At 48.5% G+C, this 125,377-nt stretch overlaps 2 protein-coding genes and 1 long non-coding RNA gene across 5 annotated transcripts; all 3 read right to left on the reverse strand.

Annotated features, from left to right (window-relative positions):
- Window positions 1-397: 397 nt before the first annotated feature.
- LOC308611318 (forkhead-associated domain-containing protein 1-like) lies at window positions 398-74,576 on the reverse strand. 3 transcript variants are annotated; one of them, XM_081260145.1, is made up of 4 exons: window positions 74,508-74,576; window positions 70,493-70,645; window positions 69,444-69,639; window positions 398-529 (listed from the first exon to the last, which is right to left on the reverse strand). In XM_081260145.1, exons 1-4 carry the CDS (start codon window positions 74,559-74,561, stop codon window positions 501-503), a joined length of 432 nt encoding a protein of 143 aa, XP_081116271.1. In that variant the 5' UTR covers window positions 74,562-74,576; the 3' UTR covers window positions 398-500. The 3 variants fall into 3 exon arrangements, with proteins under 3 accessions (XP_081116271.1, XP_081116272.1, XP_081116270.1); XM_081260146.1 differs by lacking the exon at window positions 398-529 and adding an exon at window positions 60,727-60,873; XM_081260144.1 differs by lacking the exon at window positions 398-529 and adding an exon at window positions 60,907-60,981.
- LOC308611320 (forkhead-associated domain-containing protein 1-like) lies at window positions 20,866-26,041 on the reverse strand (the record flags this gene model as incomplete). Its single annotated transcript, XM_081260147.1, has 3 exons — window positions 25,938-26,041; window positions 21,922-22,074; window positions 20,866-21,069 (listed from the first exon to the last, which is right to left on the reverse strand). The coding sequence occupies exons 1-3, from the start codon at window positions 25,989-25,991 to the stop codon at window positions 20,866-20,868; spliced, it is 411 nt and encodes a 136-aa protein (XP_081116273.1). The 5' UTR covers window positions 25,992-26,041.
- A 27,873-nt stretch (window positions 74,577-102,449) lies between the features above and the next one.
- Window positions 102,450-103,511, reverse strand: LOC308611319. The gene is made up of 2 exons (XR_014014842.1): window positions 103,323-103,511; window positions 102,450-102,906 (listed from the first exon to the last, which is right to left on the reverse strand). It is a non-coding gene; the product is annotated as an uncharacterized lncRNA (long non-coding RNA).
- Between the last annotated feature and the right edge of the window lie 21,866 nt (window positions 103,512-125,377).

The following is a 125,377-nucleotide window of genomic DNA, read 5'->3' on the forward strand; positions in this document are numbered from 1 at the left end:
AAAACTAGAAAAGCCTGCGATTAACTCCATGTATTCATCATCCAGCTTCAACATTTTCCCAGTGTTCTCTCATTCTTTTTTCTTCCTTTTTGAGTTTTTTTCTAGGTTAATTTAAAGCAAGTTGTGTCATTTCACCCATAAAGACATCCTAACTGAAAGGACTTTTTGTTCCTTTACATTATCCCCGCCTTGACATGATCACAGCTAAAAATACTTATAATCATTCCTGAATATCATCTAATATTCAGTCCATGCTCACATTTCCTTGATTCTCTCAGAGATATCTTTTTTACTGTTGGTTTGTTAGAATCAGGATCCAGACAATGTCCACACATTACACTTGGTTGTTATGTCTCTGAAATGTCTTTAATTCTGTAACAGCAACACCCGCCCCTGACCTTTTTTATCCCCCAGCCACTGATTTGTTGGAGAAACTGGGTCTTTTGTCCTGGAGAACATTCACATCCTGGATTTGGCTGATCACTTCTTCTTGGTTTCAGTTAACTTGTTCCTCTTTTCCCCATGTTTCCTGTAAACAAATAGTTAGATCTAGAGGTCTGAGGAGATCAAAGTCTTTTTGTTGTCCAGACGCCTTCGTAGGCGGTACTGTGTGATCCATCCTGCATCACACAGTGAGCACATAATGTCTGGTCATCCTGTTTTTAACGATATTGAGATTGAATTGTAGGTCCAGTGCTAACAGACTGAGCCATCCATTACAAAGTTCCCAACGGCTTTTTTTCCCCCAATAATTCACATTTTTAATTTTTAATTATGGTAAAATATACATAACATTTACCATCTTAACCATTTAAAAATATACAGTTCGGGCTTCCCTGGTGGCGCAGTGTTTGAGAGTCCGCCTGCCGATGCAGGGGATGCGGGTTCGTGCCCCGGTCCAGGAAGATGCCACATGCCGCGGAGCAGCTTGGCCCGTGAGCCATGGCCGCTGAGCCTGCGCGTCCGGAGCATGTGCTCCGCAACGGGAGAGGCCACAACAGTGAGAGGCCTGCGTACCGCAAAAACAAACAAACAAACAAACAAAACACACAAGTGGCACGGAAGAAGCCAGAATCTTAAGAATACCTGGGCCCAAGGAAATCTTGGAAGATAGTGAGTTAAAGAGAATAGTGAGGATAATGACGATGGTAGGAGAGCATGTATGCTTTGTGGTCCTATGTACTAAGGGTTTTGTATACAAGCTCCCATTGGGAAGGCTACGAGCTAGGTGCCATTTTTATTCTCATCTTAAAGAAGAGGGATCTGAGCTAATTAAGCAGAGGGAAGGTTAGGGGCTTTTCCTGGCTGAGACCACAAGACAAAGCGGTGGTCACGCCCCCTAGCCAGGACTTGATTGGTTGGAGATTTGATTGGCAGGAGAGCTGAGCGGCTTCTCCTGCCAGAAGCAGCTGGTGCCCTTCAGCCTTTCTTACACTTCAAGCCCTAAGAAAGGGCTTGCGTGCTTCCCAAGTGGCAACTTCTGTGCATTTAAAAATTTCCTCTTGAAAATCCCAGCCTTAGCCCATTCACAAAAGGTATCTGGGTCCTTTCTTGGCGGTGGCCTAGTCATATTCACCAAAGAGAAGAGCACGTCCCATAAGAGCTGGCGGCTTTGGGAGGACCGGGGAAGGCGTCAGCTGGCAGGAAGCTCCCTGAAAGAAATAGAGGAATCCCCACCCATCCATGAGCTGCCTATTCTTCCCCCTTAGAAACGGGGCTTGTGATGTGCCAGGCACTGCAGGCATTTTGCCATTTAACCCTCCCGCTGCCCCACGCAGTAGGCCCCTTGCTAACAGTTTTGGTTGCTTTTGTTGAGGAACCTGCGATACAGAGGTCAAGCCACTTACTCAGGGTCATTCAGGGCAGTGGTGGGGCTTGACCCCTATTTGTTTGACTCCAAATCTGGCCTCTGAACTCTGAGAGACACTGCCGGCTTCTCGAGTGATGTGGGAAGTGGATTCGAGTGAGCACGGCCTGGGCCGCGGTTCCCGTCCCTCTGCCACATGGACAGAGCCACAGACCCAGTTCGCTGTGAAGGCCCAGCATCTTATGCCAAGTCTCATTTTCACAGCCAGAGATATTAGTGTGGAAATAGGACTTTTGATTCTTGAAAGGTCTGCTTGGTGAAGAGATGGTCAAACATTAAAACTACAAACTCCATTTTTTTTGGGGGGGCAATTCTGAAGCTTAAGATGTGTAATTTCATCTCAGTGCTTCAACCGTGCCACCTCTGTGAACGGGTGAAGAGTTTCAAAGTTTTATACAGGAGGCTAAAAAACTAAGGCTCCTTGTGAAAATACTAAGTGTAAAACTTAGAAAAGAGGAATTCTGCTTTCTGTTCATTTCTGCTTAAAGACAACGAAGATATACTCCCTGGAAGGAACGGATGCCAAGACAGATGTATACAAGTGCCCTTTAGGATCCAGCAAAACTTTCAAATGGATTATTGTTTTCTTCCCGACAAACAGGGATTTCTGACAACATATTAACAACAAGCCTGAAATGCAAACCTGAGTCCTGGAGTGAAACCCCCAGGAGCAATGGTGCGATGTATCCAAGGGGGCCACCCTGGTAAGAGAGACACAGAAGGAGGGGGTGTGGAAAAGTGAACATGGGCGGGGGAGGGCAGCAGGTGGGGAGGGAATCCTGTTTCTGCCACTTAGTAGCCAGGGAAGGGTACCCTCTGTCAACTCAGCTTTCCCCTCTCTCTAAGGGGCTGACACTTGCCAGCATCCCTTGCGGGTTGATGGGAGAGATGAAGCATGTGCGGTGTGGAGCAGGTGCCTGTCCCTTGGTAAGCCTTTCCCCCAGTTGTGAATTCCACGAATTTGAAAGCTACTAGTTGTAGCTCTTCTGGGGACCCTGACAAAGGTTCAGGTTGGCCATTTCAGACCCTTTTCGGCTGAGGGATGTCCAGCGCCAAACAGGCTGGCATGTCCCTTGCGTTGTGTGTGAATGAGGCAGCCCAGGAATAATGCATGTGAAACCTCATTATGTAAATCCTCAGGTTTTCAGTACATGACAATGGCTTTTTTGGGGGCCCTTCTCTGTCCCATTCTGTGGTCTGGTGTCTCTGCTTTGGGACCTAGTCTGCCAAGCCCTGGGGGCGAGGGTGGGCACCCTGGGGAGGGGTGAGCTCTCCAGAGGGCACATCAAAGGGAAAGTCACAACTCTGTCACTGGCCCAGCTCTCCCAGTCATTGCTTGGTGTGAAAGGAAACTGTCCTCTGCCTGAGGCAACCCCATGTCACACACAGATTAAGGCCTGTAATGTTTAATTCAGAGCAGTGAGCACTGGAAACACCACATCCAGGCTCCCTCAGAGCAGGACAGCCACTTTTCATTTCTGGGGCTCTAAGCCAGAGAGCCTGCTGTCTGGAAACCTATTGCCTGGAAGGTTCGCAGGATGGGGGGCAGGCTTCTGCAAGGAACTATCTGACCATCACCTCCTGGTTGAGGAGAAGGGCACCCTTCTATGACCTTGGCCTCCTTAGAGCTCATGCAGGCAACAAACACACACATACAAATACACACACATGCCAACACACAACACATACTCACATGGACACACATACACACAAGCATGCGTATACAAATACACAGCCCCAAGTCAGAAAGACTGGAGTACTATTCTGGCTACTCAGAAGAGCAAACCCAGATCTTTATTCTCAGAGAGCTTATTCCTCGGTGTATCCCTGGCACCTGGCAGAGCAATGAAAATCAGAATCGCCGCCTTTAAAAACACTCGGGCTGTTCACTCAACTGATTGTGGTCATCATTGCAGGAGGCAGGGAAGTCAGATCATGATGCTAGACACCCTTAAGCTCAGTACAGTGCTGTGTGTCAATTATATCGCAATAAAACTGGTAGAAAAAATAGTTATCTGGATAGAAAGAACAAGATAAAATACACGAATTATCAAAAGTTAAAAAAATACAGACGAGCTAGACTATGAGTCTCAGAAAGCACTGTTCACAACAGCCAGGACATGGAAGCAGCCTAAATGTCGATGGAGGAGTGGATAAAGAAGATGTGGTACAAATATACAGTGGAATACTACTCAGCCGTAAAAAAGAATGAAGTAATGCCATTTGCAGCAACATGGATGGACCTAGAGACTATCATACTATGTGATGTAAGTCAGACAAAGACAAGTATCATATGATATCACTTATATGTGGAATCTAAAAAAAATGATACAAATGTGCTTATTTATAAAACAGAAACAGACTCAAAGACTTTGAAAACAAACTTATGGTTACCAAAGTGGAAATGTGGTGGGGAGGGATAAATTAAGAGTTTGAGATTAACATATACACACTATTATATATAAAATATATAATCAACAAGGACCTACTGTATAGCACAGGGAACTCTACTCAATATTCTGTAATAACTTATATGGGAAAAGAATCTGAAAAAGAATAGATATATGTGTATGTATAACTGAATCACTTTGCTGTACACCTGAAACTAACACAACACTGTAAATCAACTATACTCCAATATAAAATAAAAATTAACTTAAAAAAAAGAAAGTTTAAAAAAATAGAGGCAAGCTAGACTATGAGTCTCAGAGAGGCTAAGCTGACACATATATATGGAATCTAAAAAAAAAAAAAAAAAAGAATGTTCAGATGAACCTAGGGGCAGCCAGGTATAAAGACACAGATGTAGAGAATGGACTTGAGGACATGGGGAGGGGGAAGGGTAAGCTGGGACGAAGTGAGAGAGTGGCATGGACATATATACACTACCAAATGTAAAACAGATAGCTAGTGGGAAGCAGCTGCATAGCACAGGGAGATCAGCTCATTGCTTTGCGACCACCTAGGGGGGTGGGATAAGGAGGGTGGGAGGGAGACACAAGAGGGAGGGATCTGAGGATATACGTATGCATATAGCTGATTCACTTTGTTACACAGCAGAAATGAACACAACACTGTAAAGCAATTATACTCCAATAAAGATGTTAAAAAAATAAAAGCTGCCTGAAGTCACACAGTAAATGGCAGAACAAGAGTCTAAACCTAAGTCTGCCTAATGCTAAAGCTATTCTGCCACCTTCCTTTGAAATGAGTGAATGCATTCTTTGCTGCCTGAATCCCACTGGGGCCTCAGTTGGCTGTTTCTAAAGGGAGCTGAGGGGCAGCCTCAGAGGCTCTGCTCCGAGCAGGGACCTCTCACCTTCTGCTGCCTGATCGCCCTGGTGACCCTCTTCTCCTGGTGCAGCCGCTCTTCCATGTGCACCAGGGCCTCCTTCAGCAGCGCCTTTTCTTCGGCCTCTTTGGAGATATCGTCCTTCAGCTTTGCCACCTGTGACTGGTACATCTGAACCGACACTTTGCTCTGCCTGAGCACACAGGAGAGACAAAGTCTCTTTTCTCCTCATCTTTCTCACTCACCACCAATGCTACCGACCTGGGAGATCCTCAGAACACTTCCATATATGCCTGGCTTCGCGGTTTCCTTACAAGTGGGGGGAAGGCTGAAGATGTGGGGACTAGAGGGCAGAATAAATAGCCCATTGGCTGTGGACGTGCAGCACGAAGGGGGCAACGGTTATGCTACCAGCCCCTCCCAATTTCCCAGAGAGGGTGGGGGAACGGATACCACTGAAAATAGGATGGAATTACGAAAAGCACACACATGGTGAAACATCAGACACATTTATAAAAGGTGCACCTTATTCCTTAAGAGTAGGGTACTTTAACTGCTGCTTTCTTGCCCAGAGACTTGGGTCCATCAGGCCCTGAGTCACCATCCCGCCTGCCCCCCTCCACACCCAGGCCTCTGTCCTCTTGTCCTGGTCCCTACGGGTCTGCAGCTGCACCGAGGTTTAGCCTGGAGAATGGAGGCCTGGGCCTTTTGCCGGAGACATGGGCCATACTTGAGCTGTTCAATGTCCTTCTCGTATCGTCTCAAAAGCTCTTCTTTTCTCTGCAGCTGGTTCTTGAGTAGGGTGATCTTATCAAACACCAGGTACAGGTCTCTTTGTCGAAGCTGGTAGACTCTCTCCCTCTCTTTTCGGGAGAGGTGTTTCATGGACACGTGACCTGACATACCTTTGATGTTCATCAAAGTCCCGAGGGTTTTGCTCATGTCCATGTACTACGAGAAAGCATTTCGCAGGTAAGAGGCCTGGCCCAAGACCGCTGGTGGCCACTTTGAGGAGGCAAACGTCTAATTGTGTTTCATTCATTTTCTGCAGTTGCAGAGAAGAAACACATGCTTTGCAAATGAGTGCACTTGGGGTTTTTAGTTCGACTTTCATTTTCCCCCCCATCCATTTACACTATGCCTTTTTGAGAACTGGGGGGAAGTGGGGAGGGGGAATGACAACAGACATAAACATTCATTCTTACTACCCAGTCTTCCAAGGAATTGGGCTCTGCAATTTCCAGCCCATGCTGGGATAGGAGATGGGTCTCGTGGAGCTACTGTAACAACTAAACATGTATGTGGAGTTGATGTTTAAACTATCTGCAGGGCACGCACGTTTGGACAGGAGGGGACTGATGCTGGGTATACTTACCAGCTTTTCACTAAGATCTAAAGCGTCAGCCACATCCATTTTCCTTAACTTCTCAGAGACCATGATGGACCCTGGGCTGGAAAGGCCATTTTGAGGCTGAAATAAAAAAAAGAAGAAAAACTCTCTTGGCATTCCATTATGATTTTCTACATCCAGAAGAATAACCCAAAGAATAATGGAAGAACCGGAAAGATACTAAAGAATAATTTGAGGGAGTTAATTTTTTTAACATCTTTATTGGAGTATAATTGCTTTACAATGCTGTGTTAGTTTCTGCTGTATCAAAAAGTGAATCAGCTATACGTATCCATATATCACCATATCCCCTGCCTCTTGCGTCTCCCTCCCACCCTCCCTATCCCACCCCTCTAGGTAGACACAGAGCACCGACCTGCTCTCCCTGTGCGATGCAGCTGCTTCCCACTAGCTATCTATTTTACCTTTGGTAGCGTGTGTGTGTATATATGTCCATGCCAAGAGAGTTGGCTTTAAATCCAGTCTGACTCTGTGAACTGCTTTCTTTATGACTGTGTTCCTACCCCTTCAGAGCACGACTGCCTTTGAAATGATGCATCACTTGTGCCGTTCTTTGGCCACCGTCTCGTCTGTCTTCCCTTTAGGCCAGTGGTTCTCAACCGGGGGTGACTCTGTCCATCCTACCCCCTCCAGGACATTTAGCAATACCTGGACACATTTGTGGGTGTCATAATTGCTGTTGGTGTCTAGTGGGTAGAGGACAAGGATGCTGCTAAACACCCCACGATGCATAGGGCAGTCTCCCAAACAAAGAGTTACCTGGCTCAAAAAATCAGTACCGCTGATGTTGAGAAGACAAGCTCCAGAAAAATGGGGACCATGTGGCTTTTGCTCACTATCTCCCTCCTTGTGCCCAGCATGGCACCTGGCACCGAGTGGTGCATAGTGGGCATGTTTGTTGAATGAACGAATGAAGGTTAAGTGGAAAATGGCCTCCCTCCTTTTTACTAAAGGAATCTCATTTCTGTGCAGCAGAAACCATACCCTCACAAAATTTGGCCCAACCTTCTCCTAGCTCTGAAACCTGGTGGGTGGGCATCACTTCAGACCCTTTCCAGAGACAATGCAGATAGTGTTTGCAGCTGCATCTCCCTAAGACCCCAACCAGCCAGCTGGCTGCTGGAAGCCCAAATGACTGCATGGAATGGCCACCAGTCTGAATAGGTTACCCGATCTGAACGACTACAAATAACCATAATAAGCCTCCTTAAAAAATAAATTGGCTTTTAATGCTTGCCATGAGCACCTCTTAGCCCTAGCATTTGTTGGCACTACCCTGAAAACCTCTGAGATTAAAAACAAAACAACTAAAAAACTATAATGGCCCCCAAAGTGACTGTGATAGATAAGAGTGGACATATTTGTCTATGTACCTATGGAGATGAGAATAAAAGAGGGTATCTGAAGATGACAATAAACCGGGCAGATCTGCTGCAAAAAGAACCTGAGATGCTGTTCAGTGTCTTCAGCTACCCTGAGCTGCATCCTCTGTACCGCTCCAGATGCCCCCTCTTTTCCTGAGGGGAGGGTCACTAAGGAAGAGCCTGGGCTACAGGATCCAAGCACACAGTCCCCACACGGTCTCTGCAGGCTCGCAGACAGACCACCAGGGACACACCCCTGGTGTGTCTTCAATCATTATTCTGTGACCTTGGGTGAGGTACTTGACCTCCTGAAGCCTTAATTTTTCTTATCTGTTAAATGGGGACAAAAATAGTAACTATGACACAAGGCTGCTACGATGGTTAAATGACATAAGGCATGGAGCCGGCTGAGCTCAACGCCTGGCACACAGTAAGCAGTTCACAGATGTCAGCTATTCTTCCTCCTGCTCTTTCCTTTAATTACTGCCAACCTTGGAGGATTGAGAGTTGGGAGGTTTCCTGCTCTGTGGTGTCAGTGGTGGGATGAGGGCTTGTTGCCAAGGGGAAGGTCAATCTTGGAAGCAGGACCATCAGGACGTGAGATCCAGCTGAGCTCCCCACCTGGAGACAGGCCCTCTACTCCCAACCTCAGAGAAGGAAGATTCGATTTTACCAGGAAGACCAACACGTTTCTGAAGACTCACATCTCTAGACGTGTGAGCAAATGTCTAGAAAAATTGTAGGAGAAAATGCTGGTACAGATAGGATGGCTTTATTATGTTTTCCAAAAGCTGGTTTAGACTAGCTGCCGCAGCAAGCCACGCTGACCTGAGCTGTCCATTGTCATGTGTCAGTCAAACACCTGATCAAACATCCATTTAGGATACACGGCACCTTCAACCTAACAATCAAATTACTTCTGAAAATCCTGGAAAACACAAACTATGCTCCCTAAGAAAGGAAGGTTTTCTTGGATAATACTCTTTAAATACTGTTTGACAATAATAACTATCATCTATTAAAGTGCTCGCTATGAGCTAGGCACTGGGATAATCACTTTACATGATGATCTCCTTTAATTTTTCCATCATCATTTTACAGCTGGGAAATGAAGTCCCAGAAAGGTTAGGAGCCTGCCCAAGGTCACAGAGCTTGTAGAGCTGGGATTAGGACACAGGTCTCTGATTCTAGAACTTGTGTCTTCTTAATCATCATGGCTCCCTTCTGCTGCCCTTTATGTGTTCATGTTTTTCAGTTTATAGCAAAAAGCAAGTGTTAGGCAAGCTCATGACATACTGTTGTACATTAGCTTGTTGGATATTTTCTGCAGAATATAACATGTGATGTGAAAAGGAGGGTCTAGAGATTGACCTGGCCAGCATCAGTGCAATGCTATATCATGCTGTACATGATGGGAAGCCGCCTTTCTATTCAAACATTGGATCACTATTACGGCCAGGCACCGACCAGTCCATACAGGTGCCAGCCCATCAGGGAGGACCTGGCCTCGAACCAATGATGTATACAGTGGTGCCAGGGCACACGGCTCGTGTCTGTCCTCATGCCCACCCTCCCCACGTGTCAGTCAATGCAGAGACAAAGTTTCTTTGGTTACCGTTCCGATCTCTACTCTTGAAAAAGTTGGCAAGTCAGGTTTTACATCCAATATTTTCCGAACATTTTTTTCCATCCCGAGGGTCTTTAAGTCTAGAAATGATCCATCCATGTGGTCCTTGTGATCTATAAAAGAAAAAGTTTACACTCAAAAGAAAGGCTCAGGAAGAAGTTACTACATGTAAAAGTCACAGCTGCTATTTACTGGACCCTTACCACAGGCCAGTACTAATTAGCTCACCATCCTCCGTTGGCAGGTGAGGCATCGAGGCCCAGAGAGGTGAAATGACTTGTCCAAGGCCACATAGCTCATGTGAGGCTGCAGCCTCCCAGGGCGGGGTCACTGAGGGGGAACCTTCGGCCACAGGTGTGAGGATGGACTTGAACCCAGGCTTCTGTGTCCTAGCACAGGGCTCCACCCAACAGCAAGCTTGGTTTCTTGAAAGCCCTATTCCCTCTAAACAGGGTATTTATCCTGGGAAGTTCCCCAAGGTTGGTCCTTGCACAGCATCCATCTATGAAAGAGTCCCAGGGGAGGGGCCATCATTCACCTGGAGTGATCACTGCTTGGCTGAGGCCCCACTGGGCGTGGGCACGCGTGGGTGTGCAGAGTTGGAGGGGATGGCATGTCAGAATGGAAGAGGTGGTTGGGTGAATGTTGCCTCCCCCCCAAAGATGTCTGGGTCCTAATCCGTAGAGCCTATGAACATTACCTGACAGGGCAGAAGGACCTTTGGAGATGTGATGAAGGTAAGGCTCTTGAGATGCGGGCTTATCCTGGATTAGCTGGGGGGACCCAACAATAGGCGCATGGGTTCTTACAAGAAGCAGACACAGGGAGTCTGACTACAGACAGAGACGGTGTTGTGACAGAAGCAGAGAGTTGAAGGTGCTCCTCTGCCGTGAGCCAAGGAAAGCGGGGAATTTTTATTTCCTCGAAAAGGCAAGGAAACGGATTCTTTCCTAGAGCCTCCAGAAGGAACCAGCCCCTTGCCTTTACCTTAGCGAAACTGATTTTGGACCTTTGGCCTCCAGAACTGTAAAAGAATAAATATGAGTTGTGTTAAGCCCCTAAGTTTGTGGTAATTTGTTAGAACAGCCATAGGAAACTAATATGGGGGGTGAAGGCAGGAGGTAGGATGAGAGGTGGGGAAATGCAGTGCATGTTCTGGAAGAGCTTAATTGGGTTAGAGAAGATGATGGGGGAGGGGAGGAGTAGAGGGAAGAGTCGGGATGGAAAGCTGAGCTCAGTTTGTGGCCAGCCTAGAACCGTAGCCTAAAGAGTATAAACTTGATTTAAACATCACTGAAATGTCACAAGTGTGACCTGTGTGCCCGGCCCTCTGCCAAGCAATCAACGCATCACCCCACTGTATTGTCCCACCATCGCCTCCTTTTACACACGAGGCGGTCGGGCTCTGAGACCTGTGGCTGCTGGACGCCACACAGCTGGCAAATGGCTGAGCCAGGGATTGGGATCACAGTGGTGTGACTCCAGGGTCTGAGTCACTGCTATTTCAGCTTCTGATGGAGCAGTGAGCTGGCTTAATGGTGATTTTTTTTTTCAGAAAAATAACCGGGATGTATTAGAGACGAAGGAGCCAGCAGCATTTCTCAACTGCAGCATCTCGACGTGTTGGGCTGGACAGTCCTCGTTGTGGGAGCCGTCCTGGGCACCGTAGGACGTTTAGCAGCATCCCTGGCCTCCACCTACTGGCTGCCAGGAGCATCACCCACCCAAGCTGTAATTATCAAAGATGAGAGGGTTTCAAGAAAGCAAACCGAGAGGGTTGGGTAGGCCAGAGAGAACATGGTGGGGGGAGCAAGCTGGGGCTTCAGTGCAGGGGGGCCACGTCAGTTGCCAAAGAGGCAAAGACAATGTGGGAAGTTGGTGGTGAGCACACAGGGTGTAATGCATTTCAAGGTCTTAGTGGGACAGGAGTACAAGCAGTAGAAAAGGAGCTAAAGAAGCAGTGGTCCCAGTGAAGATACACCAGCTTGAAGTGCATGTTTGATGATGAAGGAGAAAGATGGAGTGGGAGGCTTTAGACGCTGAAGAAGGAGGTCGTGATTCAGGAGCTTGTGCACAAGGTGGTCTGGGAGGGAGAGAGAAGGGGAGACTCAGGGAGGGAAGAGCTGCATTTGGAAAGAGAACATAGTGAGGGAAGATGGAGGGAATGGAGGAAAGGTGGGTGCGGAGAGAGACAGGAGGGGAGCTGAACCGGCTCGTGCCTGGGCCCTTGACCTCTGACAATGCCACTTGCTGAGAATTTCCAGCTTGGAAGAGTGAGAATAATAATATTATAATAATAGCTATTCAGTATTAACCACTTGCCGTGTGCCAGGCACCATGCCAGAAGTTTACCACGTGATATTTTCTGATCATTACAAACAGCCCAGCAAGGAAATGTGTTTGCATTTATAGGTGAGACACAGACGCCCAGCAAGGTTAAGCTATGGAGCTGGTAAGCAGTAGGATCAGAATTCAGACCTAGGTCTCTCATTCTCTTTTCAGAGAGACTAGAGGCTGGAGAGTGAAGGGCTGGGCTGGCTGATGTGAAGGGTGCGTGAGGAGAGGGGCGCTGGGCGGATCCCGAGATGGCAGAGATGGGTGATGCGGACTTGGGCTGTTGGAAAGAGGGATTTTCTTCTCTGGGAGAAGAAGCAATTCTTGATTATAGTTCTGGATACAAAAGTTACACATGCCTGTTACACAAATCCAAACAGGGCAGAAACCCATAAAGTGGAAAGTGTCCCCCCGCTGTATCCTCAGTGGCCGGCACACAGTAGGGCTGCAATATATAGTTGTTGAACGACTACGGGAAAGTCATGGCTCACGCAGTCTCATCATGCTGGGATAATACTCTCAACACTTTTATGTCTTTTCCTTCAGATTTCACCTGTGGTCGGATATTGGCATTTGAAAAAAAAAAGAAAAAAAAAGGGAGAACACTGTGCATATTGTATTACAACTTTCTTTTTTTTCACATAAAAATACTGCATATCTTGGATATCTGAGAAAGAGCGATTTTCTATGTATGCAGGGAATCCTTTTATTTGCAACAAAGTCTTGCAGAAATAGACACAATCAACTGAGCTTGCAAAGATCAATGTAAAAAGTCCTTTCTTTCCCTTATCAAAAGAAGCTGAGAAACCAGGCAGGAGGAGAGGGGAGCTGACTTTTAAGGTCCTCCTTAGATGTTTCCTGTCTTCCAGTGGGACCACACAGTAATCCTTCACCAATCAGATTTTTTTTTTTTTTTAGGTCGCAGCTTTTTTACTTTTTAATTGAGATATAGTCAATGTAAAATATTGTATGTTTCAGGTGTACAACATAGTGATTCACAATTTTTAAAGGTTATATTCCATTTATAGTTATTATAAAATATTGGCTATGGGCTTCCCTGGTGGCGCAGTGGTTGAGAGTCTGCCTGCTAATGCAGGGGACACGGGTTCAGGCCCTGGTCTGGGAGGATCCCAAATGCCGCGGAGCGACTAGGACCGTGAACCGCAACTACTGAGCCTGTGCGTCTGGAGCCTGTGTTCCACAACGAGAGAGGCCGCGATAGTGAGAGGCCAGCGCACCACAATGAGGAGTGGCCCCCGCTTGCCACAACTAGAGAAAGCCCTCGCACAGAAACGAAGACCCAAGACAGCCAAAAAAATAAATAAATAAACAAATGTGGGGTTTAAAAAAAAAAGAAAAGAATTAAAAAAAATTAGGAAAAACTGAAATTAAAAAAATATATATTGGCTATATTCCCTGTGCTGTAAAATATATCATTGTAGCTTATTTATTTTATACATAGTAGTTTGTACCTCTTTTTTTTAAATTGGAGTATAGCTGCTTTACGATGTTGTGTTAGTTTCTACTGTACAGCAACGTGAATCAGCTCTATGTATTCATATATCCCCTCTTTTTTGAATTTCCTTCCCATTCCGGTCACAAAAGGGTGGAACGCTTCATGAATTTCCGTGTCATCCTTGCACAGGGGCCATGTTAATCTTCTCTGTATTGTTCCGATTTTAGTATATGTGCTGCTGAAGTGAGCACAGTAGTTTGTTCCTCTTATTTCCCTACCACTAACTTGTCCCTCCCCCTTTCCTGCTCCCCACTGGTAACCACTAGTTTGTTTTCTATATCTGTGAGTCTATTTCTTTTTTTTTGTTATATTCACTAGTTTTATTTTTTAGATTCCACATAAAAGTGGTATCATACAGTATATGTCTTTCTCTGTCTGACTTATTTCACTAAGCATAGTACCCTCCAATTCCATCCATGTTGCTGCAAATGGCAAAATTGCATTCTTTTTTATGGCTGAGTAGTATTCCACTGCATATATATATATATATATATATATCTCACATCTATTTTTTGGGGGGGCCACACCATGCAGCTTGTGGGATCTTAGTTCCCCAACCAGGGACTGAACCTGGGCCGTAGCAGTGAAAGCGTCAACTCCTATCCACTGGACCGCCAGGGAATTCCCTACTGCATCTTCTTTATCCACTCATCTGTTGATGGGCACTTAGGTTGCTTCCATGTCTTGGCTATCGTATGTAATGCCGCTATGAACATTGGGGTGCATGTATTTTTTTGAATTAGTGGTTTTCATTTTAGGGGAATAAATACCCAGGAGTGGAATTGCTGGATCATATGATAGTTCTATTTTTAGTGTTTTGAGAAACCTTCAAACTGTTTTCCGTAGTGGCCACACCAATTTACATTTCCACCAACAGTGTACAAGGGTTCCCTTTTCTCCATATCCTCGCCAACAGTTGTTATTTGTGTTCTTTTTGGTGACGGCCATTCTGACAGGTGTTAGGTGATATCTTAACCAATCAGATCTTTAGTAGTGACCCCAATCTCCTGGGCTGCTCATGACATGATCCAACAATAGTTACTCAACCTGGATTTCCCTGAGGGATTTATTCCAGGATTTTACAGACCTAGCTCGTTACATGCGTTTTTTCCCTTAGGACAATATTTTAAAAGGCAGGTAGTATGGTGGTTCAGAGCAGGGGCTTTGAGGTCAGAGGGACCTGGATGGAGTCCCAGCTTTACCACTCGGCAGCTAGGAAATGCAGCCCATTGTCAAGAGCCGAGGAAGAAGGCCTGGGAAGAGAACTGAGTGCTCACGGCTAAGAAAATCTGACTAGCTGTCAAATAGAGATGCGGCAGGGGTCACAGGTAAAGGCACCTCGGCGTGAGTAAATCAAGCTGCCCTGCCTGTGCGCATACCCATCTGCTTGCCATCCACATTTAGTTCACATTCAATCAACAAGTATTCAAGGCTGATGCGGATGGCAGCTACCATTTACTAAGGCTTATGTGTGACCCCATGATTTGGGTACCAAGTCGTTTAATCCTCACAACTACCTGGTGAGATCTTAACCCCATTTTATAACCAAGTAAACAGAGGCACACAGAAGTCGAGACTTGCTCACACAATGAGTAAGCGCACACTTGAGAGTCACACCTCAGCAGCTGGTCTCCAAAGCCTGAACTCAGAATTATTCGCTCTAATGCAAATGGGGCTTTGCTGGGGCGAGGCCCGCGGTGCGCATCAGACACCCTTCACTCCAGGGAATGAAACTCTCAGGTTTGTCTCTGTTCAAGTTAACGACAGAACCTGTCCTCTAGGAACTGGGCATGTACCTGGTACCCCTCTGGATCTTCAGAGGGCATGTGGGGTCACAGTAAAAGCACAAGTGCTAGGATCACAACGACCTCAGTTTGAGTCCTGACCCTACCATGTACCCGCTGTGTGACTTTGAGCAAGTTCCTTAATGTTATTGATACTCAGTTTCCTTACTTGCAAAATAAAGACGACAATAGTACCTGGCTCGTTGGGCTGTTGGAAGATGAAAGTACACAGTACATGTAAAACAACTAACACAGTGACAAGTACCGAGGAGGAATTAAACAAACCATGGTTCCTACCCTCCTCTTAGGAACTGTGAACACACAAGGCTCTTAGGACTGCTTGTGTATGGTGATGAGTGACTGGGGGATCCCCTGCTGGCCTCAGTAATGGGAAGTACCTTGAATCACTTATCATGGTGGTCTAACACATAAAAAGTTTTTGAGCCAGCTTCTTTTTTTTTTTTTTTTAGCGGTACGTGGGCCTCTCACTGTTGTGGCCTCTCCTGTTGCGGAGCACAGGCTCCGGACGCGCAGGCTCAGCAGCCATGGCTCACGGGCCCAGCCGCTCCGTGGCATGTGGGATCTTCCCGGACCGGGGCACGAACCCGTGTCCCCTGCATCAGCAGGTGGACTCTCAAACACTGCGCCACCAGGGAAGCCCCTGATGGCTTAATTTTGCAACCCATGTTTCTTTACGGTAATGTAAGACTAGATTTAGAGACAGAGGCTTCAGTGACTCCTAAAGCCTGGGGAGGGGACAGTGCACACATTGCTTGGCCCCGCTATTACTAGGATAGAGATCATGACCTTTCCTTGTTTTAGTTCTGATTTTGAAGAACAGCTAGAACTGTGGGCCACATCTCTCTTGGTTTCACGCACACTCAGACTCTGCCATGATTACAACAACAGTAATACAGTGGTTGGGGAGGGTCTGGGTTGCCGGGAGAAATGCAACGCCCCTCTTCTCTATGCTATCTGTGAGGGGCAGGCACTTACAGAAAAGTTAATCTTGATTTTGCCTCTCTTTTTTTTCTTAAACCCCACATTTGTTTATTTATTTATTTTTTTGGCTGTCTTGGGTCTTCGTTTCTGTGAGAGGGCTTCATCTAGTTGCAGCAAGCAGGGGCCACTCTTCATCGCGGTGCGCGGGCCTCTCACTATCACAGCGTCTCTTGTTGTGGAGCACAGGCTCCAGACGCGCAGGCTCAGTAGTTGTGGCTCACGGGCCTAGCTGCTCCGCGGCATGTGGGATCCTCCCAGACCAGGGCTCGAACCCGTGTCCCCTGCATTAGCAGGCAGACTCCCAACCACTGTGCCACCAGGGAAGCCTTGCCTTTCTTTTTAAACACATTTAAAAGAAATTTGCACCACCTTCTGGATTACCTTAGACATATCCTGGCTGGGGTTGTTTAATCACCGGAGTTGAAAATCACTCCTCTATTCTCATTCATTATTGCAAGAATGTCAAGTTTGTGCAGCCTCCCTGGAGAGCGCTTTGGCAAGAAGGATCAACGATAAATGGAGTTTCCCAGGTGTGGCCCTGGGCTCTCCTTTCTCATTCAATACTTTCTTCCTAGTGATACCATTCACACGTATGGCTTTAATCACCATCCATCCATCCACCCGTCCATCCATCCCATCTGAGTAAGCACCCGCTATGTGGCACATGTTCTTCTGGGTTCCGGGGCCACATCACTGATACGGTTGGATATCCAGGGTGACAGCTGCGTCCTTGGCACCTCACTTTGGATGTCTACAGGCACCTCACACTCATCTTCCCTCTCAAACCTGGTCCTCCTGTGGCATTCCTTACTCTGGATTTTAGTGAAGGAACCACATCTGTACTTTTAACACAAGCCAGAAACCTGGAGACCTGTAGCCCCCTTTCTCTCCATCACTTCCCTTCTAGCCATATCTAACTCCATCACTGAGGCCTGTTGATTCATCTCTTAAATGCCCCTGGAATCTTCTCTCTTGCTCCGTCCCCTCCATTGCCACAGTGAGGGCCACCATCGTGTCTTGTGACAGCCTCCTAACTGCTCTCCCGGGGTTCTGTGCTGGCCACCTTCCTGTACATTTTCCACTCGTGGCCAAGATGACTGTCTCCAAATGCAAGCCTGTTCCATCAGTTTCTTCCTTAAAACCTTTCGTGGGCTTCTCTCTGCTCTCAGGTTAAAGCAGAGCTTCTTACCAGGGCTCTGCAAGCCCCCGGCCACAACATGATACAGCCCCTGTGGACCTCCTTCACCAGTCCCTGCCCTCCGCCTCCATTTCTTTAAGCCCCTTGAGTTCTCCATGCTTCCTTCGATCCCACCACGCTGCTCCCTCCACCCAGAATGCCCTCCCCTCCCCTCTTTGGCAAATAACTCCTATGCACCCTGCAGTTGCCCTGCCGTCCCTGACCAGGTCAGAGCCCTGCACTTCTTCAAAGCAACTGTCATGATTAAAGTTTTACATGTGAGAGATTTTTCAGTTAAGGCCCCACCCTATTCCTCCCTGAGACCCTAAGATCTACAAGCACAGGGAGAGTGCCTGTTAGTTCCCCAATATTTTATAATGAAACATTTCAAATGTACAGCGAACAGGGAGGAATTTTACAGCCAACATCCATATACCCCATAACCTGGATTCTACCTGTTTCTGACCCCATTATATTTCCATCCTGCACTGTGCCTGGTATCTAGGAGGCCTGCGATAAATCTTTGTTGAATGAAAGTGGTTCATATCCTTCCACATCTAGGATGATAAAGATAAGATGAACAGGTATGTGTGAATAATATTTATGTCAGCCTCATCTATTAAGTGTGAAAAACTGGAAGCAACTTAAATGCCCATGATAGAGGACTGGCTAAATAAATTACGGTACATCCTTCAGAATGGGGTTCCTTGCCATCAGTGACAGCGATGATGTAGATCTGTGTGTATTGACATTGAAGGATGCTCCAGATGTACTGTTAGGAATGAAACTAAAGGAAATTGGGTATAATATGACATTATTCTTTTGTAAAGTTAAAAAATCAATACACGTGGATAGGTAGTGCCTATTTTATGTCAGGTACTATTCTAAGTACTTTACATATATCAATGCATTTTAATCCTCACAAAAATCCTACGGGGTGCGTATTCCCTATTATCCCCATTTGACAGGTAAAGAAACAGGCACAGAGAGGGGAAGTAACTTGCCTAGAATCACACAGCTCTTTCCATGGGAAAATGCCCTGGAAGTTCCACACAAAATATGATAGTAGTGACGATACCAAACGCTAGTGAGGATGTGAAGCAACAGGAACTCTCATTCATTGTTGGCGGGAACGCAAAACAGCCACTTTGGAAAAGAGTTTTGTGGTTTTCTTAAAAACTAAACGTACTCTACGGACTTCCCTGGTGGCGTAGTGGTTAAGAATCCGCCTGCCAATGCAAGGGACACAGGTTCAAGCCCTGGTCTGGGAAGATCCCGCATGCCGCAGAGCAACTAAGCCTGTGTGCCACAACTACTGAGCCTGTGCTCTAGAGCCTGTGAGCCACAACTACTGAGCCCGCGTGCCACAACTACTGAAGCCTGCGCACCTAGAGACCATGCAACGCAACAAGAGAAGCCACTGCAATGAGAAGCCCGTGCACCACAAGGAAGAGTAGCCCCCGCTTGCGGCAACTAGAGAAAGCCCGTGCGCAGCAATGAAGACCCAACGCAGCCAAAAATAAATAAAATAAAATAAATTAAAATTAAAAAAAACACCTAAATGTACTCTAACCACACGATTCAGCAACCGCGCCCTTGGTATTTACTCAAAGGAGTTGAAAACATGTCCACACAAAACTCTGCACGTGGACGTTTATGGCAGCTTTATTCATAACTGCCAAAACTTGGAAGCCACCAGGATGTCCTTCAGTAGGTGAATGGAAAATGGAATATTATTGGGCACTTAAAAAGAAAAAAAGAGCTATCAAGCCATGCAGAGACTTGGAGGAAACGAAAATGCATATTACTAAATAAAAGAAACTAATCTGAAAAGTTGTATGATTCCAACTACATGATATCCTGGAAAAGGCAAAAACTATGGCGACGGTAAAAAGATCTGTGGTTGCCAGGGGCTGCGCGGGGGCTGGGAGGGAGCACAGAGGATTTTCAGGGCAGTGAAACTATTCTTTTTTTTGGGGGGGGGATAGGTTCTTTTATTTGAAATAAAAATGTCCAGTTTTGAAAAGAAAAGAAGGTTTCTAAAAACATAAGTCCTCAAACCACAGGTTTCCACAGGTTGACGAGTTGAATTCCTGAACACTGCAGAGGGATTACTGGAGATGTTGATTACTTAAGGCACTAATAGGAAGGCACTGAAGAACAGCAGGGCCAGGCTTCAATCAGACAAATGTGCGCTGCCCTGGAGGAATTGCAGAGGCTGGCTTTGAAGTTGGCTTCTCCTTTGCTTCTTTTTATTTTGTTAAACTTGTAGCTTTACTTTCCTCAATTTCTAGAATATCAGTTTCTAGATATTTGGGTTTATGGGTTATCATCATTTTGCTTTATTATCACGTCCCTGATCTGTAACTTCACCCACCCCACTTCCCCTCTATGGACTCCACAGGTGGCTTTTAATGAATTCTCTGTCCTTTCTGTTACTGTGTAGTTACAGAGTGACCTGAGAAGTGAAACTCATAAATCGAGTTGACCTAATACCAGGGCTTTGTGCACAGAATCCACCAATCTGCTCAGAGATGGCCTGATCTGAACCACATCCCCCACCATGCTCCCTGGCTTCTGCTTAGGGCAGTAGATTTGGGATCAAAGGCACCTTCAGGACTGGACCATCTTCCCGGTGGAGCATCGTGATTTACAGGGCCTCTGGGTCCTCCCCGGGGTGGGCCTCATTATTGGTGGACCTGCTGGTCTCAGGACTTAATGAAGCTCAGGTTGTTGATGTCTCATCGCAGAAAGAATTCAGTGAGAGACAAAGTGATAGGTAAGACGTGGACTTATTTAGAGAGAAACACACTCCACAGACAGAGCGTGGGCCATCTCAGAAGGCGAGAAAGGCCAGGGCAGTGAAACGATTCTGTATGATATTATAATGGTGGATACATGTCATCACACATTTGTCCAAGCCCAAACCCATAGGATGTACAACACCAAGAGTGACCCCTACACAGCACTGTAAATCAACTACACTCCAATAAAATTAAAATGAAAAAGAGTGAACCCTAATATAAACCATGGACTTAGGGTGATTAGGATGTGTCAATGTAGGTTCATCAGTCCTGACAACTGTACCTCTCTGGTGCTGATGCTGATACATGGGGGAGGCTGTGTATGAGTGGGGACAGGGGGTACCTGGGAAATCTCTGTATCATCCTCTCAATTTTGCCATGAACATAAAACTGCTCTGAAAAACGTCTCTGCTCTCTATATGTATATATAGGGTTACTTCTGAGAGAGAAGATTGAGCATAATTTCGATTTTTCCTTTTGACTCTGTCACGCCTCCTTTTTCTCCAGTAATCACGTCTCACTTGTGTACTTTTTTCCAGGAACACTGCTTCTCAAGTAGTGAAGCAAAGTGAAGTCTGGAGAAGGGAACACTTGGCCACATACCTAAGAAGCCTCCCTCAACAGATGTCCCATCGTGATCAGATTCAACGCAATAGTTCAGTCACGTAACTATGTGAGAAAAGAGTTTCAATCACCTTTGTCGGAGCTGCAGAACTGGATCCCCACCTCGTGGAGGAGATGCTCCGTTTCCTCCAGCCAGGACAGTGACAGGCGCAAGATGTCCAGCGCCACCTTCTGGAGCCCTGAGACAGGAGGGCTGACCTGCAGGTGCTGCAGGAGGTCGACCTCCTTCTTCAGGTCATTGCTACAGCAAGACATTGTCATGCACGCCTGGAAAGAGATGAGGTCATGAGGAGCCCGGGCACCATCGCCAGAAATAGCACCTGACGCTTGTGACCCGCACAGAGCAGTGTTCTTGACGGGCCCGTGAAGCAGGCAGAGCCGTATGTTGGCCGCCCTGTGACGGCCCAGTTCTACTTCCCTTTTTGGGGGGGCGGAAGGAAGGAGGCAGCTTTTATTTCACGTGCACTCTAATTGGGACTCTGGATGGTCAAAGAGACCCTTTGTTTAGGTATAGGCAATTCCAAAGCCAAATTGCCAAGGACGATTTGGCTGAAAGGGGAAGCAAATTTGGTTACAGAATTCCTGCTGAGATCAACACACAAGCTGGTCATAAAGTGCGGTTTCCTGACTTGAAAGAGTGCTGACAAGCCAACATTTGCCCAGACTCCCCAGATAGCAGCTGCATATTTCCAGAGAAAGCAGAAGCAGCTGCCTGATGTGATAAGCTGGATCCCTGCGTGGGGGCCATGAAGTGGGGGCTCTGCCAGACCCTCTGGTCCAATAAGGGTAAGAGCAGCCTGCCACTGCTGGGACAGAAAAGAAAACTGCAAATAAAGAGCAGAATGTTTCTTTGGTTTCTCTGGAAATAACACGGGGCTGTTTTTTTTCCCCCGGGGTCTGGGGCCTCCCAAAGGCAGTACTTGGAGTGTGTCGGGCAGCTTCTCCTTGGCCACACCAAGTTCACCTGGGAGGCATTTCTGGAGGTCCTTTGTTTTCTGATCTCAAACAGATTTCTCCAACAAGAGAAAAGGTGGACTAAAAGCAGAGCTGGACAATTTCCTGAACAAGGAGCACAAAAATGAGACACAGGGGACATTTGAGGAATGGAGAAGGGGGCACCTGGCAACTGTCTAAGGATGTCTTCAGCTTCTTGATGTTCTGGGTGATTTCCTCCTCTTTGCAGCTGCTGAGCTGGGTCTCCTTCTGCAGGGTCCGCTTTTTCTGCCAAACGTTGATATTGTCCTCTGTGACCCTGGTGCTCTTTTCTAGTAACTGGTGAGAAAAAGAAAAAAAAAAGATTTAAAATGCAGGGTGGGGCTTCCCTGGTGGTGCGGTGGTTGGCAGTCTGCCTGCCAATGCAGGGGATGCGGGTTCAAGCCCAGGTCGGGGAAGATCCCACATGCCGTGGAGCAACTGGGCCTGTGAGCCACAACTACTGAGCCTGCGAGTCTAGAGCCTGTGCTCCGCAACAAGAGAGGCCGCGATAGTGAGAGGCCCGCGCACCGCGATGAAGGGTGGCCCCTGCTCGCCGCAACTGGAGAAAGCCCTCGCACAGAAACGAAGACCCAACCCAGCAAAAATAAATAAATTAATTAATTAAAATGCAGGGTGGCTCTGGGGGGAGGGGACCTGGAGGGCTTCAGCTTCAGCTCGGAGGAGGGAGGTCCTGGCGTGTTTTGGGGATGGCTCTGGAGGGTGGATATTGGCTCTGTCACCGGGGCATGTTTCCCTGGATCAGAGATGTTTTTTTAAGAGCCAAAGGCCTGTCATGTGGCCACGAGTGTGTTCTAGATTCTTCTGCATTCTGGGAGGGATTCATCACGCTGAGCCTGATGCTGTGGGCTCCTAAAAAGGAGGTCGTCTGAGAGAAGCCCGTGGTGTGATCTTGTGACCCGCGCGCTGACACCCAGGGTTGGAGAGGATAAACGGAAGGATAATAAGGCATCGTTACAGCCAGAGGCCCACCCTCACTGCCATCTGCCACTTCAGGAGGAACGAGCGAGCGAGGACGCACCGTCCATGCTGAGGCCGCCCCTTTCCTCGCGGGTCTAACGGAGGTTCACCGTGTGGGTCTGCCGACCAGACACAGTCCTGGGTGGTTTAATTTGATTTTCACAGAAACACTACAAGGGAGTTTAACTGGCTTTTACTTTAAAAGCAAGGAATTCCCAGAAAATCAAAACAAATCTTTATGGAGTAGCAACAGTGTGAAAATTATGTGCCACCAACAAAAAACAGGAACATATGCTCCCAGTGTCTGGAGCCCCGGGTCCCTGAAGGAGAAAGTGGGGAAGAGAGACGAGCCTGCTGATTGGAGACGGGTTTGTCCTGGAACGGTTTCACGCGTCCGCCAAGTGGCCTTGAGGACCTGACCTCTGAAAAGCTCCAGCTGCAGCACAAAGAAAGGGAAGGGGATGAGGTGAGTGGCGCAGCTGCAGCTGCAAGGCTGGGGGAGGCGCCTCCATCGCTGGGTCTGGGAGAAATCGGTGAGAAGGCTCTGCACGCCTTTAGTGGTCATTATGGGTAATTAACACCTTCACCTCTCACCGGAAGGGGCAGTGCCCACACAAGAGAGGGGGACAGCAGGTTTTAATGACTTTTCAGGTGTGCCCGCCTAACCTAGCCGACGCACACGGTCAGCACACACACGTCTCGGGCTCTCGGAAGAGCCACTTGCTGCCAATTATCCAGTGGGAAGTCCAGGGCCAGGAGCGCTCTTCCATAATTGCTACGTTGGCACCAGGATGTGAGATAAACATTGAGGCTGTCAGCCCCGGTAACTCGTGTCATCAGCAAGGGCGCCTGGGGAGAGAAGGAGGAGCTGCCTGCTGCCGTTTTGTGCCTTAGACCTTGCGTCCTGAAGACGACGTCTCCTGTATTCCTCTCCAGGTCCCCGGAGCCTGGTGCAGTGCCTGGCACACAGCAGGCACTCAATAAACGTTCATCGAATGCTTAGAACAGAAACACCTGTCAAGTCAGATGTTCAAAGTCCTCTCCTTCAGTTCAGCCAGTTTTTACTGAGTGCCTCCCTGATGCTGGTGTCTTCATATTATGGATGATGAGACAATGCAGTTAAATTAATTCAGGGCTTCTAGAATGACGAGTTCAAGATGCCCCAGGCTCATGAGACTTGAACGGCAAAGAAGCCCACGTTTCTCTGGAAATTTACCAACGTGATGGCCCTTGGCCTGGGTTTTTGGCTCACTGGCAAAATGTGGTCATGAAAGGCTCTAAAACAGAGCCCTGAAGGACCACAAGGGCCACACAATCAATGAGAACGTGAACAGGTCATAAGACACAGGAGTCTGCTGCACACCAGGGAGCTCTGGGAAGCCAAGTAGAGGAATTGTGACTCTCCTAAGGACACCTCTGCAGTCATCCTGCTGGAAGCCAGCTGGGTGATTGGAGGGACTCTGGGTCGTCTGCTGGTTTCATGGTCAAGGGAGGGTCCTAGCTCGCCCGAGGAAGAGGTTATGTAGAGGGTCCTGTGGGCAATGGCCCACGTTATCACCAGAGGCGCCCTACAGGACTGCTTGGTGGGGGGTGGGGGTGGGGAGGGACAGGTCCTGCTGGACGATGGGCTGAGTCCTGTGGTCACTGGCCTGGGGAAGGGCAGGACCTCAGGCCGGGAGCGGGCTGTGGAGACAAGGGGGTGAAGCAGGAAGGCCCAGGCAGCGCAGAGAAGCCTTGTTCGTCCTTTCTCTCTCGAGTCTAGACCTGGAGGAATCTCAGTGTCTCTGAGGGGCTTCCTGGATGACCCCTGGCCAGAGCCATGACCAGGCGCTCGGCAAGTGGCGCAGATCATGCCCTCAAGGCGGGTGTGCACCGTGGGTGCAGAGTGCCAGCAAGGTGAGGGGTAGCCCAGGTGCACGGAGGGAAGCCCAGGCTGGCGGGCTCTCTGCCTTGCTAAGGGGTCGGCATCCTGCAGGAGAAAGGACACCGGGGGTGATGGTGTGGAAGTTGGTTGAAGAGGCTTTCAAACCTGCCTGAGGGTCAGCATCGTCATTTAACTTGTGGTTGCCTCTGAAGTTCAGTGCGTGGGACAAATTCCGGTCACACTGATGGTTCAGGCTTGGATGCTACCAAACGCAAGGGCTTTGGGAGCTGAGCTGGGTGGGACGGAGGGCTCCTTTAAGGATCGTGGTTCTTAACCTTTTTTGGTGGTTTACAGATCCTTCTGAGCATCCAATGAGTGACGAGGTGGACTCACTCTCCCAGAAAAAGAAAAGCACAAACACATACATGCAAAACGTTCTTGGTCCCCCTGGAGCCGTGGCTGCCAGGAGAGGATGCCTTGTGGAGGGGGTCCAAGATGGGCTGCCCTCGGTGGGCTGTGTTCTGGAGGGCCAGTGCCCCATCTTGGGTTCTCGTTTGCTCTCCCTTAGCCTTTGGTGAAGGCTCGTTTGCATGTTCTGGCCCTCATGTCTGTGCCACGTGTCAGAGGAAGGGCCACTGGGCCATCTTGGGTCAGAGTCCTGGGAAATGGCCCACTCCCCACCCTGCCCACCTCCACCTGGCATAAGCTGTGGTATTCTGGGCTTTACTTTATTAAGAAAAGTGACAGGACTTCCCTGGCGCTCCAGTGGTTAAGACTCCATGCAGCCACTGCAGGGGGCACGGGTTCCATGCCTGGTCGTGGAACTAAAATCCGGCAAGCCACGCGGTTCGGCCAAACAAAACAAACAAACAAACAAACAAACAAACAGAAATTTGGCATTTCCCTGGGGACACTGACTGTAGCATCTGTTTGGGGTCCCAGAGGAAGAAAGATCGCTGTAAATGTCAGGACAAAAAATGTGAAGGAGAAAGTGCTAGAAACACCACCGGGGTCAAGAGCTCAAACCCTTCCCAAGAGGGAACCGCACAGCTGGTTCACTGGCGTGGGCCATGAGCTGGGACTGGCTGCTTGGTCAGGGTCTCAGGCAACAGCAAACACTGGAGTGGGCAGCTTCCCAGAAGGAAAAGCCTCTTTAGTGAAATCCACGGGGACGCGGAAGCCGCACAAAGCCCTGCCCCTGAGATAAGCGGGTGAACTAAGCCAGGCCGTCTTCCTCCTCATTCATCCCTGCCGGCCGCTTGGGTGCGGGATTCCGTGGAGAGCACGGGCCCGTGAAGGGGCTCTGCAGCACGCCTACCTGACCTACTGCCCTTTCCAAATTGGCTTTAATGAGGTTTGCTCTGTTCCTCATTTCTTGCAGCTGAAGCAATTTCCTTCTGGAATCCTCCCGAAGCTTCTCTTCCACCTGAAAGGATGATGAAAGCGTGGGCTTGCTGCTAATGTGATCATCATGCCCTCTGGGGAAACTCTTCTGGGGGGGCTGCTAATGGCAGTGGGGGAGTCCCTGAGGGGTAGGGACAGCTGCAGCCCAGCAGCCGGGGTCACAGGCATGCACAGGGTGGAGGCAAACTCACAGGGAGTTGCCCCCTACGGGAAAGGGCCGAGCTCTGCACCCGGGGCTCAACTATGTTCTACCGCACACTCCCATCCCAGCTCGGTCCCAAACAAGCCGTACGACACTCGGAAAGTTATTTCACTGCTCCGTGACTCAGTGTCCTCATCTGTCAAATGGGGATGATGATACTAGTATCACTGCATAGAGTTATTGTGGGGATTCAATGTTTGGCATAGTGCTTAAGGGCTCTGTGAGTGTGTTAAGTACTGTTGTAACCTAGGAAAGGTGGACGGGAATGTCCGCCATACAGTCTCGTTGTAATAACTCGTGATGGGTACTTGGAAATGTTATGATTGGGTTTATTATCATAACTGTTTGTCGTTACCACTTTGAACACACTCACTGGTGGTAACCTCTCTGGAGGCTTGCTAAAGCAATGTCTATTAAGAACTGCAGCCTGCCAAGGAAGGTATTTAAAGTGGAGAAGCTTGCCTAGTTTTCCCCCCTTGCTTGGGTAACAGTCAACGCACGGTAAGCTTGGGCGTGCTCCACGCTACCCTTGGCTGGCCAGTGTAGGCCTCGCAGCTGCTCAATTCTTGGATGTACCTGCTGAGCCCTGGGCCCTGGCACTAACAGGAAATGAGGAAAACTCTCATAAATAAATGGAAAGTTTTTGTGCTGAAACAAATTCACAGGCTGTGTTTTCAGGGATTTGAAGAGGGGGATCACAGGGATGTAATAAAAGACCCAGAAAAGCCCTTAAGAGCTTTCTTCTGAGTAGTGTGGTCCAGTGGAAGAGCCTCTACCCAGCTCCGTTACCTTGGAAAAGTCATCTAAGCTCTCTGGGCCTTAGTGTTCTCCCAGGTCTAAGCATGCTCTGACTTGTATGTCAGCAGCCTTTTTCATGTGCTGCAAAAGCCAAGTCCAGCCTTGGACTCTGCCCTTATCTGTGTTCTGCATGAACAGCCCCCGTTCCCGTCCCCAAGCCTCAGAGTCACCTTCAGCGGCCGCCCTGCTCCCTCCCTCACACTTGGTGGTCTCACGCCTGTCCTCCAGTCCCTCTAACATGCAAGCTGGACTGTGACAACTGGCCTCCTCGCCTCGAGTTTAGATTCTTCCAGTGCAATCTTAACGGTACTCTGAGAGTTACCCAGCTGTAAGGCAGCTCTGTCCAACAGAAATTTCTCCAGCGGTACAGGTACTCTGAGCGAGGCTGTGTTGTCTAATACGGCAGCCACCAGCCACATCTGGGGATCAAGCACTCGAAATGGGGCTGGTGTGACGGAGGAACTGAATTAAAAATTTTAGTTAATTTTTATTAATTTCAGTGAAAACAGTAGCATGTGGCTGTTTGCTACGCCAGGGTCACTGAAGTCAGACGAACCTGGAGTCAGACAAAACCGACTGTGCCATTGGGCTAGTTACTTTACTAGTAGCTAGTAGCCTTGACTTTCTCATCTGTAAAATGGAGAGGATGATTTCTAGATCACAGCGCTGTTGTGAAGATGAAGAGATGAAATGTTCAGGGGAACGCCTAGTACCTGAGAAATTGTAACGATCATTTTCACCCTGATTACTGTCCACAAATGTCATTGCATCAGTCACTTGTTCAGAAGCCTTAGGAGCTCCCCACTGCCTGTGTGGTACAGAGCCCAAGCGCCTGAACTAAGGCAAAACACCAAGCTAGGGATTCAAGAAGCCCCTACGAACTCTAAACGAGGTAAATAAAACTGAATCCACCCCTAGATAAACCATAATAAAACTGCTGGAAATCAAGGGAAAAGACAATCTTAAAAGCAACTGGAGAAAAAGACAGATTATGCAAAGGTACAACAGTTAGGCTTACAGATGACTTCTAAATAGAAATAATAGGAGCCACAAGACAATAGTGACATATCTAAAGCTGTATCTAATGTACTGAAAGAAAAGAATTGCCATTGTAGAATTCAATACGCAGTCAAATGTGTTTTAAGAATGGAGGTTAAATATACATCTCCAGACAGACACACAGGCACATTTGAGAATTTGTCATCAGCAGAGCCACAATGAGGGAAAACATTAAAGGGTATTCTTCAGACACAAGAAAAATGAACCCAGGTGGGTGATCAGAGATGCAGAAAAGACAAGCAACAGTAAGGGTAACGTGTGGATATAATACAGACTATAGCAAAACACTACTAATGTCTTGTGGGGTATTAACTATCAAGAGGAGTTTAGAAAATGACAGCAATGGCTTATAAATCTGGAGGGGGTAAGTGAAGTTAAGGTGTTTGAAACTCATTGCACTGTCAAGGAGAAGGGCATAATTATCAACTACTATTGCCTCTTGGGAAGTTAAGAATGCAGGGCTTCCCTGGTGGCGCAGTGGTTGAGAGTCCGCCTGCCGATGCAGGGGACATGGGTTCGTGTTCCGGTCCGGGAGGATCCCACATGCCGCGGAACGGCTGGGCCCGTGGGCCATGGCCACTGAGCCTGTGCGTCCGGAGCCTGTGCTCCACAACGGGAGAGGCCACAACAGTGAGAGGCCCACGTACCGCAAAAAAAAAAAAAAAAAGAATGCATATTGTAGTCTTCAGGATGACTACTAAGAGAATAGTAGAAGAGTGAAAAACTTAATTAATGTGTGATTTTGGTGAGTCAAGGATGAATGCTATTGTCTTACTATTACTAAAAGAATAGTAAAAAAGTGAAATATTTCCAAGCTAATAGAGGGGGAAAGTGGAATAAGAGAAAACCATCCACTCAGAAGGAGGCAAGAAAGGACAGAAAAAGGAACATAGCACAGATGGTACAACTGGTATTGAGCAAGAAGGTAGATTTAAACCCCAGTACACGAGTAATTACATAATATAAATGGACTAAAAGTCAAAGATTGTCAAACTGGATTTTGTAAAAATGATACGCTATTTGAAGGCATATGTCTAAACCTTAAGACAAAAATTGACAGAGAACATATGAAAAAGATATGGTATGAAAACTCTAACCAACAGAAAGCCAGTGATGAAGCTAAATGACAAAGGAGACGTTAAGGGAGAAACACTACTAGAGATGAAAAGGGACATTTCATGATGATCTAAAGTTTTGCTCCACAGGAAGTGTTAGGATTCTAAATTTATATGCACCTAGTAACACAGACTCAAAACATATAAAGCAAACATCGTTCATATTAAAAGAAGAAACACACAAATTACAAACATGTTGAGATTTTTAAAAACATTGTCAATGATGGAACAAAAAGACAAAAAAAAATCAATATGAGAATTTAAGTTGGAACAACATCATTGGCAAACTTGATGTAATGGATCAATTCTTTCTTAGATAATTTGACAATTAAGATTTGAAGGCAGTCTAGGGTTGTGGTTACACACAGGAGCTTTGGAGTCAGGCAGACCTGGATTCAAGTTCTGCCACAACTACTTTATGCAAGTGAACTTGGATAACTTCCTTCACCTCTATGAGCCTCAGTTTTCCCGACTGTAAAGTGGGGTTAATACCAGTATAGACCGCATGGGGTCATTGTGAGGATGAACAGAGATGATGCAGGTAGAGTGCTGGCCCCAGAGTGGTTCCCAGGCCGACCTGTCCCTGCCATACCTTGCTCTTTTCCCGCAGCGTCATAGAGATCAGGCTCTGCTCGGTACTGCTCCTTTTCAGCTCCACCCTGAGCTTCCTCATTTCTTTTTCCATGTCATGGATTTGCTGAAAGGGTTCCAACAACAGGGAAGTCAACTTCACAACGCATTTCATCCGGTTCATTAAGGCAGAAACCTAGTCTGGGATTCGCTTAACTCCTTCCCTTGGGGGACAATTCCACATCTTTGAGGCAAAGTAGACTTTCTTTCAACGGATGCAATGAAAGGGCTGGGTGAGGGAAAATTTGAGTTTCTTTTGAAGATCAGCATGGATCCTGGATTAAACAGTACAAGATACCTATCCACTCATTAGAATCTCTTTCCTTGGGGTATATTTTTGAGTTCAATCTAAATAAGGGCTGTTTGGAAGACACAATGGGCACAGTTTGGAAGCAAAGAACAATGACATTTTTCTTTATTCTCATTTGAGGCAGAGAAGTGTGCTCCTGACAGAGAGAAGAACACACGTCTCCTCCCCCCGTCCCAGGCACCGTCCTTCGCAACGGATGGAAAACGTATGCCTGGTGATGTGCACGAGGGTTCGGGCCTGTACAGGGGGTGAACATTTACATTGAGTGGTCATCTTTTCACTGTATTGATTTTTATGTTCACCTTCCATACAAGGCCAGTGATACATTTGCTTTTTATTTTGTTTTTATGAATTGTTGTAAAACTGAATGTATTTAAGCAAAAATACTTCAAGAAGAGTTGTGTTAATAACAGTGCTCAGGGCTGTGATAAAACTTGTGACAGTGGATCATGAAAGTCTGGGCATCACAAGTCCAGGGGTAGGGACCACGGTGAATTTCTAGCAGCATAGGGTGGCCACCTCCCGTCCCTTTCCCCAGGGGAAACCATATGAGGGGCCTTGAGCCAACTGCCCAGAAAATCTGGGGAGAGTGTGTTTTCCATGGTCTTTTCACCCATCTCTTTGAGGCTAGCAAATCAAAGCATTAGGAGACTACATTAACAGACAAACACCCAGAAAGCCCCAGAGCTTGTGCTAGCTAATGGGCCAAGGAACCCGTCCAAAACCCTCAAGGCCATAATCTAGGCTTTCAGTGGACACCTAGGGGTCAGGAGTTTCAACGCACGGTTTTGCAGAGTTTTAACTCTTTCTCTTGGGCTTCCCAGTTCTCCTTCTGGGCATCTTCCTTCTGTAACTCTTCTTTCAGCACTCAGCACTGTGGAGAAAAAGGACAAGGCCACAGGGGCTTGGCTGGGGGTCCCAAGTACCTGTGTTCACGCCCAGGAGTGTTTCCTGCTGTATAACGCAATCACACCTCTGAATTCTGAGAGGCGAGACCATTTGTGTGATGGGAGCACGGGATCCTGCAGTCATTCCCAGTTCATCCCTCTCATGAGTTCTGAGGAATAGAGCGTCTAAATTCCTCTTCAAAAGCCAGCAAGCTTCACTGCAGGGGAAATCCAGCTTTGTAGAGTCTGGGTACTTAGGGTGCAGGAATTGGGATGTTTTCACGCTGTGACCGGTGAGGGTGCAGGGGGCTGGGCCAGTGAGCTCAGGTCCATGTTAGGGCTTTTGTGCAGGTTGCATCTCAAGACACAACTGCCCCGACTGGTGTGGAGGGGAAAACGGAGCTGTCTTGCCCGAGGGCGGCTTGGCAACAGGCATTAAGTGCATAAGGATGGATGTGCCTTCTTTTGACCCAGCAATTCCCACTTTAGGAATGTACCTTAAGGACAATGACTGGAGAAATAAGTAAATCTGTAGTTTCAAGGATGCTCTTCACAGAATTGTCAGTAACAGTGGAAGAAAAGAAAAAAAAAAGAGGAAACAACCCAAGTGTTGTTTAGCACAGCAGACCACTTTATAACACTGGGTACATCCAGGAGAAAGTATGTAACTTTTAAGACGAATGATAAGAGTGTTGATTTATTAGAATGGGAAAATAATAAGTATTTAAAATTTTTTAAAATGTGCATAGTATAAATTCACTATAAAATGATTGATTGATTGATTTCTAGGCAATATATAGAAACAAGACTGGAAGAACATACATGAAAATATTAACACTGATTTCTCAAGGTAGCATTTCCTCTCCTCTCTTTTTATTTTTTCTTCTCAATGTCATCTACTTATTTTTCTAAAATTAACACACATGATGTATGTCATTTAAAAAAAGGCATCTCAAATGTTCACAAGAGCAGTACCCTTGGTGGTGACGAGCCCTTCTGCTGTTGGCCAGCAGTCTAGAGGAGAAGGGACCTCATTCCGAGGTCAACGAGGAAGGGGAAACGGGGACATAAATCATCCAAATGCACTTCAGGAGGTAGAAGAGCCAAGCAGGTGCTGTCTTTGCAGATTCCTTCTACATAGCACCAGCTCTGCATCCCCTTCACGTCCCCAGCACACACACACACACACACACACACACACACACACCACATTAAACAGCTATAGCACATGCCTGGGAAGACACTCTGCTTGGGAGAAACGAATGCAGAGGGTTTGGCCAGGCAGCCGACCCAGGGCAGAGGCAGAAGAGCACAACTAAAACCAGCCTCCCACTTCTCGGAAAATGATTTTGTCATCCCCATTTCACAGATCGGGAAATGGAGGCCAAATAAGTTACAATGAAAGAAAGCTCTGGTCTGTCTGATCCCAAAGCTCATGCAGTGCCTTTTACGAGCTCCAAACTGGGTATGGTACTACGTACCAGGTATTACTTACTGTGCCTTTTCCTTGGAACCTCAAGATCTGTTCTCACCCCACCCCCATGCAGACCTAGCTATCGGGTAGCCTCTGGGAATCTCTGAGTTGCCACCTGAGATGAAAGCTTTGAGGTTTTACCTTGACTCACAGAAACAGGCACATCATACAAATACTGAGAAATCTTATCCTATAGAGTCAGGATTCTAAAGTTAGCATTGAAGGCAAGATTTGCAAATAGTCAAAGTTAAATGTAAAAAGCTCTTTGCTTGCCTACCACATTCATCTTCCATAGAGGCATTCATTTCTTCTAAGGAAGAAATGAGAGTCTGCGTGTTTGCATCTGGATCTTCAAACATTCTGCTTTGAAGACAATTATGAGAACCAGTGGTGCTGGGACCATGATGCAGCCGTGTGGTCATCCTTGCTCACAGAGAGATCGTATTCTGCTTAATATTAAACTTTGCAATGGCAGTATATGCTCATAAGTGTGTTTGTTGCTGGGATTAAACAAACTCATTTATAATAGGGGTTAGAAAATGTTTGCTGGATTTGAAAATCTATTACGCTTATTCTGAGCCACATACATGCTGTCCTTTGAAAGGCCTCAGAGAAGTTGGCCACCTGCCCAGCAGCTACCCTCCCTGTGTCCTTGGGCACTGGCCTCATCTCACCACCGTGTGTCATGTGACTCCACTGTGTCTGCTTTTCACAGCTACAATTTGCTGATGACCCGACACTCACTCTGGAGCTGAGGGCTTCGAGCTGGTGATCCTTTTCTTTGTTCTCACTTTTCAGTTGATTCACCTCCTGTTTTCATTGTTGAACATGACCATCCTTTACTAACACGTCTCTTTGCCAAGATGACACCATCTCTGTAAAAGAACCAAACAAACCAAAACAAAAGACTCATGGAGGTCAAAGAGGCACGAAGAATTATTGGCAACACCATGGCTGTCAGCCAATGTTCGGACAAGACCTTCCAAGCCTGGGCCACCACCGGTGCCCGCTTAGAACTGGGGAGGCTTTTTCCAAGGGTCCCAGAGCAGGAATGGGAATGAGAGCAAAGTCCACGGAACAGGGTTTGAGGCTTCAGTGAGAATGAGGGGCAGTCAGCACCAGCGAGAGGAGAAACATTTGGGGGCCCCTTGTGGGCACAGGCCAGGCAAACCTGGGAGGAGAGGCCACACCATGGGCCTGGGGAACAGAGGCCCAGCACACGGAAGGTCCAGGAATTCTTCTCCAGAGGCCAGGAGACGGGCGTGTGGCAGAGGGCACTGCTGGACGCTATTGATGGGGTGGTGGTTTTCACAGTCCTCTGAGTTTGGACCCCTCTCTACCACTTATTACCTTGGTGGTCTTGGACAAGCTATTTCACCTCCCACTGTCTGTCCCACACAGAGTTATTGTAAGGGTCAAATGAGACAGTATGTCCCAAGAACACAAAGCGGCTAAATTATGTTTGTTCCATGGCGCCTATGATTTTTCTCGGCAGCCAGCTTCCAAAATGGCCCCAATGATCCCTGTGGCCTAGAATTCATGCCCTGTGTAGCCCCTCCCACCCTGAATAGGGCTGCCATGGGTAACCAATATGATACTGTGGAAATGACGGACTGTTTCCTCTCAGGCTGAGTCATAAAAGACACTGTGGCCAACTCTTTGCTCCCTCTTGAATCACTCACTCTGGGGGAAGCCAACTGCTGTGTCGTGAGGACACTCAAGCAGCCCTAGAGAGAAGCATGTGTGCTGAGGGACTAAGGCCTCCAGCCAATAGCCACATGAGCAGCCATTCTGAAGGGGGGATCCTCCGGCTCCCCCCGAGGCTTTAGATGACATGACTTATGCCCCAGCCGACATCTTGACTGCAACTCATGAGAACTAAGTCACCGCCCGCTCAAATTCCTGAACTACAGAAACTGGGGCAGATAATAAATATTGGTTGGGGTTTTATCCATTACATTTTGGGGTAACTTGTTATGCAGCAATAGATAACTACTCCATTACTGTAGCATCATTTTTTTAACATCTTTATGGCAGCATAATTGCTTTACAATGGTGTGTTAGTTTCTGCTTTATAACCAAGTGAATCAGTTATGCATATACATATCTCCCCATATCTCTTCCCTCTTGCACTGTAGTATCATTTTGAATAAAAGTGGGAAGAAGGGTGCATAAATGCAGTGGTATTGGGTTATCTCCTACGGTTCTTTTCTTGAAAGAACATCAGGCCCAGTTTTAGTGGTAGGTATCAATCAAGAATGTCTATGAAATAAAGCACAAAATGCTCCAGAATTTCAGTTTAAAAATGAGCTTTGCCTCCAGGACACAGTTCAGTTACTTGGAAATCCCTCTGGGGCTTGCCACACTTTGAGTGGGTCCAGCCCATCTCAAGCGTTATCCCAACCCAGGTCTGTCCGACTCCCTGATCGGAGAAGGAGGGATCTGAGACAGGCTCGATGCTTGGATGAGGTTTCACTGGCCGACATACGGGAGGAAGGTGAGGACCAGCGAGTTCATCCTTACATTCCTGGTGCCCAGAACAACACCTAGCCTGGGGGAGGTGCTCAGAAAATATCTGAGGACATCCCAAGTGAGGGAGGAGCATAAGCAGAGACCTGGGGTCAGCAGGGGGTGGGGCTGGGTGTGATTAAGTTGCAGAGTGAGGCAGAAGAAAAGCACAGATTCATACAGAGATGGGGATTCATGTGCGACTCAATGCTATGTCTGGCTTCTACAGCTGTGGGCATGTTTCCTGCTACGCGCTGGCTGCTTTCAGAGTGATGTGCCCCTCCGAGGCTCACTGCCTCCTCCCTGTCACCTGCTTCTTTCCCTCCCCTCGTCTGTGAGCGGTCCCATCCTCTTCAGGTCTCTAGGCATGTCAGTTCCTGCTTAAAAACCTCCACTGGATTCCCAACACCCTTGGAATAAAAACCCAGACCCCCCGACCCTGCCCAGCCCCACAATCCCCTGTTCACTCCACGCAGCCTCGCTTGCCCTTGGCTTGTCCTTGCCCACCTGAAACAGGTGCTCTCTAAAAGAAGGACATAGCCGTGGAGGATACAACATGAACTGGTTAGAATCGGCTAGGTCCAAGGGGGCATAAGATTCGACTTCCAGGGGAACTGGAGCTTCATTACAGGCTCATTGTAACACATGAGCGAAATGACACACCCACCAGCACCAGGACAGTTCCAAGGCTGACCATAAAGGTCAAAAAGTGGGTGGTGGGGCTGCCCTGGTGGCACGGTGGTTGAGAGTCCGCCTGCCGATGCAGGGGACACGGGTTCGTGCCCCGGTCCGGGAAGATCCCACATGCCGCGCAGCGGCTGGGCCCGTGAGCCATGGCCGATGAGCCTGCGTGTCCAGAGCCTGTGCTCCGCAACGGGAGAGGCCACAACAGTGAGAGGCTGGCGTACAGAAAAAAAATAAATAAATAAAAAATAAAAAGTGGGTGTTGGCCCAATTCCTGGAAATCCCCGCCCCTTCCCCAAAATATTAGAGTTGTCCCAATCCTCCCACTCATTAGCCTATAAAATTACCCAGCCCATAAAACTAACTGCCCCATATTTGGGGGCCTCTAGCCTTCTGAAATGGCCCACACTCTGTCTGTGGAGTGTGTTTCTCTCTAAGGAAATCCACTTCTTACTTTGTCTCTCACTGGATTCTTTCTGCGATGAGACATAAAGAACCTGAGCTTTATTAAGTCCCGAGACCAGATGCGTGATCTCGATTAAAATATAGTGGGGTCTGACTGGGTTCGAGTCCCAGCCCACGGGTTCAAGTCCCACCTGAGTTCCATGGTTGCACACCCACTAAGCTGGTCCCCCTTGGCCTCCCCCCTTGAAGCGCTGGCCACCACGACACACAGTTTATTTTCTCCACAGCACCACTGCTCTCTGAAGTGGGCTTGTTTATTCATCCGTTTACTTTTATTGTCTGTCACCCCCTCCCGAATCTGTGAGTACAGGAATCTGACTGTCTTGCTTGGCTCTCCCTCCCCGGAGCCTGGAACGGGGCCTGACACCTAGTAGGAGCTCAAGAAACATGTGGAAGCAATGAAGGAATCCAGGGAATCAAAGCTCAGTCACAGCTGTGCGTTGGCTGCCCCTCTCCCAACCCAAGCCCTTTATCAGGGAACCACCTCTGATCAAATTAGAAAATGGTTTCCCTTGGGCCCAAGTGCACTCGGCTGAAATGTGTGAGACAATGGGTGCCTTAAAGGAGTGACCCCATTTTGTCCACGCTCTAGTTTGCACTCAGGCTGCTTTGTGGAACCACCCAAGCCACAAGGCGACCTGTGTTCTCCCTGGTGGGGCCAGTGCTCAGGAGACCTTGTCGCCAAGAGATACCATTCTCTCAAATATTTACCAGGCCCTGCCCTCGGAACTGGGCGGCAAGAAACCTCCACTGAGGGAGAACTCTAATGCACCGACACGGGTGATCCCTGAGGCTGCACCCAGGTCAAGGGCACAGGTGTGCTGGTTGACTGGTGATGTCTGCAGGGGGAGGGCAGAAGCTCTGGGGCCGGAAGGCAGAAGCGCCTCACCTGACGTGATGGCGGCGTCCCTCCTTAAGTTCTCGGCCTCGTGCTTCAGGGAGGTGATTTCTAAGTTTCTCTCAGACAGGTTCTGGCACAGCACCTGGTTGTAGCCTTGCTGTAGGGCACTGATCTGTGGAAAGAGGCAACACACAGTCAGAGGGGGCCAGCCAGGCCTGCAGGACACGCCGGTACTTCTCCAACGTTGGGCAAAGAGTCGGGTTGATCTTGGATCGGGGTGTTGGGGAAACCAAGGTTTTCAGTTGTCACTTGTGGAAGGGGCAGGAGGGGGCCTGTTCCTTCAGTGACCACCATGTCATTGGTCCTCGAGACATGGACCTTATCTTTGTGGCCACCCAGGGGCTCGGGTGCTGCTGTCTTCCTATGACCTGTGGGTTTTCAGCCATAAATAGACCAGCTGTTGGTTCCAGATCATCCAGCACTGACTGGATGCACAGCAAAGTTCAAGAGCCAGGAGCAGGTTATGAAATGAATTCCCTCTAATGAGAATAGAGGGTAGTTTTTACCTCACAGAACACTCCAGAGTTTACAAAGCCCGTTCACACATGCTACACTGATACTCGTCATAGCGTTGCTGAAGGCTGACGTTCCCATTAATGTGTCCATTTTGCAAGGGAGCCAGGTTGAGACTCAGAGAGGCGAGGCCCCCTGCTCGGGATCATGTGGCTGGTCAGACGTTGAGTCTGATTCAAACCCAGTCTTTAGTTGCCTGGTTCCTCCTTCCCAGGTGGCTCTAGGAATGAACGTGAGAAGTTGGAGGCTGTAAAGCATGGCATGGACTCGGGAGCCGGACTGTGGCCTTCAAGTCCTGTCTCTGCCAGTTAACGGGCTTTGTGAACACAAGGAGGACACCATATTCTGTTTCCTTTTGTTCCGTCTGTACGCGGGGTGATGGTAGTCCCAACCTGATAGGATTGTTAGAAGTATTTTAATAAGTTAACACGTGTACAAGTGCTCAGATCATGCCTGGCACACGACACAGGGGGATGAGCTGTGACGGTCCTCTCCTCTGACTACCCACGGTGTGTTTTTTTTGTTTTGTTTCGGGGGTATTTTGTGTTTTTTTTTTTGTGGTACGCGGGCCTCTCACAGTTGTGGCCTCTCCCATTGCGGAGCACAGGCTCCGGACCCGCAGGCTCAGCGGCCATGGCTCACGGGCAGAGCCGCTCCGTGGCATGTGGGATCTTCCTGGACCGGGGCACGAACCTGTGTCCCCTGCATCGGCAGGTGGACTCTCAACCACTGCGCCACCAGGGAAGCCCCTATCCATTCATCTCTTGATGACACTTAGGTTGCTTCCATATCTTGGTAATTGTAAATAATGACGCTCTGAACATTGGGGTGCATGTATCTTTTCAAATACATGTTTTTGAAAACACGTGTTTTTGTTTTTTTCGGATTTATACCCAGGAGTTGAGTTTCGAGGTCATATGGTAGTTCTATTTTTAGTTTTCTGAGAACTCTCCATACTGTTTTCCACAGTGGCTGTGCCAGTTTACATTCCTACCAACACTGTACCAGGGTTCCATTTTCTCTAAAAATTGTAAATTTTCTTCCTAGGGGTAATTGAGATGGTAGTTCAATAATAACATAAGATCAGGTGAAGTCTAAAGAAATTTTAGAAAACCTGGATAAAGTAAGAAAACATCTGTTCGCTGGCATCTGAATGTTAGAGAGACACCAAGACATGTGGGCCAAGTTCTGGAGAGAAGGGAAACACAGACGCAAGCTTGACATTTGGTGCAGCTTTTCTCCTTGGGGCATTTGCGGATTCAAATCTTACAGCCCAGGAGCTGAAAAGCCAAGGAGTTCAAAAGACTCTAACCACAGAAGCTGCTGGCATCCCTTGACTTGTAGGTGCAGCACTCTAGTCCTGCCTCTGTGGTCACTGCCTCCGCCTCTTCTTTGTATATAATCTCCTCCTGTCTCTCACTTATAAGTACACTTACAGATGGCACTTAGGGCGAGGATAGTCTCAGCTCAAAATCCTTATATCCGCAAAACTTTACCTTGTAAGGTAACATTCTCAGGTCCCAGGGATTAGAGCCTGAGATCTTTGGGGCCACCAGTCAGCCCACTGTAAGCCCTAAACGTCTTCTCTCCTGAGGAGGGTCTAGGCTGGGCAGAAACCCCGACAGACATCTACCAGAGGCCAGATTGAGAGCCCTTTTAGAAGGTCAATTCTCAGCTCATTTGGAACCTTGCTATTGCCCTTTTTTTTTTTCTTTTCTTTTCGGTACGTGGGTCTCTCACTGTTGCGGCCTTTACCGCTGCGGAGCACAGGCTCTGGACGCACAGGCTCAGCAGCCATGGCTCACGGGCCCAGCCGCTCGGTGGCATGTGGGATCCTCCCGGACCGGAGCACGAACCCGTGTCCCCTGCACTGGCAGGCGGATTCTCAACCACTGCGCCACCAAGGAAGCCCTGCCCTTTCTTTTTTCCCCGGGTTTGTCCTCAACAGGGGGAAGCATTAAGAGTAAATGAGGGGCTTCCCTGGTGGAGCAGTGGTTCAGAATCCGCCTGCCAATGCAGGGGACACAGGCTCGAGCCCTGGTCCAAGAAGATCCCACATGCCGTGGAGCAACTAAGCCCGTGCGCCACAACTACTGAGCCTGCGTTCTTGAGCCTGCGAGCCACAACTACTGAAGCCTCCATGCCTAGAGCCTGTGCTCCGCAACAAGAGAAGGCCATGGAATGAGAAGCCCGCGCAACGCAACAAAGAGTAGCCCCTGCTCACAACAACTAGAGAAAGCCCGGGAGCAGCAACGAAGACCCAATGCAGCCATAAATTAAAAATAAAAATAATAATAATAATAAAATAAATGCATTAGCAGATTTTGTGTTTCCTCTCATCGTTAGTGTATTGCTTTCATTCCTAAGACCCTAAAAAATTGGAAACCACTCCACTTACCAGGAACACACTTTGCAACACGGATCCAGGGGAAGCTGTTTTCTTCCGTAGACACTTCATGACCCCGGTTTCCACAACAGCAGGCACTGCTGGCTCTGCCAAGTTGCTGGAGAAGGGCACCTTATCTGCAAAGCCACGAATCCAAATGGGCCCCCATTGGCAAGGGTGGAAGGAAGTTGTTTGGTTTAGCTTCTTGGGGGATCAGAAGATTGGGAGTTCTGGGGGGGGACTGCAGGTACCTTGCTGTCCCTTGGTACAACGTCAGGGGAAAGAAAGGTCGCTGGTAGCTTCTCAGAGCTACCAGTTGGGGCTGTGCAGAGCGTCTTAGTAAATGCCATTTTGGTTGCAAATAACAGAAACTCAAACCGGCTGAAGAAAAAAGGGGACATCTATGGAGAAGAAAAGATGGCTCCTGCCTGTCCAGACTCCTCCGCTTTGCTTGCCCTTTGTTTCTCTAACCTTCCGCATTTCCCTTCAGTAAACTCCTTTTCTGTTTAAGTTAGCCACAGGAGATTTCTGTTGGTTGCAACCAGAGAATCTTGAGTGATACAAAAAGTCCTAGTGGAACCCAAGGGCAGGCATTGGAATGGGCCTTTCCAAGGAAAGAAACCAGGAACCAGAAAGTCATCAGGAATCAGGGCAACTTTCTGCATCAGTTGGAATGCCTTCAGCTTTTTTTTTTTTCCTTCATGGAGCTCATAATCCATTCATTTTTTCAATAAGCAATTATTGAGTATCTATCCTGTGCCAGGCACCCTGCTAGGTCTTAGAGTTCCATACAGGTATAAAATATGCAAAGACCCCTGCCCTCAAGTAGCTCACATTCTAGTGAAGATAAGACATGTGAGCACATAGAGTATATTCACAACACAGAATACGAAGAGCTATGCCATGGACACATATACACCAGCAAACATAAAATAGATAGCTAGTGGGAAGCAGCCGCACAGCACAGGGAGATCAGCTCGGCGCCCCGCGACCACCTAGAGGGGTGGGACAGGGAGGGCGGGAGGGAGGGAGACGCAAGAGGGAAGAGACATGGGAACACATGCACATGCATAACTGATTCACCCTGCCACAAAGCAGAAACCGACACACCATTGTAAAGCAACTACACTCCAACAAAGATGCAAAAAAAAAAAAAAAAAAAAAAAACAAGAACTATGCCAGAGGGATGAAGCATGACTGTCTTCATAGACGTAGAAAGCCCAGATGCAATTATCCTGGTAGAGAGGGCCTGGGCAGAGAATCGCAGGTAGGTGAACCTGTGTGCACAGAGAACATGGTATGTATGAGAAGCTGCAAGTTTTCAACATCCGTGGAGCAAAAGAGTTCTTGCAAAAGTAGTGGGAGACGTGGCTGAAGAAATTGGTTGAGGATGAAGCATAAAAAATCCACTGAGGGCTTCCCTGGTGGCGCAGTGGTTGGGAGTCCGCCTGCAGATGCAGGGGACACGGGTTCGTGCCCCGGTCTGGGAGGATCCCGATTGCCGCGGAGCGGCTGGGCCCGTGAGCCATGGCGCTGGGCCTGCGCGTCCGGAGCCTGTGCTCCGCAGGGGGAGAGGCCACAGCAGTGAGAGGCCCGCCTACCGCAAAAAAAAAAAAAAAAAAAAAAAAATCCACTGAAGTGTGATCTTCTTTTCCTGAGGAGGCATGGGGGAGCCATGGAAGATTTTTAACCTGTTTGAGAACATGGTCAATTCTCTGGGTTTCACAAAAGTCCCTCTGGTGTCTGGGATGTGGTGAAAGTTGGGCTGGACCTTTCACCAGCGGGCATGCTCAGTGGCTCAGGAAAGGTTTTCGCTCTGCCTTGGGAAATTCTTCACGCCACTCTGGCAGAGGAGCTCGCCCCGCCCACGGCTTCTCCTCATTGGATTGGTTGAACTCAGGGAGGCTACCAGGAGGCCCAGTTGACCTCCCAACTCCACACCCCCGCCCCCGCCCGTTAACGCTCTGGGCGCGTGCTGCCTTCAGCTTTAAATAACAGAAAACTGGATGTGGGTAGATGGTAAAAATTTGGAGCCCCTCCCAAATGAGCTCTAGCCATGTGGCTTGCTTTGTCTGATGAGATGTTGGCAAACACATGGCAGGTGGAGACTTGAAAAGTGTGCTTTGGGGCTTTCTCTCTCCTGTTGCTCTTGGAAACCTGTACCCACCACACGTGGCCTGGTCTGGCCTGCTGGGTGATGAGGGACCACACCGGGCAGAATCAGACGTCCCAGCTGAGGCCTTTCTAGACCAGGGTTTCTCATTCTCGGTACTATTGACATATTGGATCAAATAAGTCTTAGTTGTGGGCAGCTGTTCTGTGCACTGCAGGATGTTTAGCAGCATCCCTGGCCTCTACCCCGAGATGATAGGATCACCCCCACCCCAGTTTAACAACCAAAGTGTGTCCAGACATTGCCCAATGCCCCCTGGGTGGCAAAATCGCCCCCAGTTGAGAACCACTGTCCTAACCCAGCTTGCCTGGCAATGACCAGGCAGGCATGTACACGAAGCCACCCTAAACGAGCCCCAGCCAAACCAACCAGACCAGTACAAGTGGCCAGCTTGACGCCTGGAATCATGAGAACTAATAGTTGCCATTTTAAGTCACTAACTTTTGAGTCGTTGGCTCCACAGCACAAACAGGTACATCTGACTACAGTGGCTGAAACTGAGAGGATTGATTTATTTATACAACAGGATGTACAGAGGTAGGCAGTTCAGGTACAGTGCAGAGCACAGTGATGCCACTAGGCTCCCACCCAGGCTTTTCATGTCTTTCCACTCCATTGTCCTTTGAGGTTGGCTTTGGTCTCTTGCTTGTTACCTGGTGATCCCCAACATGGCTGTTCCAGCTCCAAGACCAAGCTCCAGGAGAGGAAAAGGAGACAATGCAAAGGGACAAAGAGAAAAACTTTCTCCTAGCAAAGCCTTGTCTTTAATTCCAGAAGGGAAGCCCTGCCCAGGGCCTTCACCTGCATGTCACTGGCCAGAACTGAACAACACAGCCAGGTCTAGCTGCAAGGGAGGCTGGGAAATGAGGGCATTTCGCGTGCTGCTTATACAGTAGAGGGAGGCAATGACTAAGGGGCTTGTAGTGTCTGCTGCACTGTCTCTCTGGGGGTCGTCTTGGTTTCTTCTTCTTCTTTTTTTTTTTGCCACACGGTGTGGCTTATGCGATCCTAGCTAACTGACCAGGGATTGAGTCCGGGCCCTTGGCAGTGAAAGGGCAGGGTGGACTGCCAGGGAATTCCCTGGGTCTTGGTTTCTTGTCTCTACCTGTTGCTTATCTATCCTGGCCATCTCTTTCTAAGACTGGCTTTGTTTCTCCAAACACAGTGGGAGAAATGGCCACCCCAGCTGGGAACTGCATCAAGACTTTCAGCTCCGGACCCTTAATGACCTGTGTGGTAACTCCGTGTCCCACTTCCAAATATCAAGGGCACAGGTGCTGATTGGCCCAGCTTGGGTTAGAAGAGAAACCTGATTGGTCTGGCTTGGGTAGACTATCTACTGATCAGCCAGTCAGGTGCGGCCAAGAGAGCAGCAGTAGGTAGGGTAAACCTGGTTGGGGAATGTGCATTCTCAGAGAAAGGGGTGTGTGGCTGAGGAGACACCTAAAGAACCATCTAGTTCAAGGAGTGAAGAAAGGACATTGCCATTGTGGGTTGCAATGTTGATACGGTAAAGATTAACACGTCCTTTGAAAGACCTCAAATACAGTGGAGTCACATAGGCATTACATTTAACTTATGCAAATTCAAATATTTGTATTCAACCAAAGTAGTTTTTTTCCCACACAATTTGGCTTCCAAACATGAGCCAGCTACTTAACTACTGCCTGACCAAGTGATCTTTTCTGGTGCTGGAGATTGCTGTTTTGGATTTGGGGGATATGGTACAGTATAAGTAATATGTTCTTTATGGAAAACTGCTGGGATTTTCAAGATTATTTTTAAGGTCAGGTGATGCTCACCCTTCTCACTGTGTAAGAAGTACCTTTAGTGGAAGATCATGCAAATCATTTTTCCCATTTCCTTCTAGTTTTAATCAGTATAAAGAATGCATTTGGTTTTAAAATATCAAAATACTTTTATTGTGGCTTTTTAAAAATAAAAAATAAATGATATTCATGGCTTCTGGCTCTTCCTCCTGGGTTTTTTTTTTTTTTTTTTTTGGTGGTCTCTGGCCATACAAGAAAGGCAGGGAGAGAACAGATGGCTGGAGAGAAGGCAAAAATGAGGGTCTCTTCAAACACCACGGGAAAGGGGTGTGTCCACCTGGGCAGTGTGTGTTCTTTGATGACTGGGTACTTGGTCTGTCCTGATGGCCTGGGACTTGACCTACTGGGCTGTCTTGGCGCGGCAGAATGGGCAGCGTGAGATGGAGTTAGAAACCTGGGTTCCAGACCCAATTCTTGAATTTACTAGCTGTGTGACTTTAGACGGGCCATTTAACCTCTCTGGGCCTCAGCTTCCTCATTTGTAAAATGGGGAACATAATGCTATTTACCTCCCAGGGCTTGAGAGAGGATTAGACGAGAAGTGTTTTGAACACCGCAGAGCGCCATATAAACATGACTCACTGTTATGGAAGCGATAAAACTGGTTGCTGTTCACACTTATTATAATCAATTCAGATATAAATGCACTATACCATGGCCCCAACAGCCCTGAGGTTACCATTCTGTCCTGTGGCCCCAGTACACGCCCTGGGTTTTCTCAACTGCGGGCTTCTCAGAGCTCCTTGGAGGTGTGACATTTGGGTTTGTCACTACCCAAACACATAATTGCATCTACCAGGCCTAGGAGTCTGAATTTCAAACTTATTCTTCATATGCCTGCGTATGTTTACATTCATAATATCTGTGAAAAGAACCCCTCTCCTCACACACTCCAAAATACAGTATTGTGCAAAATACCAGTCTAGGAAGCAACACACTAGGGTAGCAACCTTTAATGTCCTAAAAAAGCATCTTAGTAGTTTGACGCAGAAGAGTTACACTGACTCACGGAGGATCACGCAAGGCCCAGCGGGACGACGTTTCTAGTTCCTTCCACCAGGTTTAGAAAACAGAAGGCTCTGGCTGGATTTGCTGGACATTTCTCTCTTCAGCATCTCCCTTCCTTGGTCCATCTTTGGGGTGCCTTTTCTGGCTCCAACCTACAACAAGCAAGAGCAACAAATGCCCAAACTCTATAATTGTAGGGAGATCCCCAAATATTTCTCAAATGGCATTTTTTTTTACTGAAAATAAAATCTTTGTTGTAAAAAGTATTTATATACACACATAGACGTGAGCAAAACGAAGGTAAAGTGATCCACCATTATCAAACTACCCACAGGTAATCTTATTCACATTTTGGTGTACACTCTTCCAGATACACAGATAACGTTTTCTTCTGACATTTGCATCTTTTTTTGAACCAGCAGTTTCTGATGATAGGCAATTTCATTGGGATGGACTTTCTCTCGAAAAGCTGTTACTGAACTGAATGCCTTATGTCTCTGATGTCTTAGGAGGGTAAAATGCAGCATACTCTAGGGGGTCTGTCTAACCCTTTTCTGAGCACTACTCCTGGATCCAGGCAGCCATGTGTATGACTCTGTCCCTGGTCATAGCTGATCGGGCACTTGGCACGGGCTGGGCTTTTAAGATGGTCACTCCCACTATTTGGGTTATGGGTTCTAAGATGCTACTTGCTTCCTGGGCTGGTCCTTTGAACTGGGGGACCATGAGGTCATTCCTTCCTGTCACATGACTGGAGAGAGCAGAGATCAGGGGAGCCACACAGAGACACAGAGAGGAGATACGGCCTGTGTGTGCATGTGCGCATGCTTGTGTGTGTGTAAAAGAGATGATGCCTGAGATCTGATGGCTTACCAGTTCTATTTCGAGGCCAGGCTCTCTTTCAGCTCCCAGTTTTTATGAGGCACTCACCCCTATATCCTTAAAAAAGCCCCCTCCCCACCTTTTTTTATTTTTTGCGGTACGCGGGCCTCTCAGTGTTGTGGCCTCTCCAGTTGCGGAGCACAGGCTCCGGACACGTAGGCTCAGCGGCCATGGCTCACAGGCCCAGCCGCTCCGCGGCATGTGGGATCTTCCCAGACCGGGGCATGAACCCGTGTCCCCTGCATCGGCAGGCGGACTCTCAAACACTGCGCCACCAGGGAAGCCCAAGGCCCACTCTTGGGGAAGGAGTCGCCCAAGTTACACTTGGCAAGGAAACTGGAGGAAACCTTTCTGTACTGAGGAGATCCTAGACACCAAACTTCTAAGCTCAGGCTGGAGGGCAGGGAGAATGGGAAGCTGGCTCTTTGCTCTTAGCCGAAGCACCATCTGCCCCGCTTCTGTTAAAGCCAGAGGCAGCGTGAAGTTCCAGGGCGTCTCACATCTCAGAGAAGCACAATGTTCCCACAACATCCGGCGCCCATCCCAATATCTCCTCTGCCATTTCACATCCGCAGGTGGTCCTCAGACAAAACCTAGATGTAGGGCAGTTTCTGCCTCCTCCCAGCTCAGTCATATATGTGAGTGAATAAGTAACAAACTTCCAGTCGTTTCCACTTTGCAGGGTGGCAAACGTCTCAGATCAAGTGGGGCCCTCAGGATGCTCTCTATCCTCTTAACATCCTGCTCTGGGGAGTAACCACCTTCTGGTCTTAGCACAAGGATGCTGGTTGAGAAGCTTCTATTTTTCAAATATATCCCTCACCTAGAATATCTTCGTTTCTTCCCATGATAATTTGGTTGCCTCAGCATGACTGTGGCCTTTTATCAAACTTGAATGTCTCCTCTCTCATATTCAACCAAAATGTGTTTGGCTTTCTAGCTTCCTGAGAGCTCGCCTCTACTGTCTGCAAAGTGGGAACGTGGACTGGCTTAATTCCAGTTCCAGGGCTGATTTGTCAATGGCAATGTTTCAACATGTTCAAGATTTCATAGTCTTAATTCTCGACTTTGAAGAGAATTCTAGAGGATGCTTCCTTGAAATTTAAGAGAAATACCACTGGAAATGTATCAGGTTTATTACCTGGAGGTTTATAACCTAAAGGAGGAAAAGCTAGCACTCACCTGGGTGTCAGATCTGCACTGATTCCCAGCTCTCCTACTGAGCTGTGTGGCTCTGGACAAAGAAAGTCTCTGAGCCTCAGACACCTCATCTGTAAATTGGGTATAATAACAACACCCACCCCATAGGGTTGTTGTGAAGCTTAAAGGAGATACTGCACGTCGGGTGTTTGGCTCTGTGCCCGGCACATGCCAAATGCTCAGTACATAATAGATGTGGGATAACTGTCCACTGGGCTTCCTGCTGACGTTCTAGGGTTTTCTCTCTTCTCTCTTCTGGCTCACCTGGAAATGTGAGTTCTGCATCTTTGAGTTCTTCATCAGCTCTCCAAACATTCGTCTCTTTAACACAGAAAGAATATTGACAACATTTAGCTTATGTTCTTCTTTGCCTTTTGCATCAGAGAAAAATGGATTTTTCTCAACTTTCAGATGCTACCCATTTGGATGGAATGTTGAGCCTTCCTAGGTGAGGAGGTGAGGATAGAGGTCTGCAGAAGGGGGTGTGGCTTTGGGGTAACGCTACACTGTCCTGCTGCACCTTTTAGGGAATCTCTGTTCCAGATTCCAGCAGAGAAGGAGGTGGTCAACCAAGAAGGCTACGAAGGATACTGTATTCTTCTTGGAGGACAGATCTGCTTTAGCTGGAAGCAGAGCCTCCTAGATCAGTGGAAGAGGCTGTAGATGTCCAGTGGCTTTCCACCCAGTGGAAATGTTGAAAGCCCCAGTGGCTAACCTCCCTGGCAGGGACTACAGGGGCCTGTTGGGAAGCCAGCATCACTGAAAACCTGGAGCTTGCCGCTCCCCTGGGGTTTGATGACTATTGCTGACCCTGATCTGCTCAAGACCCTGCACCTCAGGGGCAGCTCATCAAAGAAAGAGCACCCCCTAGGCACTGGATACACAAAAGTGAGAGGGAACTGGGGTCTCCCTTGCAGACTGACACTCCGCAGGTGAATGTGCAGTGGTGTCAGGAAGGAGACGTTCTCCTAGAGCCCTGAGCATCCACTGGGGTCGCCAACCTGATTCCTACAGCGGCCAGGAAAGTAAAAGAAGTGGGTGAAGTGAGCTGGGGTGGTGGTGGACAGCAGCAAACACACGAGCCCAGCGCCTTTCTAAGGGGCCTGGAAGATGGAGGCTTGTGATGGTGGCTTGTGGGTCTGTGGGCCTAGGGTCGCCAGATCTTCCAAGTTTCCCAGAGAAGCTGGAAATCCAGAGTATTCCAGGAAACTGCCCTATTTTGAAATGTAACTTAAAAAAAACTCCCATGAGCCAAATGGAATATATCTGTGGGCTGCCATCTTGCGACACCTGGTTCAGAACCTCCCTGCTTGGTGTCTAGTTGGTGCTCAGTAAATGTTGGAGGGGTTGCCAAATAAAATACAGGATGCCCAGTTAAATCTGAATTTCAGAATGAAGCCAACAAATTTGTGAGTGTGAATATGCCCCGTGTAATATTTAGGACATTTATACCGAATAGCTTTTGTTGTTTATCTGAAATTAAAATTTAACTGGGCATCGTGTTTTTGGTTTTTGTTTTCCCCTCAATCTGGCAACCCTACCGGGTAGTCACACAACTCAGGGAGGAAATAAGGCTGTCTTTTGGGACAGGGCATAGGTGCTTACGAGCCTCTTCCCTTCTCCCAGAAGGATGCTAACTCTACCCTCAGAGGACTGTCCGTGAAGGCTGATGGGCCCGTATTGAACTGACAATTGCCCTCCAGGCGTTTTCCGTGGAGAACGCCTCCAGCCTGCGGCCACTCGGTATTTATCACAAACTCCGTTGAGACAATCACTATCCAAATTCCCAGATATTACAGAGCAGGGCTTAGTTTTAAACCAACAGCCTTCTTCTCTCCCACCCCATCCCCCCCCCCGTTTTGTTTGCAGAACCGTTTATCCAAGCAAAATCCCATGAGGAACTTGGGGTATAAGATAACGCAGAGCTTCTCTGGCGGGAGAAAGGTGTGTGTGCTTTGAGAGTCACACCCTTCCATGGCACCCAAAGGCTCCAGGGAACCCCAGTTTGAACATTGCTGCAAAATTCCTTCCTGGATTAAGTTCCATCAGTGGGCAGCTGGGCACTGAGGGCAGAGCCTGGCCCCTGTGCACCTGCTTTTCCTGAACTTTACTGAACTCACTGGGATGTGATGAAGGGGGTGCGGGAGGGTCTTTTTCTTTAGCCTTCTTCTATCCGTATGCTGCATAGGCCTGGCCACATGGTTCTACTTCATCATTGTGGGCGGAAGAGCACCACCCGAAGCCCCTCCAATCCCACGCCCCTCCTACACAACATCTACCAATTGTGGGGCTTCCCTGGTGGCGCAGTGGTTGAGAGTCGACTTGTCGATGCAGGGGACACGTGTTCGTGTCCCGGTCCAGGAGGATCCCACATGCCGCCGAGCGGCTGGGCCCGTGAGCCATGGCCGCTGAGCCTGCGCGTCCGGAGCCTGTGCTCCGCAACGGGAGAGGCCACAACAGTGAGAGGCCTGCGTACCGCAAAAACAAACAAAGTAACAAACAAACAAAACACACAAGTGGCACGGAGGAAGCCAGAATCTTGAGAATACCTGGGCCCAAGGAAATCTTGGAAGATAGTGAGTTAAAGAGAATAGTGAGCATAATGACGATGGTAGGAGAGCATGTATGCTTTGTGGTCCTATGTGCTAAGGGTTTTGTATACAAGCTCCCATTGGGAAGGCTACGAGCTAGGTGCCATTTTTATTCTCATCTTAAAGAAGAGGGATCTGAGCTAATTAAGCAGAGGGAAGGTTAGGGGGTTTTCCTGGCTGAGACCACAAGGCAAAGCAGTGGTCACGCCGCTAGCCAGGACTTGATTGGCTGGAAATTTGATTGGCAGGAGAGCTGAGCGGCTTCTCCTGCCAGAAGCAGCCGGTGCCCTTCAGCCTTTCTTACACTTCAAGCCCTAAGAAAGGGCTTGCGTGCTTCCCAAGTGGCAACTTCTGTGCATTTAAAAATTTCCTCTTGAAAATCCCAGCCTTAGCCCTTTCACAAAAGGTATCTGGGTCCTTTCTTGGCCGTGGCCCTAGTCGTATTCACCAAAGAGAAGAGCACGTCCCATAAGAGCTGGCGGCTTTGGGAGGACCGGGGAAGGCGTCGGCTGGCAGGAAGCTCCCTGAAAGAATTAGAGGAATCCCCACCCATCCATGAGCTGCCTATTCTTCCCCCTTAGAAACGGGGCTTGTGATGTGCCAGGCACTGCAGGCATTTTGCCATTTAACCCTCCCGCTGCCCCACGCAGTAGGCCCCTTGCTAACAGTTTTGGTTGCTTTTGTTGAGGAACCTGGGATACAGAGGTCAAGCCACTTACTCAGGGTCATTCGGGGCAGCGGTTGGGCTTGACCCCTATATGTTTGACTCCAAATCTGGCCTCTGAACTCTGAGAGACACTGCCGGCTTCTCGAGGGATGTGGGATGTGGATTCGAGTGAGCACGGCCTGGGCCGCGGTTCCCGTCCCTCTGCCACATGGACAGAGCCACAGGCCCAGTTCGCTGTGAAGGCCCAGCATCTTATACCAAGTCTCATTTTCACAGCCAGAGATATTAGTGTGGAAATAGGACTTTTGATTCTTGAAAGGTCTGCTTGGTGAAGAGATGGTCAAACATTAAAACTACAAACTCCATTTTTTTTGGGGGGGGGCAATCCTGAGGCTTAAGATGTGTCATTTCATCTCAGTGCTTCAACCTTGCCACCTCTGTGAACGGGTGAAGAGTTTCAAAGTTTTATACAGGAGGCTAAAAAACTAAGGCTCCTTGTGAAAATACTAAGTGTAAAACTTAGAAAAGAGGAATTCTACTTTCTGTTCATTTCTGCTTAAAGACAACGAAGATATACTCCCTGGAAGGAACGGATGCCAAGACAGATGTATACAAGTGCCCTTTAGGATCCAGCAAAACATAAAATGTATTATTGTTTTCTTCCTGACAAACAAGGATTTCTGACAACATATTAACAACAAGCCTGAAATGCAAACCTGAGTCCTGGAGTGAAACCCCCAGGAGCAATGGTGCGAGGTATCCAAGGGGGCCACCCTGGTAAGGGAGACACAGAAGGAGGGGGTGTGGAAAAGTGAACCTGGGCGGGGGAGGGCAGCAGGTGGGGAGGAAATCCAGTTTCTGCCACTTAGTAGCCAGGGAAGGGTACCCTCTGTCAAATCAGCTTTCCCCTCTCTCTAAGGGGACGACACTTGCCAGCATCCCTTGCGGGTTGATGGGAGAGATGAAGCATGTGCGGTGTGGAGCAGGTGCCTTCCTCTTGGTAAGTCTTTCCCCCAGTTGTGAATTCCACAAATTTGAAAGCTACTAGCTGTAGCTCTTCTGGGGACCCTGACACAGGTTCAACTTGGCCATTTCATACCCTTCTCGGCTGAGGGATGTCTAGCGCCAAACAGGCAGGCATGTCCCTTGCCATGTGTGTGAATGAGGCAGCCCAGGAATAAAGCATGTGAAGCCTGATTATGTAAATCCTCAGGCTTTCAGTACATGACAATGGCCTTTTTTGGGCCCTTCGCTGTCCCATTCTGTGGTCTGGTGTCTCTGCTTTGGGGCCTAGTCTGCCAAGCCCTGGGGGCGGGGGGGGGGGCACTTCGGGGAGGGGTGAGCTCTGCAGAGGGCACATCAAAGGGAAAGTCACAACTCTGTCACTGGCCCAGCTCTCCCTGGCATTGCTTGGTGTGAAAGGAAACTGTCCTCTGCCTGAGGCAGCCCCATGACATATGCAGACTAAGGTTTGTGATGTTTAATTCACAGCAGTGAGCACTGGAAACACTTCATCCAGGCTCCCTCAGAGCAGGACAGCCACTTTTCATTTCTGGGGCTCTAAGCCAGAGAGCCTGCTGTCTGGAAACCTATTGCCTGGAAGGTTCGCAGGATGGGGGGCAGGCTTCTGCAAGGAACTATCTGACCATCACCTCCTGGTTGAGCAGAAGGGCACCGTTCTATGACCTTGGCCTCCTTAGAGCTCATGCAGGCAACAAACACACACATACAAATACACACACATGCCAACACACAGCACATACTCACATGTACACACATACACGCAAGCATGCGTGTACAAATACACAGCCCCAAGTCAGAAAGACTGGAGTACTATTCTGGCTACTCAGAAGAGCAAACCCAGATCTTTATTCTCAGAGAGCTTATTCCTCGGTGTATCCCTGGCACCTGGCAGAACAATGACAGTCAGAATCGCCGCCTTTGAAAACACTCGGGCTGTTCACTCAACTGATTGTGGTCATCATTGCAGGAGGCAGGGAAGTCAGATCATGACGCTGGACACCCTTAAACTCAGTACAGTGCTGTGTGACAATTATGTCTCAATAAAACTGGTGGAAAAAATAGTTATCTGGATAGAAAGAACAAAATAAAATACACGAATTATCAAAAGTTAAAAAAATACAGACGAGCTAGACTATGAGTCTCAGAAAGCACTGTTCACAACAGCCAGGACATGGAAGCAGCCTAAATGTCGATGGAGGAGTGGATAAAGAAGATGTGGTACAAATATACAGTGGAATACTACTCTGCCATAAAAAAGAATGAAGTAATGCCATTTGCAGCAACATGGATGGACCTAGAGACTATCATACTATGTGAAGTAAGTCAGACAAAGACAAATATCATTTGATATCACTTATATATGGAATCTAAAAAAATGATACAAATGTGCTTATTTACAAAACAGAAACAGAATCACAGACTTTGAAAACAAACTTATGGTTACCAAAGTGGAAATGTGTTGGGGAGGGACAAATTAGGAGTTTGGGATTAACATATGCACACTATTATACATAAAATATGTAATCAACAAGGCCCTACTGTATAGCACAGGGAACTCTACTCAATATTCTGTAATAACTTATATGGGAAAAGAATCTGAAAAAGAATAGATATATGTATATGTATAACTGAATCACTTTGCTGTACACCTGAAACTAACACAACTCTGCAAATCAACTATACTCCAATATAAAATAAAAATTAACTTAAAGAAAAAGAAAGTTTAAAAAAATAGAGGCAGCTAGACTATGAGTCTCAGAGAGGTTAATCTAGCACATATATATGGAATCTAAAAAAAAAAAAAAAACAAGGTTCTGATGAACCTAGGGGCAGCCAGGAATAAAGACACAGAGGTAGAGAATGGACTTGAGGACATGGGGAGGGGGAAGGGTAAGCTGAGACGAAGTGAGAGAGTGGCATGGACATATATACACTACGAAACATAAAATAGATAGCTAGTGGGAAGCAGCTGCATAGCACAGGGAGATCAGCTCAGTGCCTTGTGACCACCTAGACGGGTGGGATAAGGAGGGTGGGAGGGAGACAGAAGAGGGAGGGATCTGAGTATATACGTATGCATATAGCTGATTCACTTTGTTATACAGCAGAAATGAACACAACACTGTAAAGCAATTATACTCCAATAAAGATGTTAAAAAAATAAAAGCTGCCTGAAGTCACACAGTAAATGGCAGAACAAGAGTCTAAACCTAAGTCTGCCTAACGCTAAAGCTATTCTGCCACCTTCCTTTGCAATGAGCGAATGCATTCTGTGCTGCCTGGATCCCACTGGGACCTCAGTTGGCTGTTTCTAAAGGGAGCTGAGGGGCAGCCTCAGAGGCTCTGCTCCGAGCAGGGACCTCTCACCTTCTGCTGCCTGATCGCCCTGGTGACCCTCTTCTCCTGGTGCAGCCGCTCTTCCATGTGCGCCAGGGCCTCCTTCAGCAGCGCCTTTTCTTCGGCCTCTTTGGAGTTGTCGTCCTTCAGCTTTGCCACCTGTGACTGGTACATCTGAACCGACACTTTGCTCTGCCTGAGCACACGGGAGAGACAAAGTCTCTTTTCTCCTCAGCTTTCTCACTCACCAACAATGCTCCTGACCTGGGAGATCCTCAGAACACTTCCATATATGCCTGGCTTCGCGGTTTCCTTACAAGTGGGGGGAAGGCTGAAGATGTGGGGACTAGAGGGCAGAATAAATAGCCCATTGGCTGTGGACGTGCAGCACGAAGGGGGCAACGGTTATGCTACCAGCCCCTCCCAATTTCCCAGAGAGGGTGGGGGAACGGATACCACTGAAAATAGGATGGAATTACGAAAAGCACACACATGGTGAAACATCAGACACATTTATAAAAGGTGCACCTTATTCCTTAACAGTAGGGTACTTTAACTGCTGCTTTCTTGCCCAGAGACTTGGGTCCATAAGGCCCTGAGTCACCATCCCGCCTCCCCCCTCCACACCCAGGCCTCTGTCCTCTTGTCCTGGTCCCTACGGGTCTGCAGCTGCACCGAGGTTTAGCCTGGAGAATGGAGGCCTGGGCCTTTTGCCGGGGACACGGGCCATACTTGAGCTGTTCAATGTCCTCCTCGTATCGTCTCAAAAGCTCTTCTTTTCTCTGCAGCTGGTTCTTGAGTAGGGTGATCTTATCAAACACCAGGTACAGGTCTCTTTGTCGAAGCTGGTAGACTCTCTCCCTCTCTTTTGGGGAGAGGTGTTTCATGGACACGTGACCTGACATATCTTTGATGTTCATCAAACTCCCGAGGGTTTTGCTCATATCCATGTACTACGAGAAAGCATTTCTCAGGTAATAGGCCTGGCCCAAGACCGCTGGTGGCCACTTTGAGGAGGCAAACATCTAACTCTGTTTCATTCATTTTCTGCAGTTGCAGAGAAGAAACACATGCTTTGCAAATGAGTGCATTTGGGGTTTTTAGTACGACTTTCATTTTCCCCCGCATCCATTTACACTATGCCTTTTTAAGAATTGGGGTGGGGGAGGGGGAATGACAACAGACATAAACATTCATTCTTACTACCCAGTCTTCCAAGGAATTGGGCTCTGCAATTTCCAGCCCATGCTGGGATAGGAGATGGGTCTCGTGGAGCTACTGTAACAACTAAACATGTATGTGGAGTTGATGTTTAAACTATCTGCAGGGCACGCACGTTTGGACAGGAGGGGACTGATGCTGGGTATACCTACCAGGTTTTCACTAAGATCTAAAGCGTCAGCCACATCCATTTTCCCTAACTTCTCAGAGACCATGATGGACCCTGGGCTGGAAAGGCCATTTTGAGGCTGAAATAAAAAAAAAGAAAAACTCTCTTGGCATTCCATTATGATTTTCTACATCCAGAATAATAACCCAAAGAATAATGGAAGAACTGGAAAGTTACTAAAGAATAATTTGAGAGAGTTAATTTTTTTAACACCTTTATTGGAGTATAATTGCTTTACAATGGTGTGTTAGTTTCTGCTGTATCAAAAAGTGAATCAGCTATACGTATCCATATATCCCCATATCCCCTGCCTCTTGCATCTCCCTCCCACCCTCTCTATCCCACCCCTCTAGGTAGACACACAGCAACGACCTGCTCTCCCTGTGCGATGCAGCTGCTTCCCACTAGCTATCTATTTTACCTTTGGTAGCGTGTGTGTGTATATATGTCCACGCCAAGAGAGTTGGTTTTAAATCCATTCTGACTCTGAGAACTGCTTTCTTTATGACTGTGCTCCTACCCCTTCAGAGCACAACTGCCTTTGAAATGATGCATCACTTGTGCCGTTCTTTGGCCACCGTCTCGTCTGTCTTCCCTTTAGGCCAGTGGTTCTCAACCGGGGGTGACTCTGGCCACCCTACCCCCTCCAGGACATTTAGCAATGCCTGGACACATTTGTGGTTGTCATAATTGCTGCTGGCGTCTAGTGGGTAGAGGACAAGGATGCTGCTAAACACCCCATGATGCATAGGGCAGTCTCCCAAACAAAGAGTTACCTGGCTCAAAAAATCAGTACCGCTGATGTTGAGAAGACAAGCTCCAGAAAAATGGGGACCATGCGGCTTTTGCTCACTATCTCCCTCCTTGTGCCCAGCATGGCACCTGTCACCGAGTGGTGCATAGTGGTCATGTTTGTTGAATGAACGAATGAAGGTTTAGTGGAAAATGGCCTCCCTCCTTTTTACTAAAGGAATCTCATTTCTGTGCAGCAGAAACCATACCCTCACAAAATTCAGCCCAACCTTCTCCTAGCTCTGGAACCTGGTGGGTGGGCATCCCTTCAGAACCTTTCCAGAGACAATGCAGATAGTGTTTGCAGCTGCATCTCCCTAAGACCCCAACCAGCCAGCTGGCTGCTGGAAGCCCAACTGACTGCATGGAAAGGCCACCAGACTGAATAGGGGACCTGATCTGAACGACTACAAATAACCATAACAAGCCTCCTTAAAAAATAAATTGGCTTTTAATGCTTGCCATGAGCCTCTCTTAGCCCTAGCATTTGTTGGCACTACCCTGAAAACCTCTGAGATTAAAAGCAAAACAACTACAAAAATATAAACGCCCCCAAAGTGACTGTGATAGATAAGAGTGGACATATTTGTCTATGTACCTATGGAGATGAGAATAAAAGAGGGTATCTGAAGATGACAATAAACCGGGCAGATCTGCTGCAAAAAGAACCTGAGATGCTGTTCAGTGTCTTCAGCTACCCTGAGCTGCATCCTCTGTACCTCTCCAGACGCCCCCTCTTTTCCTGAGGGGAGGGTCACTAAGGAAGAGCCTGGGCTACAGGATCCAAGCACACAGTCCCCACCTGGTCTCTGCAGGCTAGCAGACACACCACCAGGGACACACCCCTGGTGTGTCTTCAATCATTATTCTGTGACCTTGGGTGAGGTACTTGACCTCCTGAAGCCTTAATTTTTCTTATCTGTTAAATGGGGACAATAATAGTAACTATGACACAAGGCTGCTACGAAGGTTAAATGACATAAGGCATGGAGCCGGCTGAGCTCAACGCCTGGCACACAGTAAGCAGTTCACAGATGTCAGCTATTCTTCCTCCTGCTCTTTCCTTTAATTACTGCCAACCTTGGAGGATTGAGAGTTGGGAGGTTTCCTGCTCTGTGGTGTCAGTGGTGGGATGAGGGCTTGTTGCCAAGGGGAAGGTCAATCTTGGAAGCAGGACCATCAGGACGTGAGATCCAGCTGAGCTCCCCACCTGGAGACGGTCCCTCTACTCCCAACCTCAGAGAAGGAAGATTCGATTTTACCAGGAAGACCAACACGTTTCTGAAGACTCACATCTCTAGACGTGTGAGCAAATGTCTAGAAAAATTGTAGGAGAAAATGCTGGTACAGATAGGATGGCTTTATTATGTTTTCCAAAAGCTGGTTTAGACCAGCTGCCGCAGCAAGCCACGCTGACCTGAGCTGTCCATTGTCATGTGTCAGTCAAACACCTGATCAAACATCCATTTAGGATACACGGCACCTTCAACCTAACAATCAAATTACTTCTGAAAATCCTGGAAAACACAAACTATGCTCCCTAAGAAAGGAAGGTTTTCTTGGATAATACTCTTTAAATACTGTTTGACAATAATAACTATCATCTATTAAAGTGCTCGCTATGAGCTAGGCACTGGGATAAGCACTTTACATGATGATCTCCTTTAATTTTTCCATCATCATTTTACAGCTGGGAAATGAAGTCCCAGAAAGGTTAGGAGCCTGCCCAAGGTCACAGAGCTTGCAGAGCTGGGATTAGGACACAGGTCTCTGATTCTAGAACTTGTGTCTTCTTAATCATCATGGCTCCCTTCTGCTGCCCTTTATGTGTTCATGTTTTTCAGTTTATAGCAAAAAGCAAATGTTAGGCAAGCTCATGACATACTGTTGTACATTAGCTTGTTGGATATTTTCTGCAGAATACAACATGTGATGTGAAAAGGAGGGCCCAGAGATTGACCTGGCCAGCATCAGTGCAATGATATATCATGCTGTACATGATGGGAAGCCGCCTTTCTATTCAAACATTGGATCGCTGGTACGGCCAGGCACCGACCAGTCCATACAGGTGCCAGCCCATCAGGGAGGACCTGGCCTCGAACCAATGATGTATACAGTGGTGCCAGGGCACACGGCTCGTGTCTGTCCTCATGCCCACCCTCCCCACGTGTCAGTCAATGCAGAGACAAAGTTTCTTTGGTTACCGTTCCGATCTCTACTCTTGAAAAAGTTGGCAAGTCAGGTTTTACATCGAATATTTTCCGAACATTTTTTTCCATCCCGAGGGTCTTTAAGTCTAGAAATGATCCATCCATGTGGTCCTTGTGATCTATAAAAGAAATAATTTACACTCAAAAGAAAGGCTCAGGAAGAAGTTACTGCATGTAAAAGTCACAGCTGCTATTTACTGGACCCTTACCACAGGCCAGTACTAATTAGCTCACCATCCTCCCTTGGCAGGTGAGGCATCGAGGCCCAGAGAGGTGAAATGACTTGTCCAAGGCCACACAGCTCATATGAGGCTGCAGCCTCCCAGGGCGGGGGCACTGAGGGGGAACCTTCGGCCACAGGTGTGAGGATGGACTTGAACCCAGGCTTCTGTGTCCTAGCCCAGGGCTCCACCCAGCAGCAAGCTTGGTTTCTTGAAAGCCCTATTCCCTCTAAACAGGGTATTTATCCTGGGAAGTTCCCCAAGGTTGGTCCTTGCACAGCATCCATCTATGAAAGAGTCCCAGGGGAGGGGCCATCATTCACCTGGAGTGATCACTGCTTGGCTGAGGCCCCACTGGGCGTGGGCACGCGTGGGTGTGCAGAGTTGGAGGGGATGGCGTGTCAGAATGGAAGAGGTGGTTGGGTGAATGATGCCTCCCCCCCAAAGATGTCTGGGTCCTAATCCGTAGAGCCTATGAACATTACCTGACAGGGCAGAAGGACCTTTGCAGATGTGATGAAGGTAAGGATCTTGAGATGCGGGCTTATCCTGGATTAGCTGGGGGGACCCAACATAGGCGCATGGGTTCTTACAAGCAGCAGACACAGGGAGTCTGACTACAGACAGACAGAGACGGTGTTGTGACAGAAGCAGAGAGTTGAAGGTGCTCCTCTGCCGTGAGCCAAGGAAAGCGGGGAATTTTTATTTCCTCGCCTTTTCCAGTCTAGAGACTAGAAAAGGCAAGGAAACGGATTCTTTCCTAGAGCCTCCAGAAGGAAGCAGCCCCTTGCCTTTACCTTAGCGAAACTGATTTTGGACCTTTGGCCTCCAGAACTGTAAAAGAATAAATATGAGTTGTGTTAAGCCCCTAAGTTTGTGGTAATTTGTTAGAACAGCCATAGGAAACTAATATGGGGGGTGAAGGCAGGAGGTAGGATGAGAGGTGGGGAAATGCAGTGCATGTTCTGGAAGAGCTTAATTGGGGTAGAGCAGATGATGGGGGAGGGGAGGAGTAGAGGGAAGAGTCGGGATGGAAAGCTGAGCTCAGTTTGTGGCCAGCCTAGAACCGTAGCCTAAAGAGTATAAACTTGATTTAAACATCACTGAAATGTCACGAGTGTGACCTGTGTGCCCGGCCCTCTGCCAAGCAATCAACGCATCACCCCACTGTATTGTCCCACCATCGCCTCCTTTTACACACGAGGCGGTCGGGCTCTGAGACCTGTGGCTGCTGGACGCCACACAGCTGGCAAATGGCTGAGCCAGGGATTGGGATCACAGTGGTGTGACTCCAGGGTCTGAGTCACTGCTATTTCAGCTTCTGATGGAGCAGTGAGCTGGCTTAATGAAGGGTGATTTTTTTTTTTTCAGAAAAATAACCGGGATGTATTAGAGACGAAGGAGCCAGCAGCATTTCTCAACTGCAGCATCTCGACGTGTTGGGCTGGACAGTCCTCGTTGTGGGAGCCGTCCTGGGCACCGTAGGACATTTAGCAGCATCCCTGGCCTCCACCTACTGGCTGCCAGGAGCATCACCCACCCAAGCTGTAATTATCAAAGATGAGAGGGTTTCAAGAAAGCAAACCGAGAGGGTTGGGTAGGCCAGAGAGAACATGGTGGTGGGAGGAAGCTGGGGCTTCAGTGCAGGGGGGCCACGTCAGTTGCCAAAGAGGCAAAGACAATGTGGGAAGTTGGTGGTGAGCACACAGGGTGTAATGCATTTCAAGGTCTTAGTGGGACAGGAGTACAAGCAGTAGAAAAGGAGCTAAAGAAGCAGTGGTCCCAGTGAAGATGCACCAGCTTGAAGCGCATGTTTGATGACGAAGGAGAAAGATGGAGTGGGAGGCTTTAGACGCTGAAGAAGGAGGTCGTGATTCAGGAGCTTGTGCACAAGGTGGTCTGGGAGGGAGAGAGAAGGGGAGACTCAGGGAGGGAAGAGCTGCATTTGGAAAGAGAACGTAGTGAGGGAAGATGGAGGGAAAGGAGGAAAGGTGGGTGCGGAGAGAGACAGGAGGGGAGCTGAACCGGCTCGTGCCTGGGCCCTTGACCTCTGACAATGCCACTTGCTGAGAATTTCCAGCTTGGAAGAGTGAGAATAATAATATTATAATAATAGCTATTCAGTATTAACCACTTGCCGTGTGCCAGGCACCATGCCAGAAGTTTACCACGTGATATTTTCTGATCATTACAAACAGCCCAGCAAGGAAATGTGTTTGCATTTATAGGTGAGACACAGACGCCCAGCAAGGTTAAGCTATGGAGCTGGTAAGCAGTAGGATCAGAATTCAGACCTGGGTCTGTCATTCTCTTTTCAGAGAGACTAGAGGCTGGAGAGTGAAGGGCTGGGCTGGCTGATGTGAAGGGTGCATGAGGAGAGGGGCGCTGGGCGGATCCCGAGATGGCAGAGATGGGTGATGCGGACTTGGGCTGTTGGAAAGAGGGATTTTCTTCTCTGGGAGAAGAAGCAATTCTTGATTATAGTTCTGGTTACAAAAGTTACATATGCCTGTTACACAAATCCAAACAGGGCAGAAACCCATAAAGTGGAAAGTGTCCCCCCGCTGTATCCTCAGTGGCCGGCACACAGTAGGGCTGCAATAAATAGTTGTTGAACGACTGCGGGAAAGTCAAGGCTCACGCAGTCTCATCATGCTGGGATAATACTCTCAACACTTTTATGTCTTTTCCTCCAGATTTCTCCTGTGGTTGGATATTGGCATTTGAAAAAAAAAAAAAAAGAAAAAAAAAGGGGAGAACAGTGTGCATATTGTATTACAACTTTCTTTTTTTTCACATAAAAATACTGTGTATCTTGGATATCTGAGAAAGAGCGATTTTCTATGTATGCAGGGAATCCTTTTATTTGCAACAAAGTCTTGCAGAAATAGACACAATCAACTGAGCTTGCAAAGATCAATGTAAAAAGTCCTTTCTTTCCCTTATCAAAAGAAGCTGAGAAACCAGGCAGGAGGAGAGGGGAGCTGACTTTTAAGGTCCTCCTTAGATGTTTCCTGTCTTCCAGTGGGACCACACAGTAATCCTTCAGCAATCAGATTTTTTTTTTTTTAGGTCGCAGCTTTTTTATTTTTTAATTGAGATATAGTCAATGTAAAATATTGTATGTTTCAGGTGTACAACATAGTGATTCACAATTTTTAAAGGTTATATTCCATTTATAGTTATTATAAAATATTGGCTATGGGCTTCCCTGGTGGCGCAGTGGTTGAGAGTCTGCCTGCTAATGCAGGGGACACGGGTTCGGGCCCTGGTCTGGGAGGATCCCAAATGCCGCGGAGCGACTAGGACCGTGAGCCGCAACTACTGAGCCTGCGCTTCTGGAGCCTGTGTTCCGCAACGAGAGAGGCCGCGACAGTGAGAGGCCAGTGCACCACAATGAGGAGTGGTCCCCGCTTGCCACAACTAGAGAAAGCCCTCGCACAGAAACGAAGACCCAAGAGAGCCAAAAAAATAAATAAATAAACAAATGTGGGGTTTAAAAAAAAAAGAAAAGAATTAAAAAAAATTAGGAAAAACTGAAATTAAAAAAATATATATTGGCTATATTCCCTGTGCTGTAAAATATATCATTGTAGCTTATTTATTTTATACATAGTAGTTTGTACCTCTTTTTTTTAAATTGGAGTATAGCTGCTTTACGATGTTGTGTTAGTTTCAACTGTACAGCAACGTGAATCAGCTCTATGTATTCATATATCCCCTCTTTTTTGAATTTCCTTCCCATTCTGGTCACAAAAGGATGGAACGCTTCATGAATTTCCGTGTCATCCTTGCACAGGGGCCATGTTAATCTTCTCTGTATTGTTCCAATTTTATATATGTGCTGCTGAAGTGAGCACAGTAGTTTGTTCCTCTTATTTCCCTACCTCTAACTTGTCCCTCCCCCTTTCCTGCTCCCCACTGGTAACCACTAGTTTGTTTTCTATATCTGTGAGTCTATTTCTTTTTTTCTTATATTCACTAGTTTTATTTTTTAGATTCCACATAAAAGTCATATCATACAGTATTTGTCTTTCTCTGCCTGACTTATTTCACTAAGCATAGTACCCTCCAAGTCCATCCATGTTGCTGCAAATGGCAAAATTGCATTCTTTTTTATGGCTGTGTAGTATTCCACTGCATATATAGATATAGATATAGATATAGATATAGATATAGATATAGATATAGATATATCACATCTATTTTTGGGGGGTGGCCACACCATGTAGCTTGTGGGATCTTAGTTCCCCAACCAGGGACTGAACCTGGGCCGTAGCAGTGAAAGCGTCAACTCCTATCCACTGGACCGCCAGGGAATTCCCTACTGCATCTTCTTTATCCACTCATCTGTTGATGGGCACTTAGGTTGCTTTCATGTCTTGGCTATCGTATATAATGCTGCTATGAACATTGGGGTGCATGTATCTTTTTGAATTAGTGGTTTTCATTTTAGGGGAATAAATACCCAGGAGTGGAATTGCTGGATCATATGATAGTTCTATTTCTAGTGTTTTGAGAAACCTTCAAACTGTTTTCCGTAGTGGCCACACCAATTTACATTTCCACCAACAGTGTACAAGGGTTCCCTTTTCTCCATATCCTCGCCAACAGTTGTTATTTGTGTTCTTTTTGGTGACGGCCATTCTGACAGGTGTTAGGTGATATCTTAACCAATCAGATCTTTAGTAGTGACCCCAATCTCCTGGGCTGCTCATGACATGATCCAACAATAGTTACTCAAACTGGATTTCCCTGAGGGATTTATTTCAGGATTTTACAGACCTAGCTCGTTACGTGCGTTTTATCCCTTAGGACAATATTTTAAAAGGCAGGTAGTATGGTGGTTCAGAGCAGGGGCTTTGAGGTCAGAGGGACCTGGATGGAGTCCCAGCTTTACCACTCGGCAGCTAGGAAATGCAGCCCATTGTCAAGAGCCGAGGAAGAAGGCCTGGGAAGAGAACTGAGTGCTCATGGCTAAGAAAATCTGACTAGCTGTCAAATAGAGATGCGGCAGGGGTCACAGGTAAAGGCACCTCAGCGTGAGTAAATCAAGCTGCCCTGCCTGTGCGCATACCCATCTGCTTGCCATCCACATTTAGTTCACATTCAATCAACAAGTATTCAAGGCTGATGCGGATGGCAGCTACCATTTACTAAGGCTTATGTGTGACCCCATGATTTGGGTACCAAGTCGTTTAATCCTCACAACTACCTGGTGAGATCTTAACCCCATTTTATAACCAAGTAAACAGAGGCACACAGAAGTCGAGACTTGCTCACACAATGAGTAAGCGCACACTTGAGAGTCACACCTTAGCAGCTGGTCTCCAAAGCCTGAACTCAGAATTATTTGCTCTAATGCAAATGGGGCTTTGCTGGGGCGAGGCCCGCGGTGCGCATCAGACACCCTTCACTCCAGGGAATGAAACTCTCAGGTTTGTCTCTGTTCAAGTTAACGACAGAACCTGTCCTCTAGGAACTGGGCATGTACCTGGTACCCCTCTGGATCTTCGGAGGGCATGTGGGGTCACAGAAAAAGCACAAGTGCTAGGATCACAACAACCTCAGTTTGAGTCCTGACCCTACCATGTACCAGCTGTGTGACTTTGAGCAAGTTCCTTAATGTTATTGATACTCAGTTTCCTTACTTGCAAAATAAAGACGACAATAGTACCTGGCTCGTTGGGCTGTTGGAAGATGAAAGTACACAGTACATGTACAACAACTAACACAGTGACAAGTACCGAGGAGGAATTAAACAAACCATGGTTCCTACCCTCCTCTTAGGAACTGTGAACACACAAGGCTCTTAGGACTGCTTGTGTATGGTGATGAGTGACTGGGGGATCCCCTGCTGGCCTCAGTAATGGGAAGTACCTTGAATCACTTATCATGGTGGTCTAACACATAAAAAGTTTTTGAGCCAGCTTCTTTTTTTTTTTTTTTTTTTTTTAGCGGTACGTGGGCCTCTCACTGTTGTGGCCTCTCCTGTTGAGGAGCACAGGCTCCGGACGCGCAGGCTCAGCAGCCATGGCTCACGGGCCCAGCCGCTCCGCGGCATGTGGGATCTTCCCGGACCGGGGCACGAACCCGTGTCTCCTGCATCAGCAGGCGGACTCTCAACCACTGCGCCACCAGGGAAGCCCCTGATGGCTTAATTTTGCAACCCATGTTTCTTTACGGTAATGTAAGACTAGATTTAGAGACAGAGGCTTCAGTGACTCCTAAAGCCTGGGGAGGGGACAGTGCACACATTGCTTGGCCCCGCTATTACTAGGATAGAGATCATGACCTTTCCTTGTTTTAGTTCTGATTTTGAAGAACAGCTAGAACTGTGGGCCACATCTCTCTTGGTTTCACGCACACTCAGACTCTGCCATGATTACAACAACAGTAATACAGTGGGTGGGGAGGGTCTGGGTTGCCGGGAGAAATGCAACGCCCCTCTTCTCTATGCTATCTGTGAGGGGCAGGCACTTACAGAAAAGTTAATCTTGATTTTGCCTCTCTTTTTTTTCTTAAACCCCACATTTGTTTATTTATTTATTTTTTTGGCTGTCTTGGGTCTTCGTTTCTGTGAGAGGGCTTCATCTAGTTGCAGCAAGCAGGGGCCACTCTTCATCGCGGTGCGCGGGCCTCTCACTATCGCACCGTCTCTTGTTGTGGAGCACAGGCTCCAGACGCGCAGGCTCAGTAGTTGTGGCTCACGGGCCTAGCTGCTCCGCGGCATGTGGGATCCTCCCAGACCAGGGCTCGAACCCGTGTCCCCCGCATTAGCAGGCAGACTCCCAACCACTGTGCCACCAGGGAAGCCTTGCCTTTCTTTTTAAACACATTTAAAAGAAATTCGCACCACCTTCTGGATTGCCTTAGACATATCCTGGCTGGGGTTGTTTAATCACCGGAGTTGAAAATCACTCCTCTATTCTCATTCATTATTGCAAGAATGTCAAGGTTGTGCAGCCTCCCTGGAGAGCGCTTTGGCAAGAAGGATCAACGATAAATGTTGGAGTTTCCCAGGTGTGGCCCTGGGCTCTCCCTTCTCATTCAATACTTTCTTCCTAGTGATACCATTCACACGTATGGCTTTAATCACCATCCATCCATCCACCCGTCCATCCATCCCATCTGACTAAGCACCCACTATGTGGCACATGTTCTTCTGGGTTCCGGCGCCACATCACTGATATGGTTGGATATCCAGGGTGACAGCTGCGTCCTTGGCACCTCACTTTGGATGTCTACAGGCACCTCACACTCATCTTCTCTCTCAAACCCGGTCCTCCTGTGGCATTCCTTACTCTGGATTTTAGTGAAGGAACCACATCTGTACTTTTAACACAAGCCAGAAACCTGGAGATCTGTAGCCCCCTTTCTCTCCATCACTTCCCTTCTAGCCATATCTAACTCCATCACTGAGGCCTGTTGATTCATCTCTTAAATGCTCCTGGAATCTTCTCTCTTGCTCCATCCCCTCCATTGCCACAGTGAGGGCCACCATCGTGTCTTGTGACAGCCTCCTAACTGCTCTCCTGGGGTTCTGTGCTGGCCACCTTCCTGTACATTTTCCACTCGTGGCCAAGATGACTGTCTCCAAATGCAAGCCTGTTCCATCAGTTCCTTACTTAAAACCTTTCGTGGGCTTCTCTCTGCTCTCAGGTTAAAGCAGAGCTTCTTACCAGGGCTCTGCAAGCCCCCGGCCACAACATGATACAGCCCCTGTGGACCTCCTTCACCAGTCCCTGCCCTCCGCCTCCATTTCTTTAAGCCCCTTGAGTTCTCCATGCTTCCTGCGATCCCACCACGCTGCTCCCTCCACCCAGAATGCCCTCCCCTCCCCTCTTTGGCAAATAACTCCTATGCACCCTGCAGTTGCCCTGCTGTCCCTGACCAGGTCAGAGCCCTGCACTTCTTCAAAGCAACTGTCATGATTAAAGTTTTACATGTGAGTGATTTTTCAGTTAAGGCCCCACCCTATTCCTCCCTGAGACCCTAAGATCTACAAGCGCAAGGAGAGTGCCTGTTAGTTCCCCAATATTTTATAATGAAAGATTTCAAATGTACAGCGAACAGGGAGGAATTTTACAGCCAACATCCATATACCCCTTAACCTGGATTCTACCCGTTTCTGACCCCATTATATTTCCATCCTGCACTGTGCCTGGTATCTAGGAGGCCTGCGATAAATCTTTGTTGAATGAAAGTGGTTCATATCCTTCCACATCTAGGATGATAAAGATAAGATGAACAGGTATGTGTGAATAATATTTATGTCAGCCTCATCTATTAAGTGTGAAAAACTGGAAGCAACTTAAATGCCCATGATAGAGGACTGGCTAAATAAATTATGGTACATCCTTCAGAATGGGGTTCCTTGCCATCAGTGACAGCGATGATGTAGATCTGTGTGTATTGACATTGAAGGATGCTCCAGATGTAGTGTTAGGAATGAAACTAAAGGAAATTGGGTATAATATGACATTATTCTTTTGTAAAGTTAAAAAATCAATACACATGGATAGGTAGTGCCTATTTTATGCCAGGTACTATTCTAAGTACTTTACATATATCAATGCATTTTAATCCTCACAAAAATCCTACAGGGTAAGTATTCCCTATTATCCCCATTTTACAGGTAAAGAAACAGGCACAGAGAGGGGAAGTAACTTGCCTAGAATCACACAGCTCTTTCCATGGGAAAATGCCCTGGAAGTTCCACACAAAATATGATAGTAGTGACGATACCAAACGCTAGCGAGGATGTGAAGCAACAGGAACTCTCATTCATTGTTGGCGGGAACGCAAAACAGCCACTTTGGAAAAGAGTTTTGTGGTTTTCTTAAAAACTAAATGTACTCTACGGACTTCCCTGGTGGCCTAGTGGTTAAGAATCTGCCTGCCAATGCAAGGGACACAGGTTCAAGCCCTGGTCTGGGAAGATCCCGCATGTCGCAGAGCAACTAAGCCTGGGTGCCACAACTACTGAGCCTGTGCTCTAGAGCCTGTGAGCCACAACTACTGAGCCCACGTGCCACAACTACTGAAGCCTGCGCACCTAGAGACCATGCAACGCAACAAGAGAAGCCATTGCAATGAGAAGCCCGTGCACCACAAGGAAGAGTAGCCCCCGCTTGCGGCAACTAGAGAAAGCCCGTGCGCAGCAATGAAGACCTAACGCAGCCAAAAATAAATAAAATAAAATAAATTAAAATTTAAAAAAACACCTAAATGTACTCTAACCACACAATTCAGCAACCGCGCCCTTGGTATTTACTCAAAGGAGTTGAAAACATGTCCACACAAAACTCTGCACGTGGACGTTTATGGCAGCTTTATTCATAACTGCCAAAACTTGGAAGCCACCAGGATGTCCTTCAGTAGGTGAATGGATAATGGAATATTATTGGGCACTTAAAAAGAAAAAAAGAGCTATCAAGCCATGCAGAGACTTGGAGGAAACGAAAATGCATATTACTAAATAAAAGAAACTAATCTGAAAAGTTGTATGATTCCAACTACATGATATCCTGGAAAAGGCAAAAACTATGGCGATGGTAAAAAGATCTGTGGTTGCCAGGGGCTGCGCGGGGGCTGGGAGGGAGCACAGAGGATTTTCAGGGCAGTGAAACTATTCTTTTTTTGGGGGGGGATAGGTTCTTTTATTTGAAATAAAAATGTCCAGTTTTGAAAAGAAAAGAAGGTTTCTTAAAAACATAAGTCCTCAAACCACAGGTTTCCCCATGACGAGTTGAATTCCTGAACACTGCAGAGGGATTACTGGAGATGTTGATTACTTAAGGCACTAATAGGAAGGCACTGAAGAACAGCAGGGCCAGGCTTCAATCAGACAAATGTGCGCTGCCCTGGAGGAATTGCAGAGGCTGGCTTTGAAGTTGGCTTCTCCTTTGCTTCTTTTTATTTTGTTAAACTTGTAGCTTTACTTTCCTCAATTTCTAGAATATCAGTTTCTAGATATTTGGGTTTATGGGTTATCATCATTTTGCTTTATTACCACGTCCCTGATCTGTAACTTCACCCACCCCACTTCCCCTCTATGGACTCCACAGGTGGCTTTTAATGAATTCTCTGTCGTTTCTGTTACTGTGTAGTTACAGAGTGACCTGAGAAGTGAAACTCATAAATCGAGTTGACCTAATACCAGGACTTTGTGCACAGAATCCACCAATCTGCTCAGAGATGGCCTGATCTGAACCACATCCCCCACCATGCTCCCTGGCTTCTGCTTAGGGCAGTAGATTTGGGATCAAAGGCACCTTCAGGACTGGACCATCTTCCCGGTGGAGCATCGTGATTTACAGGGCCTCTGGGTCCTCCCCGGGGTGGGCCTCATTATTGGTGGACCTGCTGGTCTCAGGACTTAATGAAGCTCAGGTTGTTGATGTCTCATCGCAGAAAGAATTCAGTGAGAGACAAAGTGATAGGTAAGACGTGGACTTATTTAGAGAGAAACACACTCCACAGACAGAGCGTGGGCCATCTCAGAAGGCGAGAAAGGCCAGGGCAGTGAAACGATTCTGTATGATATTATAATGGTGGATACATGTCATCACACATTTGTCCAAGCCCAAACCCATAGGATGTACAACACCAAGAGTGACCCCTACACAGCACTGTAAATCAACTACACTCCAATAAAATTAAAATGAAAAAGAGTGAACCCTAATATAAACCATGGACTTTGGGTGATTCGGATGTGTCAATGTAGGTTCATCAGTCCTGACAACTGTACCTCTCTGGTGCTGATGCTGATACATGGGGGAGGCTGTGTATGAGTGGGGACAGGGGGTACCTGGGAAATCTCTGTATCATCCTCTCAATTTTGCCATGAACATAAAACTGCTCTGAAAAACGTCTCTGCTCTCTCTATGTATATATAGGGTTACTTCTGAGAGAGAAGATGGAGCATAATTTCGATTTTTCCTTTTGACTCTGTCACGTCTCCTTTTTCTCCAGTAATCACGTCGCACTTGTGTACTTTTTTCCAGGAACACTGCTTCTCAAGTGGTGAAGCAAAGTGAAGTCTGGAGAAGGGAACACTTGGCCACATACCTAAGAAGCCTCCCTCAACAGATGTCCCATCGTGATCAGATTCAACGCAATATTTCAGTCATGTAACTATGTGAGAAAAGAGTTTCAATCACCTTTGTCGGAGCTGGAGAACTGGATCCCCACCTCGTGGAGGAGATGCTCCGTTTCCTCCAGCCAGGACAGTGACAGGCGCAAGATGTCCAGCGCCACCTTCTGGAGCCCTGAGACAGGTGGGCTGAATTGCAGGTGCTGCAGGAGGTCGACCTCCTTCTTCAGGTCATTGCTACAGCAAGACATTGTCATGCATGCCTGGAAAGAGATGAGGTCGTGAGGAGCCCGGGCACCATCGCCAGAAATACCACCTGACGCTTGTGACCCGCACAGAGCAGTGTTCTTGACGGGCCCGTGAAGCAGGCAGGGCCGTATGTTGGCCGCCCTGTGACGGCCCAGTTCTACTTCCCTTTTTGGGGGGGCGGAAGGAAGGAGGCAGCTTTTATTTCACGTGCACTCTAATTGGGACTCTGGATGGTCAAAGAGACCCTTTGTTTAGGTATAGGCAATTCCAAAGCCAAATTGCCAAGGACGATTTGGCTGAAAGGGGAAGCAAATTTGGTTACAGAATTCCTGCTGAGATCAACACACAAGCTGGTCATAAAGTGCGGTTTCCTGATTTGAAAGAGTGCTGACAAGCCAACATTTGCCCAGACTCCCCAGATAGCAGCTGCATATTTCCAGAGAAAGCAGAAGCAGCTGCCTGATGTGATAAGCTGGATCCCTGCATGGGGGCCATGAAGTGGGGGCTCTGCCAGACCCTCTGGTCCAATAAGGGTAAGAGCAGCCTTCCACTGCTGGGACAGAAAAGAAAACTGCAAATAAAGAGCAGAATGTTTCTTTGGTTTCTCTGGAAATAACACGGGGCTGTTTTTTTTTCCCCCAGGGTCTGGGGCCTCCCAAAGGCAGTACTTGGAGTGTGTCGGGCAGCTTCTCCTTGGCCACACCAAGTTCACCTGGGAGGCATTTCTGGAGGTCCTTTGTTTTCTGATCTCAAACAGATTTCTCCAACAAGAGAAAAGGTGGACTAAAAGCAGAGCTGGACAATTTCCTGAACAAGGAGCACAAAAATGAGACACAGGGGACATTTGAGGAATGGAGAAGGGGGCACCTGGCAACTGTCTAAGGATGTCTTCAGCTTCTTAATGTTCTGGGTGATTTCCTCCTCTTTGCAGCTGCTGAGCTGGGTCTCCTTCTGCAGGGTCTGCTTTTTCTGCCAAACGTTGATATTGTCCTCTGTGACCCTGGTGCTCTTTTCTAGTAACTGGTGAGAAAAAGAAAAAAAAAAAGATTTAAAATGCAGGGTGGGGCTTCCCTGGTGGTGCGGTGGTTGGCAGTCTGCCTGCCAATGCAGGGGATGCGGGTTCAAGCCCAGGTCGGGGAAGATCCCACATGCCGTGGAGCAACTGGGCCTGTGAGCCACAACTACTGAGCCTGTGCGTCTGGAGCCTGTGCTCCGCAACAAGAGAGGCCGCGATAGTGAGAGGCCCGCGCACCGCGATGAAGGGTGGCCCCTGCTCGCCGCAACTGGAGAAAGCCCTCGCACAGAAACGAAGACCCAACCCAGCAAAAATAAATAAATAAATTAATTAAAATGCAGGGTGGCTCTGGGGGGAGGGGACATGGAGGGCTTCAGCTTAAGCTCGGAGGAGGGAGGTCCTGGCGTGTTTTGGGGATGGCTCTGGAGGGTGGATATTGGCTCTGTCACCGGGGCATGTTTCCCAGGATCAGAGATGGTTTTTTAAGAGCCAAAGGCCTGTCATGTGGCCACGAGTGTGTTCTAGATTCTTCTGCATTCTGGGAGGGATTCATCACGCTGAGCCTGATGCTGTGGGCTCCTAAAAAGGAGGTCGTCTGAGAGCAGCCCGTGGTGTGATCTTGTGACCCGTGCGCTGACACCCAGGGTTGGAGAGGATAAACGGAAGGATAATAAGGCATCGTTACAGCCAGAGGCCCACCCTCACTGCCATCTGCCACTTCAGGAGGAACGAGCGAGCGAGGACGCACCGTCCATGCTGAGGCCGCCCCTTTCCTCGCGGGGCTAACGGAGGTTCACCGTGCGGGTCTGCCGACCAGACACAGTCCTGGGTGGTTTAATTTGATTTTCACAGAAACACTACAAGGGAGTTTAACTGGCTTTTACTTGAAAAGCCAGGAATTCCCAGAAAATCAAAACAAATCTTTATGGAGTAGCAACAGTGTGAAAATTATGTGCCACCAACAAAAAACAGGAACATATGCTCCCAGTGTCTGGAGCCCCGGGTCCCTGAAGGAGAAAGTGGGGAAGAGAGACGAGCCTGCTGATTGGAGACGGGTTTGTCCTGGAACGGTTTCACGCGTCCGCAAGTGGCCTTGAGGACCTGACCTCTGAAAAGCTCCAGCTGCAGCACAAAGAAAGGGAAGGGGATGAGGTGAGTGGCGCAGCTGCAGCTGCGAGGCTAGGGGAGGCGCCTCCATCGCTGGGTCTGGGAGAAATCGGTGAGAAGGCTCTGCACGCCTTTAGTGGTCATTATGGGTAATTAACACCTTCACCTCTCACTGGAAGGGGCAGTGCCCACACAAGAGAGGGGGACAGCAGGTTTTAATGACTTTTCAGGTGTGCCCGCTTAACCTAGCCGACGCACACGGTCAGCACACACACGTCTCGGGCTCTCGGAAGAGCCACTTGCTGCCAATTATCCAGTGGGAAGTCCAGGGCCAGGAGCGCTCTTCCGTAATTGCTACGTTGGCACCAGGATGTGAGATAAACATTGAGGCTGTCAGCCCAGGTAACTCGTGTCATCAGCAAGAGCGCCTGGGGAGAGAAGGAGGAGCTGCCTGCTGCCGTTTTGTGCCTTAGACCTTGTGTCCTGAAGACGACGTCTCCTGTATTCCTCTCCAGGTCCCCGGAGCCTGGTGCAGTGCCTGGCACACAGCAGGCACTCAATAAACGTTCATCGAATGCTTAGAACAGAAACACCTGTCAAGTCAGATGTTCAAAGTCCTCTCCTTCAGTTCAGCCAGTTTTTACTGAGTGCCTCCCTGATGCTGGTGTCTTCATATTATGGATGATGAAACAATGCAGTTAAATTAAATCAGGGCTTCTAGAATGACGAGTTCAAGATGCCCCAGGCTCATGAGACTTGAACGGCAAAGAAGCCCACGTTTCTCTGGAAATTTACCAACGTGATGGCCCTTGGCCTGGGTTTTTGGCTCACTGGCAAAATGTGGTCATGAAAGGCTCTAAAACAGAGCCCTGAAGGACCACAAGGGCCACACAATCAATGAGAACGTGAACAGGTCCTAAGACACAGGAGTCTGCTGCACACCAGGGAGCTCTGGGAAGCCAAGTAGAGGAATTGTGACTCTCCTAAGGACACCTCTGCAGTCATCCTGCTGGAAGCCAGCTGGGTGATTGGAGGGACTCTGGGTCGTCTGCTGGTTTCATGGCCAAGGGAGGGTCCTAGCTCGCCCGAGGAAGAGGTTATGTAGAGGGCCCTGTGGGCAATGGCCCGCGTTATCACCAGAGGCGCCCTACAGGACTGCTTGGTGGGGGGTGGGGGTGGGGAGGGACAGGTCCTGCTGGACGGTGGGCTGAGTCCTGTGGTCACTGGCCTGGGGAAGGGCAGGACCTCAGGCCGGGAGCGGGCTGTGGAGACAAGGGGGTGAAGCAGGAAGGCCCAGGCAGCACAGAGAAGCCTTGTTCATCCTTTCTCTCTCGAGTCTAGACCTGGAGGAATCTCAGTGTCTCTGAGGGTCTTCCTGGATGACCCCTGGCCAGAGCCATGACCAGGCGCTCGGCAAGTGGCGCAGATCATGCCCTCAAGGCGGGTGTGCGCAGTGGGTGCAGAGTGCCAGCAAGGTGAGGGGTAGCCCAGGTGCACGGAGGGAAGCCCAGGCTGGCGGGCTCTCTGCCTTGCTAAGGGGTCGGCACCCTGCAGGAGAAAGGACACCGGGGGTGATGGTGTGGAAGTTGGTTGAAGAGGCTTTCAAACCTGCCTGAGGGTCAGCATCGTCATTTAACTTGTGGTTGCCTCTGAAGTTCAGTGCGTGGGACAAATTCCGGTCACACTGATGGTTCAGGCTTGGATGCTACCAAACGCAAGGGCTTTGGGAGCTGAGCTGGGTGGGACGGAGGGCTCCTTTAAGGATCGTGGTTCTTAACCTTTTTTGGTGGTTTACAGATCCTTCTGAGCATCCAATGAGTGACGAGGTGGATTCACTCTCCCAGAAAAAGAAAAGCACAAACACATACACGCAAAACGTTCTTGGTCCCCCTGGAGCCGTGGCTGCCAGGAGAGGATGCCTTGTGGAGGGGGTCCAAGATGGGCTGCCCTCGGTGGGCTGTGTTCTGGAGGGCCAGTGCCCCATCTTGGGTTCTCGTTTGCTCTCCCTTAGCCTTTGGTGAAGGCTCGTTTGCATGTTCTGGCCCTCATGTCTGTGCCACGTGTCAGAGGAAGGGCCACTGGGCCATCTTGGGTCAGAGTCCTGGGAAATGGCCCACTCCCCACCCTGCCCACCTCCACCTGGCATAAGCTGTGGTATTCTGGGCTTTACTTTATTAAGAAAAGTGACAGGACTTCCCTGGCGCTCCAGTGGTTAAGACTCCACGCACCACTGCAGGGGGCACGGGTTCCATCCCTGGTTGGGGAACTAAAATCCTGCAAGCCACGCGGTTCGGCCAAACAAAACAAACAAACAAACAAACAAACAAACAGAAATTTGGCATTTCCCTGGGGACACTGACTGTAGCATCTGTTTGGGGTCCCAGAGGAAGAAAGATCGCTGTAAATGTCAGGACAAAAAATGTGAAGGAGAAAGTGCTAGAAACACCACCGGGGTCAAGAGCTCAAACCCTTCCCAAGAGGGAACCGCACAGCTGGTTCACTGGCGTGGGCCATGAGCTGGGACTGGCTGCTTGGTCAGGGTCTCAGGCAACAGCAAACACTGAAGTGGGCAGCTTCCCAGAAGGAAAAGCCTCTTTAGTGAAATCCATGGGGACGCGGAAGCCACACAAAGCCCTGCCCCTGAGATAAGCGGGTGAACTAAGCCAGGCCGTCTTCCTCCTCATTCATCCCTGCCGGTCGCTTGGGTGCGGGATTCCGTGGAGAGCACGGGCCCGTGAAGGGGCTCTGCAGCACGCCTACCTGACCTACTGCCCTTTCCAAATTGGCTTTAATGAGGTTTTCTCTGTTCCTCATTTCTTGCAGCTGAAGCAATTTCCTTCTGGAATCCTCCCGAAGCTTCTCTTCCACCTGAAAGGATGATGAAAGTGTGGGCTTGCTGCTAATGTGATCATCATGCCCTCTGGGGAAACTCTTCTGGGGGGGTGCTAGTGGCCGTGGGGGAGTCCCTGAGGGGTAGGGACAGCTGCAGCCCAGCAGCAGGGGTCACAGGCATGCACAGGGTGGAGGCAAACTCACAGGGAGTTGCCCCCTACGGGAAAGGGCCGAGCTCTGCACCCGGGGCTCAACTATGTTCTACCGCACACTCCCATCCCAGCTCGGTCCCAAACAAGCCGTACGACACTCGGAAAGTTATTTCACTGCTCCGTGACTCAGTGTCCTCATCTGTCAAATGGGGATGATGATACTAGTATCACTGCATAGAGTTATTGTGGGGATTCAATGTTTGGCATAGTGCTTAAGGGCTCTGTGAGTGTGTTAAGTACTGTTGTAACCTAGGAAAGGTGGACGGGAATGTCCGCCATACAGTCTCGTTGTAATAACTCGTGATGGGTACTTGGAAATGTTATGATTGGGTTTATTATCATAACTGTTTGTCGTTACCACTTTGAACACACTCACTGGTGGTAACCTCTCTGGAGGCTTGCTAAAGCAATGTCTATTAAGAACTGCAGCCTGCCAAGGAAGGTATTTAAAGTGGAGAAGCTTGCCTAGTTTTCCCCCCTTGCTTGGGTAACAGTCAACGCACGGTAAGCTTGGGCGTGCTCCACGCTACCCTTGGCTGGCCAGTGTAGGCCTCGCAGCTGCTCAATTCTTGGATGTACCTGCTGAGCCCTGGGCCCTGGCACTAACAGGAAATGAGGAAAACTCTCATAAATAAATGGAAAGTTTTTGTGCTGAAACAAATTCACAGGCTGTGTTTTCAGGGATCTGAAGAGGGGGATCACAGGGATGTAATAAAAGACCCAGAAAAGCCCTTAAGAGCTTTCTTCTGAGTAGTGTGGTCCAGTGGAAGAGCCTCTACCCAGCTCCGTTACCTTGGAAAAGTCATCTAAGCTCTCTGGGCCTTAGTGTTCTCCCAGGTCTAAGCATGCTCTGACTTGTATGTCAGCAGCCTTTTTCATATGCTGCAAAAGCCAAGTCCAGCCTTGGACTCTGCCCTTATCTGTGTTCTGCATGAACAGCCCCCGTTCCCATCCCCAAGCCTCAGAGTCACCTTCAGCGGCCGCCCTGCTCCCTCTCTCACACTCAGTGGTCTCACTCCTGTCCTCCAGTCCCTCTCACATGCAAGCTGGACTGTGATAACTGGCCTCCTCGCCTCGAGTTTAGATTCTTCCAGTGCAATCTTAACGGTACTCTGAGAGTTACCCAGCTGTAAGGCAGCTCTGTCCAACAGAACTTTCTGCAACGGTACAGGTACTCTGAGCGAGGCTGTGTTGTCTAATACGGCAGCCACCAGCCACATCTGGGGATCGAGCACTCGAAATGGGGCTGGTGTGACGGAGGAACTGAACTAAAAATTTTAGTTAATTTTCATTAATTTCAGTGTAAACAGTAGCATGTGGCTGTTTGCTACGCCAGCGTCACTGAAGTCAAACGAACCTGGAGTCAGACAAAACCGACTGTGCCATTGGGCTAGTTACTTTACTAGTAACTAGTAGCCTTGACTTTCTCATCTGTAAAATGGAGAGGATGATTTCTAGATCACAGTGCTGTTGTGAAGATGAAGAGATGAAATGTTCAAGGGAACGCCTAGTACGTGAGAAATTGTAACGATCATTTTCACCCTGATTACTGTCCACAAATGTCATTGCATCAGTCACTTGTTCAGAAGCCTTAGGAGCTCCCCACTGCATGTGTGGTACAGAGCCCAAGCGCCTGAACTAAGGCAAAACACCAAGCTAGGGATTCAAGAAGCCCCTACGAACTCTGAACGAGGTAAATAAAACTGAATCCACCCCTAGATAAACCATAATAAAACGGCTGGAAATCAAGGGAAAAGACAATCTTAAAAGCAACCGGAGAAAAAGACAGATTATGCAAAGGTACAACAGTTAGGCTTACAGATGACTTCTAAATAGAAATAATAGGAGCCACAAGACAATAGTGACATATCTAATGTGCTGAAAGAAAAGAATTGCCATTGTAGAATTCAATACGCAGTCAAATGTGTTTTAAGAATGGAGGTTAAATATACATCTCCAGACAGACACACAGGCACATTTGACAATTTGTCATCAGCAGAGCCACGATGAGGGAAAACATTAAAGGGTATTCTTCAGACACAAGAAAAATGAACCCAGGTGGGTGATCAGAGATGCAGAAAAGACAAGCAACAGTAAGGGTAATGTGTGGATATAATACTGACTATAGCAAAACACTAATAATATCTTGTGGGGTATTAACTATCAAGAGGAGTTTAGAAAATGACAGCAATGGCTTATAAATCTGGAGGGGGTAAGTGAAGTTAAGGTGTTTGAAACTCATTGCACTGTCAAGGAGAAGGGCGTAATTATCAACTACTATAGCCTCTTGGTAAGTTAAGAATGCAGGGCTTCCCTGGTGGTGCAGTGGTTGAGAGTCCGCCTGCCGATGCAGGGGACATGGGTTCGTGTTCCGGTCCGGGAGGATCCCACATGCCGCAGAGCGGCTGGGCTCGTGAGCCATGGCCGCTGAGCCTGTGCTCCACAACGGGAGAGGCCACAACTGTGAGAGGCCCACGTACAGGAAAAAAAAAAAAAAAAGAATGCATTTTGTAGTCTTCAGGATGACTACTAAGAGAATAGTAGAAGAGTGAAAAACTTAATTAATGTGTGATTTTGGTGAGTCAAGGATGAATGCTATTGTCTTACTATTACTAAAAGAATAGTAAAAAAGTGAAATATTTCCAAGCTAATAGAGGGCGAAAGTGGAATAAGAGAAAACCATCCACTCAGAAGGAGGCAAGAAAGGACAGAAAAAGGAACATAGCACAGATGGTACAACTGGTATTGAGCAAGAAGCTAGATTTAAACCCCAGTACACGAGTAATTACATAATATAAATGGACTAAAAGTCAAAGAATGTCAAACTGGATTTTGTAAAAATGATACGCTATTTGAAGGCATATGTCTAAACCTTAAGACAAAAATTGACAGAGAACATATGAAAAAGATATGGTATGAAAACTCTAACCAACAGAAAGCCAGTGATGAAGCTAAATGACAAAGGAGACGTTAAGGGAGAAACACTACTAGAGATGAAAAGCCACATTTCATGATGATCTAAAGTTTTGCTCTACAGGAAGTATTAGGATTCTAAATTCATATGCACCTAGTAACACAGCCTCAAAATATATAAAGCAAACATCGTTCATATTAAAAGAAGAAACACACAAATGACAAACATGTTGAGATTTTTAAAAACATTCTCAATGATGGAACAAAAAGACAAAAAAAATCAATATGAGAATTTAAGTTGGAACAACATCATTGGCAACCTTGGTTTAATGGATCAATTCTTTCTTAGATAATTTCACGATTAAGATCTGAAGGCAGTCTAGGGTAGTGGTTACACACAGGAGCTTTGGAGTCAGGCAGACCTGGATTCAAGTTCTGCCACAACTACTTTATGCAAGTGAACTTGGATAACTTCCTTCACCTCTGTGAGCCTCAGTTTTCCCGACTGTAAAGTGGGGTGAATACCAGTATAGACCGCATGGGGTCATTGTGAGGATGAACAGAGATGATGCAGGTGGAGTGCTGGCCCCAGAGTGGTTCCCAGGCCGACCTGTCCCTGCCATACCTTGCTCTTTTCCTGCAGCGTCATAGAGATCAGGCTCTGCTCGGTACTGCTCCTTTTCAGCTCCACCCTGAGCTTCCTCATTTCTTTTTCCATGTCATGGATTTGCTGAAAGAGTTCCAACAACAGGGAAGTCAACTTCAGAACTCATTTCATCCGGTTCATTAAGGCAGAAACCTAGTCTGGGATTCGCTTCATTCCTTCCCTTGGGGGACAATTCCACATCTTTGAGGCAAAGTAGACTTTCTTTCAACGGATGCAATGAAAGGGCTGGGTGAGGGAAAATTTGAGTTTCTTTTGAAGATCAGCATGGATCCTGGATTAAACAGTATAAGATACCTATCCACTCATTAGAGTCTCTTTCCTTGGGGCACATTTTTGAGTTCAATCTAAATAAGGGCTGTTTGGAAGACACAATGGGCACAGTTTGGAAGAAAAGAACAATGACATTTTTCTTTTTTCTCATTTGAGGCAGAGAAGTGTGCTCCTGACAGAGAGAAGAACACACGTCTCCTGCCCCCGTCCCAGGCACCGTCCTTCCCAACGGATGGAAAACGTATGCCTGGTGATGTGCACAAGGGTTCGGGCCTGTACAGGGGGTGAACATTTACATTGAGTGGTCATCTTTTCACTGTATTGATTTTTATGTTCACCTTCCATACAAGGCCAGTGATACATTTGCTTTTTATTTTGTTTTTATGAATTGTTGTAAAATTGAATGTATTTAAGCAAAAATACTTCAAGAAGAGTTGTGTTAATAACAGTGCTCAGGGCTGTGATAAAACTTGTGACAGTGGATCATGAAAGTCTGGGCATCACAAGTCCAGGGGTAGGGACCACGGTGAATTTTTAGCAGCATACGGTGGCCACTTCCCGTCCCTTTCCCCAGGGGAAACCTGATGAGGGGCCTTGAGCCAATTGCCCAGAAAATCTGGGGAGAGTGTGTTTTCCATGGTCTTTTCACCCATCTCTTTGAGGCCAGCAAATCAAGGAATTAGGAGACTACATTAACAGACAAACACCCAGAAAGCCTCAGAGCTTCTGCTAGCTAATGGGCCAAGGAACCCGTCCCAAACCCTCAAGGCCATAATCTAGGCTTTCAGTGGACACCTAGGGGTCAGGAGGTTCAACGCACGGTTTTGCAGAGTTTTAACTCTTTCTCTTGGGCTTCCCAGTTCTCCTTCTGGGCATCTTCCTTCTGTAACTCTTCTTTCAGCACTGAGCACTGTGCATAAAATGGACAAGGCCACGGGGGCTTGGCTGGGGGTCCCAAGTACCTGTGTTCACGCCCAGGAGTGTTTCCTGCTGTATAACCCAATCACACCTCTGAATTCTGAGAGGCGAGACCATTTGTGTGATGGGAGCACGGGATCCTGCAGTCATTCCCAGTTCACCCCTCTCATGAGTTCTGAGGAATAGAGCGTCTAAATTCCTCTTCAAAAGCCAGCAAGCTTCACTGCAGGGGAAATCCAGCTTTGTAGAGTCTGGGTACTTAGGGTGCAGGAATTGGGATGTTTTCACGCTGTGACCGGTGAGGGTGCAGGGGGCTGGGCCAGTGAGCTCAGGTCCATCTTAGGGCTTTTGTGCAGGTTGCATCTCAAAGACACAACTGCCCCGACTGGTGTGGAGGGGAAAACGGAGCTCTCTTGCCCGAGGTCGCCTTGGCAACAGGCATTAAGTGCATAAGGTTGGATGTGCCTTCTTCTGACCCAGCAATTCCCACTTTAGGAATGTACCTTAAGGACAATGACTGGAGAAATAAGTAAATCTGTAGTTTCAAGGATGCTCTTCACAGAATTGTCAGTAACAGTGGAAGAAAAAAAAAAAAGAGGAAACAACCCAAGTGTTGTTTAGCACAGCAGACCACTTTATAACACTGGATACATCCAGGAGAAAGTATGTAGCTTTTAAGATGAATGATAAGAGTGTTGATTTATTAGAATGGGAAAATAATACGTATTTAAAATTTTTTAAAATGTGCATAGTATAAATTCACTATAAAATGATTGATTGATTGATTTCTAGGCAATATATAGAAACAAGACTGGAAGAACATACATGAAAATATTAACACTGATTTCTCAAGGTAGCATTTCCTCCTCTCTTTTTATTTTTTCTTCTCAATGTCATCTACTTATTTTTCTAAAATTAACACACATGATGTATGTCATTTAAAAAAAGGCATCTCAAATGTTCACAAGAGCAGTACCCTTGGTGGTGACGAGCCCTTCTGCTGTTGGCCAGCACAGTCTAGAGGAGAAGTGACCTCATTCCGAGGTCAACGAGGAAGGGGAAATGGGGACATAAATCATCCAAATGCACTTCAGGAGGTAGAAGAGCCAAGCAGGTGCTGTCTTTGCAGATTCCTTCTACTTAGCACCAGCTCTGCATCCCCTTCCCGTCCCCAACACACACACACACACACACACACACACACACACACCACATTAAACAGCTATAGCACATGCCTGGGAAGACACTCTGCTTGGGAGAAACGAATGCAGAGGGCTTGGCCAGGCAGCCGACCTCGGGCAGAGGCAGAAGAGCACAACTAAAACCAGCCTCCCACTTCTCGGAAAATGATTTTGTCATCCCCATTTCACAGATCGGGAAATGGAGGCCAAATAAGTTACAATAAAAGAAAGCTCTGGTCTGTCTGATCCCAAAGCTCATGCAGTGCCTTTCACCAGCTCCAAACTGGGTATGGTACTACGTACCAGGTATTACTTACTGTGCCTTTTCCTTGGAACCTCAAGATCTGTTCTCACCCCACCCCCATGCAGACCTAGCTATCAGGTAGCCTCTGGGAATCTCTGAGTTGCCACCTGAGATGAAAGCTTTGAGGTTTTACCTTGACTCACAGAAACAGGCACATCATGCAAATACTGAGAAATCTTACCCTATAGAGTCAGGATTCTAATGTTAGCATTGAAGGCAAGAGTTGCAAATAGTCAAAGTTACATGTAAAAAGCTCTTTGCTTGCCTACCACGTTCATCTTCCATAGAGACATTCTACACACTAAAGTCTAAGGAAGAAATGAGAGTCTGCGTGTTTGCATCTGGATCTTCAAACAGTCTGGTTTGAAGACAATTATGAGAACCAGTGGTGCTGGGACCATGATGCAGCCGTGTGGTCATCCTTGCTCACAGAGAGATCGTATTCTGCTTAATATTAAACTTTGCAATGGCAGTGTATGCTCCTAGGTGTGTTTGTTGCTGGGATTAAACATTCTCATTTATAATAGGGGTTAGAAAATGTTTGCTGGATTTGAAAATCTATTACGCTTATTCTGAGCCACATACATGCTGTCCTTTGAAAGGCTTCAGAGAAGTTGGCCACCTGCCCAGCAACTACCCTCCCTTTGTCCTTGGGCACTGGCCTCATCTCACCACCGTGTGTCATGTGACTCCACTGTGTCTGCTTTTCACAGCTACAATTTGCTGATGACCCGACACTCACTCTGGAGCTGAGGGCTTCGAGCTGGTGATCCTTTTCTTTGTTCTCACTTTTCAGTTGATTCACCTCCTGTTTTCATTGTTGAACATGACCATCCTTTACTAACACGTCTCTTTGCAAAGATGACACCATCTCTGTAAAAGAACCAAACAAACCAAAACAAAAGACTCATGGAGGTCAAAGAGGCAGGAAGGATTATTGGCAACACCATGGCTGTCAGCCAATGTTCGGACAAGACCTTCCAATCCTGGGCCACCACCGGTGCCTGCTTAGAACTGGGGAGGCTTTTTCCAAGGGTCCCAGAGAAGGAATGGGAATGAGAGCAAAGTCCACGGAACAGGGTTTGAGGCTTCAGTGAGAATGAGGGGCAGTCAGCACCAGCGAGAGGAGAAACCTTTGGGGGCCCCTTGTGGGCACAGGCCAGGCAAAGCTGGGAGGAGAGGCCACACCATGGGCCTGGGAAACAGAGGCCCAGCACAGGGAAGGTCCAGGAATTCTTCTCCAGAGGCCAGGAGACGGGCGTGTGGCAGAGGGCACTGCTGGACGCTATTGATGGGGTGGTGGTTTTCACAGTCCTCTGAGTTTGGACCCCTCTCTACCACTTATTACCTTGGTGGTCTTGGACAAGCTATTTCACCTCCCACTGTCTGTCCCACACAGAGTTATTGTAAGGGTCAAATGAGACGGTATGTCCCAAGAACACAAAGTGGCTAAATTATGTTTGTTCCATGGCGCCTATTATTTTTCTCGGCAGCCAGCTTCCAAAATGGCCCCAATGATCCCTGCTGCCTAGAATTCATGCCCTGTGTAGCCCCTCCCACCCTGAATAGGGCTGCCATGGGTAACCAATATGATACTGTGGAAATGACGGACTGTTTCCTCTCAGGCTGAGTCATAAAAGACACTGTGGCCAACTCTTTGCTCCCTCTTGAATCACTCACTCCGGGGGAAGCCAACTGCTGTGTCGTGAGGACACTCAAGCAGCCCTAGAGAGAAGCATGTGTGCTGAGGGACTAAGGCCTCCAGCCAATAGCCACATGAGCAGCCATTCTGAAGGGGGATCCTCCGGCTCCCCTCAAGGCTTTAGATGACAGGACTTAGGCCCCTGCCGACATCTTGACTGCAACTCATGAGAACTAAGTCACCCCCCGCTCAAATTCCTGAACTACAGAAACTGGGACAGATAATAAATGTTGGTTGGGGTTTTATCCATTACATTTTGGGGTAACTTGTTATGCAGCAATAGATAACTACTCCATTACTGTAGCATCATTTTTTAAACATCTTTATTGGAGTATAATTGCTTTACAATGGTGTGTTCGTTTCTGCTTTATAACCAAGTGAATCAGTTATGCATATACATATCTCCCCATATCTCTTCCCTCTTGCATTGTAGTATCATTTTGAATAAAAGTGGGAAGAAGGGTGCATAAATGCAGTGGTATTGGGTTATCTCCTACGGTTCTTTTCTTGAAAGAACATCAGGCCCAGTTTTAGTGGTAGGTATCAATCAAGAATGTCTATGAAATAAAGCACAAAATGCTCCAGAATTTCAGTTTAAAAATGAGCTTTGCCTCCAGGACACAGTTCAGTTACTTGGAAATCCCTCTGGGGCTTGCCACACTTTGAGTGGGTCCAGCCCATCTCAAGCGTTATCCCAACCCAGGTCTGTCCGACTCCCTGATTGGAGAAGGAGGGATCTGAGACAGGCTCGATGCTTGGATGAGGTTTCACTGGCCGACATACGGGAGGAAGGTGAGGACCAGCGAGTTCATCCTTCCATTCCTGGTGCCCAGAACAGCACCTAGCCTGGGGGAGGTGCTCAGAAAATATCTGAGGACATCCCAAGTGAGGGAGGAGCATAAGCAGAGACCTGGGGGCAGCAGTGGGTGGGGCTGGGTGTGATTAAGTTGCAGAGTGAGGCAGAAGAAAAGCACAGATTCATACAGAGATGGGGATTCACGTGCGACTCAATGCTATGCCTGGCTTCTACAGCTGTGGGCATGTTTCCTGCTACGCGCTGGCTGCTTTCAGAGTAATGGTCCCCTCCGAGGCTCACTGCCTCCTCCCTGTCACCTGCTTCTCTCCCTCCCCTCGTCTGTGAGTGGTCCCATCCTCTTCAGGTCTCTAGGCATGTCAGTTCCTGCTTAAAAACCTCCACTGGATTCCCAACACCCTTGGAATAAAAACGCAGACCCCCCGACCCTGCCCAGCCCCACAATCCCCTGTTCACTCCATGCAGCCTCTCTTGCCCTTGGCTTGTCCTTGCCCACCTGAAACAGGTCCGCTCTAAAAGAAGGACATAGCCGTGGAGGATACAACATGAACTGGTTAGAATCGGCTAGGTCCAAGGGGGCATAAGATTCGACTTCCAGGGGAACTGGAGCTTCATTACAGGCTCATTGTAATACATGAGCGAAATGACACACCCACCAGCACCAGGACAGTTCCAAGGCTGACCATGAAGGTCAAAAAGTGGGTGGTGGGGCTTCCCTGGTGGCACGGTGGTTGAGAGTCCGCCTGCCGATGCAGGGGACACGGGTTCGTGCCTCGGTCCGGGAAGATCCCACATGCCGCGGAGCGGCTGGGCCCGTGAGCCATGGCCGCTGAAACTGCGCGTCCGGAGACTGTGCTCCGCAACGGGAGAGGCCACAACAGTGAGAGGCCCGCGTACAGAAAAAAAATAATAATAAAAAATAAAAAGTGGGTGTTGGTCCAATTCCTGGAAATCCCCGCCCCTTCCCCAAAATATTAGAGTTGTCCCAATCCTCCCACTAATTAGCCTATAAAATTACCCAGCCCATAAAAACTAACTGCCCCATACTTGGGGGCCTCTAGCCTTCTGAAATGGCCCACACTCTGTCTGTGGAGTGTGTTTCTCTCTAAAGAAATCCACTTCTTACTTTGTCTCTCACTGGATTCTTTCTGCGATGAGACATAAAGAACCTGAGCTTTATTAAGTCCCGAGACCAGATGCGTGATCTCGATTAAAAGATAGTGGGGTCTGACTGGGTTCGAGTCCCAGCCCATGGGTTCAAGTCCCACCTGAGTTCCATGGTTGCAAACCCACTAAGCTGGTCCCCCTTGGCCTCCCCCCTTGAAGCGCTGGCCACCACGACACACAGTTTATTTTCTCCACAGCACCACTGCTCTCTGAAGTGGGCTTGTTTATTCATCCGTTTACTTTTATTGTCTGTCACCCCCTCCCGAATCTGTGAGTACAGGAATCTGACTGTCTTGCTTGGCTCTCCCTCCCCGGAGCCTGGAACGGGGCCTGACACCTAGTAGGAGCTCAAGAAACATGTTGAAGCAATGAAGGAATCCAGGGAATAAAAGCTCAGCCACAGCTGTGCGTTGGCTGCCCCTCTCCCAACCCAAGCCCTTTATCAGGGAACCACCTCTGATCAAATTAGAAAATGGTTTCCCTTGGGCCCAAGTGCACTCGGCTGAAATGGGTGAGACAATGGGTGCCTTAAAGGAGTGACCCCATTTTGTCCACGCTCTAGTTTGCACTCAGGCTGCTTTGTGGAACCACCCAAGCCACAAGGCGACCTGTGTTCTCCCTGGTGGGGCCAGTGCTCAGGAGACCTTGTAGCCAAGAGATACCATTCTCTCAAATATTTACCTGGCCCTGCCCTCGGAACTGGGCAGCAAGAAACCTCCACTGAGGGAGAACTCTAATGCACCGACACAGGTGATCCCTGAGGCTGCACCCAGGTCACGGGCACAGGTGTGCTGGTTGACTGGTGATGTCTGCAGGGGGAGGGCAGAAGCTCTGGGGCCTGAATGCAGAAGGGCCTCACCTGACGTGATGGCGGTCTCCCTCCTTAAGTTCTCGGCCTCGTGCTTCCGGGAGGTGATTTGTAAGTTTCTCTCAGACAGCGTCTGGCCCAGCACCTAGTTGTAGCCTTGCTGTAGGGCACTGATCTGTGGAAGGAGGCAACACACAGTCAGAGGGGGCCAGCCAGGCCTGCAGGACACGCCGGTACTTCTCCAACGTTGGGCAAAGAGTCGGGTTGATCTTGGATCGGGGTGTTGGGGAAACCAAGGTTTTCAGTTGTCACTTGTGGAAGGGGCAGGAGGGGGCCTGTTCCTTCAGTGACCACCATGTCATTGGTCCTCGAGACATGGACCTTATCTTTGTGGCCACCCAGGGGCTCCGGTGCTGCTGTCTTCCTATGACCTGTGGGTTTTCAGCCATAAATAGACCAGCTGTTGGTTCCAGATCATCCAGCACTGACTGGATGCACAGCAAAGTTCAAGAGCCAGGAGCAGGTTATGAAATGAATTCCCTCTAATGAGAATAGAGGGTAGTTTTTACCTCACAGAACACTCCAGAGTTTACAGAGCCCGTTCACACATGCTACACTGATACTCGTCACAGCGTTGCTGGAGGCTGACGTTCCCATTAATGTGCCCATTTTGCAAGGGAGCCAGGTTGAGACTCAGAGAGGCGAGGCCCCCTGCTCGGGATCATGTGGCTGGTCAGACGTGGAGTCTGATTCAAACCCAGTCTTTAGTTGCCTGGTTCCTCCTTCCCAGGTGGCTCTAGGAATGAACGAAGTTGGAGGCTGTAAAGCATGGCATGGACTCGGGAGCCGGACTGTGGCCTTCAAGTCCTGTCTCTGCCAGTTAACGGGCTTTGTGAACACAAGGAGGACACCATATTCTGTTTCCTTTTGTTCCGTCTGTACGCGGGGTGATGGTAGTCCCAACCTGATAGGATTGTTAGAAGTATTTTAATAAGTTAACACGTGTACAAGTGCTCAGATCATGCCTGGCACACGACACAGGGGGATGAGCTGTGACGGCCCTCTGCTCTGACTACCCACGGGGTGTTTTTTTTGTTTTGTTTCGGGGGTTTTTTGTGTTTTTTTTTTTGCGGTACGCGGGGCTCTCACAGTTGTGGCCTCTCCCATTGCGGAGCACAGGCTCCGGACCCGCAGGCTCAGCGGCCATGGCTCACGGGCAGAGCCGCTCCCTGGCACGTGGGATCTTCCTGGACTGGGGCACGAACCTGTGTCCCCTGCATCGGCAGGCGGACTCTCAACCACTGCGCCACCAGGGAAGCCCCTATCCATTCATCTCTTGATGACACTTAGGTTGCTTCCATATCTTGGTAATTGTAAATAATGACGCTCTGAACATTGGGGTGCATGTATCTTTTCAAATACATGTTTTTGAAAACACGTGTTTTTGTTTTTTTCGGATTTATACCCAGGAGTTGAGTTTCGAGGTCATATGGTAGTTCTATTTTTAGTTTTCTGAGAACCCTCCATACTGTTTTCCACAGTGGCTGTGCCAGTTTACATTCCTACCAACACTGTACCAGGGTTCCATTTTCTCTAAAAATTGTAAATTTTCTTCCTAGGGGTAATTGAGATGGTAGTTCAATAATAACATAAGATCAGGTGAAGTCTAAAGAAATTTTAGAAAACCTGGATAAAGTAAGAAAACATCTGTTCGCTGGCATCTGAATGTTAGAGAGACACCAAGACATGTGGGCCAAGTTCTGGAGAGAAGGGAAACACAGACGCAAGCTTGACATTTGGTGCAGCTTTTCTCCTTGGGGCATTTGCGGATTCAAATCTTACAGCCCAGGAGCTGAAAAGCCAAGGAGTTCAAAAGACTCTAACCACAGAAGCTGCTGGCATCCCTTGACTTGTAGGTGCAGCACTCTAGTCCTGCCTCTGTGGTCACTGCCTCCGCCTCTTCTTTGTATATAATCTCCTCCTGTCTCTCACTTATAAGTACACTTACAGATGGCACTTAGGGCGAGGATAGTCTCAGCTCAAAATCCTTATATCCGCAAAACTTTACCTTGTAAGGTAACATTCTCAGGTCCCAGGGATTAGAGCCTGAGATCTTTGGGGCCACCAGTCAGCCCACTGTAAGCCCTAAACGTCTTCTCTCCTGAGGAGGGTCTAGGCTGGGCTGAAACCCCGACAGACATCTACCAGAGGCCAGATTGAGAGCCCTTTTAGAAGGTCATTTCTCAGCTCATTTGGAACCTTGCTATTGCCCTTTTTTTTTTTCTTTTCTTTTCGGTACGTGGGTCTCTCACTGTTGCGGCCTCTACAGCTGTGGAGCACAGGCTCTGGACGCACAGGCTCAGCAGCCATGGCTCGCGGGCCCAGCCGCTCGGTGGCATGTGGGATCCTCCCGGACCGGAGCATGAACCCGTGTCCCCTGCACTGGCAGGCGGAATCTCAACCACTGCGCCACCAAGGAAGCCCTGCCCATTCTTTTTTCTCCTGTTTGTCCTCAACAGGGGGAAGCATTAAGAGTAAATGAGGGGCTTCCCTGGTGGTGCAGTGGTTAAGAATCCGCCTGCCAATGCAGGGGACAATGGCTCGAACCCTGGTCCAGGAGGATCCCACATGCCGCGGAGCAACTAAGCCCGTGCGCCACAACTACTGAGCCTGCGTCCTTGAGCCTGCGAGCCACAACTACTGAAGCCTCCATGCCTAGAGCCTGTGCTCCGCAACAAGAGAAGGCCATGGAATGAGAAGCCCGCGCAACGCAACAAAGAGTAGCCCCTGCTCGCCACAACTAGAGAAAGCCCGGGAGCAGCAACAAAGACCCAATGCAGCCATAACTTTAAAAATAATAATAATAATAAAAAATAAATGCATTAGCAGATTTTGGGTTTCCTCTCATCGTTAGTGTATTGCTTTCATTCCTAAGACGCTAAAAAATTGGAAACCACTCCACTTACCAGGAACACACTTTGCAACACGGATCCAGGGGAAGCTGTTTTCTTCCATAGACAGTTCATGACCCCAGTTTCCACAACAGCAGGCACTGCTGGCTCTGCCAAGTTGCTGGAGAAGGGCACCTTATCTGCAAAGTCACGAATCCAAATGGGCCCCCACTGGCAAGGGTGGAAGGAAGTTGTTTGGCTTAGCTTCTTGGGGGATCAGAAGATTGGGAGTTCTGGTGGGGGGACTGCAGGTACCTTGCTGTCCCTTGGTACAACGTCAGGGGAAAGAAAGGTCGCTGGTAGCTTCTCAGAGCTACCAGTTGGGGCTGTGCAGAGCGTCTTAGTAAATGCCATTTTGGTTGCAAATAACAGAAACTCAAACCGGCTGAAGCAAAAAAGGGGACATCTATGGGGAAGAAAAGATGGCTCCTGCCTGTTCAGACTCCTCAGCTTTGCTTGCCCTTTGATTCTCTAACCTTCCGCATTTCCTTTCAGTAAACTCCTTTTCTGTTTAAGTTAGCCACAGGAGATTTCTGTTGGTTGCAACCAGAGAATCTTGAGTGATACAAAAAGTCCTAGTGGAACCCAAGGGCAGGCATTGGAATGGGCCTTTCCAAGGAAAGAAACCAGGAACCAGAAAGTCATCAGGAATCAGGGCAACTTTCTGCATCAGTTGGAATGCCTTCAGCTCTTTTTTTTTTTCCTTCATGGAGCTCATAATCCATTCATTTATTCAATAAGCAATTATTGAGTATCTATCCTGTGCCAGGCACCCTGCTAGGTCTTAGAGTTCCATACAGGTGTAAAATATGCAAAGACCCCTGCCCTCAAGTAGCTCACATTCTAGTGAAGATAAGACATGTGAGCACATAGAGTATATTCACAACACAGAATACGAAGAGCTATGCCATGGACACATATAAACCAGCAAACATAAAATAGATAGCTAGTGGGAAGCAGCCGCACAGCACAGGGAGATCAGCTCGGCGCCCCGCGACCACCTAGAGGGGTGGGACAGGGAGGGCGGGAGGGAGGGAGACGCAAGAGGGAAGAGACATGGGAACACATGCACATGCATAACTGATTCACCCTGCCACAAAGCAGAAACCGACACACCATTGTAAAGCAACTACACTCCAACAACGATGCAAAAAAAAAAAAAAAAAACAAGAACTATGCCAGAGGGATGAAGCATGACTGTCTTCATAGACCTAGAAAGCCCAGATGCAATTATCCTGGTAGAGAGGGCCTGGGCAGAGAATCGCAGGTAGGTGAACCTGTGTGCACAGAGAACATGGTATGTATGAGAAGCTGCAAGTTTTCAACATCCGTGGAGCAAAAGAGTTCTTGCAAAAGTAGTGGGAGACGTGGCTGAAGAAATTGGTTGAGGATGAAGCATAAAAAACCCACTGAAGTGTGATCTTTTTTTCCTGAGGAGGCATGGGGGAGCCATGGAAGACTTTTAAGCTGTTTGAGTTCATGGTCAATTCTCTGGGTTTCAGAAAAGTCTCTCTGGAGTCTGGGATGTGGTGAAAGTTGGGCTGGACCTTTCACCAGCGGGCATGCTCAGTGGCTCAGGAAAGGTTTTCGCTCTGCCTTGGGAAATTTTTCACGCCGCTCTGGCAGCGGAGCTCGCCCCGCCCACGGCTTCTCCTCACTGGATTGGTTGAACTCAGGGAGGCTACCAGGAGGCCCAGTTGACCTCCCAACTCCACACCCCCGCCCCCGCCCGTTAACGCTCTGGGCGCGTGCTGCCTTCAGCTTTAAATAACAGAAACCTGGATGTGGGTAGATGGTAAAAATTTGGAGCCCCTCCCAAATGAACTCTAGCCATGTGGCTTGCTTTGTCTGATGAGATGTTGGCAAACACATGGCAGGGGGAGACTTGAAAAGTGTGCTTTGGGGCTTTCTCTCTCCTGTTGCTCTTGGAAACCTGTACCCACCACACGTGGCCTGGTCTGGCTTGCTGGGTGATGAGGGACCACACCAGGCAGAATCAGACGTCCCAGCTGAGGCCTTTCTAGACCAGGGTTTCTCATTCTTGGTACTATTGACATATTGGATCAAATAAGTCTGGGTTGTGGGCAGCTGTTCTGTGCACTGCAGGATGTTTAGCAGCATCCCTGGCCTCTACCCCTAGAGGATAGGATCACCCCCACCCCAGTTTAACAACCAAAGTGTGTCCAGACATTGCCAAATGCCCCCTGGGTGGCAACATCGCCCCCGGTTGAGAACCACTGTCCTAACCCAGCTTGCCTGGCAATGACCAGGCAGGCATGTACACGAAGCCACCCTAAACTAGCCCCAGCCAAACCAACCAGACCAGTACAAGGGGCCAGCTTGACGCCTGGAATCATGAGAACTAATAGTTGCCATTTTAAGTCACTAACTTTTGAGTCGTTGGCTCCACAGCACAAACAGGTACATCTGACTACAGTGGCTGAAACTGAGAGGATTGATTTATTTATACAACAGGATGTACAGAGGTAGGCAGTTGAGGTACAGTGCAGAGCACAGTGATGCCACTAGGCTCCCACCCAGGCTTTTCATGTCTTTCCACTCCATTGTCCTTTGAGGTGGGCTTTGGTCTCTTGCTTGTTACCTGATGATCCCCAACATGGCTGCTCCAGCTCCAAGACTGAGCTCCAGGAGAGGAAAAGGAGACAGTGCAAAGGGACAAAGAGAAAAACTTTCTCCTAGCAAAGCCTTGCCTTTAATTCCAGAAGGGAAGCCCTGCCCAGGGCCTTCACCTGCATGTCACTGGCCAGAACTGAACAACACAGCCAGGTCTAGCTGCAAGGGAGGCTGGGAAATGAGGGCATTTCGCGTGCTGCTTATACAGTAGAGGGAGGCAATGACTAAGGGGCTTGTAGTGTCTGCTGCACTGTCTCTCTGGGGGTCGTCTTGGTTTCTTCTTCTTCTTTTTTTTTTTGCCACACGGTGTGGCTTATGCGATCCTAGCTAACTGACCAGGGATTGAGTCCGGGCCCTTGGCAGTGAAAGGGCAGGGTGGACGGCCAGGGAATTCCCTGGGTCTTGGTTTCTTGTCTCTACCTGTTGCTTATCTATCCTGGCCATCTCTTTCTAAGACTGGCTTTGTTTCTCCAAACACAGTGGGAGAAATGGCCACCCCAGCTGGGAACTGCATCAAGACTTTCAGCTCCGGACCCTTAATGACCTGTGTGGTAACTCCGTGTCCCACTTCCAAATATCAAGGGCACAGGTGCTGATTGGCCCAGCTTGGGTTAGAAGAGAAACCTGATTGGTCTGGCTTGGGTAGAATATCTACTGATCAGCCAGTCAGGTGTGGCCAAGAGAGCAGCAGTAGGTAGGGTAAACCTGGTTGGGGAATGTGCATACTCAGAGAAAGGGGTGTGTGGCTGAGGAGACACCTAAAGAACCATCTAGTTCAAGGAGTGAAGAAAGGACATTGCCATTGTGGGTTGCAATGTTGATACGGTAAAGATTAACACGTCCTTTGAAAGACCTCAAATACAGTGGAGTCACATAGGCATTACATTTAACTTATGCAAATTCAAATATTTGTATTCAACCAAAGTAGTTTTTTTCCCACACAATTTGGCTTCCAAACATGAGCCAGCTACTTAACTACTGCCTGACCAAGTGATCTTTTCTGGTGCTGGAGATTGCTGTTTTGGATTTGGGGGATATGGTACAGTATAAGTAATATGTTCTTTATGGAAAACTGCTGGGATTTTCAAGATTATTTTTAAGGTCAGGTGATGCTCACCCTTCTCACTGTGTAAGAAGCACCTTTAGTGGAAGATGATGCAAATCATTTTTCCCATTTCCTTCTAGTTTTAATCAGTATAAAGAATGCATTTGGTTTTAAAATATCAAAATACTTTTATTGTGGCTTTTTAAAAATAAAAAATAAATGATATTCATGGCTTCTGGCTCTTCCTCCTGTTTTATTTGGTGGTCTCTGGCTGTACAAGAAAGGCAGGGAGAGAACAGATGGCTGGAGAGAAGGCAAAAATGAGGGTCTCTTCAAACACCACGGGAAAGGGGTGTGTCCACCTGGGCAGTGTGTGTTCTTTGATGACTGGGTACTTGGTCTGTCCTGATGGCCTGGGACTTGACCTACTGGGCTGTCTTGGTGCGGCAGAATGGGCAGCGTGAGATGGAGTTAGAAACCTGGGTTCCAGACCCAATTCTTGAATTTACTAGCTGTGTGACTTTAGACGGGCCATTTAACCTCTCTGGGCCTCAGCTTCCTCATTTGTAAAATGGGGAATATAATGCTCTTTACCTCCCAGGGCTTGAGAGAGGATTAGATAAGAAGTGTTTTGAACACCGCAGAGCGCCATATAAACATGACTCACTGTTATGGAAGCGATAAAACTGGTTGCTGTTCACATTTATTATAATCAATTCAGATATAAATGCACTATACCATGGCCCCAACAGCCCTGAGGTTACCATTCTGTCCTGTGGCCCCAGTACACGCCCTGGGTTTTCTCAACTGCGGGCTTCTCAGAGCTCCTTGGAGGTGTGACGTTTGGGTTTGTCACTACCCAAACGCATAATTGCATCGACCAGGCCTAGGAGTCTGAATTTCAAACTTATTCTTCATATGCCTGAGTATGTTTACATTCATAATATCTGTGAAAAGAACCCCTCTCCTCACACACTCCAAAATACAGTATTGTGCAAAATACCAGTCTAGGAAGCAACACACTAGGGTAGCAACCTTTAATGTCCTAAAAAAGCATCTTAGTAGTTTGACGCAGAAGAGTTACACTGACTCACGGAGGATCACGCGAGGCCCAGTGGGACGACGTTTCTAGTTCCTTCCACCAGGTTTAGAAAACAGAAGGCTCTGGCTGGATTTGCTGGACATTTCTCTCTTCAGCATCTCCCTTCCTTGGTCCATCTTTGGGGTGCCTTTTCTGGCTCCAACCTACAACAAGCAAGAGCAACAAATGCCCAAACTCTATAATTGTAGGGAGATCCCCAAATATTTCTCAAATGGCATTTTTTTTTACTGAAAATAAAATCTTTGTTGTAAAAAGTATTTATATACACACATAGACGTGAGCAAAACGAAGGTAAAATGATCCACCATTATCACACTACCCACAGGTAACCTTATTCACATTTTGGTGTACACTCTTCCAGATACACAGATAACGTTTTCTTCTGACATTTGCATCTTTTTTTGAACCAGGAGTTTCTGATGATAGGCAATTTCATTGGGATGGACTTTCTCTCGAAAAGCTGTTACTGAACTGAATGCCTTATGTCTCTGATGTCTTAGGAGGGTAAAATGCAGCATACTCTAGGGGGTCTGTCTAACCCTTTTCTGAGCACTACTCCTGGATCCAGGCAGCCATGTGTGTGACTCTGTCCCTGGTCATAGCTGATCGGGCACATGGCACGGGCTGGGCTTTTAAGATGGTCACTCCCAGGATTTGGGGTTATGGGCTCTAAGATGCTACTTGCTTCCTGGGCTGGTCCTTTGAACTGGGGGACCATGAGGTCATTCCTTCCTGTCACATGACTGGAGAGAGCAGAGATCAGGGGAGCCACACAGAGACACAGAGAGGAGATACGGCCTGTGTGTGCATGTGCGCATGCTTGTGTGTGTGTAAAAGAGATGATGCCTGAGATCTGATGGCTTACCAGTTCTATTTCGAGGCCAGGCTCTCTTTCAGCTCAAGGTTTTTATGAGACACTCACCCCGATATCCTTAAAAAAGCCCCCTCCCCACGTTTTTTTATTTTTTGCGGTACACAGGCCTCTCAGTGTTGTGGCCTCTCCCGTTGCAGAGCACCGGCTCCGGACACACAGGCTCAGCGGCCATGGCTCACAGGCCCAGCCGCTCCGTGGCATGTGGGATCTTCCCAGACCGGGGCATGAACCCGTGTCCCGTGCATCGGCAGGCGGACTCTCAACCACTGCGCCACCAGGGAAGCCCAAGGCCCACTCTTGGGGAAGGAGTTGCCCAAGTTACCCTTGGCAAGGAACCTGGAGGAAACCTTTCTGTACTGAGGAGATCCTAGACACCAAACTTCTAAGCTCAGGCTGGAGGGCAGGGAGAATGGGAAGCTGGCTCTTTGCTCTTAGCCGAAGCACCATCTGCCCCGCTTCTGTTAAAGCCAGAGGCAGCGTGAAGTTCCAGGGTGTCTCACATCTCAGAGAAGCACAATGTTCCCACAACATCCGGGACCCATCCCAATATCTCCTCTGCCATTTCACATCCCCGCTGGTCCTCAGACAAAACCTAGATGTAGGGCAGTTTCTGCCTCCTCCCAGCTCAGTCATATATGTGAGTGAATAAGTAACAAACTTCCAGTCGTTTCCACTTTGCAGGGTGGCAAACGTCTCAGATCAAGTGGGGCCCTCAGGATGCTCTCTATCCTCTTAACATCCTGCTCTGGGGAGTAACCACCTTCTGGTCTTAGCACAAGGATGCTGGTTGAGAAGCTTCTATTTTCCAAATATATCCCTCACCTAGAATATCTTCGTTTCTTCCCATGATAATTTGGTTGCCTCAGCATGACTGTGGCCTTTTATCAAACTTGAATGTCTCCTCTCTCATATTCAACCAAAATGTGTTTGGCTTTCTAGCTTCCTGAGAGCTCGCTTCTACTGTCTGCAAAGTGGGAACATGGACTGGCTTAATTGCAGTTCCAGGGCTGATTTGTCAATGGCAATGTTTCAACATGTTCAAGATTTCATAGTCTTAATTCTCAACTTTGAAGAGAATTCTAGAGGATGCTTCCTTGAAATTTAAGAGAAATGTCACTGGAAATGTATCAGGTATATTACCTTGAGGTTTATAACCTAAAGGAGGAAAAGCTAGCACTCACCTGGGTGTCAGATCTGCACTGATTCCCAGCTCTCCTACTGAGCTGTGTGGCTCTGGACAAAGAAAGTCTCTGAGCCTCAGACACCTCATCTGTAAATTGGGTATAATAACAACACCCACCCCATAGGGTTGTTGTGAAGCTTAAAACAGATACTGCACGTCGAGTGTTTGGCTCTGTGCCCGGCACATGCCAAAGGCTCAATACATAATAGATGTGGGATAACTGTCCACTGGGCTTCCTGCTGACGTTCTAGGGTTTTCTCTCTTCTCTCTTCTGGCTCACCTGGAAACGTGAGTTCTGCATCTTTGAGTTCTTCATCAGCTCTCCAAACATTCGTCTCTTTAACACAGAAAGAATATTGACAAAATTTAGCTTATGTTCTTCTTTGCCTTTTGCATCAGAGAAAAATGGATTTTTCTCAACTTTCAGATGCTACCCATTTGGATGGAATGTTGAGCCTTCCTAGGTGAGGAGGTGAGGATAGAGGTCTGCAGAAGCGGGTGTGGCTTTGGGGTAACGCTACACTGTCCTGCTGCACCTTTTAGGGAATCTCTGTTCCAGATTCCAGCAGACAAGGAGGTGGTCAACCAAGAAGGCTACGAAGGATACTGTGTTGTTCTTGGAGGACAGATCTGCTTTAGCTGGAAGCAGAGCCTCCTAGATCAGTGGAAGAGGCTGTAGATGTCCAGTGGCTTTCCACCCAGTGGAAATGTTGAAAGCCCCAGTGGCTAACCTCCCTGGCAGGGACTACACGGGCCTGTTGGCAAGCCAGCATCACTGAAAACCTGGAGCTTGCCGCTCCCTTGGGGTTTGATGACTATTGCTGACCCTTATCTGCTCAAGACCCTGCACCTCAGGGGCAGCTCATCAAAGAAAGAGCACCCCCTAGGCACTGGAGACACAAAAGTGAGAGGGAACTGGGGTCTCCCTTGCAGACTGACACTCCGCAGGTGAATGTGCAGTGGTGTCAGGAAGGAGACGTTCTCCTAGAGCCCTGAGCATCCACTGGGGTCGCCAACCTGATTCCTACAGCGGCCAGGAAAGTAAAAGAAGTGGGTGAAGTGAGCTGGGGTGGTGGTGGACAGCAGCAAACACACGAGCCCAGCGCCTTTCTAAGGGGCCTGGAAGATGGAGGCTTGTGATGGTGGCTTGTGGGTCTGTGGGCCTAGGGTCGCCAGATCTTCCAAGTTTCCCAGAGAAGCTGGAAATCTAGAATATTCCAGGAAACTGCCCTATTTTGAAATGTAACTTAAAAAAAACTCCCATGAGCCAAATGGAATATATCTGTGGGCTGCCATCTTGCGACACCCGCTTCAGAACCTCCCTGCTTGGTGTCTAGTTGGTGCTCAGTAAATGTTGGAGGGGTTGCCAGATAAAATACAGGATGCCCAGTTAAATCTGAATTCCAGAATGAAGCCAACAAATTTGTGAGTGTGAATATGCCCCGTGTAATATTTAGGACATTTATACTGAATAGCTTTTGTTGTTTATCTGAAATTAAAATTTAACTGGGCATCGTGTTTTTGGTTTGTTTGTTTTCCCCTCAATCTGGCAACCCTACCGGGTAGTCACACAACTCAGGGAGGAAATAAGGCTGTCTTTTGGGACAGGGCATAGGTGCTTACGAGACTCTTCCCTTCTCCCAGCAGGATGCTGACTCTACCCTCAGAGGACTGTCCGTGAAGGCTGATGGGCCCGTATTGAACTGACAATTGCCCTCCACGCATTTTCCGTGGAGAAGGCCTCGAGCCGGCGGCCACTCGGTATTTATCACAAACTCCGTTGAGACAATCACTATCCAAATGCCCAGATATTATAGAGCAGGGCTTAGTTTTAAACCAACAGCCTTCTTCTCTCCCACCCCAACCCCCGCCTTTTTTTTTTGCAGAACCGTTTATCCAAGCAAAATCCCATGAGGAACTTGGGGTATAAGATAACGCAGAGCTTCTCTGGCGGGAGAAAAGTGTGTGTGCTTTGAGAGTCACACCCTTCCATGGCACCCAAAGGCTCCAGGGAACCCCAGTTTGAACATTGCTGCAAAATTCCTTCCTGGATTAAGTTCCATCAGTGGGCAGCTGGGCACTGAGGGCAGAGCCTGGCCCCTGTGCACCTGCTTTTCCTGAACTTTACTGAACTCACTGGGATGTGATGAAGGGGGTGCGGGAGGGTCTTTTTCTTTAGCCTTCTTCTATCCGTATGCTGCATAGGCCTGGCCACATGGTTCTACTTCATCATTGTGGGCGGAAGAGCACCACCCGAAGCCCCTCCAATCGCACGCCCCTCCTACACAACATCTACCAATTGTGGGGCTTCCCTGGTGGCGCAGTGGTTGAGAGTCCACCTGCCGATGCAGGGGACACGGGTTCGTGTCCCGGTCCAGGAGGATCCCACATGCCGCCGAGCGGCTGGGCCCGTGAGCCATGGCCGCTAAGTCTGCGCGTCCGGAGCCTGTGCTCCGCAACGGGAGAGGCCACAACAGTGAGAGGCCTGCGTACCGCAAAAACAAACAAAGTAACAAACAAACAAAACACACAAGTGGCACGGAAGAAGCCAGAATCTTGAGAATACCTGGGCCCAAGGAAATCTTGGCAGATAGTGAGTTAAAGAGAATAGTGAGGATAATGACGATGGTAGGAGAGCATGTATGCTTTGTGGTCCTATGTGCTAAGGGTTTTGTATACAAGCTCCCATTGGGAAGGCTACGAGCTAGGTGCCATTTTTATTCTCATCTTAAAGAAGAGGGATCTGAGCTAATTAAGCAGAGGGAAGGTTAGGGGGTTTTCCTGGCTGAGACCACAAGGCAAAGCAGTGGTCACGCCGCTAGCCAGGACTTGATTGGCTGGAAATTTGATTGGCAGGAGAGCTGAGCGGCTTCTCCTGCCAGAAGCAGCCGGTGCCCTTCAGCCTTTCTTACACTTCAAGCCCTAAGAAAGGGCTTGCGTGCTTCCCAAGTGGCAACTTCTGTGCATTTAAAAATTTCCTCTTGAAAATCCCAGCCTTAGCCCTTTCACAAAAGGTATCTGGGTCCTTTCTTGGCCGTGGCCCTAGTCGTATTCACCAAAGAGAAGAGCACGTCCCATAAGAGCTGGCGGCTTTGGGAGGACCGGGGAAGGCGTCGGCTGGCAGGAAGCTCCCTGAAAGAATTAGAGGAATCCCCACCCATCCATGAGCTGCCTATTCTTCCCCCTTAGAAACGGGGCTTGTGATGTGCCAGGCACTGCAGGCATTTTGCCATTTAACCCTCCCGCTGCCCCACGCAGTAGGCCCCTTGCTAACAGTTTTGGTTGCTTTTGTTGAGGAACCTGGGATACAGAGGTCAAGCCACTTACTCAGGGTCATTCGGGGCAGCGGTTGGGCTTGACCCCTATATGTTTGACTCCAAATCTGGCCTCTGAACTCTGAGAGACACTGCCGGCTTCTCGAGGGATGTGGGATGTGGATTCGAGTGAGCACGGCCTGGGCCGCGGTTCCCGTCCCTCTGCCACATGGACAGAGCCACAGGCCCAGTTCGCTGTGAAGGCCCAGCATCTTATACCAAGTCTCATTCTCACAGCCAGAGATATTAATGTGGAAATAGGACTTTTGATTCTTGAAAGGTCTGCTTGGTGAAGAGATGGTCAAACATTAAAACTACAAACTCCATTTTTTTTTGGGGGGGGGCAATTCTGAAGCATAAGATGTGTAATTTCATCTCAGTGCTTCAACCGTGCAACCTCTGTGAACGGGTGAAGAGTTTCAAAGTTTTATACAGGAGGCTAAAAAACTAAGGCTCCTTGTGAAAATACTAAGTGTAAAACTTAGAAAAGAGGAATTCTACTTTCTGTTAATTTCTGCTTAAAGACAACGAAGATATACTCCCTGGAAGGAACGGATACCAAGACAGATGTACACAAGTGCCCTTTAGGATCCAGCAAAACTTAAAATGTATTATTGTTTTCTTCCTGACAAACAGGGATTTCTGACAACATATTAACAACAAGCCTGAAATGCAAACCTGAGTCCTGGAGTGAAACCCCCAGGAGCAATGGTGCGAGGTATCCAAGGGGGCCACCCTGGTAAGGGAGATAAAGAAGGAAGGGGTGTGGAAAAGTGAACCTGGGCGGGGGAGGGCAGCAGGTGGGGAGGAAATCCTGTTTCTGCCACTTAGTAGCCAGGGAACGGTACCCTCTGTCAAATCAGCTTTCCCCTCTCTCTAAGGGGCCGACACTTGCCAGAATCCCTTGCGGGTTGATGGGAGAGATGAAGCATGTGTGGTGTGGAGCAGGTGCCTGCCCCTTGGTAAGTCTTTCCCCCAGTTGTGAATTCCACGAATTTGAAAGCTACTAGCTGTAGCTCTTCTGGGGACCCTGACACAGGTTCAACTTGGCCATTTCAGACCCTTCTCGGCTGAGGGATGTCCAGCGCCAAACAGGCTGGCACGTCCCTTGCGTTGTGTGTGAATGAGGCAGCCCAGGAATAAAGCATGTGAAACCTCATTATGTAAATCCTCAGGTTTTCAGTACATGACAATGGCTTTTTTTTTGGGCCCTTCTCTGTCCCATTCTGTGGTCTGGTGTCTCTGCTTTGGGACCTAGTCTGCCAAGCCCTGGGGGCGGGGGTGGGCACTTCGGGGAGGGGTAAGCTCTCCAGAGGGCACATCAAAGGGAAAGTCACAACTCTGTCACTGGCCCAGCTCTCCCTGGCATTGCTTGGTGTGAAAGGAAACTGTCCTCTGCCTGAGGCAGCCCCATGTCACACAGAGACTAAGGCCTGTGATGTTTAATTCACAGCAGTGAGCACTGGAAACACCGCATCCAGGCTCCCTCAGAGCAGGACAGCCACTTTTCATTTCTGGGGCTCTAAGCCAGAGAGCCTGCTGTCTGGAAACTTATTGCCTGGAAGGTTCGCAGGATGGAGGGCAGGCTTCTGCAAGGAACTATCTGACCATCACCTCCTGGTTGAGGAGAAGGGCACCCTTCTATGACCTTGGCCTCCTTAGAGCTCATCCAGGCAACAAACACACACAAATACACACACATGCCAACCCACAGCACATACTCACATGTACACACATACATGCAAGGATGCGTGTACAAATACACAGCCCCAAGTCAGAAAGACTGGAGTACTATTCTGGCTACTCAGAAGAGCAAACCCAAATCTTTATTCTCAGAGAGCTTCTTCCTCGGTGTATCCCTGGCACCTGGCAGAGCAATGAAAATCAGAATCGCTGCCTTTAAAAACACTCGGGCTGTTCACTCAACTGATTGTGGTCATCATTGCAGGAGGCAGAGAAGTCAGATCATGATGCTGGACACCCTTAAGCTCAGTACAGTGCTGTGTGTCAATTATGTCTCAATACAACTGGTAGAAAAAAGAGTTATCTGGATAGAAAGAACAAGATAAAATACACGAATTATCAAAAGTTAAAAAAATACAGACGAGCTAGACTATGAGTCTCAGAAAGCACTGTTCACAACAGCCAGGACATGGAAGCAGCCTAAATGTCGATGGAGGAGTGGATAAAGAAGATGTGGTACAAATATACAGTGGAATACTACTCAGCCGTAAAAAAGAATGAAGTAATGCCATTTGCAGCAACATGGATGGACCTAGAGACTATCATACTATGTGAAGTAAGTCAGACAAAGACAAGTATCATATGATATCACTTATATGTGGAATCTAAAAAACATGATACAAATGTGCTTATTTATAAAACAGAAACAGACTCACAGGCTTTGAAAACAAAGTTATGGTTACCAAAGTGGAAATGTGGTGGGGAGGGATAAATTAGGAGTTTGGGATTAACATATACACACTATTATATATAAAATATGTAATCAACAAGGACCTACTGTATAGCACAGGGAACTCTACTCAATATTCTGTAATAACTTATATGGGAAAAGAATCTGAAAAAGAATAGATATATGTGTATGTATAACTGAATCACTTTGCTGTACACCTGAAACTAACACAACACTGTAAATCAACTATACTCCAATATAAAATAAAAATTAACTTAAAAAAAAAGAAAGTTTAAAAACATAGAGGCAAGCTAGACTATGAGTCTCAAGAGAGGTTAAGCTGACACATATATATGGAATCTAAAAAAAAAAATGTTCTGATGAACCTAGGGGCATGCCAGGAATAAAGACACAGATGTAGAGAATGGACTTGAGGACATGGGGAGGGGGAAGGGTAAGCTGGGACGAAGTGAGAGAGTGGCATGGACATATATACGCTACCGAATGTAAAACAGATAGCTAGTGGGAAGCAGCCGCATGGCACAGGGAGATCAGCTCAATGCTTTGCGACCATCTAGAAGGGTGGGATAAGGAGGGTGGGAGGGAGACACAAGAGGGAGGGATGTGAGGATATACGTATGCATATAGCTGATTCACTTTGTTATACAGCAGAAACGAACACCACACTGTAAAGCAATTATACTCCAATAAAGATGTTAAAAAAATAAAAAGCTGCCTGAAGTCACACAGTAAGTGGCAGAACAAGAGTCTAAACCTAAGTCTGCCTAACGCTAAAGCTATTCTGCCACCTTCCTTTGCAATGAGCGAAGGCATTCTGTGCTGCCTGGATCCCACTGGGACCTCAGTTGGCTGTTTCTAAAGGGAGCTGAGGGGCAGCCTCAGAGGCTCTGCTCCGAGCAGGGACCTCTCACCTTCTGCTGCCTGATCGCCCTGGTGACCCTCTTCTCCTGGTGCAGCCGCTCTTCCATGTGCGCCAGGGCCTCCTTCAGCAGCGCCTTTTCTTCGGCCTCTTTGGAGATGTCGTCCTTCAGCTTTGCCACCTGTGACTGGTACATCTGAACCGACACTTTGCTCTGCCTGAGCACACGGGAGAGACAAAGTCTCTTTTCTCCTCAGCTTTCTCACTCACCAACAATGCTCCTGACCTGGGAGATCCTCAGAACACTTCCATATATGCCTGGCTTCGCGGTTTCCTTACAAGTGGGGGGAAGGCTGAAGATGTGGGGACTAGAGGGCAGAATAAATAGCCCATTGGCTGTGGACGTGCAGCATGAAGGGGGCAACGGTTATGCTACCAGCCCCTCCCAATTTCCCAGAGAGGGTGGGGGAACGGATACCACTGAAAATAGGATGGAATTATGAAAAGCACACACATGGTGAAACATCAGACACATTTATAAAAGGTGCACCTTATTCCTTAACAGTAGGGTACTTTAACTGCTGCTTTCTTGCCCAGAGACTTGGGTCCATCAGGCCCTGAGTCACCATCCCGCCTCCCCCTTCCACACCCAGGCCTCTGTCCTCTTGTCCTGGTCCCTACGGGTCTGCAGCTGCACCGAGGTTTAGCCTGGAGAATGGAGGCCTGGGCCTTTTGCCGGGGACACGGGCCATACTTGAGCTGTTCAATGTCCTTCTCGTATCGTCTCAAAAGCTCTTCTTTCCTCTGCAGCTGGTTCTTGAGTAGGGTGATCTTATCAAACACCAGGTACAGGTCTCTTTGTCGAAGCTGGTGGACTCTCTCCCTCTCTTTTGGGGAGAGGTGTTTCATGGACACGTGACCTGACATACCTTTGATGTTCATCATAGTCCCGAGGGTTTTGCTCATATCCAAGTACTACGAGAAAGTGTTTCACAGGTAAGAGGCCTGGCCCAAGACCGCTGGTGGCCACTTTGAGGACGCAAACGTCTAATTCCGTTTCATTCATTTTCTGCAGTTGCAGAGAAGAAACACATGCTTTGCTAATGAGTGCATTTGGGGCTTTTAGTATGACTTTCATTTTCCCCCGCATCCATTTACACTATGCCATTTTGAGAATTGGTGCGGGGGGGGATGACAACAGATATAAACATTCATTCTTACTACCCAGTCTTCCAAGGAATTGGGCTCTGCAATTTCCAGCCCATGCTGGGATAGGAGATGGGTCTCGTGGAGCTACTGTAACAACTAAACATGTATGTGAGGTTGATGTGTAAACTATCTGCAGGGCACGCAGGTTTGGACAGGAGGGGACTGATGCTGGGTATACCTACCAGCTTTTCATTAAGATCTAAAGCCTCAGCCACATCCGTTTTCCATAACTTCTCAGTGGCCATGCTGGACCCTGGGCTGGAAAGGCCATTTTGAGGCTGAAATAAAAAAAAAGAAAAAAGTCTCTTGGCATTCCATTATGATTTTCTACATCCAGAAGAATAACCCGAACAATAATGGAAGAACTGGAAAGTTACTAAAGAATAATTTGAGAGAGTTAATTTTTTTAACATCTTTATTGGAGTATAATTGCATTACAATGGTGTGTTAGTTTCTGCTGTATCAAAAAGTGAATCAGCTATACGTATCCATATATCCCCATATCCCCTGCCTCTTGCGTCTCCCTCCCACCCTCCCTATCTCACCCCTCTAGGTAGACACACAGCAACGACCTGCTCTCCCTGTGCGATGCAGCTGCTTCCCACTAGCTATCTATTTTACCTTTGGTAGCGTGTGTGTGTATATATGTCCATGCCAAGAGAGTTGGTTTTAAATCCAGTCTGACTCTGTGAACTGCTTTCTTTATGACTGTGCTCCTACCCCTTCAGAGCACGACTGCCTTTGAAATGATGCATCACTTGTGCCGTTCTTTGGCCACCGTCTCGTCTGTCTTCCCTTTAGGCCAGTGGTTCTCAACCGGGGGTGACTCTGGCCACCCTACCCCCTCCAGGACATTTAGCAATGCCTGGACACATTTGTGGGTGTCATAATTGCTGCTGGCGTCTAGTGGGTGGAGGACAAGGATGCTGCTAAACACCCCACGATGCATAGGGCAGTCTCCCAAACAAAGAGTTACCTGGCTCAAAAAATCAGTACCGCTGATGTTGAGAAGACAAGCTCCAGAAAAATGGGCACCATGCGGCTTTTGCTCACTATCTCCCTCCTTGTGCCCAGCATGGCACCTGGCAACGAGTGGTGCATAGTGGGCATGTTTGTTGAATGAACGAATGAAGGTTAAGTGGAAAATAGCCTCCCTACTTTTTATTAAAGGAATCTCATTTCTGTGCAGCAGAAACCATACCCTCACAAAATTTGGCCCAACCTTCTCCTAGCTCTGGAACCTGGTGGGTGGGCATCCCTTCAGACCCTTTCCAGAGACAATGCAGATAGTGTTTGCAGCTGCATCTCCCTAAGACCCCAACCAGCCAGCTGGCTGCTGGAAGCCCAACTGACTGCATGGAAAGGCCACCAGACTGAATAGGGGACCTGATCTGAACGACTACAAATAACCATAGTAAGCCTCCTTAAAAAATAAAGTGGCTTTTAATGCTTGCCATGAGCCTCTCTTAGCCCTAGCATTTGTTGGCACTACCCTGAAAACCTCTGAGATTAAAAACAAAACAACTGGCGGCACCGCCCAAGTACCCAGGAGGAAGGCACGGGCCCTCCCTGCCTGAGGGATTAGAAGTCTAAAGTGGATGAACACTTAGTGACCATCTTGTTGGAGACCCTCTTCCTACGTGGTATCTGAGACTCAGTGGAAATGTAATTCTCTGTCCAAGGTCACACAAGGCAGCACCAGTGGAACCAGAAGTCTGGGCTCTGGACTTACCATATGTTTCTTCAGTCATTCATCACAGAATTATTGAACACCTACTAGACTAGATGCTGGAGATGTAATGCTATCCACTTATCTCAATACCACGTTTAAAAAACCTATCTTTTGGACCCGGAGGAAGATGGCGGAAGAGTAAGACGCGGAGATCACCTTCCTCCCCACGGATACACCAGAAATACAGCTACACGTGGAACAACTCCTACAGAACACCTACTGAATGCTGGCAGAAGACCCCAGACCTCCCAAAAGGCAAGAAACTCCCCACATACCTGGGTAGGGCAAAGCGGAGAGATTCCCGCACAGAGGATCGGTGCCGAGCGGCACTCACCAGCCCGAGAGGCTTGTCTGCTCGCCCGCCAGGGCAGGCGGCGCTGGAAGCTGAGGCTCGGGCTTCGGTCAGAGCGCAGAGAGAGGACTGGGGCTGGCGGCGAGAACTCAGCCTGAAGGGGGCTAATGTGCCACAGCTAGCCGGCAGGGAGTCCGGGAAAACTCTGGAGCTGCCGAAGAGGCAAGAGACTTTTTCTTCCCTCTTGGTTTCCTGGTGCGCGAGGAGAGGGGATTAAGAGCGCTGCTTAAAGGGGCTCCACAGACGGGCGCGAGTCACGACTGAAAGCGCGGAGCCCAGTGACGGGCGTGGGACGCTGGGGCTGCTGCTGCCGCCACCAAGAAGCCTGTGTGCGAGCGCAGGACACTGTCCACGCCGCCCTTCCGGGAGCCTGTGCAGCCCGCCACTGCCGGGGTCCCGGGATCCAGAGACGGCTTCCCTAGGAGAACGCACGGCGCGCCTCGGGCTGGTGCAACGTCACGCCGAACTCTGCCGCTGCAGGCTCGCCCCGCACTCTGTGCCCCTCTCTCCCGCCCGGCCTGAGTGAGCCAGAGTCCCCAAAGAGGCTGCTCCTTTAACCCTGTCCTGTCTAAGCGAAGAACAGACGCCCTCCGACGACCTACACGCAGAGGCGGGGCCAAATCCAAAGCTGAGACCCAGGAGCTGTGAGAACAAAGAAGAGAAAGGGAAACCTCTCCCAGCAGCCTCAGAAGCAGCGGATTAAAGCTCCACAATCAACTTGATGTACCCTGCATCTGTGGAATACATGAATAGACAACACATCATCGCAAATTGAGGAGCCAGGAGTCAGTGCTGTGCCTCTGAGGTGGGAGAGCCAACTTCAGGACACTGGTCCACAAGAGACCTCCCAGCTCCACATAATATCAAACGGCGAAAATCTTCCAGAGATCTCCATCTCAACACCAGCACCCAGCTTCACTCAACGACCAGCAAGCTACAGTGCTGGACACCCTATGCCAAACAGCTAGCAAGACAGGAACACAACGCCACCCATTAGCAGAGAGGTGGCCTAAAATCATAAAAAGTCCGCAGACACCCCAAAACACACCACCAGACGTGGACCTGCCCACCAGAAAGACAAGATCCAGCCTCATCCACCAGAACACAGGCACTAGTCCCCTCCACCAGGAAGCCTACACAACCCACTAAACCAACCTTAGCCACTGGGGACAGACACCAAAAACAACGGGAACTACGAACCTGCAGCCTGCAAAAAGGAGACCCCAAACACAGTAAGATAAGCAAAATGAGAAGACAGAAAAACACACAGCAGGAGAAGGAGCAAGATAAAAACCCACCAGACCTAACAAATGAAGAGGTAATAGGCAGTCTACCTGAAAAAGAATTCAGAATAATGATGGTAAAGATGATCCAAGATTCTATTTCCCAGATCCAAAATCTTGGAAATAGAATAGACAAAATGCAAGAAACAGTTAACAAGGACCTAGAAGAACTAAAGATGAATCAAGCATCGATTAAAAACACAATACATGAAATAAAAAATACTCTAGATGGGATCAATAGCAGAATAACTGAGGCAGAAGAACGGATAAGTGAGGTGGAAGATAAAATAGTGGAAATAACTGCTGCAGAGCAAAATAAAGAAAAAAGAATGAAAAGAACAGAGGACAGTCTCAGAGACCTCTGGGACAACATTAAACGCACCAACATTCGAATTATAGGGGTTCCAGAAGAAGAAGAGAAAAAGAAAGGGACTGAGAAAATATTTGAAGAGATTATAGTTGAAAACTTCCCTAATATGGGAAAGGAAATAGTTAATCAAGTCCAGGAGGCACAGAGAGTCCCATACAGAATAAATCCAAGGAGAAATACGCCAAGACACATATTAATCAAACTGTCAAAAATTAAACACAAAGAAATCATATTAAAAGCAGCAAGGCAAAAACAACAAATAACACACAAGGGAATCCCCGTCAGGATAACAGCTGATCTCTCAGCAGAAACCCTACAAGCCAGAAGGGAGTGGCAGGACATAATTAAAGTGATGAAGGAGAAAAACCTGCAACCAAGATTACTCTACCCAGCAAGGATCTCATTCAGATTTGATGGAGAAATTAAAACCTTTACAGACAAGCAAAAGCTGAGAGAGTTCACCACCACCAAACCAGCTTTACAACAAATGCTAAAGGAACTTCTCTAGGCAAGAAACACAACAGAAGGAAAAGACCTACAATAACGAACCCAAAACAATTAAGGAAATGGGTATAGGAACATACATATCGATAATTACCTTAAATGTAAATGGACTAAATGCTCCCACCAAAAGACACAGATTGGCTGAATGGATACAAAAACAAGACCCATATATATGCTGTCTACAAGAGACCCACTTCAGACCTAGAGACACATACAGACTGAAAGTAAGGGGATGGAAACAGATATTCCATGCAAATGGAAACCAAAAGAAAGCTGGAGTAGCAAGTCTCATATCAGACAAAATAGACTTTAAAATAAAGACTACTAGAAGAGACAAAGAAGGACACTACATAATGATCAAGGGATCGATCCAAGAAGAAGATATAACAATTGTAAATATTTATGCACCCAACATAGGAGCACCTCAATACATAAGGCAAATACTAACAGCCATAAAAGGGGAAATCGACAGTAACACAATCATAGTAGGGGACTTTAACACCCCACTTTCACCAATGGACAGATCATCCAAAATGAAAATAAATAAGGAAACACAAGCTTTAAATGATACATTAAACAAGATGGACTTAATTGATATTTATAGGACATTCCATCCAAAAACAACAGAATACACATTTTTCTCAAGTGCTCATGGAACATTCTCCAGGATAGATCATATCTTCGGTCACAAATCAAGCCTTGGTAAATTTAAGAAAATTGAAATTGTATCAAGTATCTTTTCTGACCACAATGCTATGAGACTAGATATCAATTACAGGAAAAGAGCTGTAAAAAATACAAACACATGGAGGCTAAACAATACACTACTCAATAACGAAGTGATAACCGAAGAAATCAAAGAGGAAATCAAAAAATACCTAGAAACAAATGACAATGGAGACACGACGACCCAAAACCTATGGGATGCAGCAAAAGCAGTTCTAAGAGGGAAGTTTATAGCAATACAATCCCACCTTAAGAAACAGGAAACATCTCGAATAAACAACCTAACCTTGCACCTAAAGGGTGCCAAAAAAAAAACAAGGCAAAAAACAAAACAAAACAAAAACAAACAAACAAACAAAAAAACCAAAAAAAAAAAAAAAGAGAGCTTAAATCAGCCAGAGAACATTCCCCAGCTTAGAGAAGCAGGGACACCCAGGTCAGCTACATCCTCGCGCCCCCTGTTAAGATCCCCAATCAGAACCTGGGCCTCAGATGCTCTTGTCTCTATGTTAAGAAGAGTTAAAGAGAAGCTCTCTCCCTCCATCCTCGAGGAATGACACAAAATGCCTCCAATAACCCCACCCTCTATTTTGCCTCACTCCACCCTCTCGGGGCAGAATCAGTCTAAAATTTTCATATTTACTCAAGTTAATGACAGGAACCTGATACACCACAGGCTGCAACCTCCACATTTCAAGAATCAAATAAAACGTTCACCGCCCCACCCCCCACCCTGGAGATGTTCTGTGTCAACACTGTGCATTAGCATCACTGTTATTAACCTTATTTTTTTGGCTTGTTAAAATATTAATATGAACCACTCCCAGTAAGCAGAGCAGGAACTTATTCAATGTTTTATTACCTTAAGAAAGTTTTCAGACACATCGAAAGCATATGCCACCAGAAAACACGTTACACTGTTTATACTGGGTAAGTCGTGCCCAGCAGAGAGCCGTCAGGTTCTGAGAGCTGGGAGTAGGCAGAACGTGCATGTGGCCCAACACATGGTCTGCTGGGTAAGGGGGGATGGGATGGGGTCAGAACAGGCCTCCTTGTGACATCTCTCAGGTAACTCATCTGTTAAACCTAAAACGGGGGTCATTCTAGCCGCCCATAAGTGCGAGATGGGTTCTGTAAAACCTTTTATGCCCTTTGGAGGACACGCCAATCAAAGGTGACCACTCACTTGGGAGCAAACTAGAATGTTCCATTTCCTTACCACGTGAACCCAATGGGGCATGCTGGTAAACCTGGCCATCGGTGCCCTGTTACTTCAGGTCACTGCAGCAGCTCTCTTCCAAAACAAGAGGAGGAAGAGAAAAGGCACGCCCACGAATGCGTTTCTCCGTTTACATCCCAACCTGCCAGAAAGCCCACAATCCTCTGGGCTCCCAGGCCACCTGCCCCGAGCCCTGGTATCCAGGATACCGCATGAAGCTGCTGCTCTTTTAGCAGGCCCTCACTAGCCAGACTTGAGTGGACGGCTGCAAGCTAATGAGTTGTGTGCCCCAGCCAGGGAGAGGCCCTGTCACGTGGCTCTGGGATCAGGTCTGAACGCCACCAACTGCTGTGCACACATCAATTTACTCAACGCAGGGTTTATTTGCTGTGACAATCATGGCCTTCACCTGGAAACCTTCATCACTACTAGGGCAGATTCAAGGGTACCTAGAAATGAAAGGCCGTCCAAGCTGGTGGGTAAGTCAACTCTCTTCTCCTGGAAGATGGCAGCAAAGGCAGCAGTAGCCCCACGGCCAGGTCAGACTTTTTGCCACGGGCTGTCCTAACTCAACCACGTTGATCCCACTGTTTACACAGTGCTTCTCATTTCCCCAGATGAGGACGTCTTCTGTCACCCACAGTAACCCAGGAGATAGCAGGAAAGGAAGGTAGTACTATCCTCATTCAACACTTGGAAACTGAGGCCCAGAGATATTAAACCCCAAGTTCAATTAACATCAAGTACTAGACCTATAACTCAGGTCTTTGGTACCTGGTCAGCTGGGAAGATTCAAAAGGCCCAAAAGGGCCCCAGTTAGAGGGATGCAATCCAGCTGTGACGAGCATCCCACAGGCCTTCTCTGTTGGGGGTCAAGTGGGCTAACTACACTCTCCTAGCTAGGAGGGTGATGGCCTCTAAATGGATGGCAACCGTCGCCACCAGCACTTTCTCTAACTGAAAGGTGAAGAGGCGGGGCGAGTCTGTCGACGCAACACATTCCTTGGTTTATTTTCTCCGCTAGAAATAAACGGGAGTGTCTGAAGGGCAGCCCAGCCATTCCAGAGCAAAGTCAAACTGCTTTTGTCGGACAGCTCTCTGTTCAGCGGCTATAAACCGAATGCCATTACCCGCAAAATGTAACCATAAAGGCCATAAGCCTGACATTGTTAGTTAATTAAATGCCTCATTAACTTTTTAAAAAACATGACTTATTCAATTCATAGAAAATTTAACTATCACCGCTAAAGGCACAAGCATGTGGTTGCACACTGGCGTTTCAGCCTAAGAAATAGAAGCCTTTTTCCCAGGAGGGAAAGGTTTGAGGTCTTTGGCCACGCAAGTGATCTATTTAACGCGGATCTGAAGCCAGAGTGTGTTTCTAAACTTCCAGAACCACATTATCATGACATAAAGCTCAGACAGCCTTTATACTGCACATGGTATCTTTGGCTAAGCAGAAGAAAATAACCAAGAATGCTGAAGACAAAACTTCAGGAAAACCCTCCCAAACCACACCCTTATCTGCTTAAGCAAACTGTCCTTCAATTTGAAAAGGTTGAAGCTGCCACATCTCCCAACTGGGCCATCATCCCAACATTTAAAATTCTGCCCAGAGAAATCCCAGAAAGTTGGATTCAAAGTTGAAAGCGTTCATCTACTTGTCACAATGTTCAGCATCAACACTGGTGATCTGTGGAATCTACATATTGAAATTTACATTTGAAGAAAAAAACAAATCCCACCGTAAACATTCCCAAGGCTTCCTGTGCAATCAAAGGCCAGGTAGCCTAAAAAAGTATGGATCAAGTGCCCCTTGGTCCAGGCCTCAGAGCCACCAAACCAAAATGGAAACTGTCTTAGAGGACCAACGAGGGTCTTTTGACGTCTCTGGTCCCAAAGGGAGGCTGCTGGAAACGATGCCAAGTTCACAGGTGGGGCTCGGAGCCCCGCCCTCCACGGCGGGTGCAGCAGCACCCCGCCACCCCATCTCCAGCATTTGCTGGAAGCGGGAGTCTACTTTCTCAACCCTAACCCAAAAGTTGGGGTTAGGGGTCTCCCCCCCACCTCCAGCGTTTGCTGGAAGCAAGGAGACTATTTTCTCAACCACGGGGGGTCTAGCTTAACACTATGTGCAACATCTGCTCTGTCCTCCTAGGCGCCCGCTCTCAGCTCTTGGGAAACCAACTGGGTGCTCCTTGGACTTCACCTGCAAGTAACTGCGCTAACTACCACAAAGTGCTCTCTAGCTAATGGACAGGTCTCCAAGAGACGTGTAGATATAAACAACAGCACATTCAACCCACAACAACAACAAAAAAACACCCCAAACTAAGCATAGCCCTAGTGCTTCCAACTACCCACCCACAGGCATGCCTTAGGGCCAAGGCAGGCACACTTCCAAGGGCTCACGGCACTATGGACCGGGGTGGGGGGACACGACGGGAGACGGGGGACAGGGGCACAGAGCTGGCTGAGGGTGTGGGCGCCAGGGCTCCGGGCCAGCCTGGGTCCTGCCACCCCAGTGCTCAGCCACACCTCCACGCTCAGCCTGCTGAACCGCGTTTTACTGTCACCATTCAACTCCCAGAGGGCTGATGCCAGCACAGAAAAATGCCTTTGCCCTGTGGGCTATTACATCACAATTGCTACTGACAAGTATGGTGGGGGAACTGCACAGGGCAGAGAGAGTCATCTGTCTTACAGAGGTTTTGAACTGTAAAAAGGGCAATTCCAGTGTGAGTCAGTCTTGCTGAGGAGCGTGGTGGGCTGTGGAGCACTGCTGGATTGCTACCTGTACGGGTATCAGCTAACCCCTCTGAGGCTCAGTTTCCTCATCCGAGAGTGGGCTAGTACGCGTTACTCCCAAGTGAAGATGTTAACAGGGTGAAGGGAGTTACTACAGATCACACGGGCTTAGGCAGATATCAGCTATCTCTCTATGTTGCTCTAGCAATAGAGGCCATCACTGTCATCAGCCGTGCTGGGTTGGGATACAGCAGTGTGGACAGGGAGTTTTGTGCAAGGTTCAACCCCTGCTCCCCGCCCATCAGCCCTCGGCTCCCGTGCCCTCTCAGAAAGAGACTGCTCAGGTATGCCCCACTCCCATCCCTACTCTGCACAGACACTTCCCACCCGCTACCCCACAGGGGCATCACTCTGCCCCAAACAGCACAAGTTAGTAGAGCTAATAACTACTCTCCTACTCTCTTTCTTGCTATTCAGATTCCAAAAGGGCTCATTAAAATTCCCCTGGTCGCCAAGCCCTGGGTTAGGTCAGATTTTATAGCAGAGATAAGTGAGCCAGACTGGCCGAAGCAGCCTACCTGCCTGAACGGGAACGGAACATCAGAGAGGCCTGCCTTTCTTTTCACACCACGACTGAACAAGCCACCAAACAGCCGGCAGTGTGAGCGGGAGCCAACGCAAACACCCTGCTGGAACACCCAGCCCAGCCCGCCACATGGAGGGGGCTGGGCTCTGAGACCCGCCCCCCATCCCCAGCCAGTGTGTCCCCCACCCAAGGAGCAGCAGCCAGCGGATCCTGATCCGGGGCACCCAAAAGGATGCTCACCTCGTAGCCAAGCCGGGAGGCCTGCTGTAGGAGGGTCTCGCCCGCGTTCTTATTGACAATAAGTCTCCGCGCTTCCGGTGGCATCGGGCGGGACTGGGTGGTCTCTGGAGGGGAGCTTGACCATGTCAGCTGCGAGGCCTGGGAAGCTGGTAACAATTGCTGCAAACGGTCCAAGGGCTTCTGGTCCTGCTTGGCCGGCGAAAGATCATAGTCAGAACTGGGCTCAGGCCGCTTTCAAAATCTCCGGACGGTCACCTATCACGAAACCAGGCAGCGCACACATTTCAGGCTGTCCTTCCACCACCCGCCTGGTTCGCCTCTTCCCTGAGTTACAAACCTGAGTGGAGGAAAGCACTTTTCCTCCTCTCTGTCTGGGGGAGGCGGGGCGCGAGGAAGGGGTTGCATTTTTACTAGCTGGAAACTTCACCGCCACCCAGGAGACAGGTCCCCTAGGAAGGGGCAGGGACGTTTTGGGGGGAGGGGTTCAGGAAAAGGAAAGCTTTGTCCCCAGAAGCAGAGAAGCAGGCAGGCGGGATGTGCCTGCACGGGCCCGGGGGGCGGGGGAGAACCAGGGGCAAGAGGTACCTTGCCATCCGCATTGTCCACCTAGGAGTCCCCTGGCAGCGGCAAGCCCCGCCTGGGCTCCTGAGGGATCAAATGCTTGGTTTTGCACGGTCGCTTCCCGGATGGTTTCTCGCTGTTGTCGGTGTATTGCTGCGGCAGGGGCGAAGGCTGCTGATCCATTTCTTCGTCCATGCACAGCACATCTGTCAGGGGGAGAAGCAGCGGGCGTTACACAGTTGTAGCCAGTGAGGAGAGAAAAGCCCATTGTTAGCACTGATCGTTGAAGCAGCTTCAGTTTTTAAAGATATACCAAATATGTTTTCAAAGCACTAATATTTTAATTATCCCACATTCAACCGGCAAATAGGCTAACCCACGAAACGCCAAATGGCAAGTCGCTTCAAAGGGCCGCAAGACAGGGCAGAAGCCAGCCCTTCGTGCGCTCCCGTCCCCACCCGTGGGGGGCCTGGGTGCTCGGGACAGGGCGACTGGGGACAGCCTGAGGCTGGAATGAGGGCACTGACAAGCGCCCGGGGTCACCCAAGACTTCCCTTCCTGCCCAGCCGCGGGCTGGGTGATGAGGAGCAGCCCAGGAAGTCGAGCTCCCACCTCACTGTCCATTCCATAAGGAAGTGTGCAGGCTGAAAGGACCTCAGGAAGAAAACTCCCCGCTCGCCACACGCTACTCTTGTCAACTTGGACGGCGCTCAGGTCCCCTCCAGGGCCGTTTCCCACAGAGGGCGGGTGATCCACCCTCCAGGAGCGCCCCCCGCCCCGTGCGTACCTTGTTCATTGTCACTGCATTTAAGGGACTCCTCCAACCAGCTGCTGTTGCTTTTGGCCTCTGCCCTTTTCCTGCCAGGTTTCTCTTCGGAGATGCTATTGCCCTGGGGGGTGACCGCAGGCTGAACCGCCTGGGTCACTTCCTTCCTGCCCTGCCGGCCAGGTTTGCTCTCTGCTCCCGACGTTCTGTAAGGTGCAGCAAGCGGTGCTGCTTTCTGGGATGGAGCCGTGTTAATTCAATGCACACCTCAGGTTGGTCAGCTCACTATAATGTGGCTCTTCTAAGTGGTTAGAGGAACTGTTTGTCATTTCCCTCTCAGGCCAGTCAGCTAATGGAGAAATAACTACAAATTAATGAAGAAGCCCCCCAGGGCGGGGGGGTGGGCCGAACAAACTGTCTTACACATCACTAACAGGGGTGGGGGAGGGGAGGGGTGTGGTCACTGTGTTGGCTGGAACTTGTCACCAAGTCTCGGGAGGGGGCCTATTTGCCTTTGGCCACCTTTGGGCTCCAGCCCCGGCAACTGGCTTTCGGGGGGTGGGGGGTGGCGAGGTGTGAGTGGCTCCCCCCAGGGATCCAGGGTGGGACTGGAACTTTCCACTGCTCCGCTCCAGGACTTCCGTAGGGTGCCCTGCAGGCCCGAAGCCAAACCGAGCTCACCTTTGGAGACCCGTCTCCGCTTGGCTTTCAGCAGAGAGTCCTCCGGGAGCACAGTGGTCTCAGTGTGGTTCCTATCGCCAGAGACCTTGCGCTTTCTGTTCAGCCGGAGGGTGGGGCTGCGTGACGCGTCCGGGGCCGCCTGGTCGGCGGGGGACTCTCTGGGGGGCTCCGTGTCCATGTCCTCAGGAAGATCACTGTCTTCTGGGGCTTCAAAGCGGTCAGGTTTGCTTCCATCATAACGCTCCCCTAGGGGAGGGGAGACAACCCGGAAAGGAGGGAACAAAGGTCACCAGGAGCAGGCAGGACCCCCATGCCCAAGGCAATCTGCTACCAACAGACCACCCCCCTTTGGAGACCAGGGGCCTCACACGCCGGAAGCACAAAACCCTCAGAAAGACGTCCCAAAGGAAGGACAGCTGAACACAACCAGCAAAGAAAGCAGAAAATGAGGTGCGTAGCCCACTCACAATCCATCCTTCAAGGGTCAAGGTGAGGCATCTACACCATCCCTCTATAGGCATGTGAGATCACTCCCTAACTGCTTAACTCTCCAAGGTGGCTTACTTTTAAAGGGGGGGGTGAGTGACCTCACAGTAAGATCCAACCAATCAGGGCAGAGCTACAAATGACTATGGAAACAGCTGCTAGTCAACAAAAAAGGCTGATGTCATCAAGAGACCAAATAGCCCCCTACTGCCATCTACACAGACATAGCACCAATGTTCACTTGGGTCAGCAGGGGCGAGGGTGAAGAAAAAGGGTAGGGAAAGAATGGTGGGAGCCTGGGAAGCTGGGGAGACCAAGGCAAGAGGAGCCTGGCAAAGGGAAAGGAAAGGCTTCCTGGTGCACACACAAGGGTCAAGGGCAATTTCAAAGAACTCAACCAGATTGCTACAAGTCCGTCTGTCCTCTTTCCACACCCGTGGGGGAAAAAGCATTTCACTGCCATCGAGGGGCTGCTCCTAGTTCCTGTCTACGAAGAAGGCCCTCAGTGACACCAGTCACCCACCTGGCACGTCTCCACGCCTTCCTTCCCAGGCAACAAGCATCTAAGGACATTTCAAAGACAAGACTCCAACCCCCTTTGTGGGGGTGGGGTGGGGGGGGGCGGCGGGCAGGGCTGAACTGCTCACACCCCAGGTCCGCCTGTGTTGCTCCTGCCCCCCTGCTCAATCTAGCATCCACTTGGGGCTTTTCCTCCAATCACCCCAGCCTAACATCACTCCTCACTTTTGCTCTAGCCAAAGAAACAGTTCAACTGCTTTGCTAGTCACATTGTTTCTAACACACAAATAATTCCATAATGATCACTGTGCTGTTAAAGAGTTCCCCGAAGATGACCCTGTGTCCATCACCGGCCGGGGGTGGGGGTGGGTGTATGAGTTTCGTATTTTGTTAACACCTGAGCTAAGCTCCCACAGCCCGTTTTTCTAGATGAAATCATGGACACACCCCTCACATGCTGCTCGCATTCCTCCTCCTCTCCCTAGACCACTTCAAGTATCACTCCCACTTCTGCTCAGCAGGCTGGTCCCCTGATCAGCCTCTCTTGGGGGCATTCCCAGCATTTAATGGCAGCCAGTTGTGGGGATGAACCTCACCCTGGCCTGGGCTAGCCTGACCTGTGTTCTCAATGGTGGAACACACTTAGCTTTCCTCCAAGGGTATCCCAAGGTGGGAGAGATCCCCATCTACTCTTGCCAGAATGGTGGAATCACCCCAACCGCGAGGGTCTCCTGCCATGGCAGCAGGAGAAACCCCAAACTCCGGGTCTGTGCTTACAGGTGATGCAGCCCAGGCTACCACAGGCCCGGTGAAGACGGCGTGCTGCAACTCTCACTCCGGCTGCTCTGTGACACTCTTAAACACTTGCGCAGGAATGGCGCCACTTTACAACTCGGCCCCCTTCACTTGTAAAGTGGGAATGTTATTGCTAGCCTCCCTCCAGGGTGGGCTTCATAATCACGGGCCGGGCTCAGCACAGAGAAAGGCTGGAAAAATCCCTTTAACCAAAAGATGCCAAGACTTTCAGACCAGCCTGAATCTCAGGCCTGAAACGTAGGAAATTTTAAGAGGTGAGCCCTGCTGGTTACACCATTGGACTTCTCTGGTCCAATCAGCCTTCCCTAAAAGCTCCGTGGGAGGGGATCCATGGAGGAATGGAAGGGCTACCTTAAGAACCCCCATGTCCAAGTTGAAAGTTTCTTTTTCCAAACTAGGTCCGTCCACCCATCCCCCAACCCCGGAGCCTTTTAGGGCAAAGACCTCAATTCCCCTCAGCTAAGGCCCCCCAAGACCTTACGCTAGTGTGACCTTACCCAGGCCAGTAATAACCCTGAAGGACACCCACCCCGACTGCCCAAGATGCCCATGGCCACCAGCTATGGGGTAGAGGCTCCGTGTCACTTGGAGCTTCTCAAAGACTGTTCTAACCACGACCCACAGGAGGATGACCCTTGAGGGCAAAGGAGATGGGGAGATAAATAGATACACGGGGATCCTAACCATCAGGCTTTGCCATCATTGCTACTTTTGGCCCTTCTAAAAGTGGGAAGCCATGTGCCCTTGGTCACCCAGTCTAAGCAAGATGTGAACGTGGTCCCTGCAGCATGGTCCTATGACTCACAGCACATATATCCCAAATTCATTATGATTGTACCATAGCATCACCTCACAGAAGCATCACCACAGCAACATTTACAAGTCACTGTGGCAGCAAAGCACCCTCACCACTGTTGAGCCATGCCCAGTGAGGCCTAAACAAGGTGAGAGGGTTCTGAGTCGCTGCAAGGCTCCCCAGGATTAAAATCCCCTTCTCTGTAGCTTAAGTATAATAGCACCTCCAGTCAGGGCTAACCTTGTTCAAAGTTACACCCGCTACACAAGGAGTGCAGGGGATCTCTGTTCCAAAGTAGTTTACAAACGTGCAGGTGCTCAGCTGGAAGAGAAGTTCCCTGAGCAAAGAAGTTTCATGAAGCCCCTCGACTGAGGCTTCCTCCAGCTCCTGGCCAGGCACTGCCACTGAGCAGGTCCTAGGCCTGTCCCAGCCAAGTGGCTGGCAAGGGAGATGGTTACTCCAAGTTTGAGAAGGAAGGGACCAATGCCTCCTTGCCCCGCCCCATCTTCAAATGCCACTGAGGGTTCCTAGTGATGAACTTCCAAGTCTGAGGAACCTCCAAACTCATTTGGTGAACTTCCAAAATAAAAATTTCACTCAGCCACCCATGTGATCATAAAGAATAAATGAGTATCTCAGCCACTGTGTTTTCAAGTTAATTTCTTTTTTAAACAAGCCCCTAGCAACAAGATGCACCCGCACCAGGACAACCAGGGCCGCGCAAACCCACCACCTTAGAAGCTCCTGGGCCCTCCATGAGTAGGGGCTGCCTCAGAAGGGGGAAGGCATCTTGAAGGCATCCTGGACCCTCTCTGGGACCCCTGCCCGCCCCAAATCCCCGCCCCAGCTCCCATGTGCTCACAGCTCCGCTCTCGGCCACACCGACACCCATGAGAAGGACCTGAGCCCATATCAGCTCAAGACATGATGGCCCAAGAACAAGAAGGCCCATTCATATCCAGCTGAATGGAATGAACACCTGCTGGGCCTTGGACGTGGAGGCCGCAGTAAGAACAGTGGCCCCTTCAGGTGACCTTTCCTGACCAGCTATTTACAAACCCCACGTCTCTACAAGACAGAGGGTGGGTGGGGAACCCACCTCCGTTGCCCCAACCTTTCAATCGCAGCCCCTCACCTTCCCCAACCCTTCTCCTGCCCTCCCATGGTGGCCATTCATGGCTCACTGGGCCACGTCCCGGGTGCTCCAGGAAGAGACCCGTCGGTCGGTCTGAGATTGGAGGCAGGCGGTGGGGGGAGGGGGCTTTCAGAATCATCTGGGGCTCAGGCCCTGCTCCCCATCAGCCACACCGAGTTCTCGTCTCCACGCTCAGCAGGAAAGACTGGGAAGGATGCACACAAACGTCTCTGGGAAGAAGGGCGGGTGAGGCCACTGAGACGTGAAGGGCAGCGGCCACCGTGGGTTTGGCCACGTTGCTGGAGAAAAGGGCAAAAAGACTCGAGGCCGGTTACCTGCCCGCTCCATTCCTCCAGCCTCCCTCACTGTCCACCCAGAACAGGCAGATCCCCTCCTCAGAAAAGTGCAGCCCCGTGAACTTGGCCGTGCCCACTTTTACCACATCTCTCTGAGAAACTTCCCCAGGAGCTGAGTTATGAGGCCACTCAGGAGGGTAAGGGCTGCGTGTCAGCTGTGAGCACAGGCAAGGAGGGAGGCCTTCTTGCTGCTTCACTCCAGGGTGGCCTGGACCCTCCGTTTTTCATTCCAATCCCGAGGGGGAGGAGCTCGGAATCGTCTACTCCAGGCACATCCAGAGCCCCATCCCTCGGGTAAGGCCGCCACTGACTAGCCCCAGAAATCCCCTTCTACGGGAGCCACGTAGGACACACCGGTCCCCCTGTGGCTTACCCAGAACCCTGGCCACAGGCCTTTGTCTGACCCCAAAGATGAGCTGGGGGAGGGCAGTGCTCCAAGCAGCAGAGAGAAGCACACGCTGCTGCTGACCACAATTTTCCCGAACTGCATCAGGCACCCACGACCTAAGCGTGCGGGCGAACGCCGACCCTACGACCGGGTCCAAGGGCCTGGGCCTCCCAAACGTGCCCACCACCCCCGACTGTCCCGTCTCAGGAGGATTGCACGCCCACCCTGTCCTCGACGTTCACCTAGGTGCCCTCACTCACCATCACCGGTGAGGTTTCTGGGGTCCGGAGCAGGCTGCAGGCCACAAGCCACAAGCACGCACACTGAAGAAAGCGGGAGAAAGACCTCCACTTGCTGCCAACGCATCTCATTAGCCCAGGAAGTCTCGAGGGCAAAGCCCGAAGTCAGCCCCAGTGGGGGAGCAGCCGATGGGACCGCAGAGTGTGACTCGAGGCCAACACGAGCTTTCTCTCCAGTTCGGCCTCCAGAACAGAACACACCCGTCTGGTGGGAAGAACGGCCTCGTTGATCCCACGGCCTTGGAGCGTGGTGTCAGCTCCTCCTGACTGCAAACGAGCCTCCACAGAACACAATGATGCTCATCTCTCTGGGGCCTTCATCAGCCCTCATCGCACTTGAACGAAACCTCTGCCTCTGGAGGGAGAATCCGAGTACCCTCCACTCCCTCCCACAGGAGACTGTCACTCTGGAGGGTCTGGCTCTGGCTGCAAGTGTCATTCCACTGCTACCAAAAACCCGTGTCCGTACCTGCTACAGAACAGAACACATACCTGCTACGCCGGAGGTCCTGCACTGCCATTCCTCTGCTCTACTGTATCAGACTATTACTAACTACAGGACTAGCATTGCTCCGGAAAAAGGAGACGCGTGCCAGGGAACAGCATTTCATAGGTGCTTCACTCCTGGATGCCGCAATGCTCAAAAGGACAACCAGCCTTGCAATCCACAGCTGGGAAGGGTGGCCAGAGCAGCCCGTTCTCCGAACAGCCAGCACCCAGACGCTGGGCCGTCAGAAGCGTACTGCTTCCTCTCACCTCCCTCGGCACTGGGAGCGGAAGCGCCCCGTTCCCACCGACGTGGTACCACACGCGAGCCGCCTGGGTTCACTTACATCTCTCACTGTCATTCTGGTCGGCAATGGCCTCCTCCAGGGCGACCGACTTTGGCTTTTTGTCCTGACTTCCTTTCAGCCTTTCCCAGTCAGCGGGGCTGAATTTGCGCACCTCGGAGTCTTTGGTCGTGGGGTGGCCACCTTCTCGCTCTTTCATCTCCAACTCTGAGAAGCGCATCACTGCACGCTACAAAGAGAACGGAGATGGAAAAAAGACACACCTTACCACCAAAGCTATTTCACTGCCCTTACCTTAAAGGAAAGTATCTTCAAAGAAAAGTTTGCCCAAAACCAACCACAATTTATGATACAACTGAGATATTTTAAAATTGAACGATAAAAACGTAAGAGTGTCTATGTGTAACTAGTCACACACTCTTTATTCCTAAAACCATACGTATGTAGAGATATATGTGGTGTGTATGTATAGCCATACATACACTGTGGCATAGAGACAGACATTCTCTTTCGAAGGTAAATAAAACAAAACAAAAACACAATGCAAAGAAAACGAAACAAAAACACAACAGAAAAGAAAACAAATGCACAATGAATAAAGATGACCATGGCCCACAAACTTCCCTTTGTATATTTGGAAATGAAATTTAACTCAAAAGGTTTATGGAAGATTCTAGTAATAAAAATTTGAAGAACTGACCTCACAGTAAGCAGCGGGTAGACATAAAATACTATCCTCTTGTAATCCTTCCACCTATGTAATTAAAATGGGCACTCAATGGATCATTTAGATAACTTCATCCATTTTTATAAGCATAAACCAATTTTTTCCTTAACATTGCAAAACAATTTGGCTTTATTTGTCTTTTAGTTAAAACTAAAATATCTTAAGGAAATTCCTATACAACATCTATCATTCACTAGCAAGTTAAATACATACTCTATCCCTTTAAGCAAGGTTTGTTTTTTTGTTTTGTTCGTTTGTTTTTTTGGTGGAAAAAAAAAATTGCACAAATCTCACAGACATGCGGCCGCTACACACCTCCACCAAGTATCACGTAAGGCATTCTAAGCAGCGCTTTTAGGTATATTTGTTAACATACAGTAACGGCAGAGAAATCAAAGCGATTGATAGGTAAATGTCATGCAGTCTTTTAGACATCCTTCGCAATAATTAAAACTTCCATTATCAGCATTCGAGTGGAGTTTGCTTAAAATCTACAGAATAACTTAAAGTATCCACTTACGTCCCCTTACTGGACACATTTCAAACATTTCAATTACCCTAAGCTTCATTAACCAAATCAGCCCGGTGTCCTGCCCTATCATACCCCCGGCCCCCTCCTCTTCACACATTAAAAAAACCTGACAACTGGTCAGGCTCCTGAAATTCGGGTTGGGGGGGCTCACCTGCAATGCCCGCTGCTCCCGGCCGAGCTGACTGGAGTCTGCGTACAGTCCGGTAGCGACACACTTGAACCGGTCACCCACGTAACCAGCGGAGTTTGCGATTCTCTTTGCCAGCTTAGATGGCTTCGGGTTCAGAACTTTGCCATCGGTTGATCCTGCCTCGTCAGCTCCGTCTTTCGTGTAGGTGGGGGTGACGTCCACACTCGGTGGGGCACTGCCCACGCAAAATGGTTTGGGATCCTCTTGGGTTTTCCCGAACGTGACCGCAGAGCCGTCGCTCCCCAGGGTCGGCTCCAAGAATGGAGTCGAGACCGGCGTCGCCAGGTTCTCCTTGTTGGTTACCGCTGGAACATTCTCCTTGCTTAAGCCGGAAACAGGCTGGCCCGGAGCCTGTTTGAAAGTATAGGCTTCGTGGAAGTCACTGATGCGCCCCAACTCCTCTCTCAGGGCAATGAAATCCCGGTGTGGCTGTAGGGCCACATTTTACTTTTTTTTTTTTTTTTTCGGTATGCGGGCCTCTCACTGTTGTGGCCTCTCCCGTTGCGGAGCACAGGCTCCGGACGCGCAGGCCCAGCGGCCATGGCTCACGGGCCCAGCCGCTCCGCGGCATATGGGATCCTCCCAGACCGGGGCACGAACCCGTATCCCCTGCATCGGCAGGCGGACTCTCAACCACTGCGCCACCAGGGAGGCCCTACTTTTTTATTTTTAATATATGTTCACATGTTTCCATAAAGGATCCAAGGTGGCCCGTAACGTAAGGACACACAATATTAGCTTTAAAAAAACATGAAAAAAAAAAAAGGGAAATCATGATCCTGGAAATGGGTTGCATCCTTTTAAAGGGGTGAGAATAACAGAATGAGTGAGCCAAAGATTTGGGAAAGGATCTCACATTTCCAAACGTCCAAATCTTAAAATTGCACCAAGTGGGAATGTAGCTGTGGAAATATTAACCTGAGAGAGCTCTATGATCGTTTTCTTTACTCATCACTTGGTTGCAAGGTTCTAAATGACAGGGGAAGTGAAGGAGGGCAAGTAGACAGATAAGAGTCATTTCCTGATTCTCAAAAGAAGGGGCATCATCTAGGGAAGGGGACTCCAAAACCCTACAGGAATCGTCTGGATATACTAAAGTTTCTAGGTGGCAAAAGTATCTCATTTGACCCTAGGAGCCAAATGGAACTTAGAAAAGTAGTGAAAAGCTACTGAACTGAATGCAAGTCATATGACTAGGAGCATGTCAGTGAAAAGTTCAAGGGAAGATGCTGTGGAAGAGCAGTTCACCTTGTGGTTGAGCGTCCTCAGAGCGTGCAATGGGAGGTGCAGTACCTGCTCTGTCTCACAGGGACCCTCCAACCTCTAAACACATCTTTCCTGGGAAACTGAATTCAAAGAGTCAATTTAAAAAAAAGAGAGGGCTTCCCTGGTGGTGCAGTGGTTGATAGTCCGCCTGCCGATGCAAGGGACACGGGTTCGTGCCCCGGTCCGGGAAGATCCCACATGCCGCGGAGCGGCTGGGCCCGTGAAACATGGCCACCAAGCCTGCGCATCCGGAGCCTGTGCTCCGCAATGGGAGAGGCCACAACAGTGAGAGGCCCGCGTACCACAAAAAATAAATAAATTAATTAATTAATTTAAAAAAGATAAAAGTCTCTAGTAGAGAAATTTTATCAGAGCCTAGTATTAAGAGCTGTAGAGCCACAAGTTTCCCACGATACAGCCTTAGCAGAGGCTGTTAAGGCAGTGACAGAAAATTTGTACCAAGGGAAATAGCAGAAGAGTTTGCCTACAATTCACGAAAAGGATCCCTGCACTTGGCCTGAAGGAAATCAGCAAAATTTGTAACAGCTTGTGTATTTGTATGCGGGATTGAGAATGAATTTCATTTTTTAATTTCTCTGAATTATCACATAAGATTCAGAAGATGCTCTCTCTGCCTAGAAGCCACCCCACTGGGATAACTATGCCTACGGAGTTCCTTTGCCTATGACTCCTACTTGCTAACAGACTGGCAGCCTGGCCCCAGGGCCTGGTCGCTGCTCCCAGTGCAATGGTGGATATGGTGTCAACGGTTGCAAAATCAAAGCCCCTTACATCCTCTCCATGCCTCGGTCCCACCCCCAACCCCACTCACCATTGATGTTCAGGAAGGGGAAGGTGTCCTGGATGGGAACGTGGTGCTGTGACTGGTCCAGCTCATCTTCCTCATCTTCTTCATCCACACCATTATCTTTCTCATCCCAAGGAGCAGATCCAGTGGATCCTACCCGAGAAACACACACACACACACACAAAGGTCAAAAGTGAGGCGCTCACGTTGCACTGTCATCCCTGCAGCTGACCCACTGTTCAAGCTAGGCACTGCCAGCACAGAGGTTCCTTGGGTTCAGTGTGCACCCTCAATGCCAAAGAGTGGGAACCAAGGGTGTTCACCCCACTCCCAGCTCCTCCTACGGAGCCCCAGTGCAAGCTCTCATCCCCTCCCCTATCCAGGAGCTGCAGACCCTACTCCCTTCTCCTAGAAATCTTTTAATTCCTACTCTAAACCCCTTTCTACACATTCGCATCCCTTCTAAGGACCCAAGGAGCACGGCTTCTCTCCTTTATAAGCTTACTGTGAAGACAGACCCTTCCCTCATGGCAGAGCCTCACTAGATTCACTGGAGGTCAAGTCTAAATTATCTGGCTCTTAGTCGGAACTGGCTAAACATTGAGTAAATATAGGGATCAGGTGGTATTCTCCTAGGAAAAAATACCATACAAATTAAATGATCACTTACCCATCATTTATAAAGAGAACTTAATAGCCTTCATAATGTCATGGCAATTGATTCTTAGAACAGCCTTTGAAATACGCAGGAAAGATGAGAACCCAGATTTTATAGTGGAAGAAGCTGAGGCTCAAAACGTTGAATGACTTGATTCAATGTCCCACAAGTAGTGAAATGGAAAGACCGAGGTTTATAACTCAGACCTTCTAAGTTTTCAGCCCTCCTTCTTCTAAAGTACCTGGCCTCTCTTCTCGGTGTTGAGTCCCAAGAGAAGTTATTTTTTATAGAACTCAATACCCCCTCTTCTTTCTAATGCTTTACTGTTCCACTGGGTGGGCAGGAAGACTGTGCTGAGTTTATATCTTTTGTTCTCTGGGTTCTTTCTAGGGACAGCATTTCTTGCTTTATTTACCAGTCTTCAACTTTGTAAGCGAGGCGACTTTCAAGTCGACTATCGATTTTAGGGTCCAGCCCGGAACCTGGCACACTGTCCACCTTCTCCCCAGCAGCTGGGGCCTCACCTGGGTTAATGATAGAGCCCTGGGGCTGGGGGATGTCACACACTTGATATATCTTCACTGGGTTCATGGGCACCTCCTTGGTGCCGTCGTACATCAGGTTGAATTCCCTGCTCTTGTTGAGCGCACAGCGGAGCTGGGCCTTCCATTTAGCTGGGTCGGGGTCCTCCACCCCTTCCTG

This window comes from Mesoplodon bidens (assembly GCF_964165515.1).
Source record: "Mesoplodon bidens genome assembly, contig: HAP1_SCAFFOLD_298, whole genome shotgun sequence".
NCBI classification, from domain to species: Eukaryota; Metazoa; Chordata; class Mammalia; order Artiodactyla; family Ziphiidae; genus Mesoplodon; species Mesoplodon bidens.

Excerpts from the sequence above, each read along its gene's own strand:
- LOC308611318 (XM_081260144.1), bottom strand. The coding sequence starts at position 74,561 with ATGAGGAACAGAGAAAACCTCATTAAAGCCAATTTGGAAAGGGCAGTA. Across the intron at positions 70,646-74,507 it reads TGGAAAGGGCAGTAGGTCAG|TTACTAGAAAAGAGCACCAG; the intron begins GTAGGCGTGCTG and ends TTTTCTCACCAG. Across the intron at positions 60,982-69,443 it reads GTTCTCCAGCTCCGACAAAG|GAGAAATCTGGAGGAAAAGA; the intron begins GTGATTGAAACT and ends ATCCAACCACAG.